This window comes from Leuciscus leuciscus (assembly GCF_965113295.1).
Source record: "Leuciscus leuciscus genome assembly, chromosome: 4".
Taxonomy (NCBI): Eukaryota; Metazoa; Chordata; class Actinopteri; order Cypriniformes; family Leuciscidae; genus Leuciscus; species Leuciscus leuciscus.
Window position 1 is genome coordinate 15,202,452 of NC_138728.1, and position 144,179 is coordinate 15,346,630.

The window sequence follows — 144,179 nt, forward strand, 5'->3', positions numbered from 1 at the left end:
ACAAGAAATTATATCATTCAGAAAGTAAACTAATAAATCAATAATTTTTAAACAAATGTAAAAAAGGATCACACTTCAGATTAGGGTCCAATTCTCACTATTAACTAACTATCAATTACGACTTTTGCCTCAAACTCCTAATTAATTACTGCTTATTAATAGTCAGTAAGGTAATTAAGTTCGGTTATTGGGTAGGATTAAGGATGTAGAATATGGTAATGCAGAAAAATGCATTCATATTTGGCTTTATAAGTACAGCCAATATCCTAGTAATATGCATGCTAATAAGCAACTAGTTAATAGTGAGAATTAGGATACCCTAAACTAAAGTGTTCGCATGTCTCAGCATTGAATGGCAAGAAGATATGTCCATGTCGCATACACACAAACACCCTTTTCCCTTTACTCAAGAGTGTGGCTATAGTTTACAGACAAAAACTGCAAAGAATGTTTATTGTAAACTGAGTATTCAGTCAGAGCATTCCAGTGGTCGTTGTGTTATAATATCTGCCTATGCAGTGAACCATCACTTGCTGTTGCTGTTGGAGCTCCTTCCCTGTGTTCCTCACACTTCATCGGCCCCATGCACCTCAAGGCTGTTGCTGGGGCGCAGAGCACCTGCGGGGGGACATTGTGCATGTGTGCATTTTCGGAAGGGAGGGTTAGGGGCATTAAGTCAGTGGTGAGGATGCCCGAGGTTTGTGAGCGGCCCCGGAGAGGTGATGTGTGCTGCTGATGCAGCAGGGTTGAACTGATGTGCTCCAGACAGACCAGACCATGTGCAAGAGAGTCAGCTGGCACATATGCTCTTAAGTCCTTTATCTTGCAGCTCTGTTTCTCATTCTCTCTGGCTGGTTTACACTAGTGCCTCTCTAATGCACACACACACACTTTTTGGCTCTGTTTCTTACAGTAGCTCTGAACTACAGCCTGCTGCACGTACGTACACACACACACACACACACACACACACACACACACACACACACACACACACACACACACACACACACACACACACACACACACACACACACACACACACACACACACACACACACACACACACACACACACACACACACACACACACACACACACACACACACACACACACACACACACACACACACACACACACACACACACAGTGTGTTTAGTGGGCTAAAACAAATTCCATATATGGTGAGAGAGATGTGGAAACAAGGCATGTAAATTCAATGGAGGCCACTGATTACAATGTTCCAACAAAAAGCATTGAGGATGTGTGAACGAGGGGAGAGAGTGTGTGTGTGTGTGTGTGTGTGTGTGTGTGTGTGTGTGTGTGTGTGTGTGTGTGTGTGTGTGTGTGTGTGTGTGTGTGTGTGTGTGTGTGTGTGTGTGTGTGTGTGTGTGTGTGTGTACGCATTGCTCTGCTCGCAGCGATTAGATCAAATGCACACAGGCACGCTCAGCATGCTGATATCTCAGCAGCCACTTCAAGTGAAAAAGCTAATATTGTGGAGATGAGGGGTATCAAAGGATTAGTAAAGGTCATGCTTATATTAAAAAAGCTCTTATTATATATTGTTACAATTAAGAAAACAAAAGGTTTGTTATTGCATTTCATTATTCATTTGGGTATTGAAAAAGCACAGGGCAATTTATCACCTCACAAAGAACTTAACTTTTACTTGCTGATCAAGAGCCTTAAAGAAACCGTTCAACCAAAAATAAACTTTTTGATGTAATGTTAAAATGTATAAACGTAGAATCAAGACATTCCGAATTAATTTATCATTTATTTGTTAACCACTTTTTACAATAAATCATTCCAAAACAACGCATTGCATTAAATATATTTAATAGATGCACTAAAATTCAAAAGTTTGGGGCAAATACGTATTTTTTTCATGCTTTTGAAGTCTCTTTTGATCAAAAATAAAGTATAACATGAAACATTATTACAATTTAGAATAACTGTCTTCTATTGTAATATATTTTAAAGTGTAATTTAGCTGAATCCATAATCCATGTCACATGATCCTTCATTAATCATTCTAATATGCTGATTTGCTGCTAAAGAAACATTTATTATTATCATCAGTGTTGAAAACAGTGATATTTTTGAGGGAACTGTTAATAGGAAGTTCAAAAGAATAGAAGGGACAATTCAAACAATTTAATGCATCCTTCCTGAATAAAAGTTTGAATATGCAGAAATGCGAAAGAGATGCGAGAGCTATTGCGGAAGGTGAAAGGTGCCTTTTGTTTCCAGGCTATCGATGAGCAACAACACATTAGCATGTGCGGTCTCACTCAGGCACACAGAAGTCGGCACAATGCCCATCTGAGTGGATCGGCTCCTGCCTGCAGGCAGATGGACTCTCTGTGTTAGCTATGGCAATCCATCATTACAGCACAAGCTGACCCTGTTGCTCCTGTCCGAATATCTGCACTCCCCTTGACTACCTCAACTCATCTGACGGACAGGCAAACAGGGCGTCGCCTGGTGATACGACAGTTCCTCAAAACACACAGTTGCAGTCAATGTTTGAGAACGGCCCTGCTCGTTTTTGTTTTAGTTGCTGTAGTCAAGGGTGAAGTACTAGCATGAACACACAAACATATGAGTAACCTCTAAACCAGACCACAGAAATCACTCGTGGTGACCAAAGACAAATCCATGCCATTAGGTCATACATGTCGACACTATTACTTACCATATAGCAACTAACACCTGACCACAGTGTGGTTTACTCCTTACTGTTCTTTAACTGTGTAAGCTAACTTTAGCTAACTAACTATAGGTCGTGCTGTTCATTACTCATTACATTATTCATTACTGAATTGTTAGAGAGCACAACAGTCACTAAAAGCATTGTTCTGAAAGTAAACGCCCTTTTTAAAAGGATACATTCATTTGTAGTGAGTGATAACATATAACTTTTCAAGACGGACCAAACATGAACTATAAGGGGTTCAAATATGTATTAAAAAAAAGAAAGAAAAAAGAAAACAGTAATAATGTAAAATATTTAAATTTAAAATAACTGTTTTCTATATTACTATATCTTAAAATGTAATTTATTTTTGTGATAGCGAAGCTGAATTTTCAGCATCATTACTCCAGTCTTCGGTGTCACATGATCCTTCAGAAATCATTCTAATATGCGGATAAAAATGTTGAAAACAGTTGTGCTGGTTCATTTTTTTCAGTGTGTCAGGATTCTTTGATGATTTATTTTTTCATCAACAGTAACAGTATTTATTTGAAATAGGAAATATTTTGTAACTTTATAAAAGTCACTCTACTGTTTAATGTGTCCTTGCTGAATAGAAGTATTAATTTCTTCTTCCTCAAAAATCTTACTAACCCCAAATCTTAAAATGGTAGTATAAAGTGCTTGACATTAACACGTGCCAACCAGGATTTCAGCAGTGGTGTGTAACACAGTCAAATACACACAAAATAATGTCAAAATGCCGGTCTTGGTGAGTATTCACATAAACACATGTTTCAAGTGAACATAAACAGGTGAGAAAGAAAGCGCATGTGTAACAGTATAATGGGTATGTGTTTCAGGTCTTAAAGTGACAGCACCCTAATATAACGGCTGGAAAATTAAGAGATACAATTTTAAATATCTACATGGCAGGTTTTTCCACGTCGTATCGATGTCAACATTGTGGCCAGTGAAAATGCTGAGTGGCTAGTAACTTTGGTAAACCATTAGCCACAGTGGCTGGTGAGCAAAGGTCAAGTCCTGGTATTGTATAAACTAACATGAATAGTAGGAATACATTTTAATTCATCAAAAAAAACAACAGCACTCTCTGTACTTGACATTAATATGCACAGTTTAAGGATAAATTGTGGATTTCTAAACTGCTTTCATTTGAATCAGACAATTATGTGAATGTCATAATCAAAATTTGAGACATGAAAGAACACCGAGTTTAAAAAGAGTGATTTGAATACATTATGTACCATTCTTTACAGGACAAGTAGTTAATGCATTTCAGTAAGACCTGTATTTGTTTTTCTGGCAGATTTGCGGGGCCACTTATAAAGTGGGCGACCACTGTTGTAGTCTATACAGCTCCATTACAGGACACCAAGCTGACCCCACATAGTAATGATCTGATTTTACAAACCCGTCTCTTTCCCGTTGTCTGCATGGAGCAGGACAGGAGCTTAATGTGAATGCATTTACAACACGATTAACTCTGCGTGGCCCATTTCATCCAGACCCATCCATAGTGCTCCAATTAGAGTTAATGGACAATAAAAGTCTATGTGCTTTACGCTGAAAGAGGTCTGCGCCGAGAGGGAAGTGGATGGAGGTGGATGGTTCTCACACCCTGTGGCACACATACAGGCAATGGGCTCTTTGTTGGGCCCCGAGGTGAGTGGGTCGGGCCATTGTGGCTGCTCTCCAATGGGTGAGCCATTTGAGTTCACTGGGATGGAACAAACTAGGTCAAAGTGGTGTCAGCGGGACGTTCGGTATTACATGAGGAGTACTAGCATGCTAACGAGCTAAGGAAGCAAACGGTGACCTTAATGATAAGAGATAATTCATGAGGAAACATGCTCTGTTTTTAAGCAGCAGGGTAAATGTGGAAATTTAAGCCTGATATTCTCGGCTAGCAGCAGATATTTTCCACAGGGTTTTGTCGTTCTGACCCATTTCATTTCTGAAGAAGAGCTGCCGAACTATTTGTGGTTTCACAATGCTATTCTGACATATATTATGCTGACTGAATAGAAAATGCCAATGTACTGAGGCGCAGTCATTTCGCTGTTTCCGTGACTCAGCTATGTGATGTTTGAGTGGCTCAGAAAGGGCATCGCAACCAACCAGAGGCCAGTTTAGTTCTCACAACCTTTAACGACCTGATTGGAGACAGATGTTCTCCAGGGATGCTGGACAGAAAGAACAGCAGCTCAGATGAGGAAACTAATTCTTCTACAGTTAGATGATACATGTTTTTTTTCCCCAATATAGGATGTAATTTGTTATAATGGTGAGGGAGGCTCGTGAAATGGAGAAGCCATAAAAGGCAAGAACAAATTCATAAGGATTTAAAGGGATGTCGAAAGTCGTTCCAAACCTACAGTAGCCTATGTGATTTGGTTTCTGTAGAATACAAAGGAAGATATTTTGAAGGACAGTTACCGTAAAAGTAAATGGGTTTCAAAAAATAAAATAAAAAATTCCACAGGACAAATAAAATCGTACAGGCTTGGAATGACATGGGAGAGAATTAATGATCACAGAACTGTCATTTTTGGGTGAACTATTCTTTGAACATCTCAACCGATGACAAATACAATGATACGCAGTTAGACTGAATTAGGGCTGTCAGAATATCTGATTTTCACTATCATTTCATTATCATGGCTAAAAGAATTCATGATAATGATACTGTCGCAATAAATGATGCTATCAGAACATTCGTCTTTTTCTTTTTTTGTGTGTGTGAGTATGTGTGTGTGTCTGTGTGTTTACTTTTTTGGCAAATGAATCACACTCAAAATGCGAGTTAGAAATAAATATGAAGGGAGAGTTTGTAACCATAACCAATACAAAAGCATACAAAAAGAACTTACCGTTGAACTGCACTTCCTGCAGTCTTTTTTATGGAGTACAAAAGAGTCCAACACTGGCAACTCGTGGTGAGCAAACTTTTTTGAGTGACAGAGTGTCTAGCTTTTACCCGTCATCTTCTCTGACATGATTTCATGCGGCAGTAGTAGCTACACATAGCATCATCGTCTTCTTTCCATTTTAGGACAAGTGGCAACAAGCATAAAGTTGCAGTACCGCCTACTACTATGTTGGAGTGTCAACAAGATACTGGCACAGAATCAATATGTAGCTTTAACACAATATCAATATTTATTTTTTAAATAACATGATTATTGTAAATACCGGTATATTGTGACAGCCCTAGAATCAATTTCTTGATTTTGAGATCCTTGTTGAGTTGGACTCACAAAAAATTGTGATGGAAGAATGTTAGCATTCACCACTTCAAATTTTAATGTTCATTCTTAGGCATCTTACAACTTGGCCCTAATCTAGACCATCAAATTTATATGTACAGAAGAAAAGAGAATTAAGAGAGATAAAGAAGTAAGAAGGGAAGGTTGGCACTCCACTTACCAGCGCAGACTTGCCGACACCTCCTGATCCAAGGACTACTAACTTGTATTCACGCATTGTGCAGTGTGTCCGTTAACTACCTGAGGAAGAAACAAGACAAAAAAGATGGTAACTATCAATTTCGTCAGTCAGAATTTCCAACAACTAGCTAAGTTGCTAAAAGCTTATTCAGTTGACTTTCTTTTAAACTTTTTTACACAAAAAGTTTATGAAAAGGACTTCCATGGATAACCTGAAGCTGAGAGCCGTAGTCAATCAAGCAACAAAGTAGATTTAGACCTGTGGTCAGCCCTCAAGTTCAGAGCTATCAGAAGTCCTCCAGCGTGAAATTGCCATAAAGCCGAGTATCTAATCTGAACTGCACCCTCAAGACTCCTGCCCACTCATTAATTAAGAATATAATGTAAAGTTTCCTTTGACATCACAATTATTATGAGTCAACTTCAGCTTTCGCATTTATAACACCTCAGAGAGACTGTCAATCATCTAACGCGTAACAGTGCACTGCCCATGAAGGTGTTTGGTTTGAGGTCGCAAAGTTGTGCATTTATGCCATTTCCTTCTTCGCAGGAAGACAGGGGAACAAGAGCAGTGTGGTCGGGTTGACATAGATCTCAGATAAATTACACACATCGTTCACACACACACACACACACACACACACACACACACACACACACACACACACACAGATGTGAACTGCTCCACACCCTGTCTCTTGGGTCTTTCTGTCTCTCTCACTCCTCAGCTATCTCACGCAACACATAGAGTAATAAAATTACTTACAGACATAGTATGCGAATGTGCGGTAGCTTGGGTTACAAAAACACTTTACGATTGCAAAAGCATTTATGAATGCGTGGTCAATGCACAGCAAGTGAGCAAAAACTTAACGTGAACTCGTATTGTTGTGGTGGTAACAAACCTAAGTAAGCCAACAATTCATTGGTTTATTCCCCCCAAAAGCGTAAGACTAAGGCACTATCAAAACATTGATTGTTTGAAAATCCTGACGCCTCAGACATAGCAACATTGGAACAACCAATGGCATCGTTTTGTGTTATGTGTGGCCAACCAATGGCAGATGGTTTAGAAAGTTTGTTTGAAAACAGTCCTTATTTTGAATTTTCGCACTTGTGGAAACCTTGAATGAATGCAAAACATCCTTCAATTACATTATCAACTAAGTTTGAGTCGGACACATTTCAGAAACCAACAACTTACAAAACGAGCTTGCATTTTTGGACCCCAGCTGGACACATTTCTTAGGGGGCGTTTACACATACACCCAAAAAAAGTCAAACGCAACTGATTTGAAGAAAATGCAGAGGTCACGAGACACATTTGTAAAAGGTGAGGTGCTGAAAAATAACGTGAAACACATGGCAACAGTCAAACATGTCCGCCTGAATGTGTATGGCTGTGCCAGCTGTACTGTGTTGGGAAAAAAAATGTATCTACTGGACAAATGTATTTCAAACTCCATCTGGTTATCTGTTTTTGACCCTGTCAGTAACATTATTGTCTCAATGATTAAGACACACAGGTGTAAGTGTGAAAATAAGTGTAAATGCTTGCGATACTGACACGGTTTCGAGAGGATAGATCGTCACGCATCATCAGTTGTCGGTCAACCACTGTGACCCCCATCCACAGTTCATATGCTTGAACGATAAATATATGTGAAAAATACAAACAATATCCCTCATTCCACCCAAGCTTGAGAGCAGAGAGCAGACTAAGAGTGGAATGAGTTTACAGGGAAAAACAGGAGGCACATACCAGATCCAACACGCTGGGTTTTAGTGGGCATGACTGCTAAATCTGGAGCCAGACTGACTGTGAGACCACACTCAGATAGAAGAGATTACCACTTACATCTAATGCAATAGACACAAGAGTATCTGAGACGGAGAACTGCCCCATTCCACTGCACTCCCTTCTCAGCACCAGATCAGTGCCAGCAGCTCCGTGCTGAAGAACAAATCCTCCGCTGTCATCTAATGCTCTGCTTTCCATTTACATTGGCAAAGCACAGAGGGAATGGGAGACGGAGCAGGAGGGAGAGAAGAATTGTGTGGAAATGTGAGGCTGATAGAATAAGACGCTCTATCAATATGGGAATACGGCGTTTAAATGGAAAACATCTTTTAAACTGATGTATTGTTGTATTTGTCAGTCTGGAGTGTACTCAGCACAAATATGCAAACGCAAATTTAAAAGGAAATGTAACCTCCAGAGACCTAATTCTTCGTCACATGTGGTTCATATACACTACTAATGATGACTACACAAGTTGGTAGCTAAAATAAGATCAACAAAGCCCAGAAAAACAGCGGTTGTTTGGGTCAAACTAACTGCTTCTATATAGATCTTGACAACAGAGTGAATTAGTCTATTTGGAACAGAAATACACATTTCTTTAGGGAAAAGTCTGATTATATCTTCAAATATGCATTCCACATATGCTTTTGGTTGTCAATGAAGCCCTCAGGCACCAGGGATTTACAGGCTTACATCACAGAAGCAGGGGAATCTGGGTTTGTGGGAAGGAGAGATCGCTGTGAAATCATCTGTATTGCAGCATTCAGGGCCATTCTAGATTGGTAATAGGTGTGAGGGATTGAATGTGTGTGTCTGCAGATTTTTATTTATTTAATATAAACCCACTATATATATAGTTGCAAGTCTACATAATTTTTGGTCCCTTATATAATTTGCTAGGTGATAAAAAAAGACATTATTGCAGCTGGTACTCTTCGATATTAAATAAGAAATTTGCAGGAAAAAGATCCAGCGTGACACTCCAGTCCAGTAGGTGGCAGTAATCTGCAATTATTTTCTGGTCATTTTAATAGCTGTTAGCAAAGTACATTACTGCCAGCTACTGGACTGGTGTAAGTGCGTCAAATGGCGAACAGGAGAGCTATAGTGGCCACCATGATTTTACTGTAAAATTGCTGAAATGCTGGGTTGTTTTTACCAAAACAGACCAGAACATTTGGAAAATGATCAGCGAGTTTTTCTGACCTTTTTCTGTGACACTCTTGGGTGCATTATTGACTCGCCAGCGTTTTTAAAAAAGTTGCCAGCAACCTCCAGCGTCCAAATTTTTTTGGCCCCCAGAATATTTTGTTGTATAAATATTGAAACATGCAATATATCAAAAGAAAGAACTGAGCCTCTGTTTTAAAACAACAATTAAAAAAAATTATCAATACTTGAATGTGGGTAAGTTTCACTAAAAAGCAACATTTTGAACAAAAAGCTCAGAAAATAGTGTTTAAAAAAGAAAAGAAAAGACTACAACATGCATAAGCAATGGTTTTATCGCTTGTTTCTGCTCCTTTTTTGCCTATGTTTTGATCCAGAGATTCTGTACTCTTTCAGAAGATGCATAATAGCGGCTCCTGGCCCCCTACCATATTACAGTGAAAACGCGGAAAGCCAGAAAATTCCGTTAATGCGGGGAAGAGTTAAGTATTAAATGGAGTCTCGATGTACTGATATTGTACTGAATTTGCTTTATTTTGTGATCTGCTGAAGAAAACAAGTCATACGAGTTTGGAACGACATGAAAGGGTAAAGGCCCATTCACACCAAGGACCAGAACCCTAACGATAACTATAAAGTTTCAATAAACGCTCTACAACTATAACGACAACAGAGGAATGATATCCTTGGAATCACATTCAGAATAAACTTTTTCCGGCTAATAAACAATGAAAACATTGACAGCCAATCAGAATCCACCCGATTTTAAAGAGAAACAGACGTCCAAACTGCAGTGCACACTTAAGAATAAACAGAACATTATCGTCCGTTGGTGTGAACGCCAATGTGATTATCATTTTAGAACATTTGAAATCGTTCTTGGTGTGAACGGGCCTTAAATCAAGACAGAATTTCCATTTTTGGGAAAGCACTCCTTTTAACACCTCAAGTAAAGATAATGAGGACAGAAGCAGTTTGAATCATGAGCAGATAAGCAAGATGAACTTAATGATCTGGCTTTATTCGAACGATCTTTAACTGCTGCAAGTACTTTGTAAATGAGAATTTCAGCTTGAGTCATGATTGTAATTCACAGAAACGGCAGTGATGTTGTATCAGCGCCTCAAACAAACACTGAGCTGCTGAAGCCTGTGGTTAGTGTAACAATGATTGTGGGAGTTCGGGGTGTGTAGATGAGCAGCTCTCGATGGTCATATTTAAGCAAGAGTGGTGACACACATGACAGGGTGGATTATGACAGGAAATTGTACTTGATTTCTCATACCATCCCCTTTGACACACCACGCCTCTTCTGAGCTATAAAGTCAAGCGATGACAAGTTCAGCTCAAAATATCTCAGAGACACCCAGCACACTGTGTAAGCTGACTCAGAGGAAGACAACACTTGAACAAACGAGTGACTTACTTGACCCACGACGTGACCTAAACTCATCCTGACCTCTGACCCTCCCAAATCAAATTATGATTTTCAGAATACTAAAGCTGTTCTGATGGGAATCTCCCCAAAATTTGAGAGTTTCGTAACACGTACATGCTCTCTAACACGTCTCCTCTACACCTTGTTGAAAAATGAACAGGCACATAGATCTGCACAAGGCATTGTGGCAGCAAACTGATCTCTCTCCTCCAGTGCTTCCTCTCTAGTAATTAACCAAGAAAGATCCCATGACGCTGTGTAAGAGGATTTTCGCAGTGATGAAGGAACCAAAACAGAGAGAGCAAACGCTTCAGATCTTCCTCTAAATGATGACAAAGGTCTGGAGTTTCAACATGCTAATGACCTAGATAAACTTTTGGAAACAAAAATAGTTAAAAAAACAACAACTTTAAAAGGAACACTTCCTAAAAAGACTTAATTAATATCTTTATTCACATGTAAAAATTATTATATTATACTTATCTAAGTAAAGAACAACAGAAGTCAACTAGGCTAGGTAAACATGAGAATACATGTACAAATGAGCGTATTCAAGTGTGGAAGCCATATGAAAATGTTTATCTATGTGGTTTGACAGCCTTTCTATGTGTGACAAAAACCACATTTACGCCCAAGTTAGAATGCTTATAATGGCCATGCACACTTAAGCTGAGGAGATAAAAAGTGTTAGGTAGACACAATATAAAATATATAATGTTATCAGTCCGATATGAAAACAAATTTTCTTGTATATATTTAAAGACAAAAAAACATTAAGTGAGTGTTAGATGATGGCAAGAATATATAAAGTTAATCTTTAAAACATTCATTTAATAATGCTGTTTATTGTAATTTTCAGCAAATCTCCTTAATATTCCTTTTTTTATTCAGTACATTGTATATGTATAATGTTATGATGCCTGAATCCACTTGTAGCATTTAAAAAAAAACAATTGATTTGAGTCTTTAAATGTTTTTTAATAAAAATTTTGAACAAAGAGTATAATTTTTGTATTGGCCATTTATCAATTTACGACCATATTATGAAAATAATTATGGGTTTACCAGTAACATGAATCTCTGATTTAAGAGCTGAGTCAACCAGATCGGCCTCTCAGTGATTGGCTGCTGCCAGGTGTATTTTGCCTCTCAATTTTAAAAAGTAAATCAATTGTTTACTTTTTGACAGTCTCACCACCTGCTTCACTCCGCTGTCAATCCCACAATCCTCTGTGCAAGCCTACCACTCAGCTTTCATGGACAATGAATTTAAAATACCTGCTCAGTGAGCCAGAAGGGTAAGAAACTAACTGAAGAGCTTTTGACAAGAAAAACAAGGCTATGGCTTAAAATGACTTATAATGGGTTATTTCTGACTCATTTTTCAGAAAAATGTCTCAGCAGTTGGGCCTTTTTTTCTCTAAAATAATTCTTTCTTTTCGATTTTGACTTTTCTTGACGGATACAGAGAAATCGGAATCAGAACAGAAGGTAGTGCTCACAAAGGCTTCAAAACAGGGAAGCCACTTATGGTTTGGGCACCTGTCATCCACAGTCAAAAGCCGAGCGATATCATAAGCAAGAGCCCTAAATGATGAAGAGAGAGACGAACAATCTTTCCACCCATGTTTTGGCAAAGCATCCTTCTGTCAGACTGTATACACACAGCGACAGTGGAGGAAGAGCAGCACTCGGGCTAATGGCTGAACCTCAGGTTGTCCTCAGAAAAGGTCAAGAGGGTGTCAGAGACTCGGCAGCATCACAGTGAAAGTGATTCTGTGGTGAGTGGATTCTGCCTCTAAGACCCTCAAACATGGTGTTGAGCCACTTAAAGCCATTAAAAGGATTTTAAGGACAAGCCTAGCCTTCTATCTAGATTCACACACAGCTTGACAAAGAAAAAAAACACACTGACATAGTTGAAACCTGACATATAATTGATGTCTCAAGATGTGGGTCAACCAATCACACAAATCAAACTGTATTCTGAAGCGGTATTGCGTATACAATACTGCAAATAACCAATATTATGATTATGGCATATACAGCTCTATTAACTAATAACCTAAAAGTACTGGAACGCAAGAGGAAGATCATCTAAAGAAGTAATTTTAATTGAGTCCAACTAGCATTGCCAAGCAGAGCATTCAGATCTCTGAATTAATCCACATACTAGGGCACAATACAGAGTATGCAGATAATATCTTTGCAATGCTTCGTTTATGACCTGCAAAGTATATGCTAGCAATGCATCACTTCATCTCAGATCTTTGCAAAAAGAGATAGCCATTTTGGTTTAAGATGACCTTATATGCTGTTACAGGTGTAGTAAAGCAAGGATAAGGAAAACGGCTCACGGTCATCCTTCAGACATCAGCGTCTAAAAGACAAATCAGCCTATTTGACAAAGATTTTGTGTGCTAAGGTAAGGGAGACTGAAATGTGGAACGGAACGAATCAACAGTCTTGCTCTGAATTTGCAGGTCGGCCGTAAGGGCAATATTCTAATCACCCGAGACTGTGCTGGAAAGGGCTGTATCAGCGTTACAGCATGCTGCTGTTAGCCTTCTTCTAACGCTGGCGCACAAACCTACTGGCAACAGAACACAAGAGGTTTATAAACCAGAGCACAGTCCTCCTGAAAGGACTTGAGTGCACAACAGGAAAAAAAGATGTGTTAAATGGAAGAAAAGGGTGCGATCTTGGTTTTAGGACATTCCTGATTAGGTATTGTGGCCTTAACAGATGTTCTTCTTAAAAGGAATAGTTTATAAAAAAATTGGACAAAATTAAAATTGTCATTATTTACTCACCCTCATGTTGTTCCAAACCTATGCTGTCATATTTTCCATGGAAAACAAGAAACGTGCTATTAGGAAAATAATAATAATGTCTTACTATTTTTAAATAAAATATTTAACGTTTAAACGTAATCCATACAACCCGTAAATAAAAAAATTAAAAAAGGAGCAAACCAAAACAAACAAAAATGCTATAACAAAAATTCTGTAAAAAAATTATTTTCATGTTATGGCCAATAACAGATAAATGGTCTACTATACTACTTTGTCTGAATAAATGAATAATATAACGCCAAAAACTAAAAACAATCAAATAAGTGAATTTAGGAATCTCTGTATCAAATGTACAGCTTAAATAAAATTTGGTTTTAAATTATTAGTGTTTTCAAAGATTAAGTTTAAGGGAGCCTTATGTAACAATAGAGGAAATGAGCATGCCAATAATTTATATTGTACAGATTTATCATGCATTTGTGGCTTGACAGCCTGTGGTCACTATGACCTTTTTTTATATACTTTAAAAAAACAACAACAACAACATTATGTGTATTTGGGAACTACGTAAATAAATTATTTTCATTTTTAGGTGAACTATCCCTTTAAGAAGAACCTTTCACATGACGATCCACATGACCACATTTGTTCAGGCGTTCAATATAAAGTCACAAGATAAATGCAGTGCAACATAAGGAAGACAGCAAATGCTCATTCCTGTGGGAAGTGCAAAGGTCTACGAGTTCATGGAGCAGATTACAATCCGAAAAAGGACTAATCAACACTGGAAAAAGAGAAGAACGAGTTTATCTCCACTTGAAAGATGGTGGCATCTTTCACCCGGAGGCAGGCTTAGGTGTAAACACAAACTGGCAGGCTATAGACACCGGGAGTCAGCGAGAATGAGATCTTTCCATGGCTGCGAGCAGGAGACAGTGACAGTTAGCGTCATATTTAGAGCAAAGCAGCAGCGATGGTTGTGAAAGTGAAGCTGAACAGCACTGAGGTGGGGGAGAGATGGTCTGAGTTCTCACATTTCAAACCTCAAAGACTTCTCCATCTCAGCCAAATTCATTTCGGCATGCGAGCGCTGGAAAAAGTCCGCGTTAGCCAGCCGTAATGTCTGTGACGTTCATGAGTTCGGGCTCTGGCAGACGGCTGGAGAGAGTGAAGTGTTTTAAGTACTATCCCTGCAGGGCGCACACGTTGTGCTAAAATGAGAATCTAGTTAATAGTCCACAAGCATCAGTATGCCGGATTTGACACTGTGTCAACAGAACAAATGGTTAAATCGGAGTTTAACGATAAGCTACGCTGGCACAACGACAAGCTAACTACTGCTTCCTTGATGTCATGTCATGTTATAATATTATTATCTTAATCAACTTTTATGAACTTGAAAGTAGCCCCATGTATCCACAGGGAAATCCCATCGGTCAAATATCATATATCAAACATCAATATATTCCAATTGCCTGTGACATTGTTGCTATCGCAGTATTCTACTTTCAGTGTAGTGAACTTGAAATGTGTCATATTGCGCCTTGTTAGAACAGGACATTACAGGTCTTCATTTGAAATGTGAAATATTCTAAGCATTGCAATGTCTCATGATGTTGCTAAACAGACTTCCATTTGTAAAAGCACCGCCTGACATTTCAATGCGAAGTGATGCAGCAGCCTTTGCATAGCAGTGTAAGAAAGAAGGCATGCAAACACACACGGTGACTCACTGCCCAACTTATTACAAGCCTAAAAATGGCCACAGTTTTGGGACCGAACGGGGATGAGGTATCAGTAAATCTCAGGTTTCATTGTGACAGGCCACACAACACACAAAAACTGTGTGGTAAAGCGAGGCTTAGCAATACTGTTAATGTTCTAGCTACTGTAAGCCTAATAACACCCTAGAAACGCCATCAACTCTGATACTGAATCAATAACGCCCTGGCGCTCTGTCTTTCTCTCTGCCCCTGCATCAATGGCTCAGGTTAGTCCATTTAAATCAGCACCACTGTTCCATTTTTGTCCGACTTCTCTATGTTTCTTTTGGGTAGCAATTAGTCAAAGTGAATCCCCACTGGGAGTGGAGATACACGAGAGGCAACTCCACTGCCAAGTTGTATGTGAACATAAAAAGACCCCCTTCTGTGCCATCCGGAGCTATTAACCCTCTCGCCCTCTCTCGTAAAGGGTTAAAGAACGCCCTTTTAATGAAAGTCGGGTGGGCCCAGCTGTTAAATCAACACAGCTGCTTCTTCACCCCAGGTGTGATGGCACTGCCTCAAGAGTGCCCTCGAAATCAGTCATCAGGCAAAAAGAAGCGTCACATAATGCCATGTAACAAACTTTTCGAAGCCATAGATAAGAAAAAGGGTGGAGAAAGTGACATCACAGTGCCAAAAAAAGGAAGGAAGGTGGCATCACATTTACATTTAGTCATTTAGCAGACGCCCTTATCCAAAGCGACTTACAAATTAGTCCAGGTACGTCAATTTTGGGTTTGGGGGTTGGGGGCTTCATGGGATGCACATAATGCATCAGTCCAGGTACGCTTCACCATCACGAAGTCTTTCAATTAACAAACGATTCCCACCAAAGTGCACAGGCTTTCTATGAAGGGAGCACATTGTGTGGTCACACTTTAACGCCAGAAACATTCTTTAACTCTTTTCCCGCCATTGACCGATTTTCCACAGCGCTTCCCTGCATTGACAGAATTTTAATCATTAGGCCACAACTGCCCCACAACAGTTTTCAGTCTGCCTGGTATAGCTCAAACATTTGCGTTCACACATACTTTCAGAGATGTTTTACAAACGGCCTTCACATGACAAGTCCAGGGCCATACAGACTCCCAGAACACCTAACAAGCAATCGCTTACCTTGTACACTCCCTATCAAAGGTAACCCAAGGTTGTGTCCATCACCTAAAGGGGCCATTCTCTAATTTGTCCACGCTGGTGCTTTTAAAATGGGTATGGAGATGCAACATCATCCATACGCTTTAGAACTGAATGACAAATGGGTCAAGCCTGGTGTCAGAGTGAGAGATTGCACTCTGCTCATTCAGACAGAAACATATGGCTCAATGGGGGTTTAGGGGAGTTTCAATGACCTGCAGCCCCGTCGCCCCTTTGGCCCGTTCCCAGGACTCACCTCAACCTCTCAACCATCATTTGTCATTTCTCAGTGAGGCACGATCAGGCCGCAGAGATCCTGGCACGATTCCCCAAGCCAGAGAGGAGAAGAGGAGGAGGAGGAACACACAGTATCCATAAATCATATGCAAAGACAAGATCTCTGACAGTCGCGAGACTAATCCATGACTCACAAATACTAAAATTCAAGAAGGGAGGGTAATTTAACCCCTGCAAGGACACAGCATGTGCTTTTAAAAGCCGCTTTTTCATACAAGAGCATTCAGACGGTGATTAAATCACTGTTGGTAGCCAGTAGTCATTTTTATGTGACTGCTCTAGGGTCAATGACAGGATGCTTGTGTACTTTGTCCGGCTCTATTCATTTTTCCATAAAAAACTCATTTAAAATGTGATTCACAAATACATTGATTTGACTACTGTTCTTCAATGAGGAACATGTTTATAATACTCAAGGTCAGGAGGTTTGTTACAATATCCTTGATATGATCTTTTTATGACAAGACAGTGTTAAATTAGGATGTAAAATGTCATGAGGTTTGTTCAATTTGAACTGCATCTTCAACAGTCTCTGCCAGATAACTTAATTTGGAATTTATTGTCTCGGCTTTATTGCAGCAAAATCGCTGTCAGTGTGAAAGCCCCTTAAGGATCAATGTAAAACTCAAAGATATTTTAAAAAACGATGCATGCACACAGCATGTTCATGTCTAGTAGTGAGCAGTCAGGCGGCGCCCAACCTCTTTCCAGACTGCGTTATTGGATAATCTTTCTGATGGGAATTACTCCAACCATTCTAACAGGATTAAGACACCAGCACTTCATTGTTTGTGGATACCAGCAGATGATTGAACAAACTATACTGGAAGTCACGGAAATGAGTATGAAATCATAGACCCAATGGCAAAATCCTCTCCTGCGTGTCAGAACACATTTAGCGCGCTACACGGAGTTTGTAATAATGCGTGTATGGCTCTGGAGAAACTTGCATCCAAAAGACACATACTGAGTTATGGAGAGATACTGCTTTCAGTTTGACTGGATCTGATGTTAAATTACCATTAAATGAGCACTTCACAGAAATGAACATTTCCCAGCAGCCATAAGGTCTAACATTCAGTGTATACCTGCCTTAAGTAAGTTATCGCACAATTTTCTCCATCAAAATTCAATGACTTAGCAGGGTTTTGGGCCACGAGGTGGTTTTAGGTCAGAGTTCACTGCTCTGTCATTACTCAGATGGTAATTGCAAACGTGTAATGTCAAAACGCACACGTCTGATGGGAGAATAATCCATTATAGGCAAATAAAAACCCACACACATTAACCCTACTGAACCTGAACCACAGAGCAATGAATCCTATCAGCTTAAGTGTGATTAATTGATGCAATACACAGAGATGTGAGAGGCCACTATATGCAGAACAAGACATGCTGGCAATAATAAACGATTACTTTATTGGCCAACGCATGCTTGTGGGTTCCAATTTGGGCTGAGAGATATCTCAAATATTTACGGTATATTCACAATGATATACAAGTAAAGAACATCATGAATAATTGCTATGACTTTAATGCTCATAAGTATAAGATATTTACATAATACATAAGTATAATAACATTTAAACAGCATCTCTGATTTAACTGATTTAGTTGGGAAGTTAGATTCATTTAAACACTGTTTTTTCAGACTCTCCATTTCAATGAATCAAATAATTTCATGATTAATTTGTATCATCACTCAAAAATTTTCATAGAAGTCCCTGAGGGGCACGTTTAATGTGTTGGGTACAGTACAGTATTGTGTTATACTGGTGCATAAAAGTTAAAATCATTTTATGTTCATTTAGAGAAAAATTGTGTTGAAAACATGCCTATTTAACTTTAATTTTGCTTTCAGTAAGCATAAATAATAGTTACTCATATTATTGAAGCAAAAAATATTTAACATTACCGTTAAAAAGTTTGAGGTCGATAATACTTTAATGTTTTTGAAAGAAGTCTCTAAAAAAAAGTAGTACAGTAAAAACAATAATAGTACTGTGAAATATTATTACAATTTAAAATAACTTTTGTATTTTAATAGATTTTAAAATGTCATTTATTTCAGCATCATTACTCGTCTTCAGTGTCAAAATGATCATTCAGTAATCATTCTAATATGCTGATTTGGTGCTCAAGATTTTTTTTTTATTATTCATTATCAATGTTGAAAACAGTTTTGTGGAAACTGCGATACCTTTTTTCCCAGAATTCTTGATAAATAAAAAGTAAAAACAAACATTTTTCTAAACAACATTACATGTCTTTACTGTCACTTTTGATCAATTTAATGAACTTGATTTCTTTAAAAGAAATTATACTAACCCCAAAACTAAAATATAATGAATATTTAAATATTGACTCATATCGAATATCGCCTGTAACATGACAAAGGCTGTAAAACATTTCACCCAGCCCTAATTGTAATATTCAGCTAGTATTTCATAAGATCCATGACCTCAAGCATGTGAAATTCACACAAACTACTTTCAACTTCTTTAAAGAAGTTGAATTAAAGAAAACCACTGAGTTAGATCTCCTTCAAACTTTGAAACATCTGAGATAACAAGCCATTAGCACACTATCTGCATTTCTGATACATCTCGGCCACATGGTTGAAACCTCCCACACAAGAAAGTCACAGAATTCACACAAAGCACAGACAAACAAGCTAATGATCCCTACTGAAAAAAATCCCATTCTTTAGGAAAAGTGAGAGCTCTTTACAACCGAGACTGACAGCTAACAAGACACAGTCCAGATTCAGCTGATTATAGTCACTCTCTAATCCAGTGCAACGCGAGCACTTCCTGCTGCAGGGTTAAATCAAAGCAGGCCAGGAGGCAGGGCGGAACAATGCCTGAGAAGCTGCATTTCTCTCTTCTCCATTGCATGTGGAATGCGGTTGTTTACACAGGCCGCTCGGCCGACCCGCTATCTTGTATCAAATGGTCCCTGAGCCCGAAGAGGAAGACCAGAGGGAATGGAATTGTCCTCTGTGTAATTCCACATTGGAATGTAGAGCAGGGACGAATCTCTTTTGTCCTGGGCTGGAGCTCCGCGAGCAGCGATTCAGAGAGAGGCGCGGAGAGACCCCCGGGGGGATCCCCCCCAAAACCCTGGGCGTTGCCGGTTCTGGCCTGAGGAAGCACTGAAATGCTTGAGAATGTTCTGGCTGTTTTTCCGTCACACCAGAAATAACATCAATGCAAATACAGTGTGTTTGAACTAGAAAGAGCTTAACAGTGAAGCATTTCCATAGCCTATTTAAAAAGTCTAAAAATGCATGTTCGAGTGAGTAAAAAGTAAGAGAAAGATCACAGAGTGTTATTGAGTTGAGTACCATAGTATAAAACAATTCAATCCAGCATTATGAGGTCATTATTCTAAGGGTGGATGAACAGTGAAGTCATCCTTAACTCTAAAAATTCTGAATTCATTCACTCATTCTATGCCACTATATGATGGAACAATTTCCAACAATAGAAGTAATGGATATAATAGAAGTAATAGATACAATAGAAGCAAATTCTATCACTAAAGACCTGTGATGAGTCTTTAAAAGTGTCACTAGACCTGCAGAAACTTCAGGAAGAGTTAAAGTCGGCATGGAATGGAAATTTCCTGTCTATTTTTTAAATGCATCTTATTGAACTTATCATGAATAATTTATCCATGCATACGTTTTCTTTTTGATTATTCGAGCTTGTCGTTCCAAACCCTACGATTTTGGTCAATCTTCAAAAATCCAATTAAGAGGTTCCTCTATTGAAAGTCCACGTAAAAAAAAACGTAAAAGATGTTATAAAGACGTTGGAAAACGAATCCATACAAATCAAGTTCAGAAGACTTGAATTAAACCAATCAATTCATATGGAGTAGTTTAACCTTTTTGGATCTTCTAAGTTTTGGTTACCTGGACTTTCAATGGAGGGACAGAAACCTCTATGGTTTATTAAAAACATTTGAATTTGTTTATCGAAGATTAACCAATGTCTTATGGGTTTGGAATGACACGAGGGTAAAACATGACAGAATTAAAATTTTTGGGTGAAGAACTATCCCTTTAACTCAATCCTCTAAGACAGACATCTCCAATCATTTTGCCATCTTAAACCCCGCCCTTTTCTTCCAATCAACTGCAAGCTTGCATTCAGATCTGCCTCCAGCCAAATCAACAACTGATGGAAAGAACCTAGTCCCATATAAACAGTATTTTATGTTTCATCACAACTTTAATATGTGAAAAAAAAAAGCATTCTCCATGTTACTGATTCCACTTCCAGACCAATAAGGAAATATAACTAGGATTAAGAATGGAAAAGGCTCCAATTTACATTTGGCCTGCATTAAAATCACACCTTCCAACAATTTACAAAAAGTATAAGCTTATTTAGTGGACCAAACAACTGAGCTCCACTTCCATGCCCTTGTCACATTTTTTTTTCAGATTGTATATCTCTATAACATATCACGGCAAACAAGTAACAGAATATCAGAAATTTACCATCCACTTTGGGGATGTTCATGTCTCTACATGATCTCTAGAGGGAAGATGTCTTCATTCAAATGTTTTACACTCACCCTAGCTAGAGAGCCTGAAGATGTGCTGCCACAGCTGACTTGCAGTCATCAGCAAGTCAACACTCACGACTAACAAGTCTGGGCATCAACAGCACAGCAGAGCATATATTAGAGAACACCGGAACAGCCCTTCAATAAGTATTCTTGAGGAGATGAATGCAATCATTAGTGATTGTAGCATAAATTATTCAAAAACAAATAAGGCACATAAAGATGCATTATCTGTTTTAAATGTCATGTGCACTAATTAGGGCTATCAATCGATTCAAATAAATGTTTTATTTTTTTATGATTAATGAAGTATTAAAGATTGCACAAAATAAAATTGCATGTGTAATTACTGCATTTGTGTAGATTATTTAAATAATATTTATACATTTATGTAAATAAATAAAAAAGTAAAAATAAAAAAAGTATACTTGACGTCACATGCTTTTCTTATAACATTAAATGTTTGCTTTTATTCTACTTCAATTCCATGTCCTATACAGTCAAATTTCAAAGTAAATGATATTGCAAACAAAACATTTTATCCATCTCAAAATGCATTAAAATGCACGGGACATGCACTGAACTCATGACAAATCCGCAATAATTAATTATGAAATAGCTACGCTTTATGAATTTAATCTTACATTAGTAAAACATGTTTTATGCACTGAAGTGTCATTACATTGCTTCTCATGCTAATAAAATAAAATAAAATAAAATATACGAGCAGAATGAGCAGTTATAACGGCAAATCAAATTAATGCATTGCATCCCTATTATTTATACGCAGTCACCCAAAAAGGCAAGATTATTTAGTGAAACTATATTCAAGACAACAAGCTTGCAACAGTACAGATTTTTGTGCTAAGAAATATGTGCATTACATTTCAGGCCCCTTCTTTAAGCCCCTAACCAAAAGCATGGGGAAGCCAGATGTGAGACACATGCTGCACACACCCACTACAGAATTTGTTCATGCACTTCTGACGGCCAAATGCAGGAGAACAAAAAGAAGGTAGTGGTAAAAGAAACTAAACACACACACACGCACAGACACTCAACAGAGGGCGGGGAAAGCAGCAGCTGGTCTGAGGTCGATTTAAGGGCTTCATCTGAGCTTGACAGGAGAAGTTGCATGGCACGTTTTTTTTGACGTGGACGAGGGGTGCCAGGAAGCTCTTGCTGGTTGTGATTAGGCAGAAGGCCCTTCCATCTCCCAGGCCTCCCTGCAGCGACGGAAACCAGATAGCTGCGCCTAATAAACCACAAGCTGCGCCCTCTCAGAATCAAGGGGCGGCCCCATGCAACCGCTGTCTTGTGTCTTTATAAGGAAACTCAGAGTCACTAATGTGTGATGTCGGCAGTCCAAATCCAAAGCATACATCAGATAATGCGTCTGCAATCAACAGGCAGCTTTTATGGTTCATCTCCACACTGGACTCCATTCTGCCTCAAAGAAATTCAGAAAAGCATTCGAGATTAGAGTTTCCCACTAAGCACGAGTGTACCATAAAAGGGTAGCATTTCTTTTTCCCTGAAGTCCAAGGTCTCTGAGGTTTCTTAATTTAGTTTAACCTGATTTTAAACCCTCTCCGACCCTGTTTTTGCTTCTGTACCCTTAAGACATCTATATGCAAACGACCATACTGTATGTTTAGCTGACTTGCACAGCCACATTCTGTAGTTCAAACTTAGGGGCCGTTTACACGACACCGTTTTCAACTAAAAACGGAAAAAGTGTTTTGGCCGTTCATTTACATAAAAGCATTTTGTGTCCCTGAAAATGCATACTTTTAAAAACGGATTTCAAAGTGCACGTTTTTGAAAAAAACGATACCGTTATCAAATGCAAATTTGTGAAAATGGTGACGTCATGTGCATGCGCATTACGTGTTCATTCTATAGGCGCGTAGTGTTTCTTTACCACCAACTACTGGCCTCGCATGCATAATACAGCATTTTAAGTCGTTTTCGTCGATCCGTGTAAACAGGGATTGTTTTGATTATGTTGTCATCTGTACAGGAAAAACTTTTAAGTTTTTAGTACATTGTTGTTGTTCAAACATACCCTTAAATCCAGGCATCCATAAGAGGCCAAAAAAAGCACTCATATGTTGTGGTAGCTAAATTCATTTGTAGCATTTTTAGTGATTCATTTCTTATTTAATTAATAACTTTAATATCAGCCATTTATTGCTTATTGGCCATAACTTAAAGCAGGGCTATGCAGTTTCGGGGATTTCTTCGCTGTATTCTCGCTTTTTGTTCGCAGGTTTCTCTATAGAGCTCCCCCTACAGCTTCGGAATACATATTTGACAACACTGTCGAAAAACTCGTTGGCGACTCTCAGATACCAGAGGCTAGTAGATCAACGACATCAAAGCAGATGGGACATTCTTTAAAACGTCTTCTTCATTCGGGTTCGAACAGCGTGAGGGAGCGCAATAATGACAGAATTTTAGCAGATTTTTTTGCCGTAAAGCAATTTGTTACATTGCGAGACCTGATATCATGCGATACTTCCTGACGCTGCGGCCCGCTGGCTCAAAGTTGCAATGGTGGTTTTTCGGCTCACAGGCGCTTGGGGGGTGCGAGACGACCACCATTCAATCCGAAAAAAAGTCATATAACTATTCCAATGACTCCGAAGCTGTTCGGTTAAGGTAAAAAAAGTTACTTAGTTCACCTTTAAAAATATTTCTTGGCTTATCTGTATTGGACAGAATTTAAATATCAGAAATTTGAAAGAGAAAGAAAATCCATAAATGGCCTGGGTGAACTTGTAGACAGAACCCATATATTACATAAAAAAAACAAAAACAAGGAGCATCCATTTTCCATTAACCTTTCCATAAAATGCCTTTGTAAGAACAGAAAATTCTGCAATACTCCGGTTGGTAAAGAAATTGACACAGTAGCGAGAGAAGTGGGGGAGTTAGGTTGTGGTTATTGTGTTTATTTTTCCCATTCCAGACTGCGAGAGCAGATCTATGAGTCCTTACCTCAACAACAGCCCCTGGCAGCAAGCCAGGCTGTCTAACACACTGACCTAAAGAGTGTGTGACTGAAGACGGAGGACACAAGAGGAGGAGAAAGAGAGGGGGGGAGACAAAGACAATGTGTGATGGAGAATAAACAAGAAACACTAGCACATTATTACTCTGCACCGTTCTGTTCCTTTTCTTTAATCTTTCTGACATACATGGGTATGCGTGTGTGAGCAGAATGCCAAACATAGCCGAGCGTGTGCATGCACGACTCCCGCAGGTGATGTCATCAGAGGGGACATGACCGCACATGAGACAGGCACTGATTCACTGCCAGCATCTCGTGGTTCTTTGCATAAGAAAGCTCTCGTGAGCACTGATCACTCATCTGCTCTTGGATCTGAAACCCTGAAACCTGAATCCACTCAGAAAAGATGAATTCAGTAAGTGATATGCTCTTGGCGGACTGGCATGCTCTACAAAACCCAGTCACCGTGAGAAGAGTATAATGGCAACAAAAATGATGCAAGATGGTGTGTGTGTGGTGTGTTTAAATGCTTATGGATGAGAGAGAAAGACATTAATGAGTTTTTAATGTCAGCCCTTAAATTAGTCTTTTTATGTTTCAGATGAAATGCTTGGGCTAATGGAGGCTTCATACATTAGCTTGCATTTCACACAACATTTCTCCTTTTAGTTCATTTATTTATTTTAAAGAGACAGTTCCCCTAAAATTAACATTTTGCCATTATTAACACCCCTTCACATTGTTACAAACCTGTATGACTTTCTTTCTTCCGTGAAAAACAAAAGGAGAAGTTTAGAAGAATGTGTGTACACTGCTTTTTTGCATACAATGAGGGGCTGTTCACACAAACTAAGGCTGCATGATATTGGTAAAAACTGACATTGCGATATTTACTGTTACAGCAATATTTTGCAATATAAAGAAATGAAGGATGGTTCACCAAATGACTTGATTGATTGAGTCGTTATGCACTGAAATCTCTCAATTTTGAAATCGCACCAAGTTTTATGTAAATGATGCCAAAATGCTGCTGGTTGTCATGTATTATGGCAGGCTAAATACAATTGTTGGTCTGTTCCTCACACAAAGCTATCGTATAGCTTTGGAAATCTTGGAATACATATCGTAAAAGTCATTTAAACCACCTTTAGGATGCTTTTTTTGTCATTTTTTAAGCTCCACAGCCTCATTCAGCTCATGGAAAGAGCAGTTTGAACATTCTGCGAAACATCTACTTTTGTGCTTCACAGTAAAAGGAAAGTCATATGGGTTTGGAACAACATGAACATGAGTAAATAATAACAGAATATTAGTTTTTGGGTAAACAATCCCTTGAAGTCTATCCAACCATCCCAACATCAAGCCATGAGCTGTTTATTAAAATTGAATCTACATTTTAGCTTACTAGTATCATTGAGTCCCTAGATACAGTTTAAGACATCTGTCAGACATCTTAGAGCTTGTATTCGAATCAAGGACTGGACAGAGGATTGTAAATATGGCACTTCACTCTCAGTACGAACATCAGAAGGGCAAACTGTTATAACTGCTTAAATCTTCAGAACATACTGCAATGCCTCACAAAAGCTACTCAGCAAAGGGAAATGAACAAAGTCTCCGTAGATAAACACATCACTACAGCTGGACTACAGGATGTGTGATATTAAGTATGTAGACCACACCCACCTTATCTATGAACACACCCACCCTGTCTTAAAACACACAGACCACACACCCAATAGCAGAGCTATCAGGCCACACCCCCATCTCAGAACCCAGGCCACGCCCACTGGTCTCAAAACACAGAAAAACACCCACCCCATTTCAGAAGACTGACATTCTGCAGTGACATTTCTCCCCGCTCTGATTAAGTGAACACCCACTGTGCAAGATGATGAAAAGAGACTGTCCAAGGCAGATGAAGAGGATTGAACTTTAATTCTACCCTGCCTGCTTCGAGAAGAAGAAAAAAAGAAGATGCTGCTGAACTGAGTCTCTCAACTTGGAGGCAGAGCACCTGAAAGAAAAATCAATTCACAGAACAAAACAAAAAACGATCTCGCCATAATTCCAGACCACCTGAAATACTGAAGTAAAGCCATTTAAAACAGGCTCATTAAAAATATGTCTGTTGCGACATTTCTGCAAAATTTCATCTTGTGTATTTTGTGACATTTTCAAAGTGAAATGTCCAGTGAGTGGAACTAAAATCATGTTCAGTTTTATCAGATGAACGGGAATCTGTCAATGTTTTATTAAGCTGGTGTTTGTAAGTATCTTGGCAATACGAAAATGAAAAGTTTGCTGAGTGACGCCAAAGACAACAGATGTAGAAAGACGGTTCACTCCTATTACTTATTATTTGGATAAATTGCAGCGCAAAATGGCGGAATATGTCCCGCCTTCTAAGTAAAAGAGCCAATCGCTGACTGGTAAAGTCATTGTGTCACTGCAGCTGCCGTTAGAAGCTAGAAACCTGAGACTCCCACTTAAGACTGCACATGTGCATTGGCTGGTCTAGTCTGAAAAATAAGCTTTTTAAACACCATTTGAGCATAAGAAACAACATTTATGGGACAGTTCATGCCAGATTTTGTTGCCGATTTGAAATATGTCATTTAACTGTGAGTTCGGCAAGCAGTTTTTGAGATTTCAGGATTCCCCATTCAAATAGATAGGACTTCATCTTGATTCCCCGAAATAGCTGCCCGGAGGCATTGCAAATAAGCCTATTGCGTTCTAAAACGAACCTAAACGATAGCAAAAAAAAAAAAAAAAAAAAAGTGGGATAAAAACTCATTTGTTTAATCAGCAATGCCAATATAGCTTGCTTAAAGCTACACTGTGTAGGATTTTCGCCCATCTAGCGGTGAAATTGTTTATGACTACCAACTGAATATTACTTTCTAGCCCCTCCCATTCCGAGGGCGTTTTAACTCCTACGATGGCCGTATTATTTCAAATCTGCCGGCAGTCGTGAGTAATCTCCCCCTCGCATTCGTCACGGTGCCAGAGTGTAAAAACGCGAAAGGCGAAGCTTGAATTTCCAGGTATGTCCCTCTTTGGCACATGTATTTTCAAGATGGAGGCGCAACATGGCTGCCGCCATTCGAGCGGCTCGCTCGTATGTACTCTAAATGGCAGATTTTACGCTTACGAGAATACTTGATTAGTTGGTAGAAGTAATTACACATTAATGAGCACATATCATTTTGAAAGAACAAAGTGTTTTTTGCTAAAAAATTACTTAAAAAAATTACACAGTGTAGCTTTAAAGTTTGCTTTAGTTACAGAGCAGGCTAACCACATCAGAATCTGGCTATGTGATACTACTAACATCAAAATGCATATAGCTTACAAAGCATGCGCTATGGTAAAAGTGTTTTGAGTATTGTGCAAGGAAGTATGCAAAAAATAAATATTTATGCATCGATAATCTGCCTCTGTAATCAGGATATGTGTGAAAAGATAAAAGTTGTAGGTGATTTACTGGCACTAGTGTTTATTTCAGCTGAAAGCTGCAATGAATTGTGTGTAGAGGTATGCTTTTGGAGTTCTGCAATAACATAGGTAGAGCCACGCTTTTTTCAATGAGCCAATGTTGAAAATACTGGTACCAACATTTCTCAATGGCTGAGAGAATGCTTTTTAAAAATGAAAAGTGATAAACTGGAAAAAGAAATAGAAACCTCAATATATACAGGAACTTATTGGGGATTTCCACACTCAACCAGTGAAAATTAACTCCTCAGTTCCCTAAATGTGCTTTTACCGTTATGTTTTGACAAAAGAAGCATGTTCCAAACATTTATAAAAACAACATAATCAATTATGACTGAGAAGACAGTGTTCAATAATCAATCAGAATGGGAGTCTGATTTGAGGAAGGAGCTATAACTCCACTTGTCACTTGATAGCAATACGCTTCATCATGGTCTTTTTTTAAGACAGATTTGTACCTAAAATGTCTGAAGCTAAGGGAAGACAATCAGTCAGGTTAATTTGGAAATTTCGAGTCTGCAGTGTGCTTTAGTGTTGAGCAATCAATAAACGACTAGGCTGCAATATTGTACAATTACAACGAGATGTCATTGGAGGATCCACATCAGCAGGTGTGTTCTAAAAAGTGGAAGAAACTCTTTATAAGATCAACTAGCTTTCCTCATGAATATTAATTAGTTGGCGTAACATTTGCAAGTCATCCTTGGGTGCTAGCCACAGTAGCCGATTTCTGATTGGCCTTAAAGGAGACATATCATGCTTTTAAATCGTTCCTTTTTACATATAAATCATACATTTGTGGTCTATATAAAGCGGAACTGCAATGCTTGGGTCTGAATTCCTCATTATTATAGCTCCACAGGCCCCTTTTCTACCCCTTTTCTGATGTGCGTCTGAGAGCAACTCGTTTTGGTGCGGTCTCTTTAAATGCAATTGAGACACTTCATACCTCGCCCCCTCTCCAGGTTGCAGAGGTGACACTCGGTTCAACTCCACCCCGTTCGGCCATTTTTGTAGTTTGATAGCAGAGATACGATTATCTAGCGGCACAGAAACGTTTTATTCACACGTTATTAACAAAATGTCAACAACGGAAGACTTGTCCATCCAGCCTTACATGTTCGAGCCAGAGTCGGAGCCGGAGCGAGATGAAAATGAAGACGACGAACCTGCAGAACAACGTCTTCATATGGATGGATGTATCGCAATGGTGTGTTACTGTATTTGCACATGAAACTTTGGTCTTCCGACCTTTTACCACCGTGTTGATTTATTTTGATTAATATGTGCGAGGGAGAGAGAGCAAGACAGCGCCTAGTTTGGAGATGGTGAAGTCTTGTTTACACTTTCGCCTGGCGCGCGCGACCGTGTCTCTCTCTCTGCTCGTTCTTTCAGTTAAACATGCGCCCTGTCACAAGCGCGGCAGTTCATCTACATTAGACGGTGTAATGAAGCGTGTGGGTTACTACATCCAACAACCGAACATTTTAACTTACCCTCTCGTAACTTCTGCATCCTTTAGCTTGGACTACAAAATTGCAGCGAGAAATAAAAATGGCGGATTGCTGGAAGTGTTGGGCCGGAAGTGGATGTCCTTATTTGGCAGTTCCGCTGCAAATACTGTGACGTAATAGTTGAAAAACGTCATAGATGACAGAAAAATCTGAACCGGTTGAAAAATATGACCAAAACAGAATATAAAGATATCAACGAAGCACCTGAAGAGAATAATTTCAACTTTTCTAAACACTCCAAATATACAACAAAATGCATTTAAGGGCTAAAAAAGTGGATTTAGCATGATATGTCCCCTTTAAAGTCATTGTTCCACGTGGCCAGAAACAGTTTGTTTGTCAAATGACAGCCAAAGATTTTCACATACAATATTAAAATGACAATGAGACTGAGGAAAATTTTAAAGTGTGCCTTCCAGTTTTAATGGATGCTACGCCCTGACACATCAGTAAAAATCCACACCCAGAGGGAAATTCCTATGCAAAAAAGAAAGTGTTGCGTCAGCTTTTGCAAACAGAAGTGCAGTAATAAACAGCAATCATTAAGCTAATTATGTTACAAATGCAGGTCCAAATCAATTCCATTTATGGTCCTAGGAAGATGAATAATTAAAACTATCATTAAATAAAAGTATGTTTTTAGCAAACAAAGTAATTCAGTCCATTCCAGTGCAAATGGAATTAGGAGGACAGCAGAGGAAAGACAGTCAGCCTGCCGGGATTGCTGGTGCCTGCTGGTGCCTGGCTGCTTTCTTTTCTCAGAGCTGAACAGACTGCTGGGATCTGCAGGGGTGGTTAGCTTTGCTATTCTGAGGAGTGTGGAGAGAAGCACCACGTTCTCCCACGGGATTCATCGGAGGGAGTCTGAACGTCACTCTGTTGAAAAAGTCAACTTATATTTCGACAAGAGAGGCAAGCGGGAGGTAAATCGTACAAATAAGCCAAGTCTCGTATGCAAATATACGTGCGCGTGCGCGTTCGCACATCCCCGGAGAGATGAGCGTGCTACTCATTGGAGCTGGAAAAAATGCAACTTAAAACATAAAAGAGATCGCCTGTTCAAAAGATGTGCAAATGCGCAAACAGAGAGACTCATATACACATGAATGGGTCTCGCACATACATGAGAGCTCTACAGTAGGCCACTAAACAGTCCCTGAGTCTATCTGAAGATGCTGGGATTCATTTAAAATCCACAGAGCTGTTTAAGGACGTCTATTTAGAAAGCTACACAAAAGAACAACTGGCCTGAGCACACAGCTACCAATTAGAGTGGCAGACTGGATTAGCCAAATAACAAATCTACAAGTGTATCTATAATCAAGCCCACATTTTAAAGGGAACTGCAGCTACAAACTGTAATGTTGCTACAATATACCAAGACTCAACATTTTATATATATTTTAAATATATTTTGTATTATTGAAATACAAAAGTAAACAAAAATATATAAAAATATGAATCAATAGTAAAAATGTAATAATAATACAATTATAAAATAAAATGTATTTAAAAAAAATTGGATTCAGCGACAATTTCCAATCCAGTTGGGATCACAAGGAATGCAAACTGAACGTCTATGGATATTACATTGCGTCTGGTTTTTGCGGCATGAAAAGTCACATCTTTAATGATGCTGCTTCTCAAAACTAACTAAAACTTCTCCAAATCCTGTGTTCTGCTTTTCTCTACCTATTCTTTAAAAGCAAAGCTTGTAATTTCAGTGCCCTTAGCATCTCCAGAATTGAAAATATGATGACTTCCGATTACTTCCCTAATGGTATCATGTGTCAGTGATTTCAATGCTTTAATTTAGTCTCTGAAAAGGGACGTAGTTACTCCATGAAGACTATAAAACCAGCCTTCAACATGGGAATTCTTCAACACCATCCTTGCCAAATTTTAAATTTCCCACAATCTATTATTTTAATGAGGTTGAGTATAAATGGCTCTATGGGTCGCTACCATGACCTGTAAACCCATAAACACAGGAGGCCCAAAGCCTGACCTCTGACCCTGACTTAGATCTGGTCTCCTACTCATGTGTAAGGCCTCCCTAAACTGCCATAAGCAACATAAATGCAGAGAAACCGGTCAATATCCACTGTGATTAAGGGGTCCTTGGAATCCTTTAAGCTAGGCTTTGTGTTGCAGGTTCCAGCTGAGTGTTTCCCATGTCCCTGAAGACAAGTGCCCAGATGAAACCCATCAGGCGATCATACTATCTTTTTTTCTCTGCAGTGGGTTCCTTTGAGCAAAATCTCTTCACTACAGTGCCATAAATAAAACAAACTCTTGAAGCTTTTGCAGGGTTTTCAGCAGGAGTCACTTCTCTCAGTAAGTGGTAACACACAAACGTAATGTGTATTTTGATGTCTGTTTAAACATGTTTAAACTTGCAACATTTTGTAGAAAAATCTGCAGCAGAAGACAATGACTTACGGACTTCAAAGGAACCATTCACACAGAATGCATTTAAAAACACAAGACTGAGGTCACGGAGCAGAAAAAAAAGCAGCTCTTGAGGTGCGTTTTTTTTTAAAGTTGAACATCTTTTAACCCGTGCGCCGCATGTCATGCACGAGACAAAAGACGTGAGGCGTGAGCTCAGCGGTCAAACATGTCCGTCTAGAAGGTTTACATAGAAAAACAATGGAAAAGCAGTGCAGTGTAATGCAAAAACACGTTCTGTGTGAACGATGTTTAGGAAAACTTTAAGCACAAATCCTAAAAGATATTTATACTATTAGTGAACCGATTAATCGCCAAATATTTAGTCACCAATTGTCATATTACAACTACTAATCTACCCATTTCTGATTTAAATTTTGAGTTTCATTGGGTCAACATTTGGTGAAGAGTTAATTTTATCGTATTATTATATCTGCATTATATCAGTCACTTTTGATATGAGTATTGGCATCGGTTATTGAAAAAACAATGTTTTAACCCCTAGTTTTTACTTCATGTGGATTCGTTTGGTTATAAAATAGGGATGCACAATATCAGTATCATATTGTTTATCGGATAATATTCAAGATTTTTTTATCGACATTGGTCAATATTGGATATATTGGTAAAAATATATCCAATACCAAATACCAAACATGGGAAATACCAATATTTTTCCATTAAATTATGTCATCAAACACTCCAAGTTAATTGTCAAAAACACCAATAATTTAATACCATAGTTAAATTCCATTTTTCATACCGTAGTTTTGGAATATTGTGATGCTTAAAATTTAAATGATTGATTTTAGTTTGCGTTTGATCATTATTATTATTTTTAAGACAAAATAATAAAAAATTATAATATCTGCCATAACATAAAAATAACTATTGGCATTTAGAACCAGTCAGTAAAAATGACCACAATTATCCGCCACACAGTGAAACAACCCCATGCAGAATTGAACCCCAGTTGTGGTGGATAAGACTACAGGTGAGAGATACGCCAGACTTGAGAAACGCTGAGAACCAGAGGTGCTGCTGTTACAGTCAGGATGGAGCCAATAACCAGCCAGCAAAGTTATTAGCACCTCAGCTAGCAGCTGACTACAGACACGCTATCAAAGCTCTGGCATATTTAGCATAGCAACTCATAGCCTGCAGAAAATCTGTGTCAAAGCAACACAGTCTAGTGGTAATGACAACATAAACTGGTCTCTTGTCTGTAATTAACACAAACCACAGCAGGGATGAAAACAAACACTGTATTTGTTGTCTTTTTCAAACTGAAATTTTGATGAAACCATGCAATCATCTCTAGGAACAAACACAAGGGTCATTACATCAGAGACAGACTGAAATAAAAGGTACAATGACGTAGAATCTATCAAAGGGTGAACTTTGAGCAGTCTGGCTCACTGTTTGCTATTAATTGTTTTTCAGCCAGTTCAAAAGAAATCTAATGGTGCCAAATTATCTATCAGAACTTAGACCTCCTAATACACAAAAGACTCATTATGAGCAATGATTATGAATGACAAAACACTGATGATGATGATGATGGAGCCCATGTAAGGGCTTAAAATTCTAGCATGCTAAACCTTTTGATCTGAGCTACAGCGACAATAAAAACAGCTTGAAAAGTGTCCTCAGGACCCATGTAACAGATAGAAAAGGCTTTTGTTTTGGCAAATTAGGGAGTTTTTACTGGCCCTGTCAAAATCCATGTTGAATCCCAACATGTTATTTGCAAGTCAAGCAACTCACCTAGGTAACAGGCTGTCAAAGAGAATGAGTGAAAACAAACACGGAGTAGCAATCATGGTTTCACAATCAGGCGTTTGCTTCTGATGCGACAAATCGGTGGGGGCTCTGCTGAGAAAGCATCTAAAATGACTTACCAAAGTGAACATTTGTTCTTTTTCTCACATCCTCTCAACCAGTGCGGTCTCAAATTCTGTTCACAGAAACAGAAAATGAAAATTCTGTCACCATTTACTCACCCTCATCTCATTCCAAAACCCTTTTTTTTTTCCTTCCGCCGACAAAAAAAAAAAGTTGAGATCTTATGCATGATGTTCATGCTGCTCTTTTCCATACATTAAAAGTGCATGGTGACCCGGGGATCCGTGCACTATATTCCTAGTCTTCTGAAGCCATTTGAAAGCTTAGGAATGAACAGGCTGAAATTTAAATAGTTATTCACTGAAAATGTTGCCCTTTGTCGTAGCTCTCAAATCTCATTTATGCAATTTGCATTTGCGCAAAATTGGATATTCGTATATTTAATAAAAACTAATAACATTTCTCATCATTGGCATCAAACGTGGTACGATGTTACTTTTTCCTCATTTTTTGAGAGGCCATTTTGTCATTTTTGGTCACCATTCACTTTCATTGTATGGAAAAGAGCAGCGTGAACATCCTGCAACACATGTCCTTTTGTGTTTCAAAGAAGAAAGAAAGCCATATGGGTTTGGGTGGCTAAATGAAAACTCAAACCTGCAAACTATTGTTTAAAACGTAAACACAAAAAGATCTGCACTAGCATTGCTGTCAAAGCAGTTTTCCCCCCCACTTCTGATGTGGTTACACTAAACTACAAGGCAACTGATGCCCAGAACAATTACGAACACTGGCTCAAAGGGCAGGGGTGTCAAACATCCCCTGTCAAAACATTGTCACTAAGACTAAGGCAATAACACAATTTCTATTGCTAGAACCAGTAAGCCGCTTAGAGACTGGAAAACAACGAGTCGGGAGGCAGATTATGGAAGGAAAAGGAACAACGGGAGACGAGATCAATGAGAACTCAGCCCAACCTCTAGTGTCAAATGTCAACACATGGCAGGGCATCTGACGTCTGACTGACTACAGCATATAGACCCCAGGGATGGATTTACACACACATAATAGTCTGAAGACAAATGAGCAATCCGCTTCATGAACTTGTTGCTCAAACTATTTCATTGTACATTTCTAAATCAGATCTCAGCCTATAACAGATGGTGTCATCATAACGGATGGGTGAGAGATCTAATATTTCAAATAAATCCGCAAAATAAGAATAAACTAACATTTAGAACATTTGTAGGCTTTTTTATTCATTCATATTTATTTATTTAGGCTGTTATTTATTGACCTGGTGACACAAGACATTTCTGAAATATAAACTTCAATACTACAAATGTCACCAGAGCTGGTAATCAGTTCTGAGTTTTTTCAAACTGTACACTTTAACGCTCTAAAACAATCCTTTTCACTAACAAGGGAAAAAAGCAACAACAAAAAAAGCAATATTGCCTGAAATCCAGCGCTCATCATAAAAAGCCTTTAAAAGTAACATACACTACTGTTCAAGTTTGAGGTTTCAATGTTTTATAAGAAGTCTCTTACTTACACTACTGCATTTATTTGATCAAAAATACAGTAAACTAAAAATGGTAATACTGTGAAATATTATTAAAATTGAAAATAACTTGTAATTTGAAAAATGTAAAATGTAATTTATTCCTGTGATTTTTCACCAGCCATTACTCCATGGATGATCATCTAGAAATTATTCTAATGCTAAAGAAACAATTATTATTAAACAATTATTATCAATGCTGAAAACAGTTGTGGTGCTTAATATTTTTGTGAAAGTCGTGATAAGTTTCAATTCATCAAAGATTCCTGAAAAATGTATGTTCAAATAACAGCATTTGAAATAGAAATCTTTTGTAATATCATGTATGAAGAGTTCAGATGCAAAAGCCTCTAAGTGCCATCTGAAATTTTCTTCTAGAATGATCATTTTTATCAAGCTCGTATTTTTAAATTCAGTAATTTCACTTAATGCCATTTAAGTGAAATTACTGAATTTAAAAATACGAGCTTGATAAAAATGATCATTTTTTTGATCATGGGCTTTTGCATCTGAACTCTTCTCATATATATATATATATATATATATACACATACATACACATATATACATACATATACATATATACACATATATATATATACATATATATATATATATATAGACCTACAACTTTTGAATGGCAGTGCACATAAAAAAAACAATAACAAATATCTGAATTTCAATTTGATCATAAACTTCATTGTAATGTCTATTTCTGAATCATAGACTCAGAAAAGGTCCCAATCTCTCACAGTCACAAATCGCTGACACAGTCATCAGTCATGGCTTACACGCCTAAATGAGGACAATGATGTGTGGGAATAGATTGTGGAATTGCTTTGGGATTAGCGTTAGAAAACGTGAGCGTCAAGCTGAGCTAGAGCTACACCACATTAGCTCAGTAACCCTTGGAAACTGCTTGAGAGCCAGTTCTGTTTTCTACACTGAGAGTCAGCTGATACTGAACTACTAAATTTTTTGTAATTTTTTTACAAATATCTGAACCAAACCAAATGCATAGATTAGCTATCTTTAAACTCACTCTGTCTCGCACAATAATCACATGACTTAAAAGGAGGAAGGAAGGCATGACAGGGCCACCAGGTTTCATGAGGCCCTTTGGCCTAAAGAGGAAGTGGTCCAATTCGCTGAGGGACGCCAACAGCCTTCTTTTCCCCGCACTGTCATGCTCTTCCTCTCCAGAGCATCTCCTTTCCTTTCTGCTCAGTTGGTTCCTCTAAAAGTCGCAAACGGTTACCGACAACTGGCAGTTAATGTTTTGTCATCTCATTACCCACTGGCTTCAAAATGCTTTCCTAGTCAAATGTCAAAGCTTTGGTGGGAAACCACACAGCTTACTGACATCGTAGCTATTCGCAATACTCAATATTCAATATCGGGGACTCAAAAGGTAAAGTTTAAGAATCTGAAATTGACAAAAAACAAAATCAACCATTAATCTGAACATGTAGGGGTTACGGACCCCTAAATACAGTGACACCTGACAAATATCGAGCGTAATTCAGGCTAGCAGGCTGGTTATTCTGACACAGCCCTCCAGAGGAATCAGCCCCGACAGCTGTATTAGAACTGCCATTTACAAAGTCAGAGATATTTGCTTCCCTGACAGACCCCATGTTTGTTTGCATACGGTTTGACTCCCACAAGAAACGCTGCTGGGAAGTTCTGATACAGCTCAAAGCAAGAACCACACTGTCAACCGCAACAATCGAGACTATAATTATACAAAAAAACCAAGAACTACTACACGAAAGCGATACACCTGAAATCGACACATCAAAGCTGACGTGGCATTATCTAAAGAAGTTTCTTCCAGGACTGAACCCAGGTTTTTTAAGGGTGTTCAAACAGTGGGCGGCCTTCTTTGAAAGGAAGTCCATCTCTTCATTTTGTTATTTTCAACAGAGCCAACAGACCGGCATTCCTATGTGCCCAAGAGGACACACTATCACGGGGATTTCCTTCCTCTCGCTCTAGGAGGGACAGGATTGGGGTCAGACCCCAGTAGGGTTAGGTCGTCGCGACCCAGCACTCCAAAAAAGATCCGTGCTAAGAATTGGTATTGTAACAAGCTTGACATCTCAATTTGAGAATTCTGACATGTACAAATTATGTTCACATGTATAAATTACAGAGAATTAGTTTTAAACTTAAACATCTACTTATAGGCTATTAAGATGACATAAGTAGGAATGACAAAAATGAAGCAAAAACAAATCTATGACTGCATTAACTCATACACTCACACAAAGTTAGTGAAATGACAACACAGTTTTGAGACAGGAAATGTAAGGGTGCCATGATACACTTATCGGCAGAGCAGTGACAGATATATTGCTGTCTACTTTTCCATGATTGGGAATGACAAGTGTTTGCTCAAAAACAGGAAATGATATATACTTGGTTAGCAGTTGCACAATGTGTCACATATATTCCAAGAACCCTAAATAGAGCCATTTTACACTGAAAAGGCGGCACAAAGGCTGCATTTATACCACAAAAAGGTGCATTTACAGAAATTACACAAGGTGGCATAAATGCATTTACACAAAAATGCAAATGAAAAAAAATAAAGGGAAATGCGAACATTTTGGAGAAATGATCTAGGATATTTTACGGGCAAAAAAAAGGTCCATTGTCAACCAAGCAGCTTTCTGTTGGTTAGTGCGGCAAATTCGAGTTGCCTGAAAATGAGGTGGCATCTAGGTAGGGAAATATGCATAGGAAACCCTCATGTGAAAATCCTAATCACACGGATTCCTTTTGAAATTACATAAATTTGCCCACTAAAATTCACTGAAGAATAGTAAATGGCTGCACGTTAAAGGGTTAGTTCACCAAAAAAAGAAAATTAATTATTCACCCTCATGTCGTTCCAAACTCTTAAGACTTTCGTTCATCTTCGGAACAGAAATTAAGATCTTTTTGATGAAATCTGAGAGACTTCTGTCCCTCCATTGACAGCTATGCAACTACCACTTTGATGCTTCAAAAAGTTCATAAAGAGATCGTAAAACTATTCCATATGAATTGAGCGGTTAAGTCCAAATTTTCTGAAGAGACTCGATCGCTTGATACGATGAACAGATTTAATTTAGGGTTTTATTCACATTTAAATTTTGATCAGTGAACATAAACCGTAGCTCAACCAAACTTGACGTGCAAGAACAAACCTCTTGCGGAAACTCAAACGAGCTACGTAACATATGAGAATGAACCTCATTGGTTCTTAATGAAGCTCAAACGAGAATGAACCTCATTGGTTCTTGCTGAAGCTCAAACGTGCTGCATAACACGAGAATGAACCTCATTGGTTCATGCAGAAGCTCAAATGTGCTGCGTAACATACGAGAATGAACCTCATTGGTTCTTGCAGAAGCTCAAACGTGCTGCGTAACATATGAGAATGAACCTCATTGGTTCATGCAGAAGCTCAAACGTGCTGCGTAACATACGAGAATGAACCTCATTGGTTCTTGCATGTCAAGCGAACATGCTTGAGTTTCCGTTTACCACAACTGATGTGTAAATTGATGAATGTTTATGTGAATAAAACCCTAAATTCAATCTGTTCATTGTATCAAGTGATCGAGTCTCTTCAGAAAATTCAGACTAAACCACTCAATTTAAATGGATTATTTTGACGATTTCTTTATGAACTTTATGAAGCGTAAAAGTGTTAGTTGCGTAGCTGTCAATGGAGGGATAGAAAGCTCTCGGATTTCATCAAAAACATCTTCATTTGTGTTCCGAAGATAAGCTAAAGTCTTACGGGTTTCAAATTACACGAGGGTGAGTAATTCATGACAGAAGTTTCATTATTAGGTGAACCATCCCTTTAATGCTGCACTGATGCTGCATTTCATTACACAGAAGCAAAGCAGCAACAGATACAGATTTGATTTGAGGTGGAAGCTAGCATATTTTAGTTATTTATTTATTTGACATGGCATTTTTATACATGCTTCAGAGCAGACACAAAGCCACCTCGGAGCAGCCTGTGTAAAGACACGTTTGGAGAAAGGCTGTTATAATTTCACAAGAGCCCCGTCATTAAAGATCAAGCCATTAAAAATGCATGGAGAAGCAACAGGATCTTCTTTAACAACCTCTTTCAGCGACTTCAGTCTCATATCTCTTCTTAAAGGACAATATTCAAAATGTCACATCCAACTAGGAGTCTATAAGGGGCCCAGTGATGTTTTCTGGTCTACGAGGTGGAATGCAATATGGGTGTTTTTTAATAATTCTTTTCGTGACCCTGAAAAGCACGAGTGCAAAGTATTCCTCCGTGATCTGACAGTCAGTCCAACGTGAAAGAAAACCGAGTCTCATTTTCTCCAATTCTTCTTGAATGAACTAGCCATCTCCCTCGACTGAGGAACAGAACAGAACTAGGCGGGGCCGGTAATCAGTCAAATCTAGAAGGAAAGACTGCACTAGAAGCGCTAAATGTGCCTTTTATCACAATGCCGGACACTCCTTACTCATCTATTTACGTAAACCATGTCGAAAAATGTTGCTTTGTCGGTTTGAATCTGATAATCAGTTCTTCGTTAAACTACTCATTCGTACAACTTTTCCATTTCCGCTATAACTTCCACCCTGCCGTGGGCATGAAACAACAAAAAACGCCATTCTTCAGGGCGACACAACGCCGCTAACCTCGCGCGCTTCAACACAAACTTCCCAGCGATTTTTCTCGCCCTAAAGCGGAGTCTGGTAAATCTAAGGAGTTGAATTGTTTCACTCCAGCTCCGCCATATTCTAGACATCTGAGCTGCTCTTCCGCAAACCCTTTGCCGGTCTGCTTTGCAACATTGGAACATTCCGCCGTTCAGCCGCTACAATGTATCAATCAAACCGTGACATCATAATCCCCTCACAGTTCCCGCGCAATACACGCGCCGTTGCGACTGTAATGCCATAGAATATCGCGCAAATGCGATACTTACAGCAATCCGCTCCAGCTCCAGCCAGTCAGTCCGTCTGCGCCTGTGCCTGTGAAAGAGCTGCTCGCCTCTGGGAGGGTGGGTGAGGTTTAGAGTCGAGCATGACGTTACAGCCTCGGTTTCAGCACCATAGGCTCCCTAGCTCTGCCTACAATTGAGCGTAACGGGAAACGGAGAACGAGCGCTGCTAAATGTGGCACATGGAAATGACAGTGCTGATAGGCATGTACAGTAGCTACTTACAGTACAAGATAGGGCAATAATTCTGAAGTACTGTGGCGTAGTATGGTATGCGATTGTATCCGATGGTGATACCATGCTACCTATAGCATATACCATGTTATTTCAAGGTATTTCAAAAAATACTATGGTATATGTCCAGAAAACACTGCCTTACAATGATATACCATATCCCAAAAAGAATGGTGGTGCCAATGTACTTTGCTGTTTAAAAAAACACACAATTTTAACATTACTGACAGACTTCATATAGAATAAAATAATGTTATCTATCTATCTATCTATCTATCTATCTATCTATCTATCTATCTATCTATCTATCTATCTATCTATCTATCTATCTACATATATACACATGAAGCAAGAATAACTATAAACATCTTTTATTAAAGAAAAAGTGCTATGTCCTGACAGGGTGAAACTTAAAAATATTTAATTCATTTCAGCGAATGTTATATTTCGTAGTATTTTTTATAAAACATTTGACTGAATTCTTGTATCTGACATGGTTGTCCCGTATTGAGTGACAAAGAAACAATTTTGTGAAAAAGATCATTGGAAAATTCAAGAGATTACACCCAATATAGATCTTTTTGGTACTTTTCCGTTAGTGTTTCTACATGTTTATGCGATAGTTAAGTAATTATTTGATGGTTATGATATCCAAAAACAACCCAAATCACAGTGAATTGAGACAAGACACGTTTAAACATCTTCCATGGTGCATGCTATATTTCAATGGCATCATTCTAGTCCCAGTATGGCATGAATGGTCTCCTATTCTCCCCGAGCAGCAACTCTCATCCGTCAGAGGCTGACTCTGCCACTCTGGGGGGAAAAAATCCTCAGCGCCAGTCAAATGGCTCATTGAGAGCCACTAGGAGAAGCCAGGAATGCCAAGTATGCTCTCTGGCATCAGGAATGCAGGCCCACTCCCTGCTGTGGACTACATCCCCTCCCCTCTGCCAGCAGTCATGTGGCCCTAAGCTATACATGAGGGCTGAGATGAGTTCCATCGGTGGGGTCCTTAGATGCGGATCAGTGACCAGTGTGCTGGTCTCACTAAACAAGGAAACTGAGAGACAAGACAACATTAGTATGTCGCCACTATAGCATTTGGATGACTGGGTGAAAGGGAGAGCATCATATGAGACTGAACCACTGAACTAAATGGAGAGAAGAGGAATGAGATCTTAAATGCTTGCTTTCAGAATTGTGAATGTGCATAGGGGTTGAGGCAAATACACTTTAGCCATTTAATGTTACACAGATGAAAATGAGGATGTGACGGATAGAAGTACAGTCTGTTTAATGGATTGTTCTATTAGGGGAAAGATAGGAGGAAAAAAAATTGGACCACAGCTTCATTTCTATTTTTGATCAATCAAATTACAAATTTAAATACATTAAAATAAAATAAAAATGTTATAATAGTTGTAATAGTTATAATAATAATTCTATGAAATAATTTAATAATAATAATAATAAAACAAATTATGAATGTATATGTAAATGCAGTAACTATAGGGGAGTGAGAAGACGTGTGCAATGTGACCATTTTTGTGCAATTCCAGTAAACACAGAGATAAATAGGGAAAAGAGGAACATGAGCTACACATTTGCATTCAAAACTGTTAAAGTCTGTAAAAAAATGTTGGGCAAATTTCAGTATTTAAAATATTTACAAGACTTATCAGACCGCCTGAACATCCAAACTATTTAACACAAGCATAAATGAGCACAAATGTTGGTTAGATGCAAATTTTTACATGCTCAAATCCTTGTTTAGATTTATCAAATTTAGATTTTGGTTAAATAATGCAAATGTTTTTACGTGTAATTTCTTACAGGAAACCTGCTAATTTAATAACTAAGCAAAATTGCACCAATACAAGCAACATGTTTATTGTATAATACAATTATTTTATTGTGATCTTGTTGAGTTCATTTAAGTTTTTACTGAGTTGATTAAATTTTACTGAGCCGTGTATTTTACTGTACTCTTCTACACCAATACATTTATTTCCTAGCAACACACTGCATTTTATTCTCAAACGTCATGGCACAAAAGCAGATAAGGCAACAAATGCAGGAGTGTGAATGTCTGTATGCATGAATCGTTCTGTTTTTGTAATATGTGTATTGTGTAATTTTCCATCTTGGGGAGAGATGCCAAAGTTAATTTTCCATGCGAGTGGACAATAAAGATGATCTTTATCCAAGCAACTTATGGTTAATATTGTTATATTGTATTATTGCTGTATAATGTATATTAAAGTAATAACAGTATTGAGCAGAATTGAGATGATCAGCCCCTGTTGACTAAGTCTTAATAGTGTATGAGGAACTTCTGTCTGTGAGGCTGGGTGGAAACTCAAGTACTTGCTATTCTTAGCTACGTCTTCCTGTCAGGGTGGACATTCAGTTTCTCCATGACAATTAGAAGCCACTAGATTCTTTGTTGTTGTCATTCAAGTGTTACACAGGCAAAAAAAGGGGGAGAAATAATATGAAGTGATTAACACTGAACCTAGAGAGTTTATACATAAAATGTGTGTGTGTGTGTGTGTCTACTTCTGTTCATGACTTATCCAAATGAGAGCACTATTGCTCCATGTAGCCTAAAGGCAACTAATATGCAAGTCTACATTACAATCAAGGAAGTGTGTAATACCTGGGCTGCATCCAAAATCACATACTTCTCTACTACATAGTAAGCGAAAAACAGTATGTGACAAAAGAGGTATGTCCAAATTTACAGTACTCATAAAAGAGAAGGCAAAAAGTACCCAGATGACCACCTTCTTCCGCTGAGATTATGAAGTGTGCATTCGATGGACACTTTACTCTCCCATGAGGTCACAGAATTTGTGAATGGCAGTGAGGTGACAAAATTGAGGATGGTTGGTCACATGGCATGGCGAATGTAGTAAGTACGTTACATTCATATACTATATAGAACATAGGCTACTTTTTTAGTGTTCACAAAGTAAATAAGTACCTACTGTAGCGAGATTATGTGATTTCGGACGCAGCCCTGGTAAAAACTAACTGAAGTATGTGTTTCCTGTATGTTGCCATATTTGCTTTTGGGCATTTAATGGGCATTGTCATTACATTATAGTAGATATTTTAACAATTAGGTTCTTGAAGGGTTTTTAATGTAATATTTGTTTCCATTTCTTTTAGTAATTTGTATCTTTGGTTATACACCAATACAATGCTCACTTCACATTTATCAATTAACACAATGTCAAGTATCCTTGCTAAAGGAGTCTTCACTGGAACAGGATGTTCTTTAGCTCTTCAGCTCCTCATGATGTCATCCTGTCAAATGTCATCCTGACAAAACATGAAACACTTTGCAGTAACTGTCGGTATCTGACTAAGCAAAGCTATATGGATAAACTCACACTACAGTCTAAGAATTAATTACAAGAAATACAGATTAGGAGAAAAATTTTTTTGAATCACTTCCTCTGATGAGAAAGGGGGGCTGTGTCTTCCATGGAAAGGCTTGGCTATATCATATTGCTCACAACAGACTACGTCAAGGTTCTTTTGAAAGCAGCCAGTTGGAACTTCAGATTTGCAAAGACATTTCACTTAGCCTACTACAGGAAAACCTGAACCCTAAACGACGATAGACAATCACTCCAGCCATAGGTTTTCACCAGGGGCCAATACCATGAAGCCGGTTTAGGTGGCTAGCCAGATATGTTTCAGTTTAGTTTGCGCCAACCCTGGGTTTTAGGCACCATGAAAGTGGTTTGGCTTGTTCATCGCCATAGTAACTTGCGATCCCCAACTAACCTGGTCCAGGGCGGGATCTTCCAGGTAAGAGATCTCAAAAAGAAATTGGATCAATCAGCTGTGAGCAAAGGATAAAGTCACTCCGCCTGTTTCTACTCCAAATTAAAGGTCACTACATAGCAAATGATTTTTAAGGACAAAATCGTCTGGCTTTCACACATGTACAATTTTAGTTTATCAAATTATTATTACGCACCGTTTAAATGAATAAATATATAAAGGTAATATAAATACGCTTTAGAATCGATAAAGCTATAAAATGACTACATGTGGGCTTTAAATGTTCAATTCTCTCTATACCTTTATCAACTGTATAAACTAACTCCACAACTTTTACTTACACTGATTTAACAAGACTTTTTCTTTCAGTTGTCCTCTTTCGTAGACAGCTATTTTCTTCTTGCTGTGTGTACTTGTTTAAATTCTTAATATTTTTCAATCTTGTAATACTCTGCAGAAGAGAGAAGTGAATTGCGCTGCTTCTCTCGCAAGAAATGAATCGCAGTTTCACTTTCTCAGCATGTGATTGGCTGTTCGTTACTGATGTCACACCTAAACTCAGGATCAAAGCCTGAGTTAACCGAAAGTTGATGATCAGCATCATGGTACCAACAAAGCCTGGTTGGACTGGTTTGGTTTTGTCAACTCAAAACTAATCCTGTAACCCGGAGTTTGTTCAACTACCATCATGGTACAGGCCCCTGGTCAGTTTGTTTCAGGATATAACAAGGATTTCACCTGCCATTTTGGTCACAAAACCTTCTTAAAATCATATAGGCTACAAACATATATATAATATACACACACATATATAAACACAGTACACACACACACACACACACAACAAACATTTAATCGCGATTAATCGATTGGACAGCACAAACATTTATTGCGTAAAAGAGATAAATAGTGCTAATGAATGTATTTTTAGTCAGTTGGATATAAAACAGTGAGTTTCAGTAACAAATTTTTACATATCTTTCAGACCCTCCTTAACCCACAATGCAAGAAAAAGAAAAAAAAGTTGTAAAAAACAAAATGAAAACAAATCTGCTGCCTCATCACAGTAGCCTGTGTCAGTAAATTTTGCAACAACAACAAAAAACAATTTTAACATTCTATTTGTCATTATTCATATAGCCAAAACAGTAAAAAAAAAAAAAAGTAACAAACATTAAAAATATAAAAACAGTTTTGATCACAGGGGATTTCAATATTTTACAGCAGTCTGGAATGTTCATGCCTGATTTTTAAGCTTTTAACCTCTCTTATTCCTACTGCCGCAAGTGTTTTTCATAAAGTTATTTGCAGAAACCAGAATAACAAGCCAGTTGCCTAGTACCAGTAGACATCATGGTGGTCATCATATCGTCTCACATTTCACATGATTGTACACAGCCTCACAGTAGGCTATTGTAATGGAGGAAACAATTCCATATTAGGTTTTAGTAGGCCAGTAACCTTAATACACCGATTATTTCTCCTAGTGCAATGAAAGAATTGCCACCGATGACAATGGAGAAGATCCAGATCATCTCGATCCGATGCGCTTGTTGTTGGCGGCGGCAGCGGTCCGTGATGGAGGAGACCCGGGCGAATATTTCTCTGTCCAGCTGTCGTCTGCCCAGTCGGATCCTTGAGGATACATCAGACCCCCGACTGAATCAACCAGTCCAAACAGAGCCAACAGAAGGGAAAACGCGGTTCCGATAAAGTAGATCTTCACAAAGCCGATTCCAGACATGATTCGCTGCGAATGTCCAGGACGTCCATAAAAGCAACAGAAGCACACATTATAGCCACGCTTCCATCAATACCGGAAGTAAATAATATATCTTAAGAATACGATTATTTAATAATAAACGTGTGTATTTTATAGGCTACGTCAAATTTCGCACTTAAATAAAGTTTCGCTGAAGGGAAATACTTTCTTAAATGTTACTTTAAGATGCAAGACCAAATGCCCCAAATAGCTGACAAAATACCCAAGATGAAAGTAAATGTTAAGTCTTTCTTACCAAGAGGAATGTTAGTCCTGCTTGAGTTGGAATGTATTACAGCTGTGTCAGCCGATGTGTGTGCCGATTTCCTTTTTATACTTTGTCATGACAAAGCCTAATCCTTCTATGCTGTGGGAATTTCCAACATCTAACCTGTAGAAATTCCCGCGATGCGAAAGAACAGTTGAGAGTCGGATCTTTCAATGAACGGCTTGAACCGATTAACTTGTCCGAACTGTTCTGATAGGTCCGAGCGGTTCTCGAATCAAAGGCTCATTGACTGTTTATTTTATTTATAGCGTGAAGGGTTAATGCTGAGTTTGGCACCGCATACTAACATACTAATCTAACTAATGTGATAAAGGGTATTATGCGGTTCCGAATTTAGCATGTTACTAAAAATAGCAAAAAAGTGGGAACGTTACAAATGCGACGTAGAAAATGTGTTTGCACCGATTGTATGACAGTTGTATAACGCATATCCTAAGTGACATTATGGTTTTATGAGCTGGAACATATGAAATGAACCTATGTAATCATAATGTCAGGCGTGAAGACGTAATTGCACCAGAACGTAAAAGGATCATTGGATTGTTTTTCGAACTGGTTCATCGAAACTGCTCAAAAGAATCGATTCGCTGAAATAAACCTTACTGCCATTAAATCTATGTAGGCTGTATCATATGACTCAGCGAAATCATCATTAGATTTAATCTTATGCCAAGAAACAGAACTATAAAAACTGTGGATTCAACGTTTTATTAACATCAGTCAGTCATTAAAAGCCACATTCCAGTGAAACAGGATGTGTGTTTTTGAGTCATCAGAAGAAAATGTGTGAGAAACAAGTGAAAGTGACTAACATCTTTGAACCAAAACTTGCCTTTATTACAGATGGCATAGGATAATTATATTTATAATTATATTGTGTATTGTGTAACACTTACAATTGATGAGTGATTAAATATTTCGTTGGGCTTTTGAATTGCACACAGTGACAAAGAGTAATACAATATGGGCAATTGCGCAATACAAATTAAACGAGGTACCCTACAACAATTTTAAAATGGTCTATGCAGCCCTCTACTGGTGGAAAGAGAAATTGGGTGATTTCGAAATGACCATAGGCCTACATGGTCGCTAGAGGGAGCACAAAATGATGTATCAAAAAGTGGGTATTTTTTGGACATGTAGGCAATACCATGTAAATACCATAGTACCTGAACATGGTAATTCCATAGTAGCATAGTAGATCTCAAAGTGCCATGACAATACATTCTTATACAGTATTTTTTGTAAGGGGAGATGAAGATAGTATTATACTGTATTGCAGTTAATCAGGAAAACGAATCAAGAAAATTATGTTCCAATTGTCATCTTTACAAGTAAAATTTGAATAGACGTGATGAGGGTCCCATAGTGGTTTTCCACGTTTAATGGGGACATTGCATAGACAATGATTTTTATACTGTACAAACTGTATATTCCTATCCCTTAACCCTAACTATCAGAGAAAAACTTTCTGCATTGTATTTTAGATTTTCAAAAATATCACTTGATTACTTAATGATTTAAAGGGATACTCCACTTTAAAATGAAAATTCTGTCATCATATACTCAACCTCATGTTGTTTCAAACCGGTATGAATTTCTTTCTTCTGCTGAACAGAAAGGAAGATATCAGTAACCAGACAGTTTCTGGTCTCATTGACTTCCATAGTATATATTTTTTCCTACTATGGAAGTCAATGAGACCAGAAACTGTCTGGTTACTGACATTCTTCTAAATATCTTCCTTTCTGTTAAGCAGAAGAATGAAATTCATACAGGTTTGAAAAAACATGAGGGTGAGTATATGATGACAGAATTTTCATTTTAAAGTGGAGTATCCCTTTAAAAGCAGTTTTCCTCATGGGGACCAAATGTCCTGTCATGTAGAGTGTCGTGGAGAGGCTTGAGAGAAGCTTAGTAAGGCTCAGTATAATGGAGTGGTTTTCAAAATGCCAGTTGTGGTTTATTTTAGAAGCAACATTTCATAATGTGCAGTCCACCCAAAGTAAAAAAATAAATTAATAAAAAAAACTTAAAGGGATAGTTCACTTTGAAATAAAATTTTTGTATGTTTTAGCTTACCTCAAGGGCATCCAAGATGTAGGTGTCTTTGTTTCTGCAGTAGTTTCAATTTTGATATTTTTAGGTCAAACCGTTCTTGTCTATCAGTCATATAATGCAGGTCTATGGTCATTACCTCAAAGAGCATGCACAGAGAAGTCCAAATTAAACAATTCCCCATTGTAAGTAGACATTGATGGCCTAAGATACGAAACGAGCGGTTTGTGTGAGAAAACGAACAGTATTTATATAGTTTTTACCTCTACACAACCACGTCCAAGTGATCTGAGGGCGCACACGCTTCCTGGTGTGTGGCGTGTGCGCACGTTCTGGCTTAGTCTGCGCAAGCGCCGGAAAGTGTACAAGAGGTAAAAACGATATAAATACTGTTCGTTTTCTCACACAAACCGCTCAGGCTATCAATGTGTACGTACGATGGGGAATTGTTTAATTTGGACTTCTCTGTGCATGCTCTTTGAGGTGGTGACCATAGACCTGCATTTTATGACTGACAGACAAGAACGGTTTGACTTAAAAATATCCAAATTGAAACTACTGCGGAAACAAAGACACCTACATCTTGGATGCCCTTGAGGCAAGCTAAAACATACCAAAATTTAATTTCAAAGTGAACTATCCCTTTAATGCAACAGATACTGGTGCTAAAAACAAAAGAAAAAAAATAAGTTAATTAATTTTAAGTTAATGATCTGTAAGACTGGGGCTTTATTAATGCTGTTCATTGATTCAAAAAAATTCTCTGACATTTGTGTTTAAAGTGTTTTAATTCTACAAAATATGGTGTAAAAACGTCTGAGTGCTGCCCTCTTCAGGTTGAAAGGTGGCTACTGCAGTTGAATTTTCTTATTGAAAGTTGTGGTACCCACCAGCTAACCACGCCCTTGCCTACGGAGAGACTCGATGCACGCCCCCCTTCAACGGGGCCATAATGTAAGATACAAGGTAATGGAGCCTTTTATACATTTTCGTGTTTCTTAAGAAATAAATAATGGACAAATGGAGTCTTTAAACGCCTCAGATGTAAAGTTATTCGCTGTCAAAGTGACGCCAAAATGAATGGGAGTCAATGGAATGCTAACAGCAGGTGATGGTCTGCTAATCAATGGCGGCGCCCGGGGAAGCTTCAATATTTTATGAAACAGTGCCCCCCTGGTTTAGTTACCCCTTAAATATACAAGTTTCCCGCCAAACACTAGTGGGACGAACCATTGTCACGGGGTGGAACCTTTCCCCGTGACACTCATCACTCAATTCCACAGCAAAACATTGGCACCTAAATAATCAAAAACTCATTTCTGACATGCAATAATCATAATACAAACATGCATAACATACAAACACAAATTCAAACATTTAACACCTCATAGCACTCATGTCTCTTTCCCTCTTAGCAAAATGGTACTTTCTGGCTAGCACTAGGCTGGCACTCTAGTGATGATGTCTTTAACCTAGTTCATCATTACATGTCCCCACAAGGACAAGGATTTCGGATATTGCAATCTTTGTGGGTAAATTTTATCCCCATAACGTAGGGTATACGTACTGCCCCGCTCACCCCTCCTCCTCCCTCCCACACTAATTCCCTTAATGCACTGAATTGCCTAGCACACATGAGGAGCAAAGGGATGGTGTCATGAGTCTGTCACACTCTGTTTAATAAATGGCACTCCCACAAAATGTGCATGAGATTCATTATCCTAGAAACCACGAGATGACAAATGCATCTCATATTTTAGACGACCATGTAGATAAATTATTTTACATAGTTTCTAATGTCTTTCATGCACTTTGTCATGTTTAGTAGACAGTCAGCTAACTGTTTTTTCATAAGGTCTAAGAGGATTTCAGCCTAAGCTACTGTCTCCAACCAGCAACCACCTGCTTTTGCTTAGTACGAAATACAGCATACAGGAAGAGAAAAAAAAAAGATTCAGTTATAGTGCACAACACTTATCAGCTGGTCAATGACACCATGTTTTGACGTGGAGTCTGTGTCCTTGTCATGGTGAGGCATGCTTATTTATAGAGACTTGTTTATGACAAGTGCTACGAACATGGATTCTTCAAAATTGGTGGGTTATTAAGCAATTTTATAATTTTCACCTGGAAGACAGGGGAAAAATAAACAAAATAAAAAAGACTAAGCCATATCTAGGGACCAGAATATCAGATACTTAGGGGTGGATGCTTTTAACTTAGGTCAGTAAAAGGCAAACAGAACACATAGCAATACTGCCCTGGTAACAGACAAAATGTTATAATTTTTGGTTGTTTATTTTGTCTGGTTTATTTTACTTGTTTTGTCTATAGTTTGTTTTGTCTATAGTTTGTTATGTCTGGTTGTTTTATCCATGTTTTGAGTTTGCTTCAGCTAATGTGTTTCACCAGGGGCCTGTATGATGGTAGTTGAACAAACTCTGGGTTACAGGATTAGTTTTGAGTTGACAAAACCAAACCAACCCAACCAGACTTTGTTGGTACCATGATGCTGATCACCAACTTTCTGTCAACTCAGGCTTTGATCCTGAGTTTAGGAGTTTAGGTGTGACATCATAGCGAACAGCCAATCGCCCCGGACCAGGTTAGCCGTGGAGCACAAGTTACTATTGCGATGAACATTGCTAAAAGCCAAACTACTTTCATGGTGGTTTTACTGAAACATATCTGGCTAGCCACCTAAACCGGCTTCATGGTATAGGCCCCTGGTTTGTCTTGTTTGCTTGCTTGATCTCATTTGTTTGTCTGGTTTTATCTAGTTTGATTTTATTTGTTTAATTTTCTTGTTTTATCTCATCTGTTTGTCGGTTTTGTCTGGTTTTATCTAGTTTTTTTGTTTGTTTCATCTAGTTTGTTCCGTTTACTTGTTTTGTCTATAGTTTGTTATGCCTGGTTGTTTTGGGTTTGCTTCAGCTAATTTGTTTCATCTAGTTGGTTTTGTTTGCTTGCTTGATCTCATTTGTTTGTCTTGTTGTTTTATGCCTTTCATGGAAGCAGCTCTATATGCACACACTTATACTACACAGTCAGTGAAGTGCCTTTCTTGTCTTAATGGTCCCCAGGTCTAAATCTCCAATCCTCTTTGTGAGAGTGACATGTGCTCTTGACAGAACCAAAGCTAAAGCCACAAAAGAGAGAGACCGCGAGCACAAAACACTGCTTTCTATCTCTTCACTGTCCTAGTCCGGAACACCCTCAGGCTTGAACATTCTCTTACTATCTCTAGTTTTTGTAAATCCCTCCTTCTCGGTCCTCCTATTAAACCAGCACTTGAACACACACGGGCCAGAGGGATTCAGAGGTGGGAATATCTCCAAGGCGACACTCTTGTCTCCATGTGAGCAGGTGCGTAGAGCTTGGATCCACAGTTCCTGGGAACTCGCTCACCCTGGCTATCAGATCAGTCAAAGCAAAACTGACCGCTCACGGGATCTCGGAGACATGAGAGTGCTTTTTAACTCTGGATTTACAGGGAGATAGATCACTTTAGGTTTAATAGTTAAAAAAAAAATTCTCTCACCTCTGAATCTTGGATCCATGATTGTGCTACTTTGAATTTGACCATCATTTGTATTTGCACTCAGCCACGAGACTAGCTTGGACTGGTTGGATTTGTTTTGGCAATGAACAGTGCACAGACTTTATACATAAACCGGACAGAGATGGAGGGGATTCCAGAAGACTTTAAACAGGAGATGAACCATGAGATGACGAACAGCACTGAATGTTCTCCAAATGGCTTTCCAGCTGTCCCTCATGTGCGTGGACACGAGTCTGCAGCCCAACGCTACACTGTGAAATGCTTACAAGCAAGTTTTCCAGACAGGTAAGATCACAAAAGTCACAGAAATGTTATTGGTACGAATAAAAGTCTGATTTAGGTTGTGATAATTGAGACTTGAGCCTCACAATTTCTTCTGTGCTTGATACTTTTTTTAAATGCATGCAACTTGGAAGATAAATCCCCTCCTGTCATCCTTTAATTAAATGCAAAGGCTCGTTCTAATCTCTAATCTTTAAACCACCAAGACTAGGGGATAAAATAGCCTTGTATAATTGAATCGTAAAATCTGATGCAGGGTCAACAAACGTTGGCCTTTAAAAGTGCTATTCTGGGCACAGCAGATCATTCTTCTCCAGCTATCCAGTGGAGTGTGAAGTCCTGACAAAGTCCAAATGGGTCAGAAACACTGAAATAGCTTCTGGTGCAGGAAGATATTCTGACCCACATGTCCACTGACCCACATATGGTGAGGTACATATAACCGCTTCACCTCTCTGTTGTGATGGGAGGAGACAAGGGTCAGGGATTTTAATGGCTGCAGCCTCTGACTGACACACTACTATTTATTTTTAGACAACGGAGCCATACAGATTTTCTGTACTGTGACTTTACTTGTCTAAATAAATGATACAAAGCCACATGTACTTCCCATCTCACCCTGCTGGTGTAAAACTCCCTGGGGAATCATGGGCTTGCTATTCACATTTGCATCGCCTATGATAATTTTGACTAGGGGTGTCAGAAAAGTCTAAAACATGGAACATGGATAAAGGAAATAAAGATTTTTTTTTACAAAAGAAAGCTTTAATATGCACATTAAAGGACTATTACTGATTTGATCAAAATTGTTTTGAGTGTGCTGGCCAGTCAATGGAGGGAATTTTGTACATTTCCTTAAGCACTGTCATGCTTTAGTAATTGGCATCTGGTAATTGGTTGTGGCTGACTTTTAAATCTAGCAGTGGTGCTAGACAATTACCAAGGCCTCCATGTGTCCTGTCACTGCATATTCCATTATGGAAATGGGTCATTGGCTTCTTTCGCCTTTATTCAAGTCCTCTCATGAGACAGGAGAGAAAAATCTAAAAATGGGTATATGTCTGAATTTATTGTTTTTTTTAAACACAAATGAAGTTCATACATTGTCAATACAAATGATGAACAGGTTATTTAAGTTATTTTGATATTGTGGGGCAGCAGCATCTCCATCTTCACATGCACTCAAGAAAAGCTTTTTAAAGAATAAAAGAGTATTTAAATCAAATTTATGTAAAAAAAAAAAAAAAAAAAAAAAAAAACATGAATACAAATAGCATTTCAATAACTTCAAGGCACATGCGTTTAAGCATATCTTTAAAATATTTCACCTTTTCAATATCTTGGGCATCCTTACTTGACATTTACCAATATGCCCTAGTGAAAAAACAACAACACTATTTCATACTAAGTATACTACAAATCCATTCGCATGTTTACTGACATATCGCTTGAGAATTATTGATATAAATATTATAATTAAACTTTATAAAGTTTGGCCTAAAATGTGTTTTAGTAAGGAAAGTATAATATCAGTCTTTAAATGCAAGATATTTAAAGTGTCCCTAAAGTATACTTGCAATAGTTCCTCTTTAGCACAATCAAATATACTTTATATCTTTAGTTCGACCTCAGCACTATTTCCAGATAACTAAAGTGCATTAGTGCAAAATTAGCTATTCCTATTTAGCAGTCTTTACCAATTTAGTATACCAAAAGAGTAATTGCAGGGTCTTTACATTAAGTACATAAATATGTAAATGTATTTGTAGTATACTTAGCATAAATAAATGTATTTCAAGTACACTTTAATATATTTATTTTAGTGCTGGGCAACAATTAATTGCATCCAAAATAAAAATTTGTATTTACATAAAGTGCGTGTACTGTGTTTAATTATTATGTATATAGAAATAGAAAAAGAAATAGTTGCGCATATATATGTGCAACTATTTCTTTTCTATTTACAAAATAATTAAACAGTACACACAACATTATGTAAATATTTTTTTATTATATAAATTTGTTTCTTGTTTATATATATATATATATATATATATATATATATATATATATATATAAATAATTGTATTATATATAAAAAAAAATCTTAAATAAATGCATGTGAATGCATTATACAAAATAAATTATACACAGTAGGCCTACCTATACACACATATTATGTGTAAACAAACTTTTATTTTGGATGCGATTAATCGTTGCACAGCACAACATTTTCACTAGGGTAAGCATGCAGTTAGTAATGAGTACATGAATAATACCTATTATGGACTAATTTTGCAGCAATGAAAGAGTTAACCATGCCGTCGCGTCACCACGTGGATGTGGAGCTGTGAGGATATGACGCGCTCTCTGTGTCTGCCTCGCTTTCCACATAAAGCCAGACTCATCACAAAACCTCAATTCAAACGGGACCATCTGAAGGATCTGAAAACTAGGGAAATAGTCTGTATAAGGGCATAAACCGGTTTTTAGATAACATTCTCATACAGATAGAAGTAACTGGCTTTTCTATCTGACGCGCATCAGCTCCAGAAACACGCGTGCTCATCTACGGAGAAGGTTTGAATTCATATTTTCTCAAGTATCATGTTAAATGTGCTGCTTTTAGAAATGTGTTGTAGGACGAGCTCTAAACAAAGAACATCTTCACCAGGTGAAAGTTTGCTTTTGATTTCGATACGGAGACTCCGGGTCTCCCTGGTTTACATTTAATGTACTCAATGTAGGTCAGCGGGCCAGTAGTGCGAGTGTGTAGATTACTGCGTTCAAGACAAAATCCACGATTTATCGTCTTTTTTACGCATGTCTGTGTGTGCACGTGTCAACATCTGTTCGTTATATTTTTATATCGCGCGTGCAGATGGAATAATGTTAGTAGGTAACAGCATCGATATGGTTGTCAATCGAGTGTGTTTTCAGAATGAAACCCAAACGTCTTGTCGTTGCCAACATTGTTAATGTTCCACGCATCGCAACATGTGGTTTAATATAGACAATCTGCGACGCTTCCTGGTGACGACACCCTTCTGAATGTGCTTTTCACTCAAATAAAATGGATCAGAAATGCATTTCCTGAAGTAAACACTAGAGCTTTCAAAGCAGCAAAAGAACGTAAAATCGAAGTGAGATTGAAACAGATTCGACATTCTTAGATTTTTGGCCATAATGGGACAATAGCGCGTGGCTGATTATGGATTAAAAACAACTGCATACCAGCTGATACTTTTAGAGCTGGCATTTAGATTATCGACCTCAGCCAGAATCAATAAAAACAGTGACATTGACACTGGCACAGTTTATAAAACCACCCACATCAAAATAGCCAAATATCAGCCATTTAAACATTGACTCCATAAAAAACAATGGCATCCTTAATGGCACAAAGTACAGCATCACAGTAAAAAAAAAAAAAAAAAAAAGCAGATATTTTGAATCTTTTAAAATCAAAATGTACCTAAAACCTAGTCCAGTAGTGTCCAAACCTGAGTCTGGAGGGCCACCGTCCTGAAGAGTTCAGCTCCAACCCATTTGTCAGCAGGTTTCAAGTAATTTCAGACATCTTAATTGATTAGCTAGTTCAGGTGTGTTTATTTAGGGTTGGAGATAAACTTGCCTGATTGGACACTATTGGCCTAGTCAAAAATCTTTAGTTAATTCCGGGTAAATATTGTGTAAAATCAATTTCATGTATATATTTATCAGCAGCTGTTGGCCTCCCTGCTTTCAGGTTATCGTTATCACCACTGGTAATATTTAATATAGATGAATAAATGGTTAGAAATTGAAGGAAGAACAAAGACCAGTTGCACTGAAAAAAAGTTTGGTGTAGAAACAATTTTCATTGAAAAATTGCTAGTAAACTTCACAAATAATTACAAAGAAATGGAACGTAACATGTTGAATTACACATGAAATTTTGTAGTAGAAAGACATAAATAATATTTTCTTGTAATGTACTCCAGTATTCTAACCGTAATTTATAATATTATAAGTTAATGTTTTTATAGTGGGCATTTCAGTATGCAAATATTATGTCATCGCTGCTGGTTATATTTTAAATATCAAATTGAGGTTTTTAAATCTCAAATAAATTACAAAAACAAAAATAAAACCTATAATCAGATAAAATGTATAAGGGAAATAACTACGGTCCAATGAAGCATGACATAATTTAATTAAAAAATAATGGATACATGCAACAAAGATGTTGATAGAATCAACATAGTACAGTCATGTCAAAACATGCAAATATATACACACATTTAAGTAGTTTGAAAGCATATGGAAACAGACTATTACGTCATTTGCAGTGCATTATGGGAGAGGGTGGGTATTAGAGTTATTTAGGTGTGATTTGCTTGTTTCAGATCTCTGATTGGTGGAGCTTTTTTTGCAGAATCATGGGTAATGGAGATTTTATCCAAGAATTCTACTGTTAAACATGATTCTTTAAAAGATAAGTTGAAATAGTGCAAACTGATGGTTTCAACAAAAGCATATACCATCGCGATAAACATTGTAGGTCACAGTAGGAAGTTGTTAAAAATCAATTTCCCTATGGAGAAAATGAATTGTATTTTCACTTGCGGAACTAGACTGTTTGCACTCTATGAAGCAGTCAAGTCTAAGTGCAGAAATTATTGAAGTTATGGTGTAAATTCTATATGCTTTATACATAGAATTCCACTTTAAATAGTGATTGGATGATTGGACTTTAGAATCAAAAGCAAAGTGGCTGGTTGGCACTGAAGAGAACTGTGTGTTACTTACAGGTTGTGTTTGTGTATTTCCCTTTCCAGTATGGCAGACTATCTTATAAGTGGAGGAACGGGCTATATCCCTGATGACGGACTATCTGCCCAGCAGCTCTTTTCCATTGGAGATGGTCTAACTTACAAGTAAGTACTTTTCATTGGGTTCCTCTCCCTGAGTGATACTCTGTGCGTATGTAATGGGCATCCACATTACAGATCAGAACAGCAGTCTGTCCGAGACGGACTCACGGCGGAAGAGCTTTGCTCTATGGGGGACGGTATGACTTACAAGTGAGTAACACAGCCCTTCATGACATCATCTTCTAGTGACGCAAGCGTTCCAGCTGTATCTAGTCAGGATGGTCTATTTAGGGTCCTTGCTGTTGGGAGACAATCAAAAGATTTTGCTTTCAATCACTGGTGGGGAAACATGGTTTCAGCTCTAATCTGTGCCATATACATTTTATAAATTAGCCTGGTTAAGCCAGGTTATATTTATGTATTTATAGTTTGCATGATTGATTTATACAAGCTAATTTGGTTTTCTAAGAAACTAAAGGGATAGTTCAGTCAAAAATGAAAATTGTCATCATTTACTCTCCCTCGTACCTTATTTTGAAGGACGTTGGGGGTTCAAACAAGATTGGATTGACTTTCATTGTAAGGACAAAAAAAAGTAATTCAGGTTAGGAACAACATGAGGGAGAGTAAATGGTGTCATGTTTGACTATGTATATGAATGTCTTCACTCTTTGTACCCTTAATGCATTGTAACAGAGTCAAACTTGTGACCTGAGGAGTGACATTAGGACACAGTGAGTTCATGAACAGTGCCGCTTTTTAGATTTAAATTACATGGTGAAAGGTTCAGCTTTTATAACCGTCTTATCTGTAATCAAAAGCGTGTAGGGATGCATCGTGGGCCGCATGACTGTCCTCACGCTGGCCTCATGTGAGGGGGGGGGGATACAGATTAAACACATTTATGACTGGACTCCCTCCCCATAGATTTGACACGTGCATGCATGTGTTGAATCGATTTGTGTAACGCACGCATGAGTGTTTGCACAGTTTTTTCTTTGTAGGGCATGTGACACATGAGGCTCAGACCTCTGCTGTATACGCTGATTTCACGCAGCCGTTATTTTGAAATCGAAAGCGAGGCTCCGGTGGGAAGAAAACCGGAAGTGTCGCCTTTAATCACAGGAGAGTCGTGAATGCGATGGCGTATTGTTGTGTTTAATGATGTTGTGTCAATTCTAAAAATGTACAAACATTTCTTTCATACTTTAGACTATATACAGTGAAATTCATTTATAAATAAAATATTTTTTTTATATATAATTCAGAATGTAAAAAACGAAGCAGGAATGAACTATATACATATCCTATATTGGATATTAACATCCAATAGTGTAAATCGCGGCAGCAGCTTCAGGTTGGTAATCCAAGGCATTGTTGTTTATCTTTACTTCCGGGGTTCTTCCCACCGGAGCCTCACTTTCGATTTCAAAATGGCGGCTGCGTGAAATCAGCGTATTGATGCGAGATGTCTCATCTATATGTTACTTTGCAGGTTTGTTGTACTTTTTTTGAACGATTCCTTCATTTATAACATTAACCGACTCAGAGGCCTTTTCAATGTTTTTTGCCACATTAAAACACACAATCCTGATCTTCTCTTTGTTACTTCTATGAAGCTAGCAGTTCATTGAGCTGTTTATCAGTTAAATGCACTAATTCAAACTACATTAAAATGTTTCAACAGGCAGCACTTAGATTCATATCAAATCTGATTTAAAAATGTATTTGACATATTTAGATTTTTTTTTTTTTATGGGGTAGTTCATCTAAACATAAATTCTTTCATCATTTACTCACCCTTTTTTCTTCTGTAGGACAATATTTTGAATAATTTGAATAATTTGTTTGGAAAACAGTTTTGGTTTCCATTGACTGCCATTATATGAGGAAAAAACCCAGACATTTCTAAAAATATTCATTTAGCCTATGCCCACCACTACTATACTATTTTGTTTAAATAAATTAAAAATAAAACTATTGATATTGTTTTAAATTAAAGGACTAATTCAGTTTTCTTTTCATCTGTTTGCAAAATGACTAGCTGTACATTTGCTTAATTTGTTGAATTCATCTATTGAATATGATTAACTTAAAAGTAATTGATCCCAATGTTGCAATTTAAGTTAACAAGGATGGAGCCATTGTTGCCTATTAATGTATTATCATGCTAGAAATATAATTTATAAATCAACCCCTCTTGCAAGCTAAAAGCCTCCGATTTCTACCAACTGGCTAAGCTTATTCCTTATTGAATCTTGCTCAAGAGTATAATCAACTGAAATAAAACTGCAGAACCTAAAATCCATGCAAATCCAAATGGCTTTTTTAGTCAGTGAAAGAACATGCATGTTGAATCAATGAATGAAAGTAGAGTGAGGGAGAATGACTTCACTAATGATGTTAAATGAAAAGATATAGGAGTTATGCTGTGGATTACTCGGTCAGATGTCATTTCTATTCAAAGTATGGATAATCAGGAGATCCACAACTGGATTATGGAACCGCTTCAGTCGGAACGAATGCTCATTAAAACCTAATATAGCTTGACAATTAGGAGACAGTATAGAATACCATATGTAAATGTAGGGTTTAGTGGATCACCATGTTACCTGGATCTGTTCAGAGTTGGTTGGTATAAAGCGGTAGTCAGCATGTTTTGGTGAAATTTGGCAGTGGCACCGTGTACTTCTGCATATTTGGAGAGAGTCTGGGTTTCAGTCTGTACCGTCTTTGTGTCTAGTGAAGTTTATAGTCTGAGTCATCTAAAACATACTTCTTGTTCCACCAGAGAGACTGTAGAGCTGTTGTATTATTCAGCGAGTTTACTAATCGAGTATCATGGATGCAAATATGTACATTAAAGTCTTTTAAGTCATTCGTCTGTAAACACAGAAAGTGACAAAACAACATGAGCGAATCACAAAAAAATCGAGCCTTATGGTTAACATGAAGTTTTGCTGAACAGTATTCTGGACCAATCAGATTTCATTGTGGTTGTGGCCATGGCAGTCGCTGGGCGGAACTACACAACAAATAGAAAACAACCAACCAAAGAAATGTCCATTCACAGCTTACAATCAGATTAACATGGACAAGTGCTTTTATCGCTTGACGCTACTACTTATCCGTGCATATATAGCACATGGTGTAACAAATATTGTTTCCCTGCAATGTTCCTGGCATTCAAACCAATTCTTGGATTTGTTTGGGTAAAGATCTAGATTTTAGCACATTTAATCAGGACAGCTGTCTGTTTTACCCTTACAGCCTCATTTATTCTGGCTTTTCCTGATGTTCACACCCTGTGTTGTTGATGTTTAGGGGTGTGTGGCCAGCACATGTGGGCACAGAGACACCCCGCCCTGTCCCAGCCGACACAGACTCCTTTTTTAGCCCACCACAAGCGACAGGGAAAATATGTTTATGCTCTTAAAGTTACCTGCCTCTGTCTCTCCCTTTTCATTTTTACGTACACATGAAATATTCATGATCCTTCTTTTCTCTATCTCCATTGGATCCTCTGCCTTTTGTTTGTATGAGTAAAATGAGTAGATTTAAGTATTAGGCCGGGGAAGGTTTGGCTCATGTAGGGCATGTCAGAATGTGCCTGTGCCTCAGACGTTTTTTCAAGCTCACCTCAAGAACCACACTTGAGTTAGTGCTTCTCTTGATTTAAGATGTCATGAATCAAGCAGTCAGCATCAGGTTTTCATTATGCTTGAATGTTAATCTGAAAAAACGTCCTCCTCTCCCTCTTCTCATGTCTGTTAGTTTTGAGGCTATTTAAATGGTAAAAGTTGACCAATTTAACTTTTAGGAGATATGTACTTCTGTTCAAAAGTTTGAGGTCAGTAATATTTTTTTTCCAAGAGAGAAATTAATACTTCTATATTGCAATAATCACATGTGACCGTAAAGACTTTTATTCCCAAGTACTTTCTTAGGCAAATACACTCTACTTACACGTACTATTAAGAAAAGTGCAACCAAGATTTCTATTGCAAATAAATGCTGTTCTTCTGAACTTCTGTTCATCAAAGAATCCTGAAAAAAGTTATCATGACTACCACAAAAATATGAATAACTGTTTTCAACATTGATGATAATAAGAAATGTTTTTTTTGAGCACCAAATCAGAATATTAGAGTGATTTCTGAAGGATCGTGTGACACTTAAGACGGGAGTAACGATGCTGAAAATTCCGCAGTTTTGCAAATATAAAACAGTTATTTAAAATTGCAGTACTATTATTTCATAATAGTTTTACATATTTTTTATTAAATAAATGCAGCCTTGGTGAACACAGGTGACTTCTTCGTAAACATTTATAAAAAAATCTTACAGACCCTAAGCTTTTGAACAGTAGTGTCTCTTCCAAGAGAATGTATATGATTTGATTCTTGGTCACTGATTGTTTTCTCTCTCTCTGTCTCATTTGCAGTGACTTCCTGATCTTGCCTGGCTTCATTGACTTCACCTCAGATGAAGTGGTGAGTCGTCTAGCCTGTGTCCTCCACACTTTCATTCACTCATTCGGTTTGTTTTCACAATGACGTGTCTGTTTAAACTACCCGTCTGTGTTTTCTCTGCACTCACTATTTTTAGCTTAATGGCTGTCTCTTTTGTCTCATTGCTCACTGTAACCTAGCTTGAAAAGTGGCTAGTTTTAAATCTATCAAATGTCTGTATGGCACTTACAAAAGTAACAGTTACAATTAAAACGATTAAAATCCTAAAATAATGTCAACATTTTGAGGGTCTATTGAATTATGTATTTTAAAATTGTGGTAATAATTTTTTTTAAATATTGCAATTAACTAATTTTAATGATCAAAAGTTTAATATTTAGTGCCACATTTAGCATGCGACCAAGGATTTTCCATAACTGTGTACCACTTCACTTATTGTGACTTTATTTGGCTTTTGTAACACTTGATTCAGCACTTTTGAATGACTCGTAAACCAGCTGCTTTTTCTCCCCTTAATTTGAATTGTGTTCTATTTTAAATTGTGTTCTGTTTTTTCTTTTCTATGCAATAATCCTCGTACACACATTACAATTTAATGAACTTTGAACATTCTGCTGTATTATCTTATGTTTTCTTTTTTTAAATTGCCTTTGGCACACAGTAGGGCTTTAAAGATCCCTTGAATATAATAATGAAATAAATGAGGTCGAAGCTCAAAACAAAAGCAACTGCCACTATGACCAAGATTGAAACTGAAACTGCTATTTGGGTTTGCGTAGGCTGGTGTAATAACAGCTTTAATGTCTTCGTGTCTGACTTTTCTTTGAGACCTCACAAACTGGCTTTCACTGAACCATTGATTTGGGAAATTTCCCACTATGGTGTCTGTTTTCCCATGAGGCCACTCTCCCCCCACCGGTGTGAATGTGAAAGCATATTTTGGGAACTTTGGCTGTTAGTAGCGGCACGGAGAAGGTTGCAAGGGGAATGTTTGCGAGCTTATCAGTGTTAGAGGAACAGTTCTCAGCACTGGTGTATAAATGAAGGTCACGGCCTTCGGGCCTTCACTGCCACCTTATTTTATCCCCACCCACTTTTCATTATTTTGGTTTGCATTTACTTTTACACTCATGCACAGAATTATATGTGGTGTTCTTTTAAGAAGTTCTGATATGATATTGATGCCTTTCTGCCTCTAGTGGCCAGATATAAAACTGCACAGTCAAAATGCAGTCACCTTTGTTTTATTCACAGAAATAATTGTACATTTTTTGTTTTTCTATGTTGCTTTATGAAGGACCTGACCTCAGCATTGACCAAGAAGATCACATTGAAGACCCCACTCATTTCCTCTCCTATGGATACTGTTACTGAATCATCAATGGCCATCGCCATGGCAGTAAGTTCCTCTTAGATCCCTTTTTTGATTTTTTGATCTGTCAATTATTAATTTGTATGTTTATGACTTGTTGCTCAGCTGATGGGAGGAATTGGCATCATTCACCATAACTGCACCCCAGAGTTTCAGGCCAACGAAGTGCGCAAAGTGAAGGTAATAAACGTCACCCTTCATAAATGTTTAATGTTAGGTTGGTGTCTTCTGTGTGTGTGTGTTTGTACCTATTAATATTTGATGTCGAGGTCTCTTTGTATATGCCTGCAGAGGTTTGAGCAAGGTTTCATCACTGATCCAGTGGTCCTGAGTCCTCGTCACACTGTAGGTGATGTACTTGAAGCAAAAGTTCGACATGGATTCTCTGGAATCCCCATAACCGAGACGGGCAAGATGGGCAGCAAACTGGTCGGCATCGTCACATCACGAGACATCGATTTCCTGTCTGAGAAAGATAATACCAAACCCCTAGAGGAGGTGAGACTGCCTTTGTGATCATGTTTGCATCTACACTCCTGTTCAAAAGTTTGGGGTTGGCAAGATTTTTTTATGTTTTTGAAAGTAGTCTCTTAAAACAGTAAAAGCAGTAATATTGTGAAATAATATCATTACAATTGAAAATGACTTATCTATTTGAATACATTTTAAATGTAATTTATTCCTGTAATACAAAGCTGAATTTTCAGCATCATAACTCCAGTCTTCAGTGTCGCATGATCCTTCAGAAATCATTCTAATATGCTGATTTGATGCTCAAGAAACATTTCTTAATATTATTGATGTTGAAAACAGCTTATTAAATTGCTTATTTTGTGGAAACCATGATGTAAAATAAAAAATCTCATTGACCCCACTCTTTTAAATTGAAATGTATATGTTAGAGTACATATAATAATGTGAAATTTTACAATACATTTGTTACATTATTTTTAATCCTTGTTAAAGTTACTCAATAATAATACAAATATTCATTGTCAGCTCAGGTCCATTAAATAATATTATCAACAGATATAACTTTTGATTCTAGAAATGTATTAGTAAATGTTGACTAAGTATTTTTCATTGTTAGTTCATTTTAAAGGTACAGTTCACCCTAAAATTCTGTCATCATTTACTCACCCTCACTTGTTCCAAACTCTTAAGGCTTTTGTTCATCTTCAGGACACAAGCGAAGATTTTTTTGATAAAATCTGAGTGATTTCTGTCCCTCTATTGACAGCTACACAACTACCACTTTCACATTTCAAAAAGTTCATAGAGAGAACGTAGAACTAATCCATATGAATTAAGTAGTTTAGTCCAAATTTTCTGAAGAGACTCGGTCGCTTTATTTAGGTTTTTTTTCACATTTAAACATTGATCAGCGAACATAAACAGAAGCTTAACTGAACCTGCTTGACGTGCGAGAACAAATTTCTTGAGGAACCTCAAAAGTACTGGAGTAACATGAGAAGAAAAAAAAAGAAGCCTAAATTAAATCTGTTCATCTCATAAAGCGATCATGTCTCTTCAGAAAATTTGGACTAAACCGCTCAATTTACATTACTTACTTTTTGGAGCGTCAAAGTTTCAGTTGCCTAGCTGTCAATAGAGGTACAGAAAGCTCTCAGATTTAATCAAAAAGATCTTCATTTGTGTGGTCTTCTTTAATTCATTTTTGGGTGAACTAACCCTTTAACTAATAGAGCAAATTAGAGAAATAGAGCAAATTAGAGCCTTATTGTAAAGTGTTACTATGTACTATAATATCAGTGCTTGGAATGCTGTACCTTTATGGCTCTGTAACTGTAATTGTTTCCTAGGCCATGACTAAAAGAGAGGATCTTGTTGTTGCTCCTGCTGGTGTCACACTGAAAGAGGCTAATGACATCCTGCAACGCAGCAAAAAAGGTGAGAACATCCAAACACAAACAATAGTCATCATACTTATGCAGTAATACATGCATTTAACTGAATTATAAAGGTATCGAATTTGTACTTTTAGCCCTTCGGACCTCTTCCACCCACAGGAAACTGTATAAAATATACTATTTAACCATTTTAAAAGGTCTCAATAGGATATATTTGTTTACTTGTACAGGTAAGCTGCCCATCGTGAATGACAAGGATGAACTGGTGGCCATAATAGCCCGCACAGACTTGAAGAAGAACAGGGACTATCCTCTGGCCTCCAAAGATTCTCGCAAACAGCTGTTGTGCGGTGCCGCCATCGGCACCCGTGATGACGACAAATACCGTTTGGACTTGATCACGCAGTCTGGGGTAGATGTAGTGGTTCTGGTAGGTCAATATTTTGGTCTCTCTATTAAATGTGAAGTGTGAGGTATCTGCGCCACTAGCATCACCGCGGTATATCGTTTTTATTTAATTTTTTTTAGGATTCGTCACAAGGCAACTCTGTATACCAGATTAATATGATCCATTACATCAAGCAGAAGTACCCAGAGCTGCAGGTTGTGGGAGGAAATGGTGATTATAAGATTATATTACTACAATAAGCAGTTGCTCTCTTGTTCTCTCTGACTTCCGTCTCCCTCTCTCTGCAGTGGTTACAGCTGCCCAGGCGAAGAACCTGATAGACGCAGGTGTGGATGCGTTGAGAGTGGGAATGGGCTGTGGTTCAATCTGCATCACACAGGAAGGTTGGGAGTTAATCTCACACTCACACATTCAACATATTACCCACATGTTGCCTGGGATGCAAACTGGCAAACCCCTAGGGGTGTGTGAGCATAATAAAAATAAAAAATCAGCTTTAAAATGTGGATTTTATTGTTGATTTCAGCATGAGGATTTAAAAACTTACTGAAGTGTCCATTTCTGTTTCCCGTAGTCATGGCATGCGGACGACCTCAGGGCACCTCCGTGTATAAGGTGGCAGAATACGCTCGAAGATTTGGGGTGCCGGTCATCGCAGATGGTGGCATCCAGACGGTCGGCCATGTGGTGAAGGCCCTGTCCTTGGGGGCATCGACAGGTAATTGTTGCTGGAGTTCACTTTTAACAGTTAAAGTAAAAAAACAAACAAACATGTCTGTTTACATGAAACAAATGTATTCTATCTGCAGTGATGATGGGATCTCTGCTGGCCGCCACCACAGAAGCTCCAGGCGAGTATTTCTTTTCAGATGGGGTGCGACTGAAGAAATACAGAGGAATGGGCTCACTAGATGCCATGGAGAAGAACACCAGCAGCCAAAAACGATACTTCAGGTGTGTGGTAGTGTGTGTTTGTGTAGTACACTGTTCACTGGACATAAATTATTCAGTAATAGGAAGCACAGAATGAAATGCTATCTTAATACTGGGCTGCATACATGCCTGCCGTTCTTAACAAAAATATGTGACTCAGTGTGATATATTATCATTACATGACCTTTCTTTCTGTGTGCTGATTGGCTGTCTTGGCAGTGAGGGTGATAAGGTGAAAGTGGCTCAAGGAGTTTCAGGCTCTGTGCAGGACAAAGGCTCGATCCATAAATTTGCCCCATACCTCATTGCTGGAATCCAACACGGCTGCCAAGACATTGGCGCGAAAAGCCTCTCTGTGCTCCGGTAAGTACGTGTCCGTGTTTTATTGTGCGTTTGGTTTGTTTTTATGCACTATAAAAATTCCTACGCTGTTACATATTTAGCTCCATGATGTATTCTGGAGAGCTGAAGTTCGAGAAGAGGACCATGTCTGCTCAGGTGGAGGGTGGTGTACATGGACTTCACTCGTAAGTCACCAGAGGGTGCCAGTGCTCAACACTACCTTCATATTTCAAAGCTGAGATCAGTATCACTCTCTGAAACTATTTTCTTTTGTATCCATAGATATGAGAAGCGTCTTTACTAATGGAATGGGCAGAACACGGATGGGAAGCAGTGACCAAACACCTCAGACAAATCCTAGAACTTAGCCCACCCTGCCAGCACCCCTTCTCTGCTCTTCACCGTTCCTCAGGCACAACCACCACAGTGGGAGATGGAGAAGAGAAGTATTAAATGAGTTTGAGACCTCAAACGAATTCAATCCCCAAAAACATGGCAGTTGCACTCGAGGGAGCATCAGGGTTGCCAAAAAGCTGCCTGAGTGTGGATTTTTGCATCTGTTTATGAGCAGACCAGTAAAAACAAGGCGGCATTTGGAGCGAATATTCTTCAATGCCTTTTTTTTTTTCTCCCAAACTTGATTCGACCATGTTGCAGCATCAATTTCTATATCTCCAAATCCATCTGCAAAATGATGACTGCTGTGAAACCAAGTGCTCCAGCTATACTTGAGGCAATCTTTTCTGTAGTAGATTTGTAACTGCTGAAGATGCTATATGATATATTTTTATTTTCGAAGGCAGAAAACAGATGTATGTAGAAAATTGTCAATTTTGTGATGGTTAAATGTCTATTGTACTATCAGTGAGACAGATCTCTCTATGTTCACAATACCGCGTCCTGTTACTGGGTACGATTTATATTCAAAATAATTATACCAAAACCGATATCTGTAGATATACACAGTTGCTCTGAGTGTCATGCATTGTGTCTGGATTATTTTTGACCAAAAAGCTGGAACAAACTGGGTTTGTTGATCAAGGTCAGGTAATGATGGCTGACTTATAATGCAGGCTGACTTATAATGCAGGCTTTTGGGAATTTTTACAAGGAATACTGATGATGGGATCAATGTTATTGCAGTTGTGACTCTTGAGTGCAGAACAGGTATAAGGGTTTTAATTTGCATGCTTTTTTTAATAGCCATAACATGGCAATGTTTCTATTACTTACAAAACGGTCAAGTGCATTTTTTGTTGTTGCTAACTGACAATTATTCTTCTATAAAAGCCAAATAAATGCTGTGAGTATCCTGGTCCTCTCTCAGGATATGTTTGTCCATGTCATCTAAACGTCCCCTACAGCTTTGCGTGTTGGGTGAACCTGAGACATGCCTTGTATTGTGTAATAAATGAAGGACACATTTGTCTTAACCCAAAACACGCCACTTGTGCTTGCCAGATCCTATGGCTTCATATAATTATCACTGCCAAAAAAAGCATGTCATCCATATGAATTTAAATGTGTTTTTGTAATACGTTTTCAGTACTATTTTGCATTTTCCACTAGAGGATTTTGTTTTTGTTTAGAAATCATGCATTCTTAGCATTGGATGTGTGGACTATCCACTCTGTACAACATTCTCAGTATGACAATGTACAAAGACATGGTTTGCATCCTTTAATCAACTGGATGTTGCTTGGTAGTATGTTGCTTTGCCCACAGTCACAGTCTTGACAACTCAAGAGCCAAGTTTGTTTACCGCAGTGTACTCAATTGAGGTTGCTTATCCTGTTCAATATTATTGAAAATAAATAAAAATTAACTTACGCAGTTTTTTTTGGTTTGCTTTATGTAAAATATTTCTGCATGGGACAAATGTCAATTTTCAATATATTTATTGAAAATCTTCAACAGCCTCTAAATGACTAACATTAGATGTATCAGCAGTTTCTCACATAGTTCATGTTTTCAGAACATGCACACTATAAAATGTACAAAGTCACTTTTCTTCATTTTAATATGTATTGAGTAACAGTGTTACGAGTATTTGAAAACGATGTAAAACCTGGTAGATTATTCATTAAGTGTAGTTCATATCAAATATACACTATAAGCAGGATAAAATGGCAGTCTATAGCGCAGAGTGTGTCAAGAGTACTTCCATCCTTCTCTGACTCTTAAAAGAGATATTTTTTTCCTCTCTGTTGATAAAACTGTTTAGACCCTCAACATAATAATGCATTGTTTCAAACAAACAACAGGGACTTGAAGTTACCTGTGCAATTAAAGACTAGAAGCACAAAGACCTTTTCTAAATGTTAAAAATGATGAGATTATAAAATTGGATTTGGCAGGTTATACAGCATTTAATTTGAAACTATTTTCTGATGCTATAGTCCATAGTATTTGTTTTACAGTATGGTTATCAGTAGTTTGCACTCTCACAGTATTAATCATATAGACCAAAAAGGTTTTTTTGTACAAATTCATACAAACATCACTATTAGCATTGAAAAGAAGTTCTGAAACACTTTTTTTGTTTTGTTTTACAATTACAAATTTGTTTATCAATAATCAAAAAACTTTTGTACAAAATCTGCCTAAGCTTCTGGCAATCGGTGGCACTTCTTAAACCTTTACAAGGATATTGACTTCAGAATCCATCTCTTTGGAGAACTTACCTGACAAACCAACAAGCACCCCTACAAAATGAAACATTTGGCACAGTTCTGGTCCACAAAACATTTTCCTGTATGTCTACATAGAGCAAATGTGTTTTGACACCTTGGCAAACAGACTCACCAAATCACCTGAGCTGCACATTACTTGCCCATCACTTCACTGAAACTCTTTTGGCATCATCATATTACATCATTCGGTTGTGTCTGAAAGTAAAGGTCTCCCCCTAGAGGTCAATAGTCTCACTGCAGACGCTAAGAGCATCAATCTCTCTGCACACACTGATAAATTCTTCTTGGACAGACTGGTCAAACTCTGATTGCTGGTCCAGACTCTCCTCTGACTTTAATGTTCTGTAGGGTCTCTGTAAGCTTCCCCCTTGGTGGCTGGAACCCCCACTGAGGGTAGAGGGTGGTGGATGGTGTCCTTCTGGACTAGAGCACAAAATCAGAGATAAGCCACCCAGAGACTGTCTGTAGAGGGAACAGGAACTGGAGCTGCCTCTCCAGTGCTCTGGAGATGAGCAGCAAGTGGAAGATGACAGTGAGGGAGATGGAGATGGAGGAAAACCCAGTGATGGACCATCTGGTTGGGCTTGAGAAGGAAGGGGAAATTGGGGTAGCACTTCCACACATGAAGATGTTCGGTATAAGCCTGGATCAGGAGTAAGGGTGTCTCTCAGGGTTTGGGCACCACTGGAGTTGGTCTCTCTACCATTCAGGGAGCGGTCACTAGAGCTGAAGGGTCGTAAGGGGCTGAAAATACTCATGGGAAATAGAGACTCACTAAACAGTGCCTCATCAATGCTTCGACGCAGATTTATGGGTGATGGAGGGCGCAGGTCCGCTGTGGAGTCGCTGGTACAGGATGAACCCACAGAAGGGGCACCAGTGTTGGGCAAGTCCAGGTCAAGGTCACGATAGGCCAATGCTCGATTGCTATGGTATAAAAGGTCAAGGCCATTCAAGCTGCTGAGACGGTCATCCACCAATGTGTACAAGGGTAGGCACTCTGTCTCTCCGTGCCCAATTGGATCGCAGATGGCCAGCTTCTCCTGTTGGGATAGAGTCCACTGGTAGCTCCCAGGAATGATAGGTGACTTTGCCGTAAGAAGATCTTTCCAGCAACTGCCTGGTTGGGGAAGATGATCAGAACAGTAGACTGGTTGAGCAACTACCAGAACCAGTGTGAGGCAAACCACTGCTTCACACACTCGGCAGCTGAATTGGAAAGTCCACCACGGCCAAGGCCGAAAGGACTCAGCACTTCCAGCAATGCCGAGAGCATGCAGCATGGCATAGAGTTGCAGGCCTGCACAAGCCAGAGAGAAGACAGCAGAGAGTAGCACTGCAGCTGCTGCCCGGTTCCAATCTCGGCTTTCAGCAAATGGGCAGCGGTTGTAGCGTTCAGCTGGTGTCGGTGATGTGTTGTTCAGATGATAAATATGCTTGGAGTCAGCACGAACGTAGCAGTAGAACACAAAATATGCAGCTGATAGGAAAGCTGCCAGAGCCACAAAGGCACCTCTAGAGATCAAGGACAGAAACAGGTAGACCTGCTGGTCAACATGGAGTAATGCAACAGGGCCAAAGGCAGCAGCAAAGTGCAGAAACACCAAGCAGGCCAGGAAACAAGGTCTTTGAAAGGCGGAATAGGATAGCTGCATACGAGAGCGCATTGACAGGAGCAGGAATACTAGGCCAAAGGCAGCAGTTATGCAGGGGAATGGTGCCTCGTAAAGTAACAACGAGGCCTCTGTGGATGCCATGTGGTCCTGGTATCCGTACGAATCATACAATAGGGCAAAGGCCCTAGTGCAGCCAGCGGCCATCAGGCAGAGACTGACCAGAGCAAAGTAGCCACAGCCTGATGGGTATTGTAGGGGCAGGCACAGAAGGTTCAGGGTGGAGGCCAAAGCGACTAGACAGAACACAGTGCCCAGGCCGTAAATGTGTGCTTCCCATGCTGAACCCCATGCTGCCAGGGCACTGTTCCAATCAGAATACAGTGCCACAAACATAGGTGGGGCTGGAAACAGGATTGGACTCTGAGAGAGGTTGGTGGAAACAGTGGTTGTGCTGTCATTTTTGCTGATGTTGCTCAGGACAGCGGTGGGCCAAGTGTCACTTGAACTACAGATTCCAGAACGTTCCGCGTTGCAGTCGGGGAGCGCAGATTCTTGAGTCTGGTCTGTGAGCCAATCTTCAGACGTAGTGGTGGGCATTTCTGAAATGAAGAGCATACGTATTGTATTATTAGTAACAGAAGATGTGAAGATGTGTAAAGGCATATGTGTAAAGCATGTTTTTTGATATAGTTTCTTCAAAGTGTCAATATTAGTGTCATGCAAGTGTTCTTCTTTTAAGTGGTGATATCATAATGTCTTTATTCCTTTAGTTTTTTTTAGTTTTTTTCTAGGGTTCACTTATAAATGTCTAAAACTCTTATCTCAACAGAATGAGGAAAACTTGATTCCCCATGATATGACCAATTTAAATGTAAAAGCTGAATGTAAAGCTAGCTACATAAATCACATAAATAAACAAAGAAAATAATCTGTAGAAAAACGGAAAAGCTACTGGTAATTTCTTTTAACCCTGAAACACAATGCAATGCGGAATTCAAAATTTGGATAAAACACCTGTGGAGAAAATTCCTTCGTTCATTGGGCCCTATTTTTACGGAGATACAAAATGGGTATTCCAGCACAGACAACCAAGGCAGTCATTACTGTCACCAAAATCTCTGACAACCTATGATTTGTTTTTCTGTGATAGACATCGCCACTAGAGGACATTTCTGAGGTGTCTGCCCAGCTAAGCATGTTTCATAGTGGAAAACCATGGTTTAGCTGTTTAGATTGCCAAATCTGGGAAACTCCACATCTAATGTTTTTTTGAACATATTAAAGGTAACAGCTCTCAATATGATATTTCTAACGAGGAGAAAAACTATTATAAATGACAGTGGGAAAATATTTGTCTAAGTAGCAGGGATTGGTGGGTTGCCATGAAACATCTGTTGTTTGTATATAAATGTAATTGTGATTGGCTTGTTAGATTCACAGATTGCTGTGGGAGGAGGCTGCTGTTTTAGGTTTCGGATTCTGTGGCTTGGCTCTGGTGCTGAGGAGTGTTACATACATTAGTGTTTCTTAGCCTAACAGAGTTGGAACAGCATGTGAAGTTCCATGTGACAGCCATTTCCAATTCTGTAAATGCTTCCTAACGCTTACCAAACATTTTCTTTGGAAGTATGTACAAGGAATCCAAAAGCAAGTCCTCAGATGAACTAACATCAACGTACAGCATGTACACTTTATAGAAACCCACACAGGTTTGTTTGTGGCATCTAATGTGCCACTGTAAAATGTGATAAGACATTCAAAACATTTAAATCCCCCTGCACAGGAAGGATTGCCCTGCTGTGCATTTGCAACTGATGTGCAAATCCATATGAGATGGATGATATTAGCTTCCACAGCCATATCAATCCTGTGCATAACAGTGTGGAGATGTACGTCTGCTCTTAAAAGACTGACATCTAATTACACCCTTTTCAGAGCAGATGAGTCATAACTCATCTTAGCTGCCATGATCAGGCTTTCTAATATACCCTGTGAATTTACTGAAGCCCTGAGACAAAGCATGGAGGCAATTATACAAAACGGGAGCCATTTGTGTACCTGTATAAATGCGTAATAAATAACTTGATGAATAGTTGATGGCAACTTTTACTGTCAAATGAACACATTTTTCTAAACAAACCAACAGAAATCCAATACATTTAACCGTTTCAATAAGGATGCCATTATTGCCCTATCCTGATCCCTGTTTTAACAAATATGAATATTGATGAAAGACATAAGACAAAAGGCAGGCATATTTTTCTCATTGTTTCTCATTTGTAAGGTCAACCAACCACCAATACATCATGTCTGGATGTTGTTGAGTGCTGGTGAGACCCTGCCTCACATTGGGTTGCTTCTGTAGTCTTTTATATGTGGGTAGTGACAGACAATTTCCTGTTACACCCAGAACCAAATTAACTGCTTTATGACCTTCCTCCTTTTAAAAAAAGCATAGGCTTACGCAGAGACATGGGTCATTCCCAAAGATGGGTCTGGTATTTTTTGCACTAGTTTTGGCTCTCTGGCTGATGACCACCACTTTGACTAAATATACACATTGTGCCAGACAGTGGTGAGCATTGGCTTCCATTTTTATGTCAAAAACCAATCTAGTGTTTCTTCTGATGGTGGGAGTAGATAATCAAACCTAGCTGCCCTTGATTAATGGTAGCGTGTGTTTAACAGCTGCACACTGCTCATTAGATGCTTCTCTTTAATCAAAACCACCACAACACTAACCACCAAGCAGCACTCATTAGATATATAGCTTGACATCGAGATGGCTGTTTATCCTCTTACATTAAATATAGGTTACAGTCAAGTCTTCCTGTTCGCCACAAACTTTGGCTCATCGGAATACACTGACCTGATTTCTTTTCAATATAACTGTCTGAAAGGATGTTCAACTCTGTATTTTTTATGCTCTGTGTTGTTCGTTTATGAAAAATATCCATTCTTAATGTGTCTTATTGAAGCAGTATGAACAAAACAATTTCTGTGCAAATCCCACAAAGGCATTTTTGTGTAAACTGCTGAACCGAATGTGACGTACATATAAAAAGGAATTATTTACACAGAAATTTTATCTGGTTGTGTATTAATGAATAAGAGTTTATTTTGAGCTTAATGAGAGAATAATCTTAGGATAAAATAGATGCCATTAATTCAATCTCCTCTTGATATTTGTATATCCCTGGCCTCATATATAAATGTAAAATACACCACAGTTTTCTACACAGTTTAAAAGATTGCAAGTGACAGTAAATACTTTTACATTACTACAAAAAATTCATTATATTTTAAATAAATGCTGTTCTTCTGAACGGTCTTCAGAAAATCCTAAAAATTTTTTATCATGCTTTCCACAAAAATGTTAAGCATCATAACTGTTTTCAACATTGATAATCAGAAATGTTTATTGAGCACCAAATCAGCATATTAGACTGATTTCTGAAGAATCATGTGACTGGAATAATGGCTACTGAAAATTCAGCTTTTTCATCACAGCAATACATTTTATTTTTAAATATATTAAAATACAAAATAGTTATTTTAAATTGCAATCAATATTTCACAAATGTTAGTTTTCACTGTATTTTCAGTACAAATCTAATCCAATGTTTGCACAAGACTGTACAACCAGTTTTAAAATTGTAAAAATGAGGAGCCTGATTTATCCAATATATATTTTTGCTGACTGGCTAAGCGTACATTTTTATTCTTGCTTTGATAATTCATCATTTTTATCCGAAATTGTCCTTTTTGGTCACCATGAGGGAAACAGTTATTTGAAAATGTAAAAATGCAGAAAGTTTTCTGTGATGGGCATGTTTAGGTATAGGGTTAGTGTAAGGGGATAGGGGATAAAAATCATTATGTTTATGGAATGTCCCCATAAAACATGAAAATACAACGTGTGTGCGTGTTTGTATAAATTAGACTGAACAGAACGTTGAGCAAAAATAAATTAAATTGTTCTGTTTAAAAGACCAGCATTTAGCTACCAACTAGTCCAAAGTCAAACCAGTTTAGACCAGCATGGTAATTAATGTTTGACTCAGCGTGGTGGTATCTGGTTTTCTAGGCACTATCAAATGTCAATCTAACTCGAATGAGATCTGAATGGCATGAAAAACAGCTTTAGTAAGGGTCCAGCTCTCTTGATGAGAATAATTAGAGTTTGATTAACTATAGGGTGTGTGCAGTGTGTCAATCTGACATGAAGAGAAAGTGTGTGGTGGGCAGACACAGGAAGAGGGTGGCGAGAAGGTATAGCACTGATAAGAGGGATTGTTGTGGCAGGAGCTTCAAACGTCCTCCCTCTCCATTTCCTTTCGCCCTTGTGTGCCCTCCACCCTTAGGGTTTGGAAAATATTACTAGTGTATGGAAGCGAGCCAGAGTTTCAGTCCAGGAATCAATCAAAACTCAATGATCCTGATACATGCAACAATGTTGTCACAATGGATGGCACCCAGTTTGTGGATCCATCACAACAAAATGCCTCAAGAGAACACAGGCATGTAAACATAGGAGGAATTAAAGCCAAATTTCACATTATAAGCCCATGAGGGATTTGTAACAATGTTGTTATGGTCATGCATTGTAATCTGGACGACAGTTCAGCAGGAGGGGACGGGAAGCAGACCAAAGGAAAATAACTCCACTGATCCACATGGAGTTAATAGGTATTCGACTCAAATAATAGGCAGGGTCTATTGTTGACTGTTCCACCCAGGTGAGTCTATAAAGACGTCAAAATATTTAGGTTATGACTACATTTGTGGCTAGAAAAACGTTTTTACCCACAAAGTCTGTTCAGATGTGTTGTCACTCAACTAAATAGCTTTCATTTCACCAACCACTAACTTGGCCTGTAGTGTATCAATTAGCATGTTTTTGTGAACATGTATGGATTACAATGGCTGCCAATTTTGTTTCAGTCACTCTGTGAAGAGCCATTTATCTTGCCCAACAGAATTATAAACACTTTATAGAAACCCATCCCAAACAGGTTTGTTTGTGGCATCTAATGTGCCACTGTAAAATGTGATAAGACATTCAAAACATTTAAATAATAATCCATAATATTATTTATTTAATATTATTTAACAGCTGTTTTTAATAGTTTTTGTTAAAGTGAACAATAATAACACTAATGAACAAATTGGTAAAATGTCTAAATGCTTACGCTTAACTAGTTTGAGACTCCATTTATACTTCATTTTGGTCACATCACATATCCTTCATGGAGAAGGCAATCCCAGAATGCATTGTGAGTGATTGTTTTGATATAGCTTTGTCTAGGTCATCTCGGATTAAATTTATTAGTATAAATAAAAATAGTTTATTAAAAATGTAATATTCATTTATTTGTGCTAGGCATTTTTTCCGATTCCAGAAAGGTGCCCTGCTTTGTGTTTGACAGGCTGATCATTAGCTTAGCAACACGCTAACACCAATAACAACTCTATTAAAATCAGTTGCGAGTAGAATCTCCCATGTGGAGAGCTATTTGTGTGATGCACTTTTTTGCACTTCATTAGCATAGGCCTACATTGATGTGTCTTAGCTGATTGAATCAAGATGGATATTAATACCAAGTGTAAACAGGACCCGAGTCTTCCAGATTGTAAAAACAGGAACCAGCAACAAGTTTTTAAGGTTTAGGACTGTCTGATCCGATAATGACAACACATCATGTCATTGCAAGTAAGTACTCATTCAGATTTAATCTGTCCTGCCTCACTTTCAATTTCTGCCCTCTCTAATAATAGATGAGTGGACAGCAGGGTAGGATGATCCCATTCATATTGATGAGGCCTGGATACGCTGACTTAAAGAAGAGGGCAGTGAAGGAGACATGAAGGAGACAGGAAGAGCATCTGATCCACCTCCTTCCCGCAGGACATTCAATTTTCAAGTGAGACGAATATGTGCTAGATTTTGAAAACTTTTGCATCTTTACTTTGAGACACGGCAGCTGCAGTTTTGTGGGTCGGATCTCTGCGTGCAGTTTACTTTATGAGACAGCCCATAAACACACACATATTCTCGCAACCTGGTTCTTGGATCGTTGTGGCATATTTTGTCCATCTATTAATGGAATTTAGGTTAGGCTATTGAATGCAGCGGGGAGAAAGTAGGTTAGGTGCTACCGAAGAGAAGCTGGGTCTAAGATGTACCTCAAGATCAACACGGATGGTGACGTAAAATGGCACACTTAACACCATATGTTGATAGATCTGCTCTACTGAAACACGAAGTGTAACTCAACTCTCTAAGGCAGTTTAGTGGTCGGCTTGTTTGTAGGAGGCGCCAACTATGAGATAAAAGTGCTTCTATAACTAGTTCCTCCTCCCTCTGGAAGCAATTACAGGCAGGTAGCAGACGGTTGGACGAAGTGCAGTCGGCCATATCATACAAACACATGTCATTCTCCAAATCACATGGAGGAGGAGGAAGAGGTTGGTTTTACTTTTTCACTAAAGGAACCAGAATGCTAGGCTCACTTGTTACTGTGTTTGGGAAATATATCACATCCTAAAAGCTGATGTTTGCATTTTAATGTTTAAATAATTATCTCAGTATAATATGGAGAAACAAATAAGCCATTTCTAGGTTTTCCTCGGAAAAGGTAACGAAATATTTATCTGTGACTGACCAGTCAGACAGACAGAGCTACATGGGCTAAATTATTTACATTTATTTATGTTCAACCAATGGATGGCTAGTATAACACTTTAAAAAAAGAATATTACCCAAAATTAAAAATTCTGTCATAAATGTACTCCTTTAATCCTCATGTTGTACCAAAGGAAAACCCAAACATTTGAAATTCTGCAGAATATACTGATACTGTAGTTCTTTTCTATACAATTACAATGAATAGGGACTGGATCCTTTTTGAAGCTACCATAAATGTATCTTCAAAGTGGTTCATACAATTTGTACACTATATTCCAAGTCTTTTGAAGTCATATGATATAGTTTTGTGTGAGAAATAGACCAAAAGTTATTCACGGAAATACAATTTGTACACTATATTCCAAGTCTTTTGAAGTCTAATTTGATATAGTGATATAGATTATAGAGTTTATGAGACAAGTAGTGATGTCTGATTTATGAAAGAATAATTATTTTGAATCAGATTCAATTCACCAATTACTTTTAGTTAGTTCACCAATCCAGTGCGAATGATTCTTTCACAAATCAGACTGATCGAGACGCTCGATGGTGTTTTAAGCCCCCAATGGCTCCTTAGAGGCAGCTAACCCTACCCTCAACCTTAAACCTACCCATCCCCTCGCTGCCTGGAAGGCGCCATTGGGGGCATAAAACACCAAACACCGATCGAGACTTACAGTGCGATTACACTGGCGTGGAGTGAGCAGAGCAGAGTGGGTGTTTTCAGTTCATTTCTATGGAAGCCGAAAGTGTTGAAAGGTTCAGAAATGCTCAACTTTATGCAAATGACAAGTGAAAAACATGTGACGACAGTACTTGTGACGAAACTACAATTGCAAGTAGTGACGTTTGTCATGAGCGTTTAAAAACATTTTGAGTTTGAGTTTGTCGCTGCAGTGTAAACACACCATTAATGATCTGGTCTCAACGGTTAACAGCTCACTAGAGGGGACGATTATCAGTGAAAACTGGCTTAAATTAGTGGAATTTCGTGCAATGGACGTATTGACAGATACTTTTATGGTACTTTTTTCAGTCATACTGGTTTGGAATGACATGAGGTTGAGTAAATGCACAATTTTTAATTTTGTGTAAACTATTCTTTCAACAAATGAGGTTGGGCAGCTTGAATGTGGTGCTATTTACTTAGGGTGAGGTTCTCTCCAATATATTTGTGCCTTTTAAAAACTGGTTCATGTCCCAAGATGCAATCAGAGCATAATTATCACAGGTGTAGATTACATTCAGTCATGTATTTTCTCAGATCGTTTTAATTACCTTTGTTCCTGAGAGTCGTTGCGCTAGCTGATGTTGTCAGCTCATCGTGTCGCTTTTGTGTTGTCAGATCAGCACTCTTCCCCACTTCCTTATCGCCTTCCTCCGATGCAAAGCCTGCTGGGAAAACAGAGCACACGAGGCTGAGAATGTGGTGCTGAATGAAAGTTTTTATGACTGAAAGAGTGGAGAAACAAGAACATTTCCTAACCTAGTTATGTCAAGCAGATTTCTGTGGTATTCCATACTAAGCTTCAGTGGTATTGGAGTTGGCATCTCATTGTTTAATTACAATGACTTGACTTTCATGTTTCAATGTAGGCACCCCACTCCACTATGACAGAGCTTCATTATGGATCAGAAACTAAAACCTTATCTTTGTGACCAAGAAGGATTATCAAACTAATCCGAAAACTTTTCTGAGAAAAAGCTACATACACACAGAGCCGTGTGAGGCTGTGTAAGCACTTACACCTAACCAAGACTGAAAAGAGACATGGCAGATTGAGGCCAGAGTGTTTTTTTTATCTGGCCATTGGTCACTGATTCCCACAGATCCTACTGAAATACATTTTTCCATTAAGTGCCACACATAATGCTTGTCACGTTCTTTATTAATAGTCTTGGAGATGTTTACATTCCCAAATGTGTAGCTATGTAGCTGTTTGGGCATTCGTGTGTGTAGTGCAGGGGTGCCCAACCCTGCGCCTGCCGATCGACTGTCCTGCACAGTTTATCTCCAACCCTAATCAAACACACCTGAAGCAACCAATTAACGTTTTCAGGATCGCTTGAAAATTAAAGGCAGGCGTGTTTGATTAGGGTTGGAGATGAACTGTGCAGGACAGTCGATCGGCAGGAGCAGGGCTGGGTACTCCTGGTGTAGTGTATGGATGAGCAGCGTCAATGAGCCCAAATAAGTGTGTAGATTTGTGTTCACCTTATGTTTAATAATAATAATTCGTTACATTTATATAGCGCTTTTTCTGAGACCTCAAAGCGCTTTACATAGATGGGGGAATCTCCTCAACCACCACCAATGTGCAGCATCCACTTGGATGATGCGACGGCAGCCATATTGCGCCAGAACGCCCACCACACACCAGCTTACTGGTGGAGAGGAGACAGTGATGAAGCCAATCAGTATATGAGGATGATTAGGAGGCCATGATGGACAGAGGCCAAAGGGCAAATTTGGCCAGGATGTCGGGGTTATACCCCTACTCTTTTTCGAAGGACATCCTGGGATTTTTAATGACCACAGAGAGTCAGGACCTCGGTTTAACGTCTCATCCGAAGGACGGATCGTTTAGTGTAGAAAGTTTTCATTGCATATGCAGACATACACATGACCTTTAGGATGACCAGTAGACTGTTTGTGTGACTACAATCATCCCTCATTGTAACTGCAAAAAACCTGCATGATCCCGTTTTTTTGTGTATATCGTCAGGATACTCGTTTTAGGCCTGATCACAGCAGATCTTCATTCTAGTGCTGAGAGAACTGTCTCTCATTAGCATGAATAATGAGCTCTGCACCAAACCAAGTGGGGAGCCTAAACAAGGACAGTGTATGTATGTGTGTGTGATTGTGCACAGCTCTACTCATCCTCTCTTGGCAGGGGTTCAGTCAAACTAAACCATCAAGCATCACAAGGTCACCACTTGATTCCATCATTCTCTATCTAGTCTATCCACCCATCTATATGTATCCATCCATCTACCTCATTATATATACATTATCCATCCATCCATATCTTTATAATACATCTATGTTTATCTTCATCTATACATCCGTCCATTCATCCGTCCGTCTTTCCGTCCATTCATTCATCCATCTGTCTGTCTGTCTGTATGTATGTATGTATATATCTTTCCACAAGATATCATTGCACAATATCCATCCATCCATCAGCCTTGTACTCAATTACTCTCCTCTGTCTCTTCATGGGTGATTTAAAGATTCTGACTCTTTCACCAGCTGTGTTCAAATGAAGCGTCAAACGTCCCCCGTCAGTCTCTGCCAGAACCACCTATAGACCACCGATTCTCATTAGATGATGACGAATGTTCTTTCAGAGCTAGTTATTCATCTATGAAACCCTCTTTACCTTCATCTTCCTGTCTCGTTCTCCATTTTTACCCCTCCTCCAACTCCTTCCCTGGTCTATATTAATAAAGATGGAATTAGATCAGAATTTGTAATTTTGACCCCTGCACATACATCAATAAATCTCCCTCATAGGGCTGAATGTGTACGTTTGAATGACTGAGTTTGTGTTTGTCTGGGAGATTATTAACTCAATTCAGTACGTTCAAGAGAAAAAAGGCCAGTTTGAATTTCATTAAAAAAGGATCCTTGGGGGGGTGGGATTGGGAATCACAAATTTTCCTCCTTTTTTAGATTCAGTAAAGTCACACACAATCTCCACAGACAGAAATGAGTCGGTTAGTGTCTAGACGCTTTAAGAAAGCCTAATCATAGGATTAACCTTTTATGAAATGACAGTGATGCAAATACTGCATTATCATCATACTGCAATAGTGCATTGTTCGAGAGTGTTTTAGTAACACAAGCTGTGCATACAGCTTACCCAAAACACAGTCAAAAATGTACTACATTGCTTTTCAGCAGTGTTGCCGTGACAACGATCACATTGTAACCAGTCTGTGAGCCGTAACCTTGACAACTGTTTAGTTTATGATCTGATCTGCTCCTGACATAACCAAAGACCTTTTTAGACAAGTCATTTCACTCAGCGGCCATCTTTGAAACGCCTCTCTGGCATGCAAGTGCAGCTCCTATCTCTTTGAATGGGGAAACATCAAATTCTCCAAAACTGTTCACCAAGCTTACGATTAAATTTCATGTTTGAAATTACCAATGAAATCTGACAACAACTGCCTCAAATTTTGTTTCAACACGCTCAAATCATGACAGAAAATGAAAAATTGCAGGCTGGATCAAGCTAATGCACATGCGCAGTGGAAGAGCGGGTCTGACTGTTTCTATAGGAACCGGAGCGGCAGCTGCAGTGACACGATGACTTTACCAATCGCCGATTGGCTCTTATTTAGAAGGCGGGACTTATTCCACCATGTTGAGCATTGCAAACAATACGAGTGACGAGTCTTTTGTTATTCTATAGTCTTTGAGATTACTAGCATGTTACCTCAGAATTAAGTGATGTAATCAAATGTTGATTCTATTGACCGAACAAGAATGTCATATTCATCAGGTCCAGACAGCAGTCACATGTTTGCACTGCCATCTGAATGACCCATGACCTGAAAGATCTGTATTGCTTTTATGTTTGATTATGAGTAACTAATAAGCATTTAAGAAATGATGAGAAAAAGATTTGTTAGTGTAGAGGAGGTGAGTTGAGGTGAGGTGAGGTCACCACACAACAGCACAGGGTTGTTTTTGCAGTAGGATGGAGAGAAGAAAAAGGGAAACAGGATCAGAGGAAGAATCCTCTAGCAGGCTTCTTATCTATGGAAAGCAGTCAAATCTCACAAAAGGAAATTTCAAGATCAGTTCCATCTTAAAACTTCATATTTCACCCCCCCCCCAAAAAAACCCCCACAATTTTCAAAATAATATATATATATAAAAAATTGTACAGTCTTTTAGTAAGCCTTTGTTTATGAGTATTTTCATGGCACATATTTTACAATCAAACTCTCATTATTGTAATTGGGCTAAAATATAATTGTTCATAACTGTAATTCAGTAATTATCCAATTTTTATTTTAATTCATATAAATATAATTAACTAAAATGTTTACTTACAATTTACTTTACAAATGCAAATCGCAAGTAATAAAATGACAGTTTTTTTCTGTATTACTGTAGTAATAAAAATTTGATTTTTCACATTATGAAGGGTAATACATATACAAACAAAAAATAGGTTTCCCCATTTCTTTAATGCAAATTTTTTTCTTTTGATTGTGGGGTGACATATGACCCAGACAGTGTTTGTGAGATTCAGCCTTGTTTCCTCAAGTCTCAACACGAACACGCCTTTCTTTACTGCTCTCCTTTTTCCCAGACTCCCCTCCTCCTCTCAGGTCCAGTGTGGTAATTGACCTTGCTCTCAGCTCCAGTGTGTTTTTGAGGTGGGGGATAAGCAATTTGTGGCTGCATGCACCTCCAGAAGACAAGGTGACCGAAACATTGGTCAATAATATGCTGTTTTTCTTTTTCTCTCTCTCTCTCTCTCTCTCTCTCTCTCTCTCTCTCTCTCTCTCTCTCTCTCTCTCTCTCACTCACACACACACACACACACACACACACACACACACACACACACACACACACACACACACACACACACACACACACACACACACACACACACACACACACACACACACACACACACACACACACACACACACACACACACACACACACACACCAGGGCTGGACTGGGACAAAAAATCGGCCCGGGCATTTTGGCCCAGACTGGCCCACTATATGATCATAAACACAACCCATCTTTGCACGCCCTTAATTATATGCATACCAACTCCTATTCCTTAAAACCACTAATGCCATGTCATGAGTGAGTATAGGAACGAGTGAAAATTTGACATTTATTAAATTAATACAGTTGAACTATACTCCACAGTGATGAATCCTAAAACAAGCTATAAGCTGCAATGGCATAGCAATACCAGTGTTTCTCACAGGATTTTTGGTAAAACTGTGGTGGGTGGACCTTGGTTCTTCTAGGGGGGTTCGGGGGCATGCCCCCACGTGAGAACATTTTGTGCATTTTAATGTTAAATTCATCAATCTGGTGCACTTTGAGAGTTCAAAATTAAAATCTCCAACCCATATTCAGTGTGCAAATTAAACGAAAAATTCAAACCTCTTTTAGTTACAGTGTCTATTTACATTACACCTACTACATAATAATAGTTATAATATTAATCCAGTGACAGTAATAGCCATATTTTGTAAAACAAATGCACTAAAAAATAAAGGAAACTTTCATAATTAGTTTTGTACAGATTTCTATACTTGAAAGAGATAAGCACATGCTCTTTTATTTTGACGCAAACTGCATCAAGCTTTTATTTTGGCGGAAAACATTGTTTACAAACGCCTCTCATTAAATTTCTAGTGAATTGCGGTAATCGTCTTTATATACTGTCTATGTAATCGTCAACTATGCAATGTGGAAATAATCTGTAACTGGGTTATGGGTTCCTACACTCGATCATGACATAGCTTAAGTGTTTTGAAAGTAGTTCTGCTTACCGCAGGCTCTACACTTTCTCATCTCTCTCCTGATCCTCCTCACTATCATCATCATCACAGGAGCTGATGAAGGGCAGAAAACATATATTTTGACACATTTTACTGTGTCTGCTTTAAGGGCCTGGTTCAATTTTTTCACGCTATTTCTCTGCACAATCCTTGCGTTTCTTCTCCATCTCGCAGACTACTTTGACAGATACAACTGAAACTGCTGCACGCGCGCTCACTAGTTTAAAGTTGTGATTGGGCCAGCCCAGTGTCAATCAAGAAAAGAACCAATGGGCCGCTGATCTACGTGTTTCATGGGCTGGTCTGTCAGAAAAAAATAAATAACACTGACTTTTTTTGACCACTGACTGCATTACACCGGCACAAACCCAGCGCCGCCAATTAAGCAAAACAAAACAAAACAAAACGAATGGGCCGCCGATGTACAAATTTTATGGGCCGTTAAAAAAAAAAAAAAAAAAAAAAAAAAAAAAATTATGTATGAGTATGAGATGTATCGGCCCAAAAAGCACGTCGGCCCACCGGGCAAATGCCCGGTATGCCCGATGGCCAGTCCAGCCCTGACACACACACACACACAAATGGAAATTCTGGCCTGAAATCTAAAGTTCAGGATGTGCTTTGCCAATAAATAAATAAATAAATAATTCAATAAATAAATAATCAATAAATTAATTAAACTTATTTTATAATCAACCCTCAAATATCTAAAACAGAGTTGTATAAACATTTAAATTGCACATAAGGCAGTTTTTATATCAACTTTTTAATAACAGAATGATTTCTTCAAAACAAATTTTGTTGGTGAAATATAAACCATTTCGGCCCAAAAACCGAAGGGGGTTTAGAGGGTTCATGTTTATGTAAAAATCCTATTTGGCGAAGTTGTTAAAATTGTTCAAATTACACTTTAAAAAGTGCCACAATACTGAAATGTTGCAGTAGAAGAATCAATTTAATCTCATTTACATCTGCCAAATGTTTACTAACTGGCTAAAAAATGTCAATCTCCAGTGCTTAATACAATATGGACAATGCAAAATAAAGTACAAGTATTGAAGAAAATGCCAAATTGATTCCATCAGCGAAACTACAGTATTTAACCTTTGATACAAACAAAACTGCAGGCATGTACCCAAGAGTTGCAGAAAGCCAATAACTCTCAGAGAGATGTGGATAGTAGCAGATCCTCTCTGCATTTCCTGTCTCCACCATCTGAAAAGATTCTACAAGTTTGGATTGAAAGGAAAAGAACAGAAAGGCATGGAAAAACATGTCTCTGGGAGCCAGGAGAGGTTGAAAGAAAACATAAGACTGAAGGACTAAATGAGACTTATGGCTGGAAAAGAAAGAGAGATGCCCAGTAAACGTCATGAGGCCTATTACTGAAAGAGGACGGATAGAGTAAATTGAGAAAAGGAGACTAAATGTTGAGAGAGGCATGCTCAGCATCCATGAACAGGCGGTGCGGAAAAACATCGTCCCCGAGGATTCACTGGCTCTGCTGACTCTGCCATCGGAATACTGATTACATACCGCCCAACTGGCTGCTTCTCCAGTGCAAATCCCATGCTCACTGTACATACACACACACACACACACACACACACACACACACACACACACACACACACACACACACACACACACACACACACACACACACACACACACACACACACACCTTCCCCGCTCCTTTAGCAGATATCAAACAGAGCCATGTCAATACTGGTTAGCATGCGTAGCCACTTCACATACACCACAGCTAGGTGCCTGGTACACTATTTACAAGGATATCTGGAGAGTTCTTGTGTGCAATCACCTCTATATTGATTTGTCTGGCTGGCACCTTGATCTTACAGGTTTAGATTTTTTTGGATCAAAATGTCAAAAGTCTTTGTGAAAAGTCTCTCCAGTGGGATATACACTCAACGCTTGACCTTAAATGATGCAAATGTTCGTAATGGAAATACTAACATATAGCTTACTGCACACTGCCTAGAGTTTAAATTTAAATGTGTAATAGTATGTGCATCATGCAACAACATTACAATATATGTTAACAAACTTTCAAACAGCAGTATGCTACAATACGTTGCTGTCATTGCTGCTTTGGACGGTTAATCCAGTTTTATGTAAAAAACGTCTTAACTTTAAGCAGTTGGTCACAGTATACAGTAAATGTAGCAGGTCACAGTTCCTTTATACATAACATTTGCATACTGTACACTATTGTACATATATATTTATTGTACACACGCATATTTGTGTACAATTTAGATTTTAAATATTTATTTAGATTATTTTCAAGACTTATATTTTCATTTTCCCTTAAATTCTCATTACTGCAAGTTATTTTCATAACTGTAACAATGATTGTCTGAAAAATTAATTTTAATTTTGCATTATAGTGATAAGAATGATTTGCACTACATCTTATCTATTTAAAAAAAAAATGTATTCACAAAATTGCCTTCATTTCTGTCATGTGGCGACATAGGACTCCCTATATAGCACAGTACATAGTTGTATAAGCAGTATGCTATTCCAAACACAACCCATGTGTCCTATGCAGAAGCAAAGCTCTCAGGCTCACTACATATACAGAAATCAGCAGTAATGGAGTGGTTCCTGCTCTTACTATCAGATGAAAGTCATTCTTCTCACTATTTATGCATGTTTCAAGGACTCAGGGGCTATTAATCAATTAATCAGACTCATTGATTTCACTGCTAACCCTTCACTGGTAATCAATGAAGGCTTCGCAACTCATTAAATACACATTTTCAGCTTAAATAGAGGTAAAACAATGAAACAAAGAAACAAATGTAATACACTCATGCCTGCTCAGGAGAGGTTAAATTCTGTCATCATTTTTGATAACTAAGTCAAAATCTTAGATCATATGCTTGGGTTGTAAGCAAACAGAGAAGTTAGGGTTGCCTTACCTCCTGCTGGCAGGGTGGGAGTGGGATCTGGGCCAAAACTTTGCACTCTTTCCCCTTCTGTTGGGCCTGTGGTCTGCTCTACCCATGTAAATCCCTCCAGAGCCTTGCTAGTTGGTTTAAAAGGCGTCCATTCTGGATCCGAGGCCTTGTTTGTTGTCCCCAATGTGTTTAGTTTAGTGCTGACAGTGGTCAGAGGTACAGTAGATACTTCAGGCTTGGGGTCTGCTTGTGGAATGAAATTTGTGGTTTGAAATGAAGCTGTCGTTAGTTCTGGTGTTGTTGACAGAGTGTCTGTGGGTATGGTTTGGCCACTGTAAGTGTTCATGGTTTCCGTAATCTTTCTCAGTGTTGCAGTCAGAGTGGTGCTGGTACTGGTACTTTGATCAGTGGATACAGTGGATGTTTGTAATTCTGGTTTAGTTATCTGGGGAGATGTCGTTTGTGGGGTTTTCGCTGTGCTTTGGCCATTATTGGGGGGCCAGAGGTCAAGATCATAGCTTTGATCGAGCTTAGAGGGAGGTTTAGTCCCGTCTAATCGGGGTTTGTTCCTGAGTAAGTCATTTGTTGGCAGTTTTTCTGATTTTAAAGGCAGCAGAGTGCCTATCTGAATGGTGCTGCTTTGAAGTTCCTCAATTGTGGTTGCGGTCGGCTGGTATTTTGGGCTGGTTAAGCCCTCCGAATTCAGAGTATAGTCTTGTGTGGTTGCTTCTGGAAGTGTTGGGCTCACCTTTGTCGTGGCAGACCCTTTAGTCTGACTGAAAATATTAAATGATCCCAAACTGAGTGATGGAATATTCCTAAAAAGGCCCCAACCTTTGGAGTCTGCCTTGGTTTGGGTTGTCGGTTTTGGCCCATACCCGCCGAAAAACCCATTGATAGAAGTGATGAGAGAGAAGACCACAAGAGTCCCACGCAGAAGCAGCATTCTGCCCCTCTAATGTCGTGCTGGGCCACTGCTCACATGGTGTCTGACTTTCCGAGGAATGCCCACCGGATGCACTGGGCTTCTGCAGCAAATAATCTAAAGTAGAGACACAAAAAACACTGATATCCTTACTTCAAGTAAGTTATACTACACGTTCTTCCATTGCACCTGTACGCGAACCCATTTAAGTTTAAGCCTTTGAGTTGAGTAGTTTCATACCCAACCTCACTTCTTCCTACTGTCACAGAGGTGGCCTCAACTCTCCATTGACAGAGCAATTATAGAGGCAGGGCTCTTTAAGAATACTAATAGAAGACTAGAGGTCTCTTTGTGGCAGTGTATATATGGGGGCGGTGTAGGACGTATAGAGGCCCAGTTTCTTTGTGGAGCTGTGGGCTAATTTTGGAGTATAAAGCTGATGGCCTGTAGCCTCAGTGAGAGGAGTTGAATTTGATGAAATTTCTCTCGGAGTGAGATTTGGACTTTCTTTCTTTCTTTGCAGCCCCCGCGTTCCTCTTTCTCGCTCTCTCACATGCTCACTTTCTCTCCCCCTCACGCAATTGATTTGTTCTCGAAAATGCAATAAAACTCTCTACTCTCCCACTGGGAATAACATCGGTTGTTTTTGGTCAGTAAATAGCAGGATAAGTATTTTGAAATTCCCTTTCATTTCCTTTCTTTCTGTAACCCAATTGTGTCTTATCCATCTCTCAGTGCCCTCTGTATCGCAGAAATAGCCTCCCTAAGAGTCTTTTTTAAAGACAGAACCCCTTCTCAGCTTAATGAGGTTTGCTTACTAATACTAGATTAAATCAGCTAACTGGCTCTGGGCTAATGGGTTTAAAAGAGATTGATGGATTGCAGATTTGTCTTTCAGAAAGCGCAAAAATCTGCCACGAACGAAAGATGCACATTGACCTGTGTGATAGTTTATGGATTATTAGTTCCTGGGTAACTGAACAATTAAGAGTCGATATGCATCTAATCGACCCTTTCATATAAGTTTAATAGCTGCAAAAAAATTATAAAATAAAATAAAATAAAATAACAGCAAATTTACATGAAACATGAAAACATTACATAAAGATTAGGAGATTAATAAGCCTGTAAAGGGTGTTGTATTTTGTTATACAAGTACATACAAAAAAATATTACCCACCCCAAACTTTTGAAACTTTTGGTAATGTCATATGCTCACCACAGCAGATATTTTGGGGGAAAAAATACAATAAAACAGCAATACAATAATACAGTAATATTATTACAATTAAAATACCTTTTGTAATGTAACATTTTATTTATTCCTGCAATTGCAAAGCGGAATTGTCAGCCACAGTCTTCAATGTCACATGATCCTTCAGAAATCATACTAATATGCTGCTCTGCAGCCCAAGATTTTTTTTTTATTATCACAGTCAAACATAATTGCGCTGCCTAATGTTTTTGTGGGAACTGGGATGCTTTTTTTCAGGAATCTTCAATTGAAAGTTCAAAAGAACAGTGCTTATTTTTTTGTAACAATGTACAAGTTTTACTGTCACTTATGATCAATTTAATGCATCTTTGCTGAACATATGCATTAATTTCTTTGGAAAAAACATGCTGAAAACATCAGGTGACATTGCTTCACTATGGAAATGGAAGGTCAACACATTGCACAGTACCCAGTATAATATATTCTGGTTGTACATGTACACAGCATTTTTTACTGACACTATTTCTGGCATACAGTATTTTTTTTTTTTTTTTACTAACGTAACACTCCACAGGGGGCGCTGTTGAAGCCTGGCTGATTCATAGTCATTATTGTCATCACTAGTCAGACTGTTTACTCATTACCACACACCACCTGCTTTTAGCGAAGAAGTCCTGTCTTCGGGCCTGTCGCTAGCAAGGTGAAAGGTGGTGATGATTCTAGGGGCCCTGGCATTAGGGGGGCCCTGTGATTTTAACCATTAAAAGCTGTATTACTATCAAAAAATGTATCGGACACTATAGCTTTCTCTGCCCTCGCCTTTGTCTTTCACACCTTCTGAAACGTTTAATTTCGGAAGAACAGTTTCGCCAGTGCTAAATGCCTCAGTAAGTCATACCCCACAGGAGCTTGTTAAACACCACAAACGCTGCTGTGTGCATGTGTCAGAGTCTGTGCCAAACAGAACACCTAAATGACTGTATAGCATGGCGCTTTACTATTAGGCCTCTTTCTCTGTCTCTATCCATTTCTCTCACTCTCCTTTCCCTCTTTCATTGTCATTTTGTTCCACAGTGCGTGGCAAAGAAAGGGCTTGCCAGAGCAGGATGTAATCACTCAAGCAGAAAAAGGGAAAAAGCGAGTGCTCAAGAGCTACTCCTGATTTAACACTACACATTTAGTCCTCGTCTGAAATCTTTCCCTTGTTGAGTTATTTTATTTTAGGGAATATATTTCACCATAGAGTGTCTGTAACCCACAATTAATTCTTACACTTATAATCATCATAAAACATATTACAATTATCATCCAATCTATCATCATTTACATTTTTACTCAGTGGTTATCGAATGGTTTTGTTTCAAGGTTTTGCAATGGAAGTAGTGGCCTAACATAAGACCAAAAGTGCTTATTAAAATGTTAGCAGTTTCAAAATCTTAGCAGCATGTTCGTGTTGGCAATATATATATTTTTTGATCATACCTATATACAATGATATGGTTAGGTGCATTTTATATTGTGTTTTCAGCATTATATCTCCCAGCTTTCTGCAACCCTGTCAGAATGGACCTAAATTCACCAGTTGAGAACCACTGATCAAAATAACGTTGCGCGTCACAATCTATCATAACTTAACCAATCACCAAAATGGTGATTCCACTTAATCAGAAGATGATCTTAATTAAACTATCAGGGGACTGAGAGAAGGTTAGAAGTGTCCTTCTCTCAATATACGTGTGGTCTAGCGCTAAAGGAGGTATAGCGCTGAGGACCTTCTTAAGTGGTGACAGATCGACTAGTCATGGTATCAATTATTTTAACAGGCCTCTAGACGTGCATGACGGCTCTGGGAATCATTGGCTCACGCCTTCATGAAACCAAAAGATTTATTCACCAAGCCTCTCTGGTTCTTATCTTATAGACATTGTGGGGGAGGGGATATTTATGACCTGCAGCCATAAAAAAAACACACACACACAGATGCCCATAAAGGGGTTTTCCTTTAAACACAGTCTAAAGATTTTTAGAGACAGCAAAAGCCATTAGCCTATAACCTTAACCTCAAATTAACCCAACCATGAACCAGAGCAGCCATGGTCTGGTGCATCATGATCTAGTCCCAAACTACAAAGTCTAAGGATGTTTAAGGCTGGTTTACCAGAGACTACAAAGTATTTTAGTAGTAAAATAGCTTAACTCCTTAGGGTTCTTGACTCAATTTTAAAGAACCCTTCATACCAAAAAGGTTATATGTAAGGAGAAATGTCTTACATTATTGCATAATACTTTGTTTAATGCGTTATTTAAAATTTTCTAGTGAGAAAGTATGTTATGCACGAGCTGCTTAATTCATAACATTGAATTAAAACTAAATCCATAAAAGGATCCAATGATCGGAAGAGCCCCCCTAAATCACCTCAATAAACTGGTTTGGGTGTTGAATGTGCTGTTATTTTACATAATGTTTCTCCTTCCATTCCCTCACTCTGCGAAACACTGGGCTCAATACTGTTGACTCCATGTACACAATCATTTTCCACATCAACGGCTCTCTGCGTCCTTATAGTTGTCAGTCACCACAGTGTTCATTAACGGAGTGTTATCAAGTTTCAAGCCTGAATGGATCAATCCATTTATGTTTAGTCTATATGTGCATGTATATTGATGAATTATAAGTCCTGATTATAGTTTTTTGCTCCCAGCCATCCACCATCACTGCTGGTTGTTGTATTTTATCCCCTGCTCACAATATCACTATACACACTCAAAATACATAGTTAAATTTGTCTATCATTCAAATTATTTAAGATGTTTTTATACGTGCAAATCAGTGTGGTCCGAACAACCTGTTGACATTTGTGACAGTTAACTCCTTGGCAATTTCACTGTAATTTCCAAATGTTGCAAATGTTTTTCACTGCTTTCTGTCTTGGCACACACATAATGCTGCTCATCAGGAGTCAATTACACTTGGCTGCGAAAAACATGATAAATGACCTGTCACGTTAATGTTTTCGTGGGCTTTTTTTCTTAAAGCATCCGGATCACCTGATTATCTTAAAACGCACAGGCTGCTATGCTGGCTGCCTTCGCCATGGTTACCAGAGGAGCAGAATGCGTCTGAAACGCAGAGCTCTTCCCACACAGCACATATGTGAATGTGTGAAGAGGTCTGAGATGCTACACAACCATCCGTTTAGCATGACCAAGAGCATGAGCTGTGGTTATAGAGCAAATACAGATGTTTATGGACCTGACACACACATTTCTGGCTGATGTTGTCACATTTTATACACCTAAATCAGGATTTACAGCCAACTGCAGTGAGGCTGTAGCTTCTATAATGAAATATTTAATGAAAGATGAAGGACAGAAGGAGAAACTTACCTTTCTCCCTGAGGAGAAGAGGAAAACAGAGAATCCAGAACAGCCACCAGCACTCCACTGCAGGAGAGAGAGATATCTGTCTCTCTGTGCGTGTGGGAGAGAAATCGTTTTTGGTCACACACTCTCCCTCCCTCTTTCTCTCTCCTCCCCTCTCTCGCTGCATCAGTAGTCTAGTGTAGGATTCAGATGCACAATATCTGGTCACACCTCGCTGAGCAGATTGTTAAAGAGCAGAGAGCAAGCACTGTACAGCAGGCAACCGTCAAGGAATTAAGCATCCTGCACAGAAGAAAAACACACATGCTCAAAAACACACTGTGAATACATAAATGCACATGCGCCATAGCGTATACATACAAATATGTAGCATTGAAGCATGCACAACAATTAGACAAGATACATACAAGAATTAAAAAGCAGAACGTACACAAGAATTAGAAATATTGCAATATTTAATAATATTTTAACATACATTTTATTTAAAATGTATTAATATATTTATGTTTAATTATACAGTTTTATACATATTTTGAATGAATTGTTAACTGAACTTTTAACCTAAAACGTGTCAAAAAACTGAATTTGTAGAAACTCTGTCTCTGACGATCATAACAAAACATTGCAGCACACAAACATTAACATGCCACGCTTCGGAGTTGACTTTTGCCACACATCGGCTTCTTGTCAATAGAATGTCTTATCTCTGATCCCAGTCAAAGATAGCCAATAATAATCCATTCACAATGTTCCTCCTGGGAGAGGGAGCATTCTGGGATATGACTGCATCTCTGATCCCAAGGAATTCTCCAAATTTAGAAACAATCAGAATTGTCCCATCCCAGGGAAACATAATTTCCTGATGGAAAGCCCAACTTTGTCAAATTGGATGGAGCCAGTAAGTCTCATTGCCAGTTTGACCACACACACACACACACACACACACACACACACACACACACACACACACACACACACACCTATTTTTACCATTTCACTTTTGCTCCAGATCAGTACATCTCATGAGATCAGGCACCAAAGGTAATGTTTTTGAGGACAGGATGTTTTAATAAGGTTAAAGGAGTAGTTCCCTTTAAAATGAAAATTAGCCCATGATTTACTCACCCTCAAGCCATCATAGGTGTAAATGACTTTCTTCTTTCAGACGAATACAATCTGAGTTATATTAATAAACACCCTGACACTTCTGAGCTTTATAATGGCAGTGCATTGCCACCATCAGTTTGAAGCTAAAAAAAAAAGTGCAAAAGTGCATCCATACATAATTTTTTCTTAAATTCACAGAGGTGTGGAGAACATTTAGGTTATCTAGCTGTTTTGATGATTGTCAAATTGTTGGATTAAGGATATATATGAGCTTGACTATATACAGTAGTTAAGGTACATTTCTGTCGTTCCAAACCTGTATGGCTTTATATCTTCCGGGGAACCCAAAAAGAAGGTATTCTGAATAATGTCTCAGTGTTTTTTGACCAAAAAATTAAAGTCAGTGGGGTCTAGTGTTGTTTGGACCACAACATTATTCAAAATATCTTCTTTTGTGTTCTACAGAGGAAAGTAAGTCAAAAAGGTTTGAAATGACCTGGAAGTGTGTATTTCAGATTGAGGGTTTCAGGATTAGTGTAAGTTTTTAGTAAATAATTTACAAAATGATGACATCACATTCTGACTGTGGGCAAAAACATTGTTGCAAAAGGCCCACTGAAGTGCCTTGGAACGCGCAGCTTTGTATGATGCGCTGACTGTCTTTTCAAATAGCCAATAGCGTTTAGTTTACCTCACAGACTGCAAGTCGTACTTGACATCACCATGGAAGCGAATCCGAGCGCTGCTGATACATTGGATTCAATAGTAGAGGTGTGAATGAATTCTAGCAATTTCATTCTTAACCAACGTACAGTTGGAAACAGAATAAAACTCGAGCGTTTGAGCATCCGAACACAAATCTCCAACTTATTTTGCTCCGTGACGTGTCAACCAGGTGGTATTTATAGCATAGGGGGCGGGACGCTTTAGATTCTAGAGAGCATTTGATTGGACAGAAGATGTGATGACAAGCTGAAGTCCACAGTGATGTCATAGAAATCCAAGATCCATTTTACCGGAAGTGAGAGACTGTAAGTTTTAAATGTGAAATCTTCTAAATGTGAATTTTGTCATTGTTTTGGAACACACCAGCTTATTCATTACCTTAAGGCTAACATATTCATACTAAAAGCTAAAAAAACTAAAATTTGGATTTCAGGGGGCCTTTAAAGTCCCCCTGTGGTGAAAATCAAGCTTTTAATGTTGTGTATATGTCTATGTGGTGTTTTTAATATGCTTTAAGACAAACCATGTGCAAATTCATAAGTCAACACCATTGCTGAGTATTTTCTCCTTAAAACTGCAGTGAACCAAAAACAGTCTCAAAAACACGGCTTGAAATCGCCGGTGTTTCTTAGGTCATAAACTACCTTGAAACCAATTACGTCAACTTGGTGGCGGGCTTTAGCATATCATTAACTATTCTCTGAAGCAGGGGAGTCTCAAGAGAAGGCAGGTTATCCTGGTATATTTTTTGGTTGATATAAAAAAAATTGGGTTCTTTTAGCAATACAACAGGTGAATTATGTACAGTATACAGTATAATGTATATTACAATGTTATGAAATGTGTATGTATATGCCTGTATGAGTGAGTGGAGGCGGGGATCATCTGCATATATTAAATGAAGCAAGGGTGTAGAGTTACATTCAAGCTATTTTAAGGCATGAATACAATAAAATAAATCACAGGAAAAAACATTTAAATATGTCATTTTGGTGATCAAAGATGAGTTTTAAGAGATAAAAGTATAGACTACAGAGGGTCTTTAAATATTTGGTAACAATTGTAATGGACGTATTGCACTGAGCATCACAAAAGGATACAAGGATGTTACATAAGGATCCCTGCTCTGACTCCATATTGTTCTGTCTGACTGCCTGAGCTGCACTCTGACTAGACTATATAAGGTGGACAGGGTTCCTCCTCCTGACCCTGTGTGCTTTATGTTCACCCACCCCCCAGCATCCGGAGGAGCGCACAAAGGCTGCCTCTGATTGAGATAAGTACCTTTGTCTCCAGGGAACAATGAATCCTAACAGGCTGCATTAAAGCTAAAAGACACAACTTGCCTTTAATGTGCAGTTTTCCTTCCTAGGCTGTCCAGCTAACGGATGGATGTGGATCTGAATTGATCGCACACACAGCCAGATATATCTCTAGATTTCATGGTTCCTTTAAATCCAATATTGAGTTTTCCATACAGAGTCGCAAGTTAACTAAATAGAACACGTCAAATCAGTCACTTTTGAGTATCCGAGACAGTAAGGATGCTGCCTAATATGTATGCAGCTTACTAGGTTATGGAACAGTAATAATGTATGTCAATATTTCTGTAAGCAACCAAGTGAATTAAAACAGCACCTGGCTATCATATGCAGAGAACATTAATTTATCAGAGCAGATAAATGGAGATTTCCTATGGGAGATGCTCACAAACACACAAACATGCCAGTTCAAAGCGAGAATCTATTGCAGGACTGTGTGCGTGTATGCTTCATATTTTCATATTCATTTAGGTGACTCATGCAAACGGTAAACTAGCACCTAGTGGGATATCAGCTAGCAGCAGAGAGAAATTTTTAGCAACCCATTAGTAAGTCCATGCGCACATGGGCCTATTTGAAGGAGGTGATCGCTAGCGTGTGTGTGTGTGTGGGTGTGTGTGGGTGTTTTAGCAACTGTATGCATGCATGAATGATTAATGGCTCTGTGGGCATATGTGTTTGAATCGGTTTTAAAAGTTGTCCATTTCAAATGATATGATATACGGCCTATACGCTTATTTTCGTAATGCCTGTACGACTGGGTGGATGTTGCATTATATGAAGTTCCAACAAGATGCAAAGAGGTTGCAGTGACCTATACGTAACTCACACACACACACACACACACACACACACACACACACACACACACACACACACACACACACACACACACACACACACACACACACACACACACACACACACACACACACACACACACACACACAGGGGAACAATAAATCTCCAACTGTATTTGAAGTAATTTGCCAATAAAGGCCAATTCACATCAAGGACAATAATAACAAAGTTTTAAAAATTGTGGTTTCACTTTATTTTGATGGTCCCTTTAACACATTCTGTTGACTATAAGTAACGTTGCCCTTACATGTCAACTAACTCTCATTAGAGTGTTAGTAGAGTATTACTGGTAGGGTCAGAATAACCAGAAACATGTAGTTGCAAAGTTACTTATAGTCAGTAAAATGTCTGTTGGGGAGCATCAAAATAAAGAGTTAGCAGATATTGAGCAGAGAGTCTACTCTAATGAGAGTTAGTTGACATGGAGTTGCATAGTTATATCAACAGAATGTTCAAAAGCGACCATCAAAATAAAGTGTAATCTACACCACAACTATAACGATAATGACACAGAAGAACGATATTGTCAGAATCATTTTCCCAGCTAATGAATAATAAAAACACCCATCAGAATCCATCCTGCTTGAAAGAGCTTGAGCATTTTAAGTGGCAGGCAACACAATGCAGCTGTTTACAATAAACAGATTATTCCTGCATGATGGTGTGAAGTTGAACGCTAATATAGCTATCGTTATTGGTGTGAACGGGCCTCAAGAGTTCATTGAGCGTGTTGAACACACTGAGGAAAAGAGGGCCGCAGGAGTGTGTAACGTATTGGGTTTGGATCAGCAGTGGTTGCTGACATGCAGGCAGATTATAACGGATCAATGTGCACATGTTTAATGCATCAAGTCCTGTCTACCCAGGGGGCAAAACACAGTGAAATTACAATGAACTTGTAATGGTACAATGCGAAAATAGAGTCAAAGCTTCATGGGTGAGCAGAGAGGGGGGAAGAAACAAAAAAAGAAACTGTGAACCTTGCACAGAGGAAGTTCAACTCTACCCTGTCTCAATGGCCCCAACTCTGAACAATACTCGCCTACTGAGAAACAATACAGGGGAAGGGTCTACAGGACACAATGTGTTCACCCTAGTTGCCCAGTGTAGCTTTTTACAGTTCTCAATGATATTTTTATCTCCGACCAACGGTGTTTTTTTAAATGGTTATTTTTTAAGAGCGACACTTAGCCTATACACAGACTATGGGAGACATACTGGCATTGAAATTGTTTCAATGTGTCACATTTTTAACTAGATTAGAAACAATATACCACGGCACACAATCAAATCTTGGAACTCGTATGATATAAGTGGGACAAAGCTTTTCATGATAACTATAAGAATGGACATCCAGCTATTATTTTTTTTAATTTTTTTTTTTTAGCTTTTGCTGCCACCTTGTGGGATAGAATAGAAGCTACGGCTTAAAGTTTAAATGACTGCTTTCAAGTTGTATTTCTAACAATAAAAAGCTGTTGTAAGATTTTTTTTTTTTTATGCCGAATTTTTTCATATAGACAATAAAGAGACACATGTATTTTAAACTACTGTAAATATTTTGTTTTATTGTGAAGCTCTCACAACTACGTTTTATTGTTTGTGATTTTATTAAATATTTGTATTTTATTTTATAAAGCATAGTTGGCGATTTGCAGTTTACTGTGGCGCGCGCCAAGGACTTGCACGTGCTTGTCAGTTTGTTTGAAAAATAACCGTCGGTCTTGTGTCATCATCCTACATCAAATATAGCCTAGTATTTTACAGTCAGTTAAATGTTACTAAGCCTACATTTAAATGTCGTCGAGTGGCGATAAATATGTGACTTTTGCAGACTAGTGTTTGTTTATAGCGAAATTGTTAGTTTAAAACAAGAACTACGACTATTAACGTTACGTGTTTCCGCTTACATCTCACACAACTAAGAGAAAAGTGTAAGTTAGGCCTACTGTAAATGACTGGAAGCAGCGACATTCATGAAAATTACATCACGTGTAAAGTGTGTACCTGGACCGTTTTAAGTAACGTTACCTGCTCAAAACAAAAGCGAGTACAGTTACAAACCTGCCAGTGAGCGAGTGGACAACTCTGCAGCACAGACTGCTGCTGGTAAGTGTTACTGCACTTTATCAGATTTTTTTTTTTTTAAGAGGTCTATAATGAAAGCTTTTTATTATTAGTACTAGTTTTTTAATTAAATGCCACAAGGACAAGGTTTTACTGTACATAATCACGTTATAACATATTAACATTAGCTGCCAGAATACAAAAAAAAATAATTATTTCCGAATAATTTAAAGTCATTTATAAAATGTGAAAAATGGTTTGCAAAAAGCCCATTTCTTTTATGAAATTTTCCTGATAAAATAAATTACTGTTTAACATGTTCTTTACATTCCAAATTATCATTCAGAAAATAAAAAAGCACATCAAATGTATATCTATTACACTCCAGTTTAGTAAGGTATTGGTTAATTCCAATGGATATCTGTTGTCATACTGAATATCATATACTGAATTTATTTCTGTTGCTGGTTAAACCAAGAGACTTTGCTATTGTTCTTGATGCAATTCCAAAGAGTGTGGTGTTACTTTTAAAGAACTAGTTCAGTGGAAATCAACATGGATAATCTTTCTGGAAATATTTACATTGATAATGTTGATATATAAAAAAAAAAAAAAACAATGTAGCAATAAGGTTATTATGTGTCTTTTCCTGCTGCAAGATTGTTTGCTCTTCTTTATTTGATCATATCTCTTGCATGGGACAAAGCTTGGAAACTAAGTTTTATATCAATAACAAAATTAAGGAACTGTCTTAAAAAATTCTTCATAGAATTGCACACGTTTTGGAAAGATTAAAACTCAATATTTCATACAAATTTTGTGGACAAGTATTTTGCATCTGTTTTTGTAATAGATATAGGCTAGCCTAATTCAATTTCTTTCTTTTTTTTCTCAGAAATTGGCTAAAAATGTAACTGACTCCTTTGTTTTTCATGTTTACAAACTACTACACCAAGATATGTTAAATATTCTCTATTTAGAGGAACAATTTTTGAGGGGAAACAATAGAGATTTATCTGAATTAATTTTAAGGCCTGAAACAGCAGTGAATGTGTCAATATGTCTAATTATTAGGGTTTTCTGAGTGAGCAGAAACTTACCTACAACTGTTACGAACATCCCAACTCAGAACAAACTCCTGAATTAGCCAATGAATATGCTTTCATTTACCATGAACAATGTCAAAAAGCATAGTAAAGGTCAATATTAAGCGACAATACAATTTGACAACACATTTGACTCTCATATCACCATTAGCATTAATTAACCTGTTTGTGATTACCATCAACAGGCTGACACATGACAACCATATATATATACACTCACCTAAAGGATTATTAGGAACACCTGTTCAATTTCTCATTAATGCAATTATCTAATCAACCAATCACATGGCAGTTGCTTCAATGCATTTAGGGGTGTGGTCCTGGTCAAGACAATCTCCTGAACTCCAAACTGAATGTCAGAATGGGAAAGAAAGGTGATTTAAGCAATTTTGAGCGTGGCATGGTTGTTGGTGCCAGACGGGCCGGTCTGAGTATTTCACAATCTGCTCAGTTACTGGGATTTTCACGCACAACCATTTCTAGGGTTTACAAAGAATGGTGTGAAAAGGTAAAAACATCCAGTATGCGGCAGTCCTGTGGGCGAAAATGCCTTGTTGATGCTAGAGGTCAGAGGAGAATGGGCCGACTGATTCAAGCTGATTGAAGAGCAACTTTGACTGAAATAACCACTCGTTACAACCGAGGTATGCAGCAAAGCATTTGTGAAGCCACAACACGCACAACCTTGAGGCGGATGGGCTACAACAGCAGAAGACCCCACCGGGTACCACTCATCTCCACTACAAATAGGAAAAAGAGGCTACAATTTACACAAGCTCACCAAAATTGGACAGTTGAAGACTGGAAAAATGTTGCCTGGTCTGATGAGTCTCGATTTCTGTTGAGACATTCAGATGGTAGAGTCAGAATTTGGCGTAAACAGAATGAGAACATGGATCCATCATGCCTTGTTACCACTGTGCAGGCTGCTGGTGGTGGTGTAATGGTGTGGGGGATGTTTTCTTGGCACACTTTAGGCCCCTTAGTGCCAATTGGGCATCGTTTAAATGCCACGGCCTACCTGAGCATTGTTTCTGACCATGTCCATCCCTTTATGACCACCATGTACCCATCCTCTGATGGCTACTTCCAGCAGGATAATGCACCATGTCACAAAGCTCGAATCATTTCAAATTGGTTTCTTGAACATGACAATGAGTTCACTGTACTAAAATGGCCCCCACAGTCACCAGATCTCAACCCAATAGAGCATCTTTGGGATGTGGTGGAACGGGAGCTTCGTGCCCTGGATGTGCATCCCACAAATCTCCATCAACTGCAAGATGCTATCCTATCAATATGGGCCAACATTTCTAAAGAATGCTTTCAGCACCTTGTTGAATCAATGCCACGTAGAATTAAGGCAGTTCTGAAGGCGAAAGGGGGTCAAACACAGTATTAATATGGTGTTCCTAATAATCCTTTAGGTGAGTATATATATATATAATACAACATTTCTGATTATTTTTATATCTCAGATCAACATATTATTAATTATTTTATTTACTCCATCTCTCTTTGTTACTAAATCAAATGCTTTCAAATGCTGAATACTGCTTTTAAACTGCAAGCAAATAAATTATATCAGGGTGCATTTGATTTAATAATCTGTTGATCTGAGATATAAAAATAATCAGAAATGTTGTTTAAATATGCAAATAAATTGCTATCTAATGAAATATGTGACAATTTGCATATATACATTTCCAGAACAGAAATCGGAACTCTTTATAAAACCATATTGAAAATTATTTCATTTTGTTAACATATTCGAGTTAAAGATTTTTGGAGTCTTTTGGTTTGGATATCTCTTTTTATCACTTCATACCAGCTATACCAACAAATTCACCATGTTTTTAGGGAAAACATTTAATATAAACTATAGGCTATACAAAAAAAATAAGTAAAAACCTTCATAATACAAATAGCAATAAAACTGGAAAGTTTGATGTAAGTGCTACTGAAGTGGAGATTTCTGGGGGGAAAAATTTATTTTTTTAATTATTTTTTTAAGAAATGTGTAATGCATCTGAAATCTACAGACAAGTTCTGGAAGCAGAACAGCCCAAAACCTCAAAGTTACCCAGTGCATGTAATGTCTTGCCTATGAAAATACTCAGCCAGTGTCATCACCAGTTTCTAGACAAATCACATCTTTTGGAAGTCCTGATCACGTCCTTACAAAAAACTCAAGAACTAAATATTTGATTGACTCCAAACAAAATGACAATAAGAAATGTACATTTGCTGTGAAAAATTATTTCACGCATGCTTTGTCTTTTTTTTTACATTTTAAAATAAAATAAGACGTGGGCTCACTTTTGTCTGTGGGCTTCTGGGCTTGTTAGGGCTTCTTTTCCTTGTTTTATGAGAAATCCAGTAAAATAATCTAATCTACCACAATGTATGAGTCGATGCCTAGTAAACCTTAAAAACCATTCAAAATGACAGATTTTGATCATATATCATAAAGTTATTTTCTGACCTAGTTTTTTTTTTTTTTTTTTTTTTTTTTTTTTTTTCAAAAATAAGAAAAGGGAATATCAATTTTAAGTTGATTTTTGTGAAGATATTTTATTGTCTTAAAAAATTATTTAAAAAAATCCAACATAGAAAATACAATAAACATTAATTGACATAAAAATACAATAAACATCAACAGGCAAGTTCAACTTTCCCAGTGCTACAAAACATCATCATGTGCAAAACTATTAAAGCTGTAGTGTAAAAAAACAAATTGGAAAATTCAAAAAGTATTAATCAAGTCTAATAAGTTAACAAATAATTTTGAGAACTAGGCCTATAGTGCATGTGCATATTTGAGAGTGATGCATAGAATGAATTATGCATGGCTTACACATTTCAGATTACAAACGTCTCAGCCACGTCCGTGTCTTTGCAGCATTTTAGTTTGTCCATGTTTAGGCAGAGCTTCTCTAGGTAACTCTGGAGCTCCAGGAGGTACAGGTAGTTGGAGGTAATGGGGAAGGCAGTTTCTTCTTTGTGCACTGGGGTCTCGGGGTTGGGCAGGGGGCATCCCTGTGAGATGGCCAGTCCCTCCAATGTGCTCAGGAGAGTTTCCAAGTCCACCTGGACCTGCTGTAGGTGCTGGGCTGGAGGCACTCGCAGCCTCAGCTGCAGGTAGCTCAAGTGAACGAAAATAGAAGTGAGACCATCAATGGGGGTGTCAATGTCAGGGCCAAAATCAATCTCTGGAGATATCTGGAAGTGCTGTGGAGACAGATTTAGATTTAGAGATTAATGTGCTGAATTGATTAATACGTTTAATTACCCACTGTGTCCAAGGGAAGTCACGCCCTTGTCATATACATTTCAATAAATAATTACATTTCATTTTCTTGTAGATGTACAATGACAGTACAGAGCTTGACTTGAATTTCCCACTGCGCAAGTTAGTTTCTTTGTCCACAAAAGACAAAGTTACAGCTAGTTTGTTATCACATGCTCCCAAAATTAAATAACATCAAGTTGAATTGAAATAAATTATTTTCTACTCATTGAATTATGAACTGCTCTAATTTGCCATTGCCATTCAAAAAATATATTAATAAAAGTATGAATTTACATCGCTTCATGGAATATTAATCATAGAATATGTTTTAAATGGCTGAGAATAAAAAAATAATAAAAAAAAAGCTTTGTTAAGTCAAGCTACATGCTCCTGTTCCAATTATAGTTCATCCAAAAATAACTTGTCATCATTTACTCACCCTCATGCTATTCCAAACTTGTATGACTTTTGTTCCACAATAGAAATTTGTCTCAGAAAGGAACTGCAAACTTAGTCATTGGTGGCCCACGTTTTATTGACCCCAACATGCATCTTTTGTGTTCCACAGAAAATGAATGGTTACAAGGATAAAAGTTTGGAGCGACATGAAGGTGATTAAATCTCTGCAGAACATTTACCTCATCCTTGATTTTTTTAATTCTGCTGATGGTGGTTCGGGCCATGATTCGTATCCTGTCCTCTGTAACTGTGGGTCGGCTGATGCTGACGGTCACCAGAGCTGCCAGTGAGAGGCAAAAGATCAGGGAAGAATGCATCTTTCTGCAAAAGAACAAATCATATTTTCACGTTTAATTGTATGCAGTGTTAGAGTATCCAAATGTCTCAAAAACTTGTTTACATATAAAAAAAAAACTTTTAAATCAATACAGTTACCCTGTTTAGTACAGTAAAATAATGAATTAAATTGTTACAAGAATATTTTAATATTTAAAATAATTAATTTTTTAAAATATTTTATCAGTCTCATTGACATAAAGGTCATATTGGGATGTTTTATGTCCAAGTGGACAAGAGTGTCTGTGTGAATGAGTGAATGAGTGAATGAGTGAGTGCTTACCTCTGGTGTGTTGATGTGCATATTGAGAAACTCAAGCAGGACTCTCCCTTTTATAGTTGTGGATGATTGACTCATTGCCCCTGTGAATCACCCTGTGCCGGTCTGGTCTGGTTTGCTTTAGTCCATCAGAGTTTTGAAGCCTGTAGTAGACACCGTCCACTCGTTCTGGTCCGTGACTTCGCACCCAGGGGCTCCAGGTAAGGACACTTCCAGTAAAGGATACTTTCAGTAAAGGACACTTCCAGTAAAGTGTCCATGTTTCAAGTGTAGTTCTCTTATACAGAAGTTTCCACCCAAATATTTGTCTCTGTAAGTTGAATATATAGCCAGTAAACAAAATAATCTAGCATTTAAAACTTCAGCTGCATTTATCATGGTTTAAAGTCATTTATTGTAAAATGGTTGCATGGAAATAATGTTTTTATATTATAGTCTTTGTCGTGAACTACTTGAATTATACCTCCTGTTATAGAAAATGTTAGAAAATATTTTAGTAAACAGTCAACAAATGATGTATTGTTTTCTGTATTCACCCATTTATTTATTTATAATGTGACCCTAAGTAGGACAAAGATTTTTTCCCCTATGGGAGTTCCTACATTTATACAAGGGGAAAAAGAACTTGAAGGAAAAAGTACAACATTTAACTTCAATTTCAACTTAATATTAGCTGCTTCTGAAGGACTTTTGAGTGTACTGTATAAGTAAGTCACTAAATTATTTATTGTGGATAAAATGATAATGACCACAAACATGAGAAACTAAAAAGGAAAAATTTCTTCTCTAGTTTCTCTTGGTATTTATGTAAAAGTGTTGTTACAAGGCCTACAAAAAAAACCAAAAACAAACATGCAGTACTGTACATCAAATTAAAATGCAGTGCTTGAGGAAAAACTAGGCCTTGTGAATTCCTTGTGTTGTAACCTAGGACAATAAGAAAGGCTGTATCCATGACTTGCTGCCTTGCCTGCCTGCCGGTCAATGACTTTGCAGGGAGCATTTGCTTAGGTACCTCCTGAAACTGATTTCGGACAGGATTCTGAGAGAGCTTTGGTGATGACTAAGCCAATATTTAATTACTACCTAATTTAATTGTTTAAAAATATTCACTTTACTCATCAACCGCAACTTTCAGATGCCATTTTATTCATTTTTATAACTGTCACAGAATCAAACGCACAGGATAGTGGACATCTATGCTGCCTTCAGAAATCGATCATATAAAGGTATCTTCTATAGTAGAAAGGATGTGATACAATCACAGGATTCGGACGTACCTTGTTTACTTCATACCTCCATATGCCGTCTGTGGACGCAGCATTTTTCAGCATTCGGATGCAGAAAAAATCTCAGACAAGAATTCAGATTCAAGATTAAAATCATTAAACAAGGCGAAGATAATATAGCTGGTTTGCGTTGAGCACATTACAAATCAAAACTACAAATTATTTGGCACATTCTCGCCTGTTAAATGTATCAATGTTCTTTTTCTGTGGACATGATGTTGGTCAGAATGTGCTGTTTGTGACTCTATATCATTTCATAAATACTTCATGACTTAGTTTATACAGATTCATGTTTATTACTTAGTGAGTGGTTTTGTATCACGACTTTTGAGCAAGCATGATTGCCAAAGGTCTCATTGCCAGTAGAGTTTTTTTCTTTTTCTTATTTTTTCTTTTTTGGATCTTCTGGGTGTTAGGCAAAAGCTGACGAATAATTTTATGAATTATCTGGCTGAAACTGGATTGCTGGCTGGAATGGTCTTACATTCCTTTAATACGCTGCGTGTTTCCTGTCTCTCATCTGTCTGAATACTTTTACTTGTGTTTGAATGAGTGTATGTGTGTGTGTGTGTGTCAGTGATGTAATTCCCGAAGGCTTTCAGTGTAAGTTCCTGGAAATTATGTGCTTTGGATTTCATTGGTTTCACATTGCTTCAGCTGAATGTTGGTTGAAAGTTGTTTTACTTTTCTAGAGATGAGCAAAGACTTGACGGTGGATATCTACCGCCGAACAGAATACTGTGTAGTTGCAATCTGAACTTTCTTAATCTAAAGGTAGTGTATGTGCTGATAGTCGCAGATGGCTTTCAGTTCTGCATGACACAATTGAATAATGAGAGTATTGTCTTACATATAGCCTATGTTACACACCCAGTAAATTGTATGTAGTATTTGAAATTGTATAGCCTATTCTGTTGTTACTGTAAAAGCAGATAGTTAAAAGTAGATTCAACAGTTTGTTTGTATGTTAATTTAATGCTGCCTGTTAACATTAACATTAGTAACCCAATTAAACTACTGTTTTCTTCCCTTTGTTGGCATATTTCCTTATTTTTGAAAAAATATTTTGTAATTTGAAAATTTGTAAAAGTTCAAGATACTTCATCAATATTTTTTATTTGTTTTCACGGAAAAGAAAGACTATTATCCAGTTTTAATTTATACTTCTGTTAAACGAAGAAATAATGTAGTCATATTTTAGGAGAACAGGGATGACCTCAAGGCAACCAAACTTGGACCAAAAGTCACACAAGTCCAGTTTTGATTCTATGGGCTCTTAATGCGACTAGTCGGGACCCTGTGTGATTCAGCCGATAATCTCCCACAAAAAAAACAGTGACATGACAGTTTTTTTTGCCAAACAAAAGGCTTTGGGTCAGTCCCAGCACTCTTACCGTAAACCCTAATTGGTTTTGTTTGTCGCAATATACTTATTTTCTATTCAGATAAACATTTTCTATTCTAGCTACAGAGTTACATGTCAACTGTTTTGTCTTTTTAGCTTTGTTACTGAGCAAATAATTTAGTATGTTAAAGGTAATTCATGTTTTAATCACAAACTCTTTGGCACACCCACTGGCATTGGCACAATCACCCACATAAACGTGTGGGACTCCATGTGCTTTTAGAGTCTGTGTGTGCGATAACGAGGAATTAAGATCCAGCTCTGATCTTTTGTTTTCACTTACCGGTAGTCCATTTGACCTCTTCATGCTCAGACACTGTCGGTTTGATCACACATTAACACGCTACATTGAGATCCAGTAATGTGTGAGAGATGGAAGCAACGGATGTGGTACACTTTTATTGGACCTGAAATACAGAATGTTGTGTACATGGACATACAAGCGTTTCCTATTAAACATAAAACAAATTAATTATTGTGTCTCATGATCTTAAACATTTTGATTTGTGCAAAAACAATTGTGGTTGGTTTTGTAGACAAATGTGCCTACATATTGATTCACTTACAAAACAAACAGTTTATGCACATGTTCAACTCTGGCTGACATTTGACATCACTGAGTGACTGATGGTAATAAAGTGTTCTTCCCGTAAACAGACAGTTCATTAAACCTCTGCTTGTTTTGTTTTTCCTTTTGAATTTTAATGTGACGCATATTCACTTCCTGTCCCTTTCCCCAATTTACTGTCAGAGGTTAGAGTTTAATCCCAGATATCCAAATCCGACTGCAGTTCAGGAGGCTGACACAGATTTATAGCATCATTCATAAAAGCCTGAGGATTTGAATCATTTGTCACAGCTTCCTTTGGTCATCATTACTGTGCAAATAAACCATCAAGAACATGAGCCAGCAAAAACAGTGGGAAAATACAGCAATTTCCTGTATTTAATAGTCTGGTAGATACGCTTTAATGAGGTGAAATAGAAGAAAATGGAATCATTAGAAAGGTATTCATATGAAATCCACTGGTGCTTGTTTCCTCCTCCTTGGGTGTTTTCTACAACAGTAAGTGTTCATTATGTCATTGAGGTGAGGATAAATGGTGGAATAATTCATGAGAATGTTACATTTGGTTTTTATTAAATCATGTGGTCTTGTGGGTCATGTGATTTTGTTTCCTTAGGATTGAGAGTCTGTTTACGGGGTTGGTCTGATTCTGCTCAGTCAGCTTGGATACGATTATCCTATGACTTGCACTTTGTCCAGGATTTCCATCTGTTTATGATTAAGTGAAAGACACAGAGAAATATTTCAACGTAATTTTCAAATCTGTGCCTAGCACTAATCGTTCAGACTGGATTCCAGTCTGCTTTTGTCCCAACCAAACTTTTCAAAACCGTTCTGCTTGGGGTGGAGGGGTGAAGGATGGTCTTATCTGGAAATCATGTGCTGCACGAAGGCAGGATATGTAAAACTCTCCAAATATGGACACCCATGTCTATGGGATACGGCATGAAGGATGCAACCTGTTATGAACAGCAAAGAATAATCACAGTGAAACTGGTTTTATTAAAGTGTCCCTATTATGGTTTTTCGAATATTCCCTTTCATGCAGTGTGTTATATAGCCGTTTGTGAATGTAAACTTTCTGCAAAGTTGTAAAATCGATAAATAAAGTTATTGTCTCACAAAAGAAAGAACTCACTCTGAACCGCCCAAACAAGTCGTTTGTAATTCGAATCCCACTGCGTTACGGTTCTACGTCTCTAGAAAATACATTTTCATAATGCCTGCCTACGTTGTATGTTGTCCATCCGCGAACAACTTGTCCCACCTTCACACACGTCATTTTACCGATGACTGCTTCTCAAATCTCAGAGCAGGATTTGAAAAACACTTGCTCTGGAAAGATGGGTCAGTACCCAGTTTATTTGGACCAGCTTGCTCCTCAGAATCACAACCTGTAAGTATGAATAATTATTAATGTGTACATTTTCTACGGAGTGTTCAAGGTAGTTTCCGGCTAACCTGCTAACTCACGTTATTACATCTTACTGAAATAGTTCAGCTGTGGCTACTATTACCTAAAACTGTGTCTATTAATGCAGATTGTCTGTCGTTCTTACTACTTTCAGTACAGATAAAGGATGGAGCAAGATTTGTTTTGCAAACTTTAATGTTACATCAGTCATTCACGTTAGTGCTTGGCTAACGTATATGCGCTGTTATTGATACGGTGGCCGCATGTGCATTGCAATAAATGAGAAATATAGTTAGATGATGGACATACACTTGTTAATACTGATGGTGAGGAATTACATTTGCAACATCTCATAATGTACCTCAAACTGAGTAGTGTATCACTGAGAAACGTGCTGCTCGAGTCGTCCTTGCGATGGAGGTTCGGGCTGAACAACTAGCTCTTCCAATGTTTCATCATCTGACTCACGCTCGGATTGATATGGTAAAATTGACGCCATCGTTACTGTCTTTACAGTGTGTTCAATTGCTGAGGACTGAGGAAGTCTCCTGAGCTGAAGTTTAGTTATGGTGATATGCATTTAGCTTCTAACAAGCACGGTGGACCAATCGCAACAAACTGGGCCATCTGGCCAATCAGAGAAGAGCAGAGAAAGGAGGGATTTAGAGAGACTCATGCTGCATTCCAGTCCACTTTTAGGCACTTGCGAACTTCCCTAAGCACTTCCCCTCGGGGGAATCCCCGCCACCATTTTGAAGTGCGTTCCACTTTGTGAAGTGGACGAGGGAAGTTTAGATGGACAGACCCTCGTTCCCTCGATTTTGACAGAGGGAGCGAGTCTACTTCATATGTACACTTCAGGCACCTATATGTCCCACAATGCAGTGCGATTGTGACGTCACCACAGATCTCGTCTAATCACCACCACAACAAACAACTTTATGATATATTAATTCTATTTTTTTTCACTGAACACAACCCAAACACCATATATACATGTGGATGCTGCATTAAACAAATTCTTAAAGGGAAAACAAATGTAAATAATAAATCAACTACATAGCTGATTCCAAGTGATCAAGGGCTTAGGACGTTCCAATTCAGCCCATTGCAGTTTCCGCCAGTAGTGGGCACTCGCAATGACGTACATCCGAGTGAACAAGACGGAGGGAAGTTAGCAAGTGAAGGGCATGACAATTTTGGACTGGAACGCAGCCTCATTCATCTGATGAGTCGTTTGAGAATCATTGAAATAATGTGGTGATGTGCAATGTATATTATGAGAAAATTGTATTGTTTTTTTACCTTTGATGCATGCAAACCTGTTGTAGGAGACCTCCAAAACAACATTAGGAACCTTTAAAATAGCATAATAGGGGCACTTTTATTCCAAATGCATTCTTTTTTTATTGTCATTGTTGATGATGTATTTCACAATGCTATTGCACAAAGTAGTTGAGTGCTAAACACTGGCTCATAGTTTGATTGCATGTACTGATTTCATCAAGCGTGGTCACCTCCATAGCATTTGAAAAATATCACTGCATTACACTGCTCCAGAAAAGCTCATGAATAGGTCAGCAAATATACAAATTGTATATTTGTTGCCAATGCCATGCTATTTGTTTTGGCAGACTGTGTTTGTCTATTCTTGTGAAGATCAGATCAAATTTTATGACCAGTGTCTGCAGAAAACTGTACATAATTTTCTGTACATAATAGAACTGAGCCTGGAGAGCTACAGTATGAAAAGTGCTGTACAAGTAAAATGTATTTAAATAAATAGAAATGGAATCAAAGTCAATTCTCTACTCTTAGATCAAACTAGCCAATATATTTATTTTTTACTTTGTTCTTTGAATATTTGAGCAAAAATATTCTTTCTGATAGGCTAAACCTCACTGTTTGATGAGAAGAGAAATTATTATAACTTGGAGGATAAAAAAATAAGCAGTCCCTCAACTCTTGCGGTCTGTTTCTCTTGAACTGAGTGTAAGCGCACTGCTCAATTTGACCTGTAGGAGGTTTCACTGAGTCAGGTTTCAAATGCGAGAGAGAAACCAGAAGATCAGGGTAAATGCAAATGAGTCAAGAGAAGGGGAGGGAATAGTAGAACAGTTAGAAAGGATATTCCCTTATAAAGAAGAAAATGTAAATTGAATTGTCGGTCCCACTTTATATTAAGTGGCTTTAAGTACAATGTACTTACATTGAAATTAATAATTTGATACACTGGACTTATTGTGTACATGCATGTTTTTACATTGTACTTACATTTTGAAAATACTTTCATGTAATTACAGATGTAATTAATTGATGTAATTACATGTATAATTACACTGTTGACCTTCCCTTACACCCTAACTCACCCTTAAACCTAACCATCCTACCAAACCTGTCCCTAATCTAACTCGTATCACACCTCAATAGCAGCACAAGTGTTTCACAAAACAACATGAACACAATAAGTACATTGAACTTATTTTTCGATGTAAATACATAGTACTTAAAGCCACTTAATATAAAGTGGGACCGAATTGTCCAATATGTACTCAATGCTTCTCCATTTTTGTTCATAAGAAGCAGGATATAACAGTGCAGTTATGCCGTGTGCAGTTATATAAGCATAACAGTTATGAGTGCAAAACTCCATGTTGTACATTATTTTATTAGCGTTCTGGCAACCTTTGCATCACTTTTATTAATTTATTTCATTCAAGTCCACTCAGCTAGAGAGAGATACGGATGCAGGAAAGATTCACACAACACTGAAATACACCAAACATCAATATTTTAATTGCAACTTTTGGTTACATTTAAAACCTTTCTAACAAAATACCATTAATAAGGAATAATTAAATAATTGATTAAATTAAAACCTCTATTAGCAAATTCAATAGTTCAAATTCAAATCTACAATAGTGGCTTCATTAGGTCCGTTATAACATGGAGACCCAAAAAAAGTGGTTCCACAACAGTGGAGCATTGCTCCATTTCCCAAGGCTAAATGGTGACACAAATTGTGTGCCATGTTTTTGGATCATAATTCAAATGGACTAACCCCATCTCCAATATGAGGGTCACACCGTCATTAGTATAGTAAGGATTGTGCGTTTATTAAAACAAGGAAAAGAAACAAGAAATACTTTGAATAATAAGATTACATTCTCTAAGTTCTCAATTTGTAACCTTATCTTTACAAAAATTTTTCTTTGATTCCACTCTCCTGCAGAACAGAGACTTGTTACATATATTTATTAAATCTTTATTTGGGTGAGCCTCATTTAAACAGTCTGTCAAGCATATGGTCTCCCTTTTTGTAAAGTGCATGATCTCCAAGAGAAGAACGGAAACAACAGAAAGGCCTGTGGACAGTAGAGTCACGTGGCCAAAGCACTCAGCTGGTGTCCCGGTGAATGGGCAGGAAGTTATGGGGATAAATGCTCTTGGCAAAAAATAAATGTCAGATTTTTTTTTTCATAGACCCACAAACAATAAAATGCAGCTGAAAAAACAATACATATGTATTAAATTGTATAAATTAATGTACTGTTTCATGTTTAAGAAACTAGTGCAGTATATTGACCAATATTGATGGAATGGTCCATTTTATTAGACTTTTTGAGATGGATCTTTTGAGAAATAAAACAGGCCTTATAGTTTGAATTGATTTCTTACATATTGCATTTGCTACACATTAATATAATCTGACTCAGCAGTATCAGTTACTCCAGCCAACAAGTAAAAGTTAAGATCTGGTTGTTTTCAGATTGAAGTTGCTAAATGCATCACAGTTCATCTTGTGCGACACATTTGGCGAGGGCTTTGCCTTCATTTCTGCACAGATGTAGGTTCTGTTTCAGTTCTCCTTCACCTACTGTGTTTTTTGTTTATTTGATACAGGATTTTGGTTTATTTTAGGAAGTCAAATTATATTAAAACGTACAAGGTCTGTAAATCTTCCACAGCAAAATGTGTTGTTGAATCTATGCAAAATACTGTATGGTTATGGCTGGTTTAGAAATGCTTAGCTTTTAAATGCTTTTAATGGTGCTCAATTACACAGAATGAGCACCATTACTTGACTGTTTCTTGCGCTCTTTGATTGTGTTCTATCCAGCCTAAATTGCCAAAAATGTTTGTTTCTGTGGATCGGTTGTTGCGTTTATGACGTGAAGCCTAAACTTCACGCGTCACAGGTTAGTCCACTTAAAGCAACTACTCTCCTCGTTCTTCACATAGTGTAAGAACCCCATTCCTGCAGCCCATATAAGTTCACAAGTATAATTTGACCTGTGAAAATCTGCCAAAATGCACCCCGAAACCGTCATGTGTCGAATGTGAAACGCCCTTTCTATAGCATTGTATCTCAGCATTGTATTCTGCGTCTAATTTGTTACCGGGCCAAAGATGGTTGAGGTCCAGCAGAGTAGATGACGTAGGCATCCTTTAGGCTTACCTCACTAAATGCGTCATATGTGTAAAAGTGTCGCGCTCCCATGCGCGCTCTCCTCCCTTTTCTGATTGCGCCTCTGCCACAGTTCCTTATAACGACTTTAGTGGGTTTTTTGTCGCCCAAATCAACCACCAAAATCTAATGGGCCTTTATCCAATCATTTTAACCCGTGTTTATCTCCATGTTCACATTGTGTGTAAATGACCATCACTGAGAAATGAAACACTATATACGTGCATTTGGAGAAACGCAAAGACAAACGTACTGTCACGGCTGATGTAGTGTAAGGGCTTTGCCTTAATTTCTGCACAGATGTAGGTTCTGTTTCAGTTCTCCTTCACCTACTGTGTTTTTTGTTTATTTGATACAGGGTTTTGGTTTATTTTAGATAGGAAGTCAAATTATATTAACACGTACAAGGTCTGTAAATCTTCCACAGCAAAATGTGTTGTTGAATCTATGCAAAATACTGTACCATGATGGTTATGGCTGGTTTAGAAATGCTTAGCTTTTAAATGTGAATCTTTTTTGAGTGTGTTATGCAAAAAGGGCATTTTTTTCAGTAATCTGGCGTTTGATGGAAATTTTGAGAGCTTGATATATCTGTTAAGATGATGTGGTCCTCTGCAGATACTTTTTGGGGTAAGGGCTTCCTGGCTACTGGTTCAAGGAACAGCAAGCCCAGACCGCAAAAAGACCTGAAAAGGACAAGACGGGGACCTGGAAATCAGCTTCGTATATCTGAACAGAGAAAGGGAGAGGGGGAAAGGGAGGGAGAGAGAATGAAATGTGAATGTCAGCCTTCTTTCATTAAGAAAATATTTCTTAAAAACAATAATGAACACACATATTTATCCGTCTCAAATAGGTTAACAACTTGAAATCAGGAAAGGCTTTAATTTAAACTACTACAATTACACAATGTAAATGATTAAATTATACAGAATGAGCACCATTACTTGACTGTTTCTTGCGCTCTTTGATTGAGTTCTATCCAGTCTAAATTGCCAAAAAAAAAAATTTCTGTGGATCGGTTGTTGCGTTTATGACGTGCAGCCTAAACTTCACGCGTCACAGGTTAGTCCACTTAAACCAACTACGCTCCTCCTTCTCGCGCATAGTGTAAGAACCCCATTCCTGCAGCCCATATTTGCGCAAGTTCAAGTATTATTTGACCTGTGAAAATCTGCCAAAATGCACCCCGAAACCGTCATGTGTCAGATGTGAAACGCCCTTTCATCCGATCCTTTCTATAGCATTGTATTCTGCGTCTTTTTTGTTACCGGGCCAAAGATGGTTGGGGTCCAGCGGAGTAGATGACGTAGGCATCCGTTAGGCTTACCTCACTAAATGCGTCATATGTGTAAAAGTGTCGCGCTCCCATGCGCGCTCTCCTCCCTTTTCTGATTGCGCCTCTGCCACAGTTCCTTATAACGACTTTAGCGGGGTTTTTTTGTCGCCCAAATCAACCACCAAAATCTAATGGGCCTTTATCCAATCATTTTAACCCGTGTTTATCTCCATGTTCACATTGTGTGTAAATGACCATCACTGAGAAATGAAACACTACATACGTGCATTTAGAGAAACGTTAAGACAAACGTACTGGCATGGCTGATGTGGTGTATTCGGGCTGATTGAAGGAGGCGTGTTAATTAAACGGTTGCTGTCCGTTGTGCTGAACGGGTTGCTGTCCATGGTGCTGAAACCCGCCCGCCGCGGTGAACGCCCTGTGCTGCACACACCCACAGTTTGTGGAAGAGATGGGGAAAGAAGGGGGTTTCGTCACACCGATGATACAAACACAGGTGCTTGTAATCTGAAACATAAAATTTAACTTATTTAAATATGACTTTCCACAAGAGAATATTGAAATCACTTTTTTTTTTTTTCGGATTGGGTGTCTTTCAATATCCCTCTTTCACTGTGTGTATAAGTGTAATTGTTTTAGGGGTGTGAGCATGTGTGTAATATTTCTCTTTTATTGCGAGGGTGTTTGCTTCCCATGCATGTTTGTAAGAAGGTTTCAATGGTTACATTTAATCAAGTATGTTGCACAAAACAGGAATGTTTATAATACAATCCTTATAGTACTTGTTGCTAATGCTTTTGCGCTACCCTAGTCGGTTTGGTGTAGTACCGGACGAAAATCATGTTCGTGTTTATGGAAGTGGATATGACTGACTAATTATTTCAGTTCTACAGCCTACATGCCACTGTCCCACACCTTTAGCTGTTTTTATAAAGCACGTAAAAGCATTTACGAATCGGGCAGTTAACATATTGTGTGTTTGCGTTGTATTTTCCTATGCATACTCGCAGGCGCCTGTTCCACACCACATTCAGTCACGAGTCAGCATTTGAAAAACGCAATTAAATAATCGGAAGCAATTTCAGACGATTTCAAGCAAAGATAAGTCAGCACTACGAAATGATGCACGTTTCAACAGTTGTAATAGCTCTAAATGGTTTTTAAAAGCGCGCAAAGGGACGCAGGGCGAAGCACGCGCGTTATAGCTCATTTATAGGCGCTTATAACCCGCTCCATAGAAACCATCTGAAACAGGGTGTTTTCTGCATGTGTTGAGTTTACAGATGAAGACAGAACATGTATCAGACTGTCTTTTAGAAAGTCAGAAATACATTACCAATGCTTCTACCAAGCCCCATTAAAGGGGACGACACAAGGCAACGCGGATTCGTGAGCGTTAAAAGAAAATACATGTCAGACTTACCGTGTGAGCGATGCTTCAAGGAAGACGAGATCTTTTTTTTTTCTTTTTCTTTTTGTAATAATAATTCCAATAGATTCGAATGTGCTCCACTCACATTGATCTTTAATGTTTTCAAATTACACTCTGATGTTTTAATACATTTTAAACTAATCCATTTTGTCCTTTCCGCGTTTCTGGAAAATACTGCAAAATCTAATGGAAGCGCTCAATTCCTCCAGTCTGCTGTTGACCTGCATTGACGTCATTGCGTCATTAGGTTTCCCCTGGAAACACAGGCGTTCCAAAAATAGTAACACATTAATTCAACTCTGGCTGAGGGTTGGCGCAAGCGACTATTTGTATCAATCCATAATATTCTGATTCGCTCCCTCCCCCTACATTGTCTTCTTCTTTTTATTATGTTTCCTCTTTTCTTCTTCAGAGAGTGTAAAGCTCGCAAGGACGAGTGGCGCACGAGCAGGTACGACTTTACGACTATTTTAAGGAGCGGGCAAGGTTACATAAATATCAAAGTGAGGGACAGAGCAGAGGAGAGTTGTTCTCCGGGTTGTTTTATTCCCGCCCGCAATCAAAAAATGGTAGTAAGAGCAGAAACAGCGCCACGAGGACAAAAATAGAAAGTGCCGAGCGCGAGCAGTCATCTGTCTGGAGAGCTCGTGAGTCCTCGCGTGTTTAGTGGGGAGCTCTACCAAAGAAAGCTTACAAAAAAGAAGAAATAGTGCCTCTGTCGTAGTTGTTTTAAGTGCTACATGCATATGTACAGGCACATGTTATAATTTCTTCTGCTAACAAACACTTGATTTGGAAATATTTATCGGGTTTGCAATGGTTTGATCACCATTACATTCTTCTCCATAGCAGCGACCGATAGGCAGCCATAGGGTGATGTAAAGCAGCCATTCACTCATTCCCCATTCATTCATTCATTCATTCATTCATTCATTCATTCATTCATTCATTCATTCATTCATTCATTCATTCATTCCCCATTCATTCATTCATTTACCCATTCAGCTCCAATGTAACGCATATTTGATGATATCGATGTGGATTATAAAACCGGAAATAAAATATTTTTTTATTTTTTTAATCAATGACCGAAACCTAGTTGGCAGCACGTGAGCGTTATGTGCTGCACCACGACCAAAAAACGCCTACATCAACCATGTGCTCCGCACGAAGCATAAATTAATTAATGAAATGCATCGGCCACTCCCTTTATGAAATGGTATCCTTCACTGTGTCTACGTGTTGATGCTCACAGAAGCTTGCTTATGCCTGTGAGCGTTTTGTATAAATGAGAAGAATCTGCTCCTCACACTCAGGTTCTAGCTGAGCATTAAATGGGACTAATTGTGTTTGTATATATTTATTTTGGGGAAGGGGAACCAAGGCTAACCAAAATGTGATCTATTGATATGCTACGTAACCTGAGCATACTGATTGTTCAAGTCAAGTCAAATTTATTTGTGTAGTGCTTTTCACAATGCAAATTGTTTCAAAGTAGCTTAAAAAAATGAATGATGTTAATGTTTATAATATCCTAATATCTTCATGTCTTATAGCCCTATTTAGCAGATTTGATCTGGGCTTAGATTTTGTAAAGATAATCAAGCAGTTGTGATTTGGTCTTCTGTTGTAGGCTATATTATTACAAATGTTTCCAGTTTTAAAATACACTATATACATTGTTTAGGCAAAGAAGTGTTATTCCTTGTATTCCTTTATATTGTTATAATTTATATGGGTGTATTTATAAACTGTATGTTGTTTACTATAGTTTCTGAGTAAAGAAAACATTTTATGTTACTCTGCTACAGATGCATCAGTTTTAATCTTTACAGATTGAAGGATTGAAGGAAGATGTTGCAGTACAAGCACCCCAGAAAAAGCCATACATAATTTTTTAATCTAATGCAATGGCATTAATACATTTTAATCAAACAATTTTTTTTGTTTTAAATAAATATAGCACAACAGGTCAACATTTTAAGCAAAACAGGATTTTAAAGCAAAAAATAAAGTTATAAATTATAAACATACTGTTCAAAATAAAGACTTGTTACTTGCAGGCATTGCACCGTATTTAAGCAGAATTATTTTTAGCTGACATACGTGTGCATGCTATTGTGGTGTTCTTTGGATTGTTTTTTAATTCTTTATTTTTTTAATTAATCCATGAATCAAGGGTTTGCTAAATGACAAATCACGAAACAAACACCTTTAATCAGTGAGATTTAAAAATGTTAAATCATTATGTTTAAACATTTTTACAACTATTACTGTTTACAGTAAACTGCAGACATTATGTGATAATAGGAGACTTGCAGTTGCAGTATTGTGCACAGCATATAGTGGCTTTTTTAAACCTGTGTGTGTGTATATGTGTGTTCTATACAGTGGCGTAGGTTTGATTTTGAAATTGGTGGGGACGGGGACATCAATATATAAATATATTTTAAGTTTTGATCGAAATTATTGCTAGGGATATATCAGTGTCACTGGATATTGGTAGGGACACGTCCCTAGCGTCCCTACTAAATTATACGCCCCTGGTTCTATAGATGTAGACAAAACCTAGTACAATAATGCTTACTGTATATCACCGCCAAACACATTGAGGCTGGTAGAGCTCTGGAATATGCACCTTTACATTTTTTTTAGTTAGCATTATTTTCCTTTTCCATAAAAAATCAAATATAGCAGGTCATCAGGGTTTCTCCCTCTTTAGCAGAGGCTCCACTCTATACATGACAGAAGTGTCAGCAGGCTTCTTCTCTTTTAACTGCTGATGCCATCTACTGGTAAAAGAGAACAACTGCAGATGTAGACAAGGAACTCCACAAAAGAGCATGTCAGAAACAAACTCTCCTGATGATTACAGTCTTCCTCTAATATCAATTTTAAAAAGTTTTGATTGAACTTAGTCAGAAAATTCTGCTCAAGGTTAGTGAATCAGCTTAAAATACTCAAGAATTCAAACCTTTTGCACTGAAGGCACTTCAATTAGAGTTTCAGAGAAACTTACTATGACTATGGTTTACTAAGTTTACTAAGTTTCTAAGTGACTTTGTCAAACAGTCAATATCAGTTAAAGTAAAGACTTAAACAGTTTGTATATGTTTATGTGCTTGTTTTACAGTCTAAATATTAAAAGAATAGCAGACAGATAATGCACACTTGACAAATTGCGTCTGTTTGATCAACAATAGGGAATTCAATGACTTTAAAATAGTTCTTCCAAAAACTGAAAATTCTATTATTTACACCATTATTTATCTTCATGTCTTTTGAACCTGCGTAACTGACCTTCTTCTGTGGAACACAAATGGAGATGTTTAGCAGAATGTCCAAGCTACTCTTTTCCATAAAGTGAAAGCAAAAGGTGACCACGGCCATCCTTCAGGATTTTCAAGGCCAGATTTTCATTTGATAATGACTGAAAATTCAGTTCTCACTCAAAGTTCTTGTAAGGTTTGCCATCCCTTGGTGCTCATCCACATTCAGTGTGAAGAAAGCTGCTCAGGAATTCTACTCAGACATTCCTTTTGTTTTCCACATATGAAAGAAAGCCATACAGGTTTGGAACAACATAAGTGTAAGTAAATGGTGACAGAACATTTATTTGTCATGTAGCAACTATCCCTTCAATGTCATTTCCACTTTACATTTAATGCCCACATCTGTCTTTATGTTGGGCATTCCAGTTACAGTTTGATAATGTCTATTCCCAATATCTTCTGCTGCTTAGATACACTGGCACAAATATTATTTTGGTGAGTTTCTTTTTTTTTTTGTGTGTGTGTGTGATTACACCACAAATGTAGACTTTATTTGTTTAGTGAGATGGAGAGAAGCAAACTCAAATGTGACTTTCTCACAGTAATGCCATGCAAAGGCAAAACATAGTAACTACACATTTGGTCAAAATGGAGTGTGAAAACTGATTTCGATTTAATAAAAAAAAAAAAAAAAAAAAAAAATTCTCAGTTTCAGTGTTGGTGCAGTTATAGTATTTTGTCTTTGTTTGGCAGTAGACTTAGAAGGAAAAGTAATCTTGTAAGTAATTTCAATAATTTAATATTATATGACATTATATTTTATTACACATTCATATTTTAATATTTACATAATTAAATGAGCTTTAAAATGTTTTACATTTTCTTTATTAATGGTCTGACATCACTAGTCATTAACTGTGCCTGTGGATGAAACAGAAATGGATGGATTCAATATGTCCTTTAAAAGTTTAATCTGTAAAGGGGAAATAAGAATAAATAAGTTAAAAGGTTAGTTTGAGTTTTGTATGTTATGCCTACAGTATTTGGCTATGCTAGTGAATTGCCAATTTTGGGCTGAACTCCAGGTGAACTTTTAAATTCATCCAGAAAAATGCATTTATTTTAAGGGCACATGCCAAGCAATGTGAATGTTCTGCATCCATTAAGTGTTCTTATATGGATATATACGCATTTTGAAAAATGTGGAAAAAGAACAAAAAAGAAAAATGTGAATCTCCCCTTAAGACAAAATCTCTCTTTAGTGAGTCTCCAGTAGTCAGATGTTATTTGAACACCAGGGGGCAGAAGAGGTCATTAAGCAATGAGAATCCTGTTTTTTTACTTTTCAAGCCAACTTAGTCTCCTCTTGACCGACCCTGCACTTTTTCTGCTTCAGTGCATGGAAGCATCCGTGTGCATGTGTGTGTGTGTGTGTGTTTGAGTGAGTGAGAGAGAGAGCCACACAACACAGAAAACAACTCTCATTTGATCACTTATTTGAACAATACACTATTTTAGGCTACCAATACAATATTTTATAGTGTGCATACATTGTTTCTCTCTCTTTGCACCTATTTTGCTGTGGTTATTGTTTTTGTAACACCATCTATTATTTACGTCACTGTTTATTTGAACAAAAGCCGTTCATGTTCAGAAAAATTCAAGAAACTCACAAACGGTATGAAAGCAAAAAAATCTCAATCGATCTCTTCTGATTGCATTAGGGGTTGAGTCGGACTGTGTTATGAAAAACCTTTGTAGAAAACCTTCAAAGATGCTTAATGAAAACAGATAAAGGAAACGAAAGAGAGAGAATGAGATATGGGTATGAAAGAGAGCGATTGAAGAAAAGGAATAAAGATGAGGGAGACTGCAAGCTTCAAAAGTTCAGTTATTGTATTGTTCCTCAGCTCCAAGATCTGAAGCAGGCTAATGATCTTGGTGACCTTCAGAGGAGATCAGAATGCTTACGAGGCAGAACAGGATCTTCAAGGTCTGCTTTGGCCTCCCTTTTATCATTAATTAATTCATGTTAATTGCTGGATTAGAGAGAAAAGGTCTCAGGGAACTAAAGACCGCAGACAGAGCATCTGCCCTTGACATGACATGGAAGGGAAAGGTGAAGCAGTGTGATCAGGATTGTGTGCTTCTGATCCAGATGCATTATATGTTTCTTAACCTCTTTCCAATGTGATTAAATCAAGATTTAAAACAAATCAATTCATTAATTTTCTGTCAATTAAAAAATATGCTAAAACTTTATGTATAATGCATTATAAAGATATTCATTAATAATTGTAACCAAAGGTAAAATGCATTGGTATTTGCAGATTCCTAATTGTTATATAATAAATTGTTAGTTTGTCATGTGTTTTAATGCATTATAGGTATTAGTGTATTATAACTTTGGTTACAATTATTCATGAGACCAGACAATGCATCTAAGGTGAATTATAGACATAATTAATGCATTAACCCCCGGCATGTATGAGCTGTTCAGAAACTGTTTTGAAACTGAAATCAACTAAATATTTCACTGCAATTGTTTTATCTCAAGATGCACACCAGTATTTTTTTATAAGGCATGTTTATGAAAGCTACTTAAATGTCCTAATTGAACTACGGCCTAATCCTGGCTTAATCTAAGACCTGTCTGTGAAACCAGGCCTAAAAATGCTTTTATTAAGAAATACTTTTTATATAAAGACTTTAAGTAAAGTGTTACAAAAAACATTATATAATGAAAATAATTATTTATCTGTAAAAGCAATACAATGAATGCTACTATGTATGAATACTTTTCAATAAATATATTGTTATTTTTTTCACATCACAGTAATGTTAATGAGACCTTTATGATACATGATAATATGTGATTTTATTTATTTATTTCGTTATTAACATTATGGGCGACAATTTGCTTAATTGTCATGAAATTAATGCTCATAATAAATAACAGCTCGACTAATACAAAATATAATAATGTAACGTGTAATTATTATTATAATTCTATTAACAAATACTTTATTTAGTTAGTACTCTATTAAAATTATATTATAGTCATGATAGGCTATATGATCCTTACCCATAAAGCATAATATTGCAGATTGTTTATGACTATTTTGTTAAAAGGAGGCAGAAAGCAAGTGGTTTATTGTTGAGCCAGGATGATATTCATTTTTGTTGTCATTAGATATGTATTACGTTCAGTAATCATTCAGTCTAACACAGCTTACAACTACCTCATTATTTAGTGCACACAGCTTTACTCATATGCAATATTGATTACCCAGCATTATGTGTTACAGAGGCACGCACAGAACCTCATCCCTGCCCACGTACAGTAATCCTCCAGGGCTCTCCGTGCACAGCTGAACACTCACGTGTGGGTCAAGCCAGCCCTGTGTAACACACACTCTGCCCTGAGTAACACACCTGCTCTGCGAGACCTGACACGGCATATTTGGGGGCTGTGACAGCAGGGAATTTGTCTGCATGTGTGTGTATATTCATGAATCTGTGCAAGCCTGGGCATTTGTGATGCATTTGGGGGTTTATCAAGCGTATACGTGTGCACGCACAAAGGGGACAGAGGGAGTCTATGATCTGAGCTTGCGGCTTGAAGTGTGAGAGTGTGTGTGATGGAGAGGGAGATTGTTTTAGACAGGTATTAAAGTGTAATAGGTTACGTCACGTCGCCTGCTCTGTCTCCTGTTGTTAGTGTCAGTGTTCAGCTTCGCCCTCTTCGGTGGCGGTCGTCGCGGGCAATCCCGTCTCGCCTGCGGGCCTTCTGAAAAAGTCCACATCTAAAGGAAATGTCAGTGTGCCCTGACTGCCACTCCAAAACCAAACAAGTCGTCTTCTTCTTCTCTAACCTCTACCGCCAAATCTTGTCTTCCCAAACTTTACAAGCCTGTCTAAGCTGATGGTCTGATGTTTGGTTCATTTGTTTTCTCTGCAGTGGGCCATTATGTATATTTACAAGCTTGTGTTTGGCCCAGAATACTTGATTAACTCAATCTAAATGGGGTTGTCTCCTTTAATCTCATAATGTGACTTTTGATGGCTATAGATTATTTTTCTTCACTGCTGCATTCCAGATCTATTCATTAGTGTGCACAGGCGTCTCTCTGAGAAAACCTGTCAATCAATTACTCCTATGATCATTCAGCTTGGCTGGTGGAAGCAGGGCGGTGGATCTGAAAAAAACACAACATCCACACAACCACAATTCACAACCACGAGACTGACAGAACATCATTTCATATCCATAGTGATGCTTTTTGTACTCTATGGCACATAAATACATTAGTACATTGGCTATTATGAAACTCTTCCAAATCTGCTTTTCCCAGACTGAATAAAAACAAGTTGGTGTTTGTACTTTAAACAGTTTTCACTCAGAAAGTGATAGTGAATTTCACAAATAAGTACAAATTAATGGCAATTAACAATTAAACATGAAGTAGAAATATAAATAAAAAGTGTGTGTTCATCAGTCTCTTAATAAGAACTTCAGTTCCATGTTTCGGTAATAGATACAGTATGTATTCAATCCAGAGCTATAGGTCAAACCTATTTGTCCTCTTCGTCCGTCTATATGTCTGTCTTTCTATTCTTTTTTATTTATTTATGTAATTTTTTTATTACCGGTAGTTAATGACTGAGTTGACAGCAGAGGCGCACAGTTCTGCTCCTGTGGAGATTTATCCTTCCTGCAGCGTTTAATTCCAGCTGTAATCAAACATGAATCAGCTAATCAGTGTCTTTGGGTTCACTTGTAAATTACAGCCAGGTGTGTTTGAGCGACATTAGGACTAAACTTTATTGCAGTTGATTTTAAAGAGCAAAATCCTTGTACTTTGCAACTCATTCAAACTTAAATGATTTCAAACTTGAAGTCTTACATTCATCTCAAGCATGCACAATACGATGAAACTGAAAACTCTGATAGCATACAGAACAGCCTCTGGCTCTGTACGCTCTTACCTAAACACTTAAGATCACTCCGGTCCCCTGTGGTCAGTAAAACGAATGATGTCTAAAATGAATGATGTGTACAAGGTCACTTTCTTAAACCTTCACATTCACTGTTCCTCAGTGCTCAAGTTAATTCCAAACCTTTACCTGAACAGCAAAATCTTCAAAAAAAAGGCCCGAGAGACATTTCTATGGAGCACTTTTCTATCTAACGTTGTGCAGTTGCACTATTTTAGTACCTAATGTAAATTCAGTATGGTAATGATACTTGTATTGCGTTCTCTCTGCCGCTTGCATTAATTCTCACTTCTGCTTGTATTATTCTCATTAAAGGGATAGTTCACTTTGAAATTAAATGTTGGTATGTTTTAGCTTACCTCAAGGGCATCCAAGATGTAGGTGTCTTTTTTTCCGCAGTAGTTAAAATTTTGATATTTTTAGGTCAAACCGTTCTTGTCTGTCAGTCAAATAATGCAGGTCGATGGTCACCACCTCAAAGAGCATGCACAGAGAAGTCCAAATTAAAACAATTCCCCGTCGTCCAAATTAAACAATTCCCCATCGTAAGTACACATTGATGGCCTAAGACACGAAACGAGAGGTTTGTGTGAGAAAACGAACAGTATTTATATAGTTTTTACCTCTTGTACACAGCCACGTCCAAGTGATCTGAGAGCGCGGGCGGGTATAGATATATACACTAGAAGTCGCCTTGGCTACTGCAGTTCATTGGAACGAAACCGTAGCCAAGGCGACATCTAGTGTAAATATCTATACCCGCCCGCGCTCTCAGATCACCTACATCTTGGATGCCCTTGAGGTAAGCTAAAACATACCAAAATTTAATTTCAAAGTGAACTATCCCTTTAAGTCATTTTGTATAAAAGTGTCAGACAACTGAATAAATGTCAATTAATGTCAATTCCCACTTTCTATGTGGACAGAAAATGTACCTGTCAGTGGAATTGTGTTCCATCATGCCTTGTCAGGACACAGTATTAGTTTGGGAGAAAGATTTATGTTTAAACAAAATATTTGACAGTTTGGCTTAAAGGGATAGTTCCCCCAAAAATGAAAGTTCTGTCATCAATTACTCAGCATCAAGTTGTTCCAAACCCGTATTAATATCTGTCTTCTGCTGAACACAAAAGAAGATATTTTGAAGAATATGGGTAACCAAACAGTTGATTGGCCACATTGACTTCCAAGGTATTTTTTTTTCATATTCTTCAAAATATCTTCTTTGTGTTCAGCAGAAGAAAGAAATTCATACAGGTTTGAAACAACTATCCCCTATGATAACATACTTAGAATCGTATAACTACTATAAAAGACTATTTTAAAAGTAAAAAAAAAAAAAAAAAACGATTTAGATGCTAACCATGAAAAGCCTCTGCTCACATTGCTTCATCTGTATTGATATTCATGACTCGGAGGAACCATATCTCCCCTCTTCAAATGATCAGGCATTAGTCGTTTCCATACTGTGAAGATATGCTGGATGCTTCAAATTCTGTCTGCAAATTCTTCAGATTGAAACAGAGTGCAACTAAGAGCACAGAATAACATCTTGAGAGCTTAAATCATGACTTTCAGCATTTTCAGACGTATGTATACTTTAATTATCCTGTTATGCTAATGTTGCAATTAAAATTCCTAAATGTGGCTCCCCTTTTCATCTAAAGTTCGTAATAGTTCTCAGATGGCCAACTCCTGATGTTTATTATTTTATGGCCGTTAAAAAAAAATGAATATGCATGATCAACATTTCCACAGTTGAGAAAAGCAAATACACCTCAGAAGCAGATATCAAAATGAGAAAAAGAGAGAGAGAGATAACATAATCAAAAGAGAAAACACTCTAATGTAACAGCTCTAATGATCAATGGTTTGTAATGGACCGGATTTGCACATCAGCTGAAGATCCTTTCTCTTGACTCTCCTCTTTAATATGTAAACATAATTACAGCATGGAGAGAAATAATGGCTATACCTTCAATTAGCCACGGTCTCATTCAAACAGAGTTGGTCAGGGCAGAGAGAATGAGAGAGAAAGAAAGACTCATTCTGGGATGGCGGTATGCTGTGCTTGCAGCTCTTATACTCTGAAAATGCTCATCTAATGAGATAGAGAGAGAGAATAAGCAAAAGCATCATCTCATGAGTTTAAAAAAAGAAACCGAGGAACTTGGACCTACATTTGGCCTCCCATAATATGTGTGTTTTAAAACAGATTAATATATGGGAAAGAAAGTTACATTTAAATTGAACTTGAACATGATGTCAAGTTGTGACAGTGTATTGCAGTGAGGTACGCCGTGCTTTATCTAAAACCTGTGCATTTTTTTATTTATTATAAATGCAGTGTATAACATGGAATATGAAAAAAAAAAATTTGTGTAATAGAGCACAGTTATCTGAATCACAGTTATTTGAATAATTCATTTATATTTGTTTTATCATAATTAAAATTCTATTCTATTATATATATATATATATATATATATATATATATATATATAATAACTATTTTAATATAATGTTAAAAAGAATATTGTGTTAATCGAAAAAAGTTTATTGGCATTTATGTTATTTGCCAATTACGTTTAGACTGATTATTTGCAGAAAGTGGACAAGACTGATGTTGTGTTATAGCTCGAATATCTTCTCACATTGATGTAAAACCATATGATCGTGACATGAAAATATACAGTGAGGGCTTTTAATGAGACAAACTGGGCATATTTTGAAAAATGGTGTTGCTATGTTAAGTTGCGAGTGGAATAACATGCTAATTTAATTTATTGCTAATTCCTCAGCAGTCCAGACGCACACATTCATTTCAATCTATATGCAAACTGTTAACACATAAGCGCCTGTCCCCGTTTCTATGGCAACCCACAATGTCACAGTCCATGGTCTCTGCAGTGGGTCCATTTCTGAAGTCTGAAGTCAGCCTCTCCCCCATCTCTCTCTCTCTCTCTCTCTCTCTCTCTGTTTCACTTTCTCTCTTCACTTTTTTCTGTAACCGAGCCAGGATCCTTCACATTGCATTTCTCTTGACTTCATAAAGAGGTTTTCTTTCTCTTGGGTTTTTAGATGTGTGCATTTCATTTCCCTCTCCCTCTTTCTCTCTCCCTCGTTCTTCCACTCTCTTCAGCTGTAAGCATAAATATTTTGGGCCTTTGCAGTCAGATATAATGTTAGACTGTCAGCTGAATCATTTCCATGCTAATTTTCTTGGCATCTGTGATAAGTATATTCTCTGTGGCAAACACATTGTCATCAGCTTTTGAGGATTGTAATTTTTCCCCCTCACCATTCGCTAAAGCACTAGGATCTGAGCATAGCACTTTATAAACAGACACACACACACACACACACACTCTCTTTGAGGGATAAACACACAAGTACGGTCGTCACCAATGCGTTCACACACCACACACGCTCACACAGGGCGAAAGCTCTGATTTTAATTCACGTTACATAAGATGGATATCCATATACTTGTACACTGCCAGATTTTTACCCTTTTTTTAATGCAGTTATTTTTTATTCATGTATTCGGAGAGGAAGAGACTCTAAAGCGCTATGCAGTCCTGCTGTAAAGCAAAGGGTTCCCACAGACATAATCCTACACACACACTGCATTAAATTCTCTCCTTTTGCAAGCTACAGCTTTTGTTTTTCGATTACAGCTCAAGTACTTCGGTTCAGTTAAGAATGCTACGGCAAAGATAACCCACTGATCCGCAAAATTCAAGATACTGGCCTCATTGTCAATAAGTCTTGGCACGTAACCGCCATTTCTGCTGGGACTGAGTCACCGGTCCATATCAGCCTTGAACTTCTGGGTGAATTCTGCCGCATGCACATTAAACAAACACGTGCTCACACGCTCTCCGGTGTGATGTGCACACAATACACTTGTACATACTGTCACCTTGACCAATGTGCCTGCGTGTGTTTCTGTACTGTACACACGTGTGCCTGCTGCTGCTCACACATGTGAAAGTTGCCTGTGCATAGAGGTCAGATCCAGCGGTCGAGCGGGTGTTGTGTAAACCCAGTGTCGGTGCAGCTCTAATGCTGACCAGATGATGGCAGATACACAAGGGAGAAAGACCCAAGCTTCAGATGCCCCCGAACTGGGTTTATGAGACCTGCATGTGACCAACAGGGAAAAGGGAATTCAGAGACACTGAATTTAAAAATGAGAAGAGAATGAAAAAAAAAAATGTAAGTGGATTGCAGCACAAGGGATGTGGCGTAACTGAAATGTCTGTGAAAAGTCAGTAGATATTTAAGTACTGTATGATTTCGACAGATGAATTAGTCTTCCTTTAGTCTTTCTGTAAAATAACAGATACGTATTATAGTTCATGAAATGAAATAGTCAAATCGTGGGGTCGTCAACAGGGGGTCTTTCAGTAATACAGCAGGGATCTGCCAATTATTGCTTGATCTCTGAATCTGATAACTGAATATAACTGAAGTACACGCTTAGAGGAAACCATAACATTATTATCCGTTGGTGTGAAAGCTGAAAGCTATTTATACAATCATCATAGTTATCCTTATTAGTCCTGGTGTGAACAGACCTTTAATATGTACCAGAGCTATTGTATGAAAACATGTTTTTGAAGAAAGTATTTTATGCACATCAAGGCTGCATTTATTTGATAAAAAAAAAAAAAAAAACGGTAAAAACGGTAACATGCAATTTATTCCTTGTGATCGCAAAGCTGAATTTTCAGCATAATTATTCCAGTCTTCAGTGTCACATGATCCTTCAGAAATCATTCTAATATGCTGACTTGCTATTCAATAAACATTTCTAAACATTATTATTAGTGTTCAAAACAGTTATTTTTGTAATTTTTTTGTGGAAAGGAAACCATGATAGAATCTTTAGGATTCTTTGATTATAAATAGTTTTTTTTTTTAAATGAGGTTTTACAAAAAAATCTTACTGCCTCTAAACTTTCGCACAGTACGGAACACTATATACATATTGTATGGGCTAGACTTGTAATATTTTATGGTACTTTTTTATGCATTTTTTTTTTTTTTTTTTTTTTGAGAGTTCCTGATTAAAGCATGCCATTTGATGAAAAAAGAGCAGCTTGAACATTTTCCAAAATTTCTCCTTTTGTGTTTTTCATAACAAAATAATATCATTTGTATTTGGGATGGCATACGAGTTAGTAGATGATTGTGATTTTGAGGTGTTCCTTTAAGAAACAAACACACTGCACTTTTCTGTAATTCTGTAAGTTTTATCTGTAATATCACGTGCCTCATCACAGGCTCTAATTTGTTTCTAAATATGAATTCATTAAAGTCTTGTTTAGTTGGATCCTTTAAACTGAGTCGAGTGGAGTTAATTCGTAGATGAGCTCAGACTGGCTTGATTTAATTGAGAGTTTTTGACAGGGTTTTTTGGAAACAGCTGTCTGTTTTGTTTCTGCTCTTTGCTGTCTGGCTTTGTCAGAGTTTCTCCGTGGAGCGGTTTTGCCCACGTCCTCTAATCCCTAAATGTGGTTACTTTGTTGAGTGCTCTCTTTTGCCTTCCCCCTCTATATTTGTGTACAAATGTGTGTCTGTGCAAGCTCTTAGCGTTGTTCTGCTTGTCTAAGCCAGTGTGAAGCTGCAGGATGTAACCGCAAGCCAGAAAACTGCTGCAGGCTTTCAGTGCCACACCACATCAGTGTCAGAGAGAGAAAGTTTCTCTCTCACACACAAATACACACACTTATCTCTGCATTTGCTGACTAGGATCTTTGTTTTGGAGCTACCATATAATAAGTGAAATATGGAAATCTCTTGAATATCGAAATTGCACTCCAGTGCTGTATAAGAAGTCTGACCAACTAGTCTTACTATTCTGATTCAAATTAGACCAATCTACTTTATAACGGACATAAAAAAGCTGTACCAAATGACTAGGCTAGTACAAGTAGTTAATGCAACTGGCCACAGGTCTGTGATGTTGGCATTATCTATTAAAGAGATAGCTTATCCAAAAAATTATTTGATCATAATATACTAATCGTGATGTTGTTCCAACCTATTTGACTTTCTTTTGTTTGTGGAACACAAGAGTGATTTTAATCCACTCTTTTTAATAGTGAAACTGAAAGGGGCTGTCAAGCTCCAAAAAATTCTCCATTAAATTATGACTTTTTCTCTATATACGGTACATTATCTTAATAAGCCATACAATAGTTTTGTGTGCAAAACAGACTGGAAGGTATGTTGTTATTCACTGATAATCTTCCTCTCCTCTGAAACATTAAATTAGAGAGAACAAGATACAAAATGCAACATAATTCATGAATTTTAGAGACTCTGCTTTGTGAAGTGAATTAATAGGTTAATTAAAAAGATCCAACGAAAAAGAAGGATTCATTCATTAATCAGACATCACTACTTATGAACTCTTCTGAATGTGGCACGGTGAGCTAGGGTGGATGCCAAATGTTTCAGTCAATTAAATTTCAGTCTGTTTCTCCTTCAGTAGACTTTTAATAGCACAGAATTCATATGGACCAATTTTATGATACTTTTATGGCGCCTTTAAAGTTTTAAATCTACTGTTATTGCATGGAAAAGAGTTTTTGTTCATTTCTGTGTTCCACAAAAGAAAGTCACGCAGGTTTGGAAACATCAAGGTGACTTTTGGGTGAACTATTCCTTTGAGAAGAGTTTTAATAAACAAGAAGCTGCAAACGCAGAAGGAGTCAAACAGTTTGATGAAATGATGTGCAGTTTGATTCAATTGCACTATTTTTATCAGACGCTTATACAACCCAGCGGATGGGTGGGGGAAGGAAAGTGCTGACTGCAGACTTGGAGCTACGTAGTGATTTCTGTGTGAAAAATGGGTTTAATGAGCCACTTTAACTGTGCGCATTATCAGCCTGAGAGAATCTGCAGTCCTACACTGCCTTTAAAAAAAAAAAATACCACAAAAAAGAAAGAGACTGCATTAATTTAGGAATAGAAAAGAAGTGAAAGAGGAATAAAGAGAGGGGGCAAGGAATAAAATGAGAGGAAAAATTAAAGAGATGAAATCAGTGAAAGGCTGATTTTTATCTTAATCCCACAGTTATTGGCTTCTGGATGTCGGCTCTGATCTGTGGATCCCTTTAGCGGCCCCTTTGATCCGCGGCCCCAGACAGACCGTAAGCACATTCCACGGTCGCTTCGGTTTTTACCTGTCGGCACAAGCGGGACAAGTGAGCAGCTCATCAAACGCTTGACTGCGGGCTCCTGATTACAGAGAGAGATGGGTGATGTGGAAGCGGCATTCTCGTAAACGTGTGAGTTTATATCTATCCCCCAGCACGCCACCGCACCTCTCTCCGAGAGTTTGTCGCTGTGATCCCGACGGGAGGCCCACGCTTCAGCCGGCTGAGAATAAAGATTACCTTCACACACACAGTGGCTAAACCACAACTTTCCTCCATTTAAGCGCTCACTGCTATTGTATTTGAGGCAAGTTTTCTTTTGTTGGTTTAACTTAACTTCATCCGATTTGAAAGAGATCAGAAGTGAGAGTCCGCTGCACTGATCTCCATTAAAAATCCCTGCGGGGTCAGTCAGGAGGTGTGGAGGGGTTGACATGCAGAGAAATGCAGGGAGATAAGAGGCCCCAGAGTCACAGGAGGGTGAATAATGAACTCATTGAATAGTAAGATGGCAGCACAGCTAATAGAACCGGACACATCATTAAAGCTCACTGTGTGCATTTTGTGTGTGTCTGGTTAGAGTCTAGTTCAAGCAAATGCAAGTTCTGTCTTCTGTTTTTTGTTTTGTTTTTATATTGAGTGTTTCAAAATGTATAAGGCTGGAAGAAGAGATTAACAGAATCAAATCGAGTTTCTGAGAAAGGGAATGACAGTGATATAATGTGAAAGGCAATAGACATAGTAAGAGAGATACAAATGATGAAAAATGATATGAAACACAAGAGAACTGGTTTTGAGAAGATGAAAATTTGTGTTTTTCTGTGCCACCTGACAATAAAAGAGGAAAATATCTAAAAGGGAGAAGTGTGAAGACAGCATTAGAGTGTCAGAATTCTTTTGTAAGGCTTTTAAATGAACTCGGCTCAACTCAAAAGATGCAGTTTATCAACCCCATTCAACCTAAAAGGAACAGTTCAGCCATAAATGAAAATTCTGCCATCATTTACTCACCCCCATGTCGTTTCATACCATATTACTTTCTTGCACAAAGGGGGCCATTTTAGAGACTTGCTCTGATTGCTCTTTTCCATGCAATTAGTCCTTAAAGGGTTAGTTCACCCAAAAATAAAAATTCTGTCAGTAATTACTCACCCTCATGTTGTTCCAACCCCGTGAGACTTTCGTTCATCTTCGGAACACAAATTAAGATATTTTTGATGAAATCTGAGAGCTGGCTCACTCATTTATCTGCTAGGTAATCGATATCTGCCATCCCAGAAAAGTTAGTAAAGACATCGTTAAAATTGTCCAAGTGACTACAGTGGCTCAACCTTAAGTTTAGCAAGCGACGAGAATACTTTTTGTGCGCAAAAATAAATAAACGACTTTATTCAACTATTAATTTTCTTTTGTGTGGGCCTCTGAGTGAGTTCACGTAGTGTAACAGCGCAGCTCTTCTGGGTTGTTCGTCAGAACGTTGGCTCACTATTGGCCGACACTGGTCATGTGTGTGATGCTGGCCAATAGTCAAGTTATTGTGAGTTTCAATCACATGAAATGAAATATGACCAATACAATTTCTCCTCACGAGTTCCTCAGAAGAAAGAAAGTTGGAGTTCTGTAATTGTTCTGTAATCTGTAAACAGGTTGTCTTGATTAATTAGCAAAAATGTCAAAAGTCAACATAGATACATAAAACACGGGGTTACTGAAGGGAAAAGAGAGTAGGATGTAGGAACAGAGAGCAAAAGGAACGATAATACACACACATATATATGTGTGTGGCTAAATCACTCCCTGTAGAGTGAGCCTGAGGATATTGAAGCAACCAAAGCAGGAACTCTCTTCCTCGTTTTCTCTTCCTGTTTCTTTCGCTATCTCTTGTGCTCAGAGATTACTAAAATCAACAAACATACAAACAGTTGTTTCACTCTGAGTATTTCCTCATGTAAGGGGTATAGATATACTAATTATACATATGTCTCCTGTTACACTCACACACACATATTAAAGAGCTGTAGTGTTACAATAAAAAAAAAATATTATATACAAATATTTTATATATATTTAGAAATATAATTTTTGTAGTGAGCTGCACAGTACAGTATGTGCCATTTAATTGTGTGTTATGCGAAAGCAGACGTGAATGCTTGGTCATTACTTTTCTAAAGCATGGTCCTTTTGAACATAATAAGTGATAACTGATTGATAATTAATATGACGTAATAATTTGTTCACTCACCTGAACTATTTGTTTGTTTGGTTATGTGTCTTTTGTTGTGAAGACATTCCCTAAAGACAGGAGTAACCCCACTAGGAGTGCTGGGTTGAGACTTTTCAAAGAGAGGAGGGTGATGAGTACTTTGCTTGAGGTGTTCTGGGAACAGTTGTGAGAAGTGATAAAGAAAGATGGTGTGTGCGTGTGTGTCTTTACACGTGAGTGGAAGGGTGTTTGAAGGGATGGGGTATTGCGCATCTGGTAGAGTGGTTTGGGAAAGTCCATGCAGCTGTCTCATAGGACTCGCACACACTCAAGTGATTAATCAGGAATGCATCAGCACATCTGAGCTGACCTGCTTATGTAATCCAGATAATGAAAGGCAATGTGCCATGTCAGTCTGCTCATAATGAGCAAGTACAGTAACTTTAAAGACACACACGCACACGCGCACACACACACACACACACACACACACACACACACACACACACACACACACACACACACACACACACACACACACACACACACACACACACACACACACACACACACACACACACACACACACACACACACACACACACACACACACACACACACACACACACACACACACACACACACACACACATTACTGAGTCATGGGGATCAGGAACCCATGTGTGAGCTGTTACGACTGCATGATGGGATGGTATTACAGAGGCAAGCTTCTTTCACATGACTCGCATCAGGGTTTCACCGCTGTGACCTCCAAATGAAAAGATTTGCAGATAGTGTCACAGAAGGGTGGTTTTATGAGGATTCTAGCTAGCAAGATAGTGGGAAGTGAACACAGTAAACAGTGAAAACAGTGAAGGCAAAAAAGAAAAAAAAAGAAAGAAAAAAAGAATCCAGCAAGCCATGCATTACAGTGATTTCACTGCAAGTAAGGTTTTCATGATACAAAGCTACCATCCCCCTGAAGGAAGCAAAATGCACCGATTTTAGCTCTTATAAAACATCGTCAACGGCATTATGATAAAACACATTTTTCAATAAATAATTACATTAATTAATTTTAATCAGGGCAACACTTTTACATTGTCCTTGGTACATGTTACTTGTACTTATAGTAGTAACAACAGTAAATTATACATAATTACATGCAACTAAACCTAAACCAAACCCTATTCTTAACCCCACCCCTATAGTATTTAAATGTGTAATTACACTGTAACAAACCTTAAAATGCTTCCAACAAATAATGTACTGCCTTAGCCTAAATAGGCTGTTTACAAAGAAAGCACTTGTGAGATATAAAGTCATAATGATGCAATTATGATAAATAAAGAAGTTGCAATGATGAGATGTGGTCACAAGTAAAATAAATAGTTGCAATTGTGATTATTTGACCTGTGCTGTATAGCTTGATGCTTCTTTAAGAATAAGAAAGTGAAATTGTGAGATAAAAAAGTCACGCAAGTATGAAATTATAACAAACAAAGTTATAAGTGTGAGAATGTGACCTGCGCTGTAGTTTGAGGCTTCTTAAGAATAAGAAATAGTGAAATAGTGATATATATTCACATTATATATATTTACATAATGATGTTATTACAAGAAATAAAGAAGTCATCATAATGGTGAGCCAGAATCGTAATTACAAGAAAAAGTCGTAATTGTGATTAGACCTGCGCTGTATCATGGCGCTTCTTAAGAATAGGTAAACTTGTGAGATATAAATTCACATAATGATGCAATTAGGAGAAACAAATAAGTCCTAAAAATAGTCAGAAACACAATTGTGATAATTTGACCTGTGCTGTAGCTTGGTGATTCGCTCTATAGGGTTTAATGCAACACGGAAAATTAACATGAATAAACATGAAACAACCTTCAGAGATTAATCAAGAAGCTTCAGAAGAGACCATTTTATGATCCTAGAAAGAATGCAGTGGGTCAGGTTCGGCCAATCAGAGCTGCTAATTAAACTGGTGATTACACACCGTTAAGGGATTAGTGACTGATGTGGAAGAATTGTCCTCCATGTCTCCTTCCCTTCATCCTTCTGTCCTCTACTTCTCTCCCCCTTCTCTCTTTCTCATCATTCATTTGATCCCTTCCTTCAACCTGTCTTTCTCACTTTCCATCCCATTTCCCCTCTCTCTGTGTATCACTCTCTAGCTCTCTCACACACACTCTTTATCTTTCTGTCATTTACATCTCAGTCTTTCTTTCAGTTTCTCTTGTTCTCTTTGTGCCTCATGGTCCCTCTAACAAAGAAAAATGAACAGCATAATGCTGACAAATTAGAGCACAACCTCAGTAAACAAACACAGCTTCAGTTGAGCGAGTAATAAACTACAGCGTTGCTTCTTATCATTAGCATGGAGCCACTAATCGCTAATGTGCTGTTTTTCATATTAAAGATAATATATCTAATCACACACCAGCTTATGGGAAATGAGGTTAATAATCTAAACACGCACGCACACCAAATTCCTGGTGTTTTGAAAAGGTTTCTGATGTCTTGGCTCCTTTCTTCAGCAGACTATGCTGTGTTTGTGTATTTGTTAGTCTGTCATAGCCAGATCTTTGACTAAACAGCGTAAGGTGTAGTCCACATTAGGGCTTGTTCTGGCCAAGAACTGCCAACTTAGACGGGAAGGGAATGAATTCCACACCCTGCATGGAGCCTATGCCAGAGCCCACCGAGAAGCCGCGATACCAGCACCAGAAAGAGTGACTGAGCCAACCATCACCCCTTAGCATGAGCCCAACGCAGAGTCCGACCAGGTCCGCAAGTGGGTGTGCTCGTGGAGTTCGAGGGTATGTAATGGAGCCCCGTCTACACTCCTGCCCCCTAGAGGGGGTATCTTTTTTATGAGAATTTGGAAGAGGATTATCCCCGTAGGGTCTCCGCTGGTCCTGCCTTTCTCCAAGTCTCCAATTCCCTGCTGGTCCTGCCCAGCTCCAAGTCTCCTACGTCTCCACTGGTTCTGCCCAGCTCCAAGTCTCTGTGTCTCCAGTAAAACCCACAGAGCCTCCCTCTCCGACCTCCTCTACCAATGACAGGCAATCCTTCGGCCCCACCTCATTTAAAATATTGTTTAAAATGGTTGTGCATGTCCTTGTGCATTTGTCTCGAATATGTGCTGAAATTTGAGGAACAGCACTATTTCCAGTGTCAAACTAAATTCAGGATTTATGCCTTATTATGTAATATAACCTCAAAACTTCAAAATAAGCACAACAATGTAAGACAAGAAAACTGAGAAAGAACTCTTTTTGCTGAAGAACAGGATAAGAAGATGTGACTCCTTAGATCTGCTGAAGTGCAGCAGCATTAAAAGACCAAACAGCAGCAGCCATCAAATGAAACATCACAGATGCCTCTCCTCCTCTCTTTAAGAGAGCAGCTTACAAGCTTAAACCAGAGCAGATCTCAGTACAGACACATGCACAAGCCTCAGAGTGCATCTGCAGTGCTCAGAATACTTAGAGCACCATAGATTATCTCAGAATTATACAGATTATTATAGTAGGATTAATGCTAGACCTGTAGAAAACCTGACAGTGGTGCTTAAAAAAATGTGTTTGAGTAAAAGCTGGAATAGACAAAAAACAAAAGAAGCCGTTGGTAATGGTGCAGAATAAGTAAAGGCTTTGGCTGTTGTTAGTGTGTAGAGGTCATTTCACTAAAGCCCCTTTCACATTGAACACAACCAGAAGTTATTCATTTTCAATGAGTGCTGGCAAAAATTGAACCTATAAAGTAGTGACTACCAATGTGAATGAAGACATTGGAACACTGTGAGCGATTTCACTGTTGTATACGATTTGTCTTCGCCCATATAAAGCAAATAAAAAAATGATGCGTGGAAAACCACGCTGGCATTCTGATTCGTTTGATTCATTCATTGATAGTCGTTCATCTTATTCATGATGTGATGTATTGTGTGCTGCTGCAAATTATATACAAAAGCTTTGCCCTGCAGGTTGTTCATTTTTAGCAGCCAGAAAACTGATTCACTGTCAAAATGACATCTTATTTTAAATGACAATACATCTAATTTGTGATTAGATTTTCAAAATTTATAAAAAGCTGAGTTGATCTCCAATAGCTTTACATAATATAGCAGCAGGAATGCTAGTGACCACCCTGGCAAAATGTAATGCTTAAATCACTGAATGGGATCTCTTGACTTTCCTTTGGAAAGTATTGGTGCTTTTCTACATGGTGGACCTGTGGAGAGCCTGTCAAAACTTTAAATTATAAATATAAATATTAAACGCCTGTTGTAATTACCTATAACAATGTATGTTAAATGCTTCCCTCTACCACATAATTTCATTTGAAGGCTTTTCTCTTCAAAAATGTATATGATTTGATTAATTAATCTGCATATAATGCCATTTAATTCATTTGATAGGCCATATATAAACTATATAAGGCAATAGTTTACACTATATGTGATTTACTGTATATATTGGAGGATTATCCTCTTTGGACTGTGATTTTAAAGTCCCAGTCCATTCCTTACAGGTCCTTTTATCTCTCTTAAATTGTTCTTTTATTCCTTAACTCTCTTTCTTCCTCTTCCATGCCCTTTCTTCTGCCTTTTTCTCCTTTCTGTCTTGCTGCAGTGGATAGATTCTATGTTTTCAGTCTTAGAGGGAACAGCAGGAGGGCAAGCCCTCGGCTCACTCTGTATTTCCAAATAAAAGAGCAACAGAAACAGAAAGACCCGGATGGGCTGGAGAGGGCAAATGGAAGACAGATGGAGAGGGGAAAAGGGGTGAGAGATAAAGGGAAAGAGAGGGAGAGATGAGGAAAGAGCATTAACTATTTCTTGCAGTTGCATATTCTCACCTGAGAAGGGCAGCAGAGATACAGCTCAGTCACATCTTAAACACAAAGAGAGAGGACTGCAGTGAGAACAGATATTCTAGAGCTCATCATAGAAATCTGAGAAGAATTAGCAAGCTTAAATGTATGCAGAACTGAGGTGGAGCATTTTCAATTAGTATTTTGTTTGTATATCAAGAGACAAGAGTGGCTGTAATATGATTTCTACAGAAACAAACATTTCAATGCCTTGATAAAGCACAGTTCAATATTTCCTCTGCATATTTGCTAGATTGCTAATAAGCCATCTTCTCACATTGGGTTTCCACCTTGACTCAATTTCAATTGCATCACCCTATTGAGGTTAGGCTGTTGGTCACTAAGCCAACACAACTGCAAATTGTTGTCAAGGAAAGCAAGGCACATGATAATTCACAAAGTAATTTGCGTTGAAATCTGCAAACATAATAACAAGCTATGGTAAGCTAACTGCTAATCATGTGAATTTACAGTAGAGTCTTTTGGAAGTGTATTAGTTTAGTTTTACAAACAAAGAAACCTGGATAGATTGTTTCGCCAAATGGATGTCTCTGAGCTGCTATTGAAGCATTAGAGAGCAGCATTTAGCTTATTACCACTTCTGCAGTCAACATGTAGGAGCGCCTGTTGCTTTACCCAGAGCCAGGGAAGCATGAAAAATCACAATAATTTTTGAACCACAGGATATGACATTTAATGTAATGGTTTTACATTGACCACGGCAGTTACTAGGGCTGTATCAGTGATGTCTGATTGTTGCCTTAGCCTTTCCATCTTTTTTTCAGGTCAGTGGACACACAAAAACATACATGCATTGCACACACAGGTACATGCACATGACTCATTGACTTATTCTGTATGTTGTTAAGTCAAGCTAAGTTTAGATCTTTAAAACAGAATAAACTGACGAGCTGTACGCTTTCAGAGAAATTACAATGGTATATTCGGCGGAGTTAGTTTTTCTTTTATTTCTTTTAATACTTTTTTTTGTAAATTATAATTTGAGTGAAAGGCCGAATTGAATAACTTAGTATAAAGCCTTATACTAACTTAGCTCTCAGACTTTTAGATCCCAATGCATCTTGAATGAATTAATTTGCCAAATTGTGGGGAAAAAAACTGGAAGGATATATTCTCTGAAACAAGCCTTAAAGCAGTTTCACTTCTTAATCAAATGTATTGGGTTTTAAGCAAACTTAGTTTTTTGTTAAGAATATTGATTTATATTATTTGCAGTGTTACATGCAGCAGATGTTGTTTTGGTTTGCATTTTGCATCACCAATATTCAATTCATTCATTCTGTTTCACCTGTAAGTACAGTAGTTTATAATACTATTTTGTTACTGATGTTGCATTATGTTGATGGCAAAAAGAAGTACATTCAAAACATGCTTTGAAACTAAAATGTTCTGATAAGCATGACATCTTGTGAGAGGTTCTACTAACAGATCCTGCTGGTAGTTATTGGGATGGCAGGTTGAGCCGTCATTAATCTCATACACATGAAAGCACTCTCTTTCACACACACATGCACAGCCTGTGTATACCTTTGACATTTGTAAAAGGTCTTTGTAACTTTGACACATTTCAGAGTGGACATGTAGGGCCTTGGAGGCAGGCTGTGTGTTTGCGTATATGTGTATTGACTCACCATCTTGAAACTTATGATGCATGAGGATTTGTTATCTTCCTCAGGATGCTTTTACTACTACCCTTCAAATTGTAAAGTACCTACCTCCGTACACACAGACACACAAAACTCTTCATGGCCTGTAGAGAAACACAATCTCACTCCTGTCAGGTGTTCAGATTCAGCTGTTGGATCGGATCGCTCACTGAACATGGCATGAAGGCAATCACTGCCCACTCACTATCGGAACCAATTCAGACTTGATACTCCAACTGATCGTTCAGCCATCACACATTCTGCCCAACACACCTGCAAGAGCTATCTACACACACTATTCAATCCAACATGCACCTGCCCAAGCTCAGTGAATGACATGATTGTACAAAAGTGACGAGCCTAAGAGCTGAGCTTGTATGCAGGAGCACTGAATTTGGATGTTGGCATAAGTTTCAGACCCATCAGACTCAAGGGGGTTATTGCTAAATTTGTATATGTCAGGTTTTGATGTATATTGTGTAGCTTGTATAAATATATTACCCTGAACGTCATCAGAGGGCGCAAAGTAAATCTGATTTGTCAGATGCTCACCTGAATCAACAAAACATACTGCATGGGATTCGCTGACTCTTCAATTTAGATGGGATACAAAAGTTTCAAAAGATTTATTGGCTGTTTCACACAAAGGACAATGGAATTCTTACTTAAGCAGTTTGTTCTGCCCAGGCAGAAAAAAAACAAAACAAATGAAGAATTGACAAATTGTGTTGGGACCTTGCACTATAAAATACAATATCTTGTATTACACTACAGTACTGTTGCTTCCAAAGGCAGTTTTGTAAAACCATGCTGAAACATCTAGGTTAGACCAGAATTAATAGCTATGCTAGTCCTAGTTATTGCTGGTTTGGCACTAGTGTAGGTGATGGACCAGTATAGCCATGGAGTTTGGGGTGGAAGCATGCAGGTTTACCAAGAAAGTCTTGCTAATTAAGCCAGTTAGGAGATGTATGCAACTGACCCCAGTTTATTTTTCACCCCAGAATGATGAGACATAAATATAGTAAGATTAAATGCAGCCTATGTAAATGCAGGCCCAAATTTCATATGAATGTAAATACAAATTTGAATATCATAAAAAAATAAAAATAAAAAGTTGTATTGGTAACACTTTATAATAAGTATTCAGTAATAAAGTATTTACAAACCATTTGCAAACTAATAGTTTATAGTTAACTAATAGTTTCTGTAGTTAATACATTAATAGACTATATACAAACAGTAAGTTCTTCATTCATTGTTACTGTAATTAACAAATAATTTTTTGTTTAATTAGCTCATATAGAAAAAGTTTGATAATGCTTTGTTAACAACTTATTAACCGTAAATAGTTCTCACTTTAGATTAGGTCACGGAAAATCAGAAAATGTCATTGCACATTAATTGCAGTATTAAGACACCCTTAAAATGTTTATAGACAAATATGTGTGTGTTTGTTTATTTGTAAACATTTTAAGGAATATGAATGCAATTAATGTCCAATATAGGTTGGTTTAAAGGACTTAATTAATGACATTTTCTGATATTCCATGACCTAATCTAAAGTGAAAACTATTTACAGTTAATACGTCGTTATCAAAGCATTTTAGTTAATTACAGTGACAATGAATGACGAACTCAGTGTTTGTATATAGTATATTAATGTAACTACATTAATAAACTATTAATTAACTATAAACTAATAGTTTGCAACTGATTTATGAGTATTTTGTTACTGTATACTTATTATAAAGTGTTACTGTTGTATTATTTAAACTGGAAAGTATTCACATGCTAGTATTTGTATTTTGTTAGTATCAGTAATGGAAATACACAGTGGGGAGAACAAGTATTTGATACACTGCCGATTTTGCAGGTTTTCCTACTTACAAAGCATGTAGAAGTCTGTACATTTTTATCATAGGTACTCTTCAACTGTGAGTGACGGAATCTAAAACAAAAATCCAGAAAATCACATTGTATGATTTTTAAGTAATTAATTTGCATTTTATTGCATGACATAAGTATTTGATCACCTACCAACCAGTAAGAATTCCGGCTCTCACATACCTGTTCGTTTTTCTTTAAGAAGCCCTCCTGTTCTCCACTGTATTAACTGCACCTGTTTGAACTCGTTACCTGTATAAAAGACACATGTCCACATACTCAATCAAACAGACTCCAACCTCTCCACAATGGCCAAGACCAGAGAGCTGTGTAAGGACATCAGGGATACAATTGTAGACCTGCACAAGGCTGGGATGGGCTACAGGACAATAGGCAAGCAGCTTGGTGAGAAGGAAACAACTGTTGGCGCAATTATTAGAAAATGGAAGAAGTTCAAGATGACGGTCAATCTCCCTCGGTCTGGGGTACCATGCAAGATCTCACCTCGTGGGGCATCAATGATCATGAGGAAGGTGAGGGATCAGCCCAGAACTACACGGCAGGACCTGGTCAACGACCTGAAGAGAGCTGGGACCACAGTCTCAAAGAAAACCATTAGTAACACACTACGCCATCATGGATTAAAATCCTGCAGCGCACGCAAGGTCCCCCTGCTAAAGCCAGCGCATGTCCAGGCCCGTCTGAAGTTTGCCAATGACCATCTGGATGATCCAGAGGAGGAATGGGAGAAGGTCATGTGGTTTGATGAGACAAAAATAGAGCTTTTTGGTCTAAACTCCACTCGCCGTGTTTGGAGGAAGAAGAAGGATGAGTACAACCCCGAGAACACCATCACAATCGTGAAGCATGGAGGTGGAAACATCATTCTTTGGGGATGCTTTTCTGCAAAGAGGACAGGACGACTGCGCCGTATTGAGGGGAGGATGGATGGGGCCATGTAACGTGAGATCTTGGCCAACAACCTCCTTCCCTCAGTAAGAGCATTGAAGATGGGTCGTGGCTGGGTCTTCCAGCATGACAATGACCCGAAACACACAGCCAGGGCAACTAAGGAGTGGCTCCGTAAGAAGCATCTCAAGGTCCTGGAGTGGCCTAGCAAGTCTCCAGACCTGAACCCAATAGAAAATCTTTGGAGGGAGCTGAAAGTCTATATTGCCCAGCGACAGCCCCGAAACCTGAAGGATCTGTAGAAGGTCTGTATGGAGGAGTGGGCCAAAATCCCTCCTGCAGTGTGTGCAAACCTGGTCAAGAACTACAGGAAACAGATGATCTCTGTAATTGCAAACAAAGGTTTCTGTACCAAATATTAAGTTCTGCTTTTCTGATGTATCAAATACTTATGTCATGCAATAAAATGCAAATTAATTACTTAAAAATCATACAATGTGATTTTCTGGATTTTTGTTTTAGATTCTGTCACTCACATTTGAAGAGTACCTATGATAAAAATTACAGACTTCTACATGCTTTGTAAGTGGGAAAACCTGCAAAATCAGCAGTGTATCAAATACTTGTTCTCACCACTGTATATATATATATAGTGAGAGAACCAGAATAGAATCTTGTAACTTCACAATACTAGCTCAGATATAGAATGTCTGGTTGAAGTTCCAGTCATTCACCTTGGTATCTCAGAGTTTCTCCTTGAATCCAGGTTTGATGAGCTTTAAGATCACTGGACGTGTTGCTAGGATACACTGATTACCTGTGTGATGTAATGGTGCCTGAGCTGTTTAGAGGATCATTTCTCATTTGTACATGAGAATGACAGAGAGTGAGGAAGGAAAGAAAGAGGGATGGGGAGCGCACATGTTCAGAAAAACACTTATGACCTACATAAAGAGCTCTAGCGCAGCAGTGCAGCGATGGAAGTTGATAGAGGGAGTTTTAATGCGTCCGTATCTCTCAATCTCTCCCCATGTGTCAGCTCAGTTGTGATATTTCACACTCCTGTTATTTCAGACGAGTCAAATTTAGCCCACTGTCCAGTAGGCTTTAAATGAAATGTCTTTTGTTGGCCTGACGAAGGATTGGTATCCCCACAAGCGGATTTGTCTTTTTATCTCGGCGGAGCGATCGCTGCTGTGCGCTGAGCGGGTGGAAGACAGATGACGGACTTTCTTGTTCACCCTCTGGTTGAGATCAGTCAATAACTCCCTGCACTGCTGGTGCTTGGCTTACCCTAAAACTGTCCACATTAAGAGAATCTGTTTACAGTCTGAACAATTTACACACTTCGTGACGCCTGTTTGTTTGGATCGAGTGAGTGTTTCAGCCAGAGCTTGAGCTCTTTTGCCTCTGGCCCACACACACGCTCACAAGTACCTCTCTCCTTTATTGGTCTCC

General features: G+C 38.1%; 4 protein-coding genes and 4 long non-coding RNA genes across 14 annotated transcripts in view; 1 reads left to right on the forward strand and 7 right to left on the reverse strand.

Moving 5' to 3' along the window:
• Positions 1-1,320, reverse strand: part of LOC309497604 — a 2,370-nt gene extending 1,050 nt beyond the window's left edge. Inside the window, exons 1-2 of the long non-coding RNA XR_014205628.1 lie at positions 1,112-1,320; positions 1-933 (exon numbers count right to left, since the gene is read on the reverse strand). The exon at positions 1-933 is cut by the window's left edge and continues 1,050 nt beyond it. This is a non-coding gene — a long non-coding RNA (uncharacterized lncRNA). The remainder of the gene's footprint in view (positions 934-1,111) is intronic.
• The window catches only part of LOC309497596, a 57,419-nt gene extending 17,401 nt beyond the window's left edge, over positions 1-40,018 (reverse strand). The window contains exons 1-3 of one of the 4 annotated variants that reach the window (XR_014205618.1): positions 38,482-40,018; positions 38,325-38,375; positions 35,651-38,287 (exon numbers count right to left, since the gene is read on the reverse strand). This is a non-coding gene — a long non-coding RNA (uncharacterized lncRNA). Of the gene's footprint in view, positions 1-35,650 lie in introns of all 4 variants that reach the window. The other 3 variants (XR_014205617.1, XR_014205619.1, XR_014205620.1) reach the window with 3 other exon arrangements.
• rap1b (RAP1B, member of RAS oncogene family) overlaps positions 1-40,177 on the reverse strand; it is a 56,147-nt gene extending 15,970 nt beyond the window's left edge. Inside the window, exons 1-2 of one of the 2 annotated variants that reach the window (XM_082167869.1) lie at positions 40,025-40,177; positions 6,153-6,232 (exon numbers count right to left, since the gene is read on the reverse strand). In XM_082167869.1, coding sequence (XP_082023995.1) covers positions 6,153-6,209 — 57 coding nt within the window. In that variant the 5' untranslated portion in view covers positions 6,210-6,232; positions 40,025-40,177. Of the gene's footprint in view, positions 1-6,152; positions 6,233-34,569; positions 34,581-40,024 lie in introns of those variants that run through there. The other variant, XM_082167870.1, reaches the window with a different exon arrangement.
• A 4,762-nt stretch (positions 40,178-44,939) lies between these two features.
• LOC309496340 lies at positions 44,940-47,633 on the reverse strand. Its single transcript, XR_014205117.1, has 2 exons — positions 46,093-47,633; positions 44,940-45,824 (listed from the first exon to the last, which is right to left on the reverse strand). It is a non-coding gene; the product is annotated as an uncharacterized lncRNA (long non-coding RNA).
• Positions 47,634-54,365: 6,732 nt separating this feature from the next.
• impdh1b (IMP (inosine 5'-monophosphate) dehydrogenase 1b) lies at positions 54,366-68,111 on the forward strand. Of its 2 annotated transcripts, XM_082167834.1 has the most exons (16): positions 54,366-54,607; positions 56,848-56,946; positions 57,019-57,093; positions 61,328-61,376; positions 62,653-62,754; positions 62,833-62,907; positions 63,019-63,225; positions 64,551-64,638; positions 64,829-65,028; positions 65,127-65,217; positions 65,295-65,390; positions 65,582-65,725; positions 65,817-65,961; positions 66,160-66,303; positions 66,384-66,467; positions 66,565-68,111. In XM_082167834.1, the coding sequence occupies exons 2-16, from the start codon at positions 56,849-56,851 to the stop codon at positions 66,584-66,586; spliced, it is 1,620 nt and encodes a 539-aa protein (XP_082023960.1). In that variant the 5' UTR covers positions 54,366-54,607; position 56,848; the 3' UTR covers positions 66,587-68,111. The 2 variants fall into 2 exon arrangements, with proteins under 2 accessions (XP_082023960.1, XP_082023961.1); XM_082167835.1 differs by lacking the exon at positions 57,019-57,093 and having other exon boundaries at positions 54,368-54,607.
• A 52-nt stretch (positions 68,112-68,163) lies between these two features.
• Positions 68,164-92,426, reverse strand: prrt4b (proline rich transmembrane protein 4b). 2 transcript variants are annotated; one of them, XM_082167794.1, is made up of 4 exons: positions 92,294-92,426; positions 86,787-87,807; positions 78,558-78,671; positions 68,164-71,190 (listed from the first exon to the last, which is right to left on the reverse strand). In XM_082167794.1, the coding sequence occupies exons 2-4, from the start codon at positions 87,709-87,711 to the stop codon at positions 69,191-69,193; spliced, it is 3,039 nt and encodes a 1,012-aa protein (XP_082023920.1). In that variant the 5' UTR covers positions 87,712-87,807; positions 92,294-92,426; the 3' UTR covers positions 68,164-69,190. The 2 variants fall into 2 exon arrangements, with proteins under 2 accessions (XP_082023920.1, XP_082023919.1); XM_082167793.1 differs by having other exon boundaries at positions 78,558-78,674.
• Positions 92,427-102,033: 9,607 nt separating this feature from the next.
• Positions 102,034-103,937, reverse strand: lepb (leptin b). The gene is made up of 3 exons (XM_082167872.1): positions 103,850-103,937; positions 103,410-103,551; positions 102,034-102,710 (listed from the first exon to the last, which is right to left on the reverse strand). The coding sequence occupies exons 2-3, from the start codon at positions 103,545-103,547 to the stop codon at positions 102,342-102,344; spliced, it is 507 nt and encodes a 168-aa protein (XP_082023998.1). The 5' UTR covers positions 103,548-103,551; positions 103,850-103,937; the 3' UTR covers positions 102,034-102,341.
• Positions 103,938-113,636: 9,699 nt separating this feature from the next.
• Positions 113,637-116,667, reverse strand: LOC309498086. The gene is made up of 3 exons (XR_014205844.1): positions 115,714-116,667; positions 114,585-114,797; positions 113,637-113,719 (listed from the first exon to the last, which is right to left on the reverse strand). It is a non-coding gene; the product is annotated as an uncharacterized lncRNA (long non-coding RNA).
• Positions 116,668-144,179: the final 27,512 nt, after the last annotated feature.

Excerpts from the sequence above, each read along its gene's own strand:
- impdh1b (XM_082167834.1), top strand. The coding sequence starts at position 56,849 with ATGGCAGACTATCTTATAAGTGGAGGAACGGGCTATATCCCTGATGAC. Across the intron at positions 65,218-65,294 it reads GCAGGTTGTGGGAGGAAATG|TGGTTACAGCTGCCCAGGCG; the intron begins GTGATTATAAGA and ends CTCTCTCTGCAG. Across the intron at positions 66,304-66,383 it reads AAAAGCCTCTCTGTGCTCCG|CTCCATGATGTATTCTGGAG; the intron begins GTAAGTACGTGT and ends TTACATATTTAG.
- prrt4b (XM_082167793.1), bottom strand. The coding sequence starts at position 87,711 with ATGCTGCTTCTGCGTGGGACTCTTGTGGTCTTCTCTCTCATCACTTCT. Across the intron at positions 78,675-86,786 it reads TCCCACCCTGCCAGCAGGAG|CAGGCTTTGCATCGGAGGAA; the intron begins GTAAGGCAACCC and ends CTGTTTTCCCAG. Across the intron at positions 71,191-78,557 it reads AACGACTCTCAGGAACAAAG|AAATGCCCACCACTACGTCT; the intron begins GTAATTAAAACG and ends TCTTCATTTCAG.
- lepb (XM_082167872.1), bottom strand. The coding sequence starts at position 103,547 with ATGCATTCTTCCCTGATCTTTTGCCTCTCACTGGCAGCTCTGGTGACC. Across the intron at positions 102,711-103,409 it reads TTAAAAAAATCAAGGATGAG|CACTTCCAGATATCTCCAGA; the intron begins GTAAATGTTCTG and ends CTGTCTCCACAG.